Raw genomic sequence first — 144,179 nt, forward strand, 5'->3', positions numbered from 1 at the left:
GTTTTATTACATATTTTGGCAACTGTGTTATTTCAATGTAAAGTGTTTGATTCCGTGCATTTAAAAACATTATTCTGAGGAGTGATACCTCAGCTTCACCAGACTATCAAAGTGGTCCGTGACTCCCCAAAAAAGGTTAAGAATCCCTAGGTTAGGTAATTCTTTTCTACTCGAAATTTAGGACAGGAAAAAATCCAAGTGACTATGGGCTATGACCACTGAAATCACAACCTGCTGCAGCTTCCACAATAGAGATACTTGTCCAAGGCAGGATCATCCCTCTTCAGGAGATGCGTGGTTCTCTTCTTGAGACTATTTAGAAGGGGTAGAGGGGTATTTCTAAAACCTTACCCTACTTCCTCAACACCCCTTTTCCTCCCCAGAAGTGTAGTTTCCATTGAGAACACCAGAGGGTGCTGTCCACTCATTGATCAACCTGGTTCCAGCCTCCAAAAAGCCTCCTTGGGTCAATGCACAAGACTCTTACTGCAGATAAGGAAAGGGAGAGGATGATGAAGAGGATTCTCTCTGTCCATTTATGTGAAAAAGTCAGAGAGAGAGACACTGAAGAGGGAGGGAGTATTTCCCTCTCATTTAGTATGCTCATCTGTTTGCAAGCTGAGGCAATGACTGGATCATTTTTCATCCTAGACTATCTCTCACCTCCATTCCCTTTGTTCCCTTTGCTCCATTCTCATCCTAGTTCAGGACAATATCTCATCTCCCCCTGATTATTATTAACACCATCTTCCTGTTGCTAGTTGGTTAAAGAAGTTTCCTAGTGGCTCCCCATTGCCTACCACATAAATAGAAGCTCATGATCCTGGCATTCAAGGCTAAGATTTGGCTATATACCTTTTCAAGCTTTTTTTACACTGCTCCCTTTTCAATAGTTTGTCTTTCAATCCATTAATTTCAGGTCCCTGGTTCTTAGTGGAACTATTAAAGTAGCTTCAGGCTTCTTTTCCTGCATTCAGTCTCTCCCCACTTCAGTTTAAATCTTTATTCTGCTGCCAAAAATAATTTTCCCAAGGCCCATATCTGCCCATGTCAATACTCTTGCTTGTCAATACTACCTATTGCTTTTAAGGATGAAATACAAACTCCTTGGTCTGGGACTTAAGTTCCTCTGTGATTAGCTTCTAATCAATTCTGTTCTCTCCCCACCCCCACCAGTTTTCTGGTTTCATTTTATACATCATAAACTCCTTGAAAGACTATTTAATTTTTGTATCTCCAGTGTCTTGGGGAAAGAAAGGGGTCCCCCACTTATAGAGAACCTACTATGAGCCAGGCACTGTGCCAAGTGCTTTCTACAAATATCCCATTTAATCCTCACAACAATCCTGCAAGGCAGATGCTGTTATTATCTACATTTTACAGTTGGGAAAATGAGGCAGATAGAGACTAAATGACTTGCTCAGGATCCCACAATTAGTATCTGAGGCTGGATTTAAAGTCATTTGATCTTTTTGACTCCAGTTGCCTGGCTTTCTATCTACTGTGCCTCATATATAATCACTATTTCCATTCTGACACTTTGACTTCCTTGCACATGACCCTGCAGCATACATACAGGTCTGCCCCTCATAGTTAGAAAACAAATTAATCTTTGCCTCCTAGAATCTTCTGCATTCAGTTGAGGTGCTAGCTGATCCCCCCTATTCTCTTGTCCCTCACATTTTTTATCCAGAGTTTGGAGTCTCTCCTTGACCCTTGACTGACTATGACAAGTCCGGATATCTCCTACACATTACCTTTTCCATAACCCTAAAGAGATTGCTATATGTTGTAGTAAAATTGTTAGACTTGAAATTAGAAAAAACTTGGCATTAACTCTGCCTTTGACTAGTTGGAAACTGGGCAAGTCATTTTGCCAATTTTCCCAATAATGAAGATACTTAGGATGAGCTCTGACCTTGACCAGAAGAAACTGGATTAATCTGGTTTTCCCACCTTTCCTGAGTTATCAGTTGATGCTGGAATAGCTTTACATAGACTTCTTTGCTTTCTTTTGTTGCTTTTTAAAATTCTTTGACTTTAAAAAATGGACTTTACTGCAAAGAAACAAGCAAGAGTCATAGCTTTTAAAGAACATACTTTTATGGATGTTAGACATTTCGATGAATATAGATGTGGCAAAGGTTTGTTGTTGTTGTTTTTTTTTTTTTCCTATTGAAATTGTGAAGTTTTATTGCTAAAATTAACGATCCATCTAGGAAGATTTTACATTGGTAAATTTACAAAAAGGGCAAGAATAATAAGCTGCTAAATCTCTGATCTGGTCAAAGACATGCAGCAAAGGTCAACTGGGATTAACTAGTTGGAACAAAGTCAAGAGTTGCTTTTGGCAAGGCAATTGGGGTTAAATGACTTGCTCTATATCATACATCTAGGGAATGTTAAATGTCTGAGGTTGCATTTGAACTGAGGTCCTCCTGACTCTAGAGTCAGTGTTCTACCCACTGTGCCATCCAACTGCTGCAAAAGTCAAGAGTTTTAAAGATGACTGTTGTTGATTGGAACAACTGTGTCAAAATATAAAAGAAAATATGTTCTAAGAAAAACAAAACCAAATCAAACCAAACCCAAACCCATGCCCAAAAGTGACAAGCTATAGTGCTTCAAAGTAGTCCAAAGTAACCCTCAGGAAACAAGCACAGACCTTCAGAGGAATCTGGCAGCTGGTGGGGTTGTTATTGATTCCCCTGCCACTGCAACATAAGCTTAAATTGATGGAAAAGTGAGAAAACCCATTAAAAAAAACTAACCGATCAGGAAAACAATGCAAAGACTGGATTATTAAAGATTGGGAAAAGGTCAATTTTAACTTTTTTTTCCTCATTCAACACTATACCAAAACCACCAGAATTAATCCAGGGGCATCTAAGAATCAATAAGCATTTATTAAGTGCCTATAATGTGACAGGCACTGTGCTAAAGCACTAGGGATATAAAGGCAAAAACAGTCCCTGCCCTCAAGGAGTTCACAATCTAATTATGGGGAGACAACATGCAAAATATACAAATAAGATAAAAGTACAAATATATGTATATATAAACAACATATATACATACATATGTATCCAGAAAACTGAATTAGATGAGGATATCTTTTGCAAAAATAATCACATTTGAAAAGTATTCAGGAGTGCATGTTGAGGGGATGTATGCAGAATTATAGCTAAGGCTTTAAGGAAAGCCAGAGAAGTAAAACTGTAAAATATCTACTTTAAAAAAAAAAAAAAAAAAAAAAAAAAAAAAGAAAGCTGTGGGTTTTTTATTTGTTTTTTAAACCTCCAATAAGCCTAGACGTCTTATCTCCATTAAGGGAATAATAAAATCTAACAACTACTATACTGAGACATATAATTGTTCTGGAATTACAGAAATTCCCAAACAAAGATGTAATACTGCAACATGTTCTTGTACCATGCTACAAAGTCACCAAATATTAAGAAAAATTTCCAAAACATTGAGCTAAACATGCTTCAATGACTTGAAAACCCAACTGATTTAAATCCCATTAAAAACTTAAGGGCTATGATAAAAGCTAGATTTGGAAAAAAAAAAAATACTATTCAAAGATACATAATATCCAACATGGCAAATGTAGTTTCCTTATAAAAAAAACAAAGAATATGTATCAAAATCTTATGAACTCAATACCAAATAGTGTAAAACAAATGATTGGATCAAAAGGACATTGATATTACTTTTTTAAGATGTAAAATCTGCAAGATTTATTATAGATCATAAATTTAATGGTTTTACTTTGTCCTAATTCACACACCAGTGCAGGCCTTACCTCAGTGTATTGAGGCTTAAATGAGAGGATACATTTTGTAAAGCATTATACATACATTCATACATATCACTTCTCAGTTGTGCTCTTTAGGGACCGGGCTACCTTTTTCCATGAATACTTCTGTCTGGTTTAGCACTTAAATGTTTGTAAGGATTGAACTCCTGGCAAACAGTTCTACTTAGCTTAGCCATAGGTAGAATGGCCTCTTGCCACCTCCATCTGTAGAAATCCTTTCTTTCTTTCCTTCCTTCCTTCAATGCCCATTCACAAGAAATCTTTTCCAATCAATCGATAAACATTTATTAAGCACCTACTAAGTGCCAGGTGGAGTGCTAAGCACTAGGGATACAAAGAGGCAAAAAACAGTCCCTGTTCACAAGGAGCTCACAATCTAATGGGGAGAGACAAAATGCAAACAAATATATACAAACAAGTTATATACAGGATAAAAAGGAAATCATTAGCAAAGGGAAGGCACTAGAATTAAGAGGATGGGGAAAGGCTTCCTAGAAAAGATGAGATTTTATAGTTGGGACTTAAGGAAGCTAGAGAAGGCAGTAGGTGGATTTAAGGAGGGAGAACATTCCAGGCCTTGGAAAAGAGCTGGGGAAAATGCCTGGAGGTGAGAGGGGGGATGTCGTTTGTGGAACTGCCAGAAGGGGGTCCCTGGATCAGAGTATATGACCGGTAATAAAATGGTAAGAGGGCTTTGAATGCCAAGCACAATTTGTATTCCATCCTAGAGGAGTTTTAAATGGAAGTGGGGGTGATGACATGTTTGGACCAGAGTTCTAGGAAAGTTCACTTCCGTGGCTGAATGAAAGCTGGACTGGACTGGGGTGAGACTTGGGGCAGTCACCAAAGCCACACCAGCTTTAGCACTCATGCAGGTGTGAAGGGATGAGGAAGTGTATGCAAAGAATGAAGTCCGAGGCAACATCTTAGATATGGGGGGTGAGAAAGCGGGAGAAATCCAGGATGATTTCTGGGAAGATGGGGAATCTCAAGACATCCCCAATCACTCCCTCTTCTACAACAGAAGTGTCTTCATTATGGGTGCCTGGATCTTGGCAGTTATTTCCTTCCCTCAAAACAGTAGCTTGCAAGTTAGCCTTTGAGTTGCAACTATGTGAAAAGTACTCTGATAACCACTGGATCAATCAAGACTGAAATCCCTGCCCACAAAGAACTTACATCTCATTGGGGCAAAATAGTAAGTACACACAAAGGTATAAACAGAATATATACATGACACTTTTGGGTGGAAAGGCACTAAACTGGGGATAAGCTGTGAAGGATTCCTCTAGGTAACGGCATTTGAGCTGAACAGGGAAGGAGACTAGGAATTCACTCTGGGCATGGGGGGGAGGGGGAACGACGATGACCATGGTATACACATGATACACACCTGTGATTAGGCAAGGGTTGTATGGCAGCTTGTGAAGGACTTTGATATTAGTAATAGAAATCTCCAGAATCTGAGTAGGGCAGTGATATGATCAGACCAGCACTTCAGTCAATTGCAAATTCAGTGAGGGAAATCCTAGAGTCTACCCCAGCCCTGGAAGATAGGCATGGAACACACAATTCTTTGCCTTGCCTGAAGGGAGATGAAGTTCACCTGTTTCCCCAAGTATCCTCAGTCTGAGGTCAAAAGCACTTAGTGTTGGATTTGGCCCAGAACGACTGACCAGTTACAGGCAAGCTTGACCTCTGAGCAAATAAACACCTTAAAAGAGGACAGCATAAAGCAAAAGTACCAGATTATGTCAAGATTGAATGATCTTAGGCTGCCAGGGCCAGGTTTAGGTAAAGGAAGGAGAAGACCCTGAATTTCTTCAGCACCCCTCGCTCAGTTCCCATCCTCTCTAGATACTAATCAACCCTGGGCCTACCACAGCTCTCTCTCAATCAACACTTACCATTATTGTGCCTCAGACCTCCAGGGCCTTCCTTGCTAACAGGTAAGAATTGGATTGCGAGTCGGTCACAAAATTGATGGATGACTGTGCTTAATGCTACCCTTTGCAGAACTTCTCCACTTCAATCGGAAATACCTTAATTGATTTTGAAATTATGGAACTTGGGGAAGTCCAGTAGGGTGGCATTTCTGGCCTCAAAACATACTGGTTGCTCTAACTACAGGACTGAGTCAGAAGGTCCTCCTCTGCTCTAAGGCTCTCCCTCATTCGGCACTTTTTGAGAAGCAGCACTGTGCCTCCCGCCAGCTCACTGATGACCCAGTAGGGTAGGTGCACAATGGACCCGTTTTTAGAAGATAAGTCCAATACTCTTTCAACCACACTACAGAACTACATTTATATCCATCATACACAGGGAAGGCCAACTTGCCAATGGCAAAAATAACTACAGGAAGAGGGGTCCAAGGAAGACAATCAGGGCATGGGAGAATATCCCAAAACTGGATGGACATAAAGACAGGACAATGGAACCCGAAGTCACAGCCTGAATGCACAAGCATTGAGGTGAAAATGGTTCAATGACTCAAACAAGTAAAAGGGCAGAATATAGATTAGTTGTCATGAAGGCGAGATTGATGCTAATGGTAAAAGATTTTTTGAGCAGCATAGTAGTGACACAAAGAGAATTTCTAAGATTTTATTCGAGGCTGGTGGATAGTGGCATAGATTAATGGAGAGATGATTGGGCTGGAAATGAGAATTCTTCAAAGCAGGGAGAGGGCATTAGATGATCAAGGTAGGAGCTAAAATGGACAGATTTCTAATGTAAAGAAAAGATGCATATCTATAGATTCCAAAGTGAATTGTTAGTTGCATGATCAGAGGCAGGTAAAAATTACTAAGCCTCAGTTTTTATCTGCAAAATGACAAAAAATACCTCAGGATGCCTAAAAAGTGGTTGGGTTGTTGTTCATTTGTCTTTCTGTGATCCAATCTGAGGTTTTCTTGGCAGAAATATTAAAATGGTTTGTTATTTCCTTCTCCAGCTTGTTTTACAGATGAGGAAACTGAGATAAACAGCATTAAAGTGACTTGTTCAGGGTCACACAATACGTTGTCTGAAGTCAGGTTGGAACTCAAGAAGATGAGTTGGTCTGACTCCGGGCCTGGCACTTTACCCACTGTGCCACTTAGCTGCTCACAAGTGATTGGGGGAGGAAACATTTCATTAATTACTCAAATAGAGTAGTTAAAAGTTTATAAAACAGAGATCATAAACCCCCAAGAGAGGGAGCAACGATGAGGGAAATAATCAGCCAAGAAAATACTTTAGCAGAGGACAAAAATTTTAGTATCTAATTTACCAAGTTTGGTAATTAGGAGAGGTGCCTATCAAAGCTGCTTAAGAGTTGCTTCCATCAGATAATACTTAGAAACTGATTGTCTCTTGCCGAGTCTAGCTCAATCTTTTCTCTGTGCCCTTCTGATTTTTCAATTGCAAATAAAATCATTCTTGCTCTACATCACAGATAGCAAGGTACTTTCTATTGCAGTACAATAGAGATGAGTCCTGGGCACTACTCCTGTAATGGCAAGTTGTACCCTTAACTTCCTCCTTGGCAAACATGGTGATCTAAAGTACAGAAAAATTTCCCCTTTCTAAAGAGCGCATAAGAACAGTTAAATAAGCCCAGAGAAGACAAGTTTTCAGGAAAGAAAAAAAATATTCCCTATTAGAAATCTAGGCTACAATTATACAAGAGCACACTCCTTGTGGATTAGTTGGGGGGAGGGGGAGAAAGGGAGTTGGGAGAGCCAAATGAGTTGGGGGCAAGATATGAAAAGTAAGAGTTCTTAGTTCACCACAAGAAATACGTTTTTAAATAATCTGATTGGTCCAGCAGTGGCTGTCTTGAGTACCTATTTGCTGAAGTACTCAGGCTAAATAAAGCTAGTTGACCATTTAATGGATGCTGTAGAAGTTAAGAACTGATGCAATTTTTTTCTTCCATATTTTTTTGAGTTGAAGCAGTAGAAAAATGTGAAAACCTTTTTGCTAAAAATAAAGATGAATAAGTTTAATATATTTGTTAACAGAAGAACTTAAGAGAAAATAGCAAAGTTGGGATGGGGGAGATGAAAATTATCCATTATTTGTTAAATTATCCATTATTATTAAAAGTTACAAACAAGGTCAGAGTTCACTTGGCACTTACAACCTCTCGAAAAAAGGGATGATAAAGTGAGTTAGAAAAGCCATAATTTAATGATGGGGGCAGCTCAGTTTCACCTCCTGCCAAAACAGATATTGCTGGTGGCCCCAGTGAGGAAGAAAGGGTAGGACTGAAAGTTTTTGTGAATAAAGACCAGATACCAATCACCTCCTATACTACAGCCTCTAAACCAAGACCCTCCGCTCCCTCCCCCATCACTATCATTCCACCAGTATTGGAGCATTCATCATGGAAACACAGTTCAAGTGGATATGGGTGAGAGAGCTGAGAGTAACTCCAAGAGCTGGAACAGAATAAACTTCATGGCTGTAATGAAATACAGCGTCAGCTGAAGAAAGGAGAGAGACCACAGTAGACCAGGCTAGCGAGATAGAAGTGTTTTGATAGTTTGGGTTTTAGCTTTGGTCAAAGTGGGGATTTGACTGAGTCCAGTCTGTATAAATAAATAACATACCTAGTTATAAAACAAAGGTCAACCTTGTGAGTCACATAAAAAGAAACAGGTTGATTGTTACCCAGGAATAAGATCAAAAGTATTGTACAAACCACTGTCTTAAAATTTAATATGAAGCTGGTATAGCAGAAAGAATACTGGACCTGGAGTTAAGACCTAAATTCCAGGTCTAGTCTTTTCTGCCCTCCATTGATGGTGATCCTATTTAACTTGAGATTTATGCTACTTTTGCAAAATGGCTAAGGTGGGTCACCACCAGATTTAAGAATGAAGTATTAATGAAAATTCTCCCAGCTTTTCTAAGAACAGAAAATGGTTTCTATGGGACCTAGCCTAATATGACCAATAAAATAATCCAAATCAGAAAGAAATCATCTCAATAATGAAACTTGAAGGTAAACAAGTTTCATATTTAGGTGCTTTTGTGCTTAAACTGAAAGCCAAGTCACAAAAGCTTTTAAGGGGAAAGCACTAATATTGAGGGATAACAAATGACTTATGTGGAGTTAATCTTAACTTTCATGAAGAAAAAAAAAAAAAGAAAGAAAAGAAAGATACAAATAATTTATCACAATTCCCACAAAAGACAGTACAGAAAGGCTGATAAAGCATGAATGGGGCCAATCCCAGTAATGAGCAGAACCTCAAGTGGTGAAGTTTGGATGGTGAACAAGAGGATGAATCTGGACTGGAATCCTACCTGACAACTCCCAACACCCACTTCTTTGAGTCTGGATAGAGCTGTTTCTTCAAGTTAAGGCCTCTTGATCCTTATGTGATATGAAAACTATAGACAAAGGAGGAACATGGCTAAGCAATTCAGACAACGTGGCTCTCAATGAATCTTTGCAGCAAGGCCCACATTTAGAGACTGATGGATGATACAGAAAAGGATGCTGCGATCAAGATTATCAAGGAACTACAAGTTTGAAGCACAGGATTAAACTTCTAAAAATGACAAGTACATCCATGGAAAAATAAAAGAGACTCAGTGGGAGGAAGAAGTGATGTGAGCTTTGTAAAAGCAGAAACTGTCTTTCCCCACGTTCTGTACAGATCAGGGTACATTGTGGGCGCTTGGGAAATGTTAAACACCACACAATACAGAAAACACAACAGAGAGACAACGGGTGCCTGGAAGGGAACTGGAAGTGGTGCCCAAAGTCCTCAATTCCCTCCTCCTCAAATGCCTGATGGATTGAATACTAGACAGTTCTCCTATTAGAGTGTGCTCAGAGAAGACCCACCTTCAAGTTCATAGTACCTCACCAGGCAGATGACGAGGAGGAGTCAAAGAGAAATGCTTAACATGACACTACCTACAGCTAAGAGGAATGAAGATGTCCTCGAACTCTGGTCGGCAATGACTTTCAAGGATATCAAAGTTTGAAAAGCAGGTAAAAGGACCCTCCCTGTTGCATTAGATAGAAGTCCGATTCAGAAGAATGACAAAGGCAAAGACACTAACAGGTGGCTGCAGTTCTCAAGGGGAGATGACAAGACAGCAGAAGCAAAAACCTAATCCAGGGGCAGGACAGCTCCTCTCCTTGACAGGAGCGGCCGCTGAAATTGCCCCACAACAGACAGGCCCACGATGCCCGGCAGTACCTGTGGCTGCCTCTGCTTTCCTTAACTACATACAGGGCTCTTTCATGCCAGTTTTGTGACTCCCCTCAAAGAGGGGATGTTGGCAACAAAGAGAACAAGAACCGCGATGGCAATACTGACAGAAATGCTTCTCGGCGCTCAGCATTTCAGACCTGCAGACAATTCATGGGCACGAACACATTCTTCTCCCCGGCAAACTTCACAGGAATTCAGCAGGCAGCATGTCCCTCAAAATCCAAATTGTTTTGTGGGCTCTTTTCCATATGCCGGAGCAGGCCCTGACTTCCCAGGAACACGGCATGCCATCTGAGGGCAGAGAAGAAAACAAAAGCCTGGCAGCTTTGCCGGTGGCAGCTGGAGAACAGCTTGAAGTAAGTCTGGGAAGGACAAAAACCCTACCAAGCCAGGAACTGAGTTCTTACACAGCTCAAACGAAACTAGCTGTCTAGAGCACATGTTAATCCATTATTATTTATTAGCTGTACAGCAGTATAATTCACCTTCCCAGCTTTCAAACCCCCATTACATATTTTATTACAGTTCTCATGTTGGCCTTCTAAAATAATGAAAAATATCACACAGTACAGCGAAGTACAAAAATGCATCAACCTAGAGAGTCTGATAGCTATACTCATAGCTTTTCTTAAAAGCGATACATAGAAGAAAAATTTGTTTGAAATCAGCAAGACTCTATAAAAAGCTTACATTTTTAACATGACAGTCCATATACAAGCATCATTTTTTTTGAAAGTTGTGTTTGTTTCACATTATTGTTTCTTTTTAAGATCCAAAATTTAAATTACTGACCTAGCGAAATTTCCTGGCCCAGGTTTTCCAAGGGCTACCATGACCCATTTAAAACCGCTGTTTTTGCCTTAACAGAGGATTTGTAAAACACAAAAATACAGCTATAAAACGGAGCAAAGAAAATGTAGATGTGAAATCATAACAGAGTTAATTATACAAGGTTCAAATGCCAGTTCCATGTGCTCGGAATAAAAAACGTTCCACGTGGACTCCCATTATTCAGCAAGCAATAGTCTGGGTACCTTCTTCTACGTGATTGTGATCCATTAAATTTTTTTTTCCAACATTTACATACTATTGAGTCTGTTGTAACTTAATTTGTAAGTTAATTAAAATGCTGGGCTTCTTAAACTGCACTTCTTTCCAACCTCTTAATTAATGGAAAAGATTAAAATGTAAAAAAACAAAACAAAACAAAAACAAAACCAGGTATTTACAAGCTTGACCATAACAGATGCTTTGCTAAGAAAGCAGCAAAGAGTTCAGGACAGAAATCAATCATAGCATGCCATATTACTGGTGTGCAGCTAACTCCAAGCCATAGGGAGTCAGGGAAAAGCAAAAATAAAAATGGTTTAAAAGTCTAGGACCCTCCCAAGTCTGCATTTACAATTAAAAACTCTTCTAGGAAGGGGACGTAGAACTTTGGGAAACCTTGGTGGCAATTCCGGAGTGGTTTACCATAAGGGCTTCAGTGAAGGGCTTCAATGTTCTGTTTCCATCTATCAAAACTGGTTACATGTAAACATGGTCCTTGGACCATCAATGCAATGTTGATCTCAAATTTCATCGTCAACCCCCTCAAGGACTCAGTGTGTATTCTAACGTTCCATGATCTGCAATGCTAACATCAAACAGCAAGTTCTAGTTAAATCACATTTTCTACCATAATCTTTGAAGTTTAAGTTCCCAGTATGTTTGGTAAAATGGTCTAAAATGATGCATTTCCCAAAGCCAAGAAAACAAAAGAAAAAGAAAAAAATAAGATTGAGCCGTTTAAACACAGCCCAGGCCAGTTCAGTCGGCAGAGCCTTCCTCCATCACCGGTCCATCATGCTAAGAATCATCTCTGGAGTGAGATCTCCATTGGGAGCTTCCACCACAGCAGACGGAGGCTCTTCTTCTTCACCTTCTACTGTTTCTGCATCAGGCTCTTTTTTCACTTCCACTATAATGTTTTCAATTGCACCAGTATTCTGGTCTTCAACCTGAATGATAGCTGTAGCTAAATGGAAGAAACAAACAAAAATGTCAAAATCCCCTAAAAAAATTCCTTTCTTTTCTCTTGTTAAATATAATCACAGAATGTCAGAATTCAGAAGTCATCTCAACTGGCCTCTTCTTCAACCCAGTATCCCTGAAGAAACAACTCCAGTGAGTGGGCCCTTACTTCTCCAGGTCACAGCTCTTTATGCTTTATGCTCCTCCCCAATCCTCTTTTTTCCCAGCTAAATATCCCTAGTTCCTTCAACTCAAATAGATTCTCATGTGGTGGTGTTTCCAATACCGTTAGATCAAGGTCCCTGATTGGGATGCTGCATCAAGCCAGCCCGAGTCAAAAGTGGGAACTAAAGCGTAAGCTCCTGAGTCTGAGGCCAGCAGTCTATTTACCATGCCACAGCTGCCTTGACGGAAGAACAAACACAAAGAAATGCAAAATATTTAAATACAAGACTGTTTGGGAGAGAGGGCAGTAAGCATTGGGAGTGGGGAAAAGACCAGGGAAAGTAAAATATTGCTAATCACCCATTAACACTTTTCCTGGATATTAAATTCTCAGTTTGCTGTGGCATCAAAGACTGTTTCATAACTGGCAATGAAGTTGAAGTCATTTGAAAGAAAATTCTACCTACTAAATTGGAACTGAAAATCTGTTTTCTTGGCTGCTTAGATAGGCAACAAGACTCCCCTTAACTGGAAACATTTAAGTATATGCTATATAATCACAATGTAGAGTAGGTTTAAGATAACAGGTCCACATATGCCTTCAGGTGCTTTCCAATGCAGATTTGTGAATAGGGCTGCAGAGAAGAACATTTTTGTGTATGGAAAGTGAGGGTAAGGAGTGACCTAAGTATAAATTGTGTTATTTCCATGAAAATTGATCCTTGTGGCTTAAAAGAGATTTCTTGCTATCAAAAGGCAAGGAGTTGAGTGATGTATGCTTTAAGTCCTCTATAATTCTATCCACTGTATACTTTTATGCATGAAATAAAAGGCTGGGACTCTCACAAAAACCAAGATATTACCCCTGAAACCACTTGAGAACATACTTTTACATGGAAAAGTAGCTCCCCTTCAGAAGTATCAGAAGACAAAAAAAAAAAAAAAAAAAAGTTATTTATTCCTACCGCATCTTCAAATCAATGACTAACTTATCTGGCTAAGTGTTTCTTCAGGTCAATTTTGCATGGATCATTATTTCCATAGACTGTATGGATACACACAGACAGGAAAATAGTCACCTAAACAGCTGTAAGGACGGACTTAAGAACCTATACACCCTTGAAGCTTGAATCCTACATGTAAAGCCAAGACCATGCAGATGTCCTTTTGCCCAACTCTCATGATAAAGACCCTGTGCAGAGTTGCAACGTGATCTGACTTATCTCAACTTAATTCCCACTCTGTGTAACAGCACATGTTCTTCACAACAGCATGATGGGATTAAAAGCTGTCTAGAAGTGGGGGTGTTCCTTTTATGGTGAATGGTTTAAAAAGCAAAACAGGCCCCAGACACCTCCTGCTAGAGCAAGGTGGCTGCCAGTCTCTGTCCCTTCTGCCTGAATCAGATGCAATAACTCACGCTGGGTCTGCTTGGGCTGGCTGGCCTTGCCTGGTGGCCTCCCTCTTCGCTTTTTGGCTGGCGGTGGGGCTGGAGTCACAGGCTGAACTTCTGGTTCGGCTTCAATTTCAACGGCAGTTTCTTCCTCATCCTCATTGTCATCCAGGTCTGGTTCAGCATTTTCTTCTTGCAAAATTGTAGGGTGAAGCGGAAGAGGGGATTGGAAGAGTGAAAAAGTGGAAAAATATATGAATTATCTTTCCACTACTCGAAAAATCCTTTGGGGTATGTATGTATGTATGTATGTATGTATGTATGTATGTATGTATGTATGTGTGTGTGTGTGTGTGTGTGTGTGTGTGTGTGTATATATATATATATATATATATATAAAAAAATCCTCTGTTTATATATACTGGGCTTTGCCAATTTCAAGGCAGGCTCATTTGTACCAGAACACACAAATTCATCTTAATTCTATGTTGCTAAAGTTTTATAATAGCAGATGTGAGGGGGATATAAGGTCCAAACTCCAATTAAAGTACTATTGAGCTTTCAGACTTATGTGATCTCACAGAACTGGAGTGCTGAAAGGGATCTTAGAGCATCTAGTCCAACCCTTTCCTCATATGGAGAATGAAGAACAGTAAGCATTTATAGGAAGGGTACCAATAATAGGAGATAATAGTGGCCATATTCCTGGATTAAAGAGTCATACACACTCCCCACCCCACACACCCCTGAACTTCCCCAGAACTGATAATAGCAAGTACCAAGTTGTATTACATATTTACTGTGGTCAAGAGGTACCTGACTTATGTTAAGACAGGACAGGCAAAGCTCTTACCACTATCGGATGACTCCTCCTTTTTAGAGCGCATCTTCCTTTTCCTCCCTCGTTTGCCTTTCTTGCTTTCACCTCCATTTTCTCCATCTATACCATCTAGACCAGTACAATTGTCAGCATGCCTTGCCATTGTGTTCTAAGCAAAAGGAAGAAAAGCCAAGCATTTGACTAATGCACTAGGCTACAAAGATCTTTACACTATTTAAACAACACGCAAAGAGTCACCAAAATCTCTTTATTTTCATAAAAAAGGATACAACAACAGACATCCTAGGAGAAGCCCTAACACTCAGTTGCTATGTCTGACTGTGCGTAAATCTAATCTGTACGAAGATAACTCTAGGAGTGCTGACTACACAAGGTAATTTGATTAAAAATAAAGTTAGGTGTAAACCTTCAAGGGCTGTAGAAATTCTGGCTTGAATTATTTACAAAAAGAACTTTAGGAATTTTACATTAAGGATGAAAGTACATAAATCCTAAATAAATACAACTAATTTGAAAGTTAGGCCAATATGAAGTAAAGAAATTATTAGAAAAATGTGTTAGAAGAGGCAAATTTAGCACTCACCCGGCGTGTAAATGTTTTACCACACTTAGAACAGACAAAAGCAGCAGGGACAAAGTTAGGGTCATGATAGCGCTTGAAATGCATATCCAGAAGCTGTTTCTGGCGGAAGGTCTTGTCGCAGTGACTACAGGCATAGGGCTTCTCCCCAGTATGCGTTCGTTTGTGCATTATCATGTGCCGCTCCTGCGAATGTTAAGAAAAAGAACTCAGAAGCAATACTTGCTACAAAATTAAAGTATCTATCAGGTCGCTTCATTGGCTGTTAAGTCTCAACATCCACTGGGCATTCTTAGTTAAGATTTGTTGAGGAAATAAAGGAGATGTTTTCAGGTATATGCTTCAGTTTTCAAAACTGATTCGCTCAAAAGCTCCTGAGGAATACACTCACTCAAAGGTTCTTTACTACATTGACTGTCATCCAAATAATTCAAAATCCTGACATGACAAGTTTTCCTGTCCCATAACACACCAATTTTCCATTTCTCTCACCCCAAACTCCTATCCCTTTGACTTCTTTAACATCCCTTCCCACCCCACCACCCCTGGTCCTCTTTTGTATTTGTTTCCACGTAATTTGCATAAGCAGTCCTTTAAAGTGGTCAAAGACTGCATTTTGATTCACCTTACTTCCTCCTATATAATACAAATAGGGCCATTATGTACACAGGAGCAAGAAGAGGCACTAAGTGTTTTCTCACTCTTTTGGGAACCCCTCAGAGAGTACCTGTCTGCATGCATAGTCGCATTGGTCACACTTGAAACGCTTCTCATTTTTGTGGGATTTTTGATGCTGAATGAGGGCATACCGCTCATGAAACACAGCATCACAGTAACGGCATTTCTTGCCCTGTTCGATGTAGGAATGCTGTTTTCGCAAATGGACACCTGAAAGAATGCCAATATACGTGTTGATGCACAAAACAAAAAAGCAAATGAACACTATTTTAGTGAACACCTAATCCTCACCTTAAAGCCATTTCTTTAGCTAGCTTACTTTTAACTCCCATTTATAGGGCAACAGTCCATATTTGTTGTTGTGCTTTAAGATTCACAAAGTACTTTGCTCACAACAACCTTGTAAGTAAGCATTACCTTCCACTTATGGGGTGAGGGAACTAAGACTCAAACAGAAGAAGCCTCCAGTCTGACAATTCCTCCAAAAGAATTATCCTGTTTCCCCTCAAAACTCATTTAATACTTTTTTTTATCTTTCTAAGGCATCCGTCATAAAACTGTATATTCCAATTGTGTTTGTTACTCTCTACATAAATTATAAACTTGAGAGCACAGCTCTTACCTAAACGCTGCATCTCCCTAATACCTACTATAGTGCTCTGTAGAGAGTAGAGTTTGAGGTAATTCGACAAATTGTATTATTTGTTGATGGATTGTATTTAAGGACAAGACTTTTAGATGAAATGCTAGTCTCTAAGAGCTAAAATTTTAGCCTACCCTTTCCCTTTTCATCATACTGGCTCTTGTGTTTTGACTTAATGGGGGACTTTCTTTTTTGGGTCATAAACTTCAAGTTATTGTTACAGTATTAAGCAATTTGAGGGCAGGCATTTATCTTTTCTACACTGTCCAAACATGAGGCTTCATAAATTATCCAATATCTGTTCATTATGTTCTTAAAAAAAAAAAATAAAACAAACAAACAAAAAAAACCCCTAAAATGAACTAAAAAATGCCATTGAACTCTGAATCAGCTTTAGCTCCTGGGTTGAGAGACTTAGTCTGGAACAGTCTCAGGAGGTCTGTTTTTTAATCTGTAAATGGAGCTAAATAACATGTGTACTCTGTAATCTCAGAGGGTTGTGAGGATCAAGTGAATGCATATAAATGTTATTTCTAGCTTAGAAGTTCTAAATTATTATTATTAAAATTCCTTTCCAATATCATGATTCTAAGTATCACATTACAGCCTTTTTTTCAGCAGGCTATCAGTTTAGAATTAAACTTTAATTTTTCAGTCTTCATTAGCAAGGTCATTTATTTCATGAACAAAAAGAAAATCTACATTAGAAACATATCTAGAAAAGACAGGTTTATTCTTTACTTCAATTAAAGGACATGTGAAAATACTAAATTAGATGGCACCTAAAAATTTTGGATTAACTAAAAATATAATTATATGCATATATTTAGTTAACAAAAATTGTCTTATTTTATATAAGCTCCTATCTGAACAACATGCAGTAACAACAGAAACAGTTAACAAAGCAATTATTTCCAGTAAAATCCAGATATATGCACAAATGCTAGTTTGTAGTTTTGGTTCAGTTGGCTCATCTTGATTCTACAGTTAAATTCTAACACTCATGTTTTTTACATACTCTTCAAGGAGCAAACCACTTACCCAAATCACTTTTTCTGGCTATGACAGTGTCACAATGTGGACAATGAAATTTGGCCACATTCTCTGTGTGCTTCTGTAAGATGTGCATTTTCATCGTGCCACTCTGGGTAAACCGAGCATGACAAATATAACATTCATACGGCTTTTCACCTTAAAAGGAAAGAGAATTTAACAAATTTATTATATTACTTTGATTATAAATATCATAAAACACAAAACAATTAAGAGAATTCTATTTGGGAAAGCTACTGTCTAGATTTATTTACATCAATTTCCTAAGAATCTTTAGCTTTTATTAGAACTTTCAAAATCAATATTCTTTTATTTTTTTCTAGCAACTATTAGAGAAATTTTACATTTCTTGTTCTCTGACCTTAGAAATGTGTGATACTGGTACTCAACAGAGGGGAAAAGGAATATAGGAAGGATGACAGCCTAGAAGTTTTCCATAAGTCAGTAAATTAATTAAAAAACAAAAAAACAAAAAAACAAAAACAAACCCAACTAGAGATACACGGACTCATCTTTCAAACAAGAATTCCACTGGGTGAGTACAGCTATTCTCTATAAAGTCCTAGGATGATGACTCACTGAAGGATTATATAAGCAGAACAAAAGGTTTGTCAGATTTTTCCATACTGAAGATGTTTTGGATTCAACATCAGTGGAAGACTACTATCCAAGGACCAGATTCTTCTTCATCAGTAAGAAGGCCACTTGAAGATGAATCCTTTGCCCATGAGCACATAAATCAAAGAAAACACAAAACTGGTCTGAGTCCCAGATGGCCAATTTCGGCTTCTGCAGTGAAAGAGGTAGCAGAATGGCAGGGTGGCACCAGAATGTTAAGAATCAGATTTGGGCCATCTATAAACATTAGTCTGGCCTGCTGGTAAAGGATTCTTGTTCAATGACCAGAGCAAATACAGTATGGAAGAATGCGAGCACATCAATTTCAGCCTGGAGCTGCTGTTCAAAGAGAACAATAGCTTGAGCCTTCCTTGGAGAGTCAAATAAAGGAACTGCTCAAGGTTGGCTTTACCTTGAGCCCAAAAGGCAATAAGGAATATTTCATGGGATATTTAGTTATCTGCTGCTTCAGTATTCATGGTAGTTATTTGCAAAAAGATTATTAAATAAATGCAATCAGAAGCTAGCATCTGTCATAGAGGATAAAAAGGAAGAAAAAATATTAAGACTTGCTAAGATTTTCCAAATTAAAACATAGTTTATATTTAACGATGCTAGGGCAAAAGTGAACATAGGTGAGGCTGATGAAAATTATGTTGGAAAATCCATGTCCAGATTAAAGAATACAAGATATTATTGGCCACAGAGAAATCTCATAGCTATACAGCATAGTAAATACCATCTTCAAGAATTGGAAGGCAGCAGATATAGTTAGCACAGAAATTTTAAGAGAGTCACATTACTAATTGGGTCAGAATTCCCAAGCCAACAGTCTACAATCAAAAAGAGCCAGATAAATACAAAGCTAGAATAAAAATGGTAAGACAGTATGTAAAATACACAACCAACTAACTACAAGTTATTGAGATTACAGAATGGATATTAGAAGGATGTTGAACTCAATGATTTACTGAGGGATTGTTAAGCCAAAATCCTTTCAAATGGTGATGAATCTTATCTCGGAGTCGGTTCTGAGGCTGGGTGCAAGTAACACAATGTCCACAATATCATCTACAAAAAAAGAACATCTGGAAGAACTCATCCTCTATGAGGAATCCCTCTTTCAACTTGAATTCTCTACTGGCTATCTCCTCTATGACAGTGGCACACACTTCTGGGAGAACATGTTTCCTTATTTGATACTCTGCCTGATATTAGTGGCCAGAAGGTTATCAAGGCCTAATTTTTGAATTCTAATGTTTTAACAGTATTGCTGATTGGTTAAAAGTCATAGAACACCAGTCTCCAAAGAAGTAAAACAGACTGTCACTCAGAAGTATGGTGGATAAACGTAGATTTTTTTGTACTTAAACAACTAAAAGGGTTTCTGAAGTAAAATAAAAGAATATTTAAGAAAGGAATGAGTGAAAAAGATAATGAGCTGGAAGGATAACTGGTGGATAGCCCACCATGTGTCCACCAGAATTCTAGAAATATCAGGGAGAAACAAGATCATAAACACCCTGGGTAGATCTGCTGTGGCTAACTGGTGGGAAGGATCCGGAGCAGAATTATACAGGATGAGCAAGCAGGCATTCTGAACAGGATGTGAGCTGTCTTGCTGATGAATTTTCCCACATGATGAGATCATAGATAGATCTGAATTTTAAAAATACTGAAATCCAACATGGCACACGTAATCACCACATGCCATGCTATTTGTCCATTAAGCAACAAGTGGGTAAAGAATTCCCAGATGGATGATCAACTGAAACAAACCTAACACCGAATAAAAAAGCAGCTTATTAGTATAATTTTAAGAGTTTAGTGTACCGGAATGGGTTCTCATGTGTCTTTTCAGCTTGTATGTGTCCCTGCTGGCATAACTGCACAAGCTACACTGGAATGGACGCTCTCCAGTGTGAGAGCGAATGTGACGTTTCAACTTGCTGACCTGAAACAAAGAAGCATCAAATCATCAGCCTTCTTAGATACAGATGGCAACTTCAGCAATGCTTGAGCACAAAAGCGTGGTTTTAAGAACATTAAAGACCAGTAAACTCAAGTTTTAAATAATTGTTTTGCTTTCATGTCGCATCCTAATTTTTGTTGTCTTGTGCTTGTTGCATCATTTCACAGGCCAAAATTTCAGATTAGAGCTGGTGTCTTTTGAGCACAATCTACTGTTTCCTCATGTTCTAAGTATTCCTTGTTAAGGTGATTATGCCCAAAACTAGATAACAGGTATGCTTTTTTGTCCTCTCCACTTTCTTGACATTTATTTATCTTCATGGTTTCAATGACCACTTATCTTCAGCTAACTCTCCAAATTTCAGTGCCAACCCCTCCAATGCTTCTTGCTACCTAATCCACCAACATAGTCACTTTCAGATATTAATCTGATCATTGGATTTTCCCCACTGAGATATTCTGAGTTCATCTCTGGAGTACCCTGAGTATAATCTACACTAGCCAAGCAAACCCTAGCCCTGGCAGTATGCTTTCTCCTCATATGCTTCACCAGCTCACACTTGCAAAACTTTATTGACATTAGCCATTTTCTTGGCCAACTCACCCACTTCTCTGATGTCCTTTTTCAAACACTTTTTAAAATATGCCTAAGGAATCACCATCACAAAATTTCCCAACAAATTATATCTGGTTCCAAATGCTTAAGCAACCCCTTGGCATTCAGATATTTCAAAACGGTAATAATAAAGTTTATCTAGAATGTCAGAAAGTTTGCAAAGTGCTTTCCTTCTTTCAACTTTTTAGATAGATCACTTGGATGATTATGCCATTTTATAAATGAAGAAACAGAGGTTCAATGACTTCCTAAGCTCATACCAAGATACTCACAGAATTAGAATGAATGAATGAACAGAACAAACTGAATCTGAGGTCTTCTGCCCTGGGCTCCAGACCCAGTACATATCATACTAGCTCTCATGGATCTTAAGAAGAGAGTGTGTGTGTGCGCGCGCGCGCGCGCGTGTGTGTGTGTGTGTGTGTGTGTATTTGCTAAGGCAATTGGGATTAAGTGACTAGCCCAGTATCACACAGCCAGGAAGTGTTAAAGTGTGTGAGGTCAAATTTGAACTCAGGTCCTGCTGACTTCAAGGCTGGTGCTCTATCTACTGTACTACCCAGCTGCCCCAAAATTGTGTATATTTTTGCTCACATTACTATCTGATGAAGCTGATATTATGGAGGGTTTCCTCCTTTAATATCCCCAACTATATATATGATTTTATACACGAACATTTTAGTCAAGGAATTGTCACCCTGATTATAGCTAAGCTATACTATGTGATGGGAAAGATTCAGAATCCATTTTTTAGCCCTCTCCACTCCACCCTCATCAGATTTCAGTGATTGCTCTTGGTGTTTTACATATAATCAATAATTGATTATTAGCAAATTCTAAATTAAGTGTTCAACACAAGAAACTGTTCAATGGCAGCACTGAAGAGATCTGTTCTATGGAACGCCACTGGAAGATGTGACCTTTACCTCGACACTAGCATAATCACACATGGAACACTTGAAGGGTTTCTCATGGGTGTGTTTATAGCGTCGATGCCTCACTAATTCGCCACTGGTTACAAAGGCCATGTCGCAGTCTGGGCACTTATGAGGACGGGTACCTGAAAGGAAGAACACAAAACAAACCTCAGGACATTTGTAATCAAATCAACCCCGGTTTCCCAAGTACCAACATTTATTAGGAACCAACACTGTGCTAAGCTCTGGGGGAGATCTATTGTTTAGATAAGACATGTCCCCTGTCCTTGAGGAATTTTCAGTCTAGCAGCAGCATGGAGGGCTGTTAATATACACAACAAGATAAATATATCAAAAACATTACAAGGCAAGAGTAATATGATGGCTGAGGTTGGAGAAGCCTTTATGAAGGTGATATGAGCTGTGCTCTCTCAGGAGGTAACTAATCTCATACTCATACTCCTAATCTCGTACTTCTTTAATTTTGGAAGAAGCCTCAGAAGCTTTGAGTATGGCTCCCTCATTCTACAGAGGAAAAAGTGTGGTGCAGGGGGAGAAAGGATTTGTCCAAAATCATACAAGTCACAAGTGCATTTTGGGCCTATACAATATAATTCTACATTGGTAAAGCAGCACAGACTTACCATGGTCTAAAGAGATTGTGGGAAACTGCCAACAGGGAGAAGGTGGGAGCTATTACTTATTCTTGTCTAAGATCTACCTAGTCAACCGTTTCATGCCTTCCTGAAGTTCTGGATGATTCTGAAGACATTCTGCTACTCAAGCCTATTTCTTCCAAATTTAAGAGCACCAATTTTAATTCGTACACATTGTAGCCATTGGCAGCTAGGTGGCTCATTGGACAGAGAGCCAGCTAGGTCAAGAGACAGAATTTGTTTTCAGATAACTCCTAGCTGTGGGATCATGGGCATACCTGCCTCAACTTCATCTGTAACTATAATAACACCACCTCCTTTCCAGAGTTGCTAGAAATTAATCACTTTTAGCACAACAACCTGGCAAGTCTCCTCCTTGAGGTTTACTTTCCTACTCTGTAAAAGAAGAGAGGGTTGGACTAAACTAGTCTAGTGTTTCTTCCAGCTCTAAATCTTATATTCAAGGACAGAGGAGCATTACCTGGGCAATGATGTAACCCTTGGTGCCAGAAGGGATGGCATCAATGGGATGTCCTTTGATGGCCAGCTTAGCATACCACTTCACATTTTGTGGGAACAAAGCTCTAAATTTCGAAGTAACCTCAAGGCAGAGCCTATCTAGTCTAATCAGGGATGGCAGACGAATTGCCCATGGTCACACAAGTAGTGTACAAGATTTGCACATAAGCACTGAGAGATCAGTGTCAGTGCCTCTAATACACTGTTTTACTAACGTCTTTTAAGCTTTACAAGGTCTACAACAAGGAAATTCCATTTTATCCAACGTTTTGCTGGTTTATACAAGCATGATGGAGTTGAAATTCTAAGACTGCTGAGGGAAGATATGGTCAACATTAAATACAAGAATCCTAGAAGCAGAATACCAGCCTGCTTCTCTGCTGGTTCCAAGACCAGGATTTCTAACTTAGCCTTCCAGAAGGGAACCCAAAATAGTCATCCATAAGAAATTCATTCCTTCTGAACACTGGGAAGTGAATGTAAATTGTTAGCACTACTGTCTACCTACCCAGGTTACTTATACCTTCGGAATCGAATACTTAATGTGCAACAAGAAAATGGTATTTACACACATATATTGTATCTGGGTTATATTGTAACACATGTAAAATGTATGGGATTGCCTGTCATCGGGGGGAAGGTGTGAAGGGAGGGGGGGGGATAATTTGGAAAAATGAATATAAGGGATAATATTATAAAAAAAAATTACTCATGTATATATACTGTGGAAAAAAAAAATTCTAAAAGAAAGAAATTCAATCCTTCTAAAGCTTTACCTGTCTAACCAACACTCAACACTTTCTGTTCCTATAAGGAGAGCCCCTTGTTGTTTTCCCTCCTCCTCCTCCCTTTCCCCTAAAGTACCTGTGTGAGTATTTAGATGGTTCCTCAGCAAGGTGACTGTGCGGAAAGCTCTACCACAGAGATGGCACTTATGTGGTCTTTCATCAGTATGACTTTTCATGTGTCGATCCAAATTTGAACGCCGTGGACATGTATAACTGCAAAGCTCGCACTGGAATGTCTTTTTTACACCTATATACAAAGAAAGGATTTAAGCCAAAGTTTTGCTGCCCCTGGATCACCCCAGGGATTTCTAGATTAAATTTGCCTAGGGATTTCTAAATTTCATTGACCCTTATAAGTCAGTCTTACTTGAATTTCTACAATCATATTAAGCTTACTGCTGTTAAGAGTCACATATTTAAATCCAATGAAAAAAACAAACAAAAAAAACACCCTTGAACTTATTTTTAAACTGTTAATAAGAGTTCAACTCACAACAAATCATAAACTAGATTAACCTGTACACAATGTTGTTTATCCTCTAGATTCCACTTCAACCAAAAAGCTCTGAAGGACAACAATGGAAAGAACCCATACCTTTCTTTTTAATTTTTGTTGGCTTTGGAGGCTTCATGTTACCCACAACCTTCTCTGCATTGACTTCCGATAACAGGCCCTCTTGTTGCTCTTCTTCAAAGTCATACACAGAAACATCCACATCTTTGCCCTCCTCTGTATAACGAAGTTTGCTCTTTTTGGTTTTTTTTGTCTTTTTGGCAGGTGGCTGATAGTCTGGGTCTTTCTGCCAATTGGGATCTTCTTGGGGCTGCAGCTCCCCTTGCTCTAATGTCTCAACCTCACCATTGGCACCTACTTTTACCACCTGGAAACCTTCAGGCAAAGGTAATGTGTGACAAATCATGGGCTCGCCTTCTGGCAGGCCTTCTTTAGAGACCTCATTTTCATAAGCCCCGTGCAGTTCTTCTACAGAAGTGGTGGCCACAGGCACCGTTACTGGTACAGGTACCTGAACAAGCTGAAGTTCCCCAAGGTTTATAGGTTGTTCTTCCATATTAACAACTTGAAGTGTTATTATTTGTGTGTCATCCACAGTAGCATCAGCTTCCTGAGGTACTGTCCCCTCCATGACTTCAGTCTTCATCTGAAGTAGGGTAGGGTCCAGCTGCTCCATCATAACCATCTGGACGCTGCTGTTTACCTCCTGAACCACTTCACTCCCATCCGCCTGGGTCTGTGATATATGGCAAGCATCCTCATCCTGACCCCCTTCTCGGCGTCTTTGATATGTTTTTCTCTCTTTTCCTTTGATGAAGGTTTCAGACTCCTCCATGATTGCTTCAACTGCCTCACCTTCCATTTTCCTTCCCTTTATTAAAACAAAACAAATCATGATTTAAAAAAAAGAGCATTTTTCCATTTTCAATCAGCTCAAAGACAAATGAGAAATGTTGCACAAATGAAAAAACTGAAGCAATGAATTTTTGTTATCCCTAATAAAAAGCACGTATATAAACTTTATTAGTGGTTTGCAAAAAGAGTTTTCTGGTTTTCACATGTTGTTTACTTTTTAACTAACAATCATTTCTAAAAATTATCAGCCTCTCTACTCTGGGAAGTAAATAATTACCAGCAATATCAAAAACAGTTAAATCAAAAATCTCTATGATAATGTATATAACATTTTGTTCTAGTGGCAGGGGTGAGGGAAGGTAACCCCTCCCAAAATGTAAAGCACAGTTGTAGGAACACTATTTCAGGCCTTAAATTAATTTGTGGAACAAAAGGCATATTGGGTTAAATTGTCTATGAAGGATTTATAGAAGGGCAAGGACAAAAATATTGCATTGAATGAAGTGGTACGGATAGGTAACAATGAGAGTATATTTGGAATAATGTATCTACTTGTAAAGTCCGGGCTAGTCCCCTCTGAAGGGCTCAGAATCAGCAAGAGTCAGGATAAGCAAAAGTCCTTGCCCCACATTGGGCACCAAAATGCAATGTTCTGTTGTCTCTCAATTATAATCCTTCTCTGGGAGGAGGTTTCTTTTCTATGAATCCTTTTCTCTATGAGCAGGATTCTTGGGAGGCTTCTGGAGCCTCCAGCCAGAGCGAAGGTAGAATCTTGATCCCCTTATTCCTGAGTCCTGGCTCTGAATCTCCTCCAGCTTCCCTGAACTTCTTCTGGGAAGTCTTGTCCTTAACCCAATCCAGACTACTCTTTCCAGACTGCCTTCTCCTTTTATCCTCCCAGAGAATGGGCTTGTGGGAATGGAAACTACTTACAACCAATGAACTTGCTCTTTTTAAAGGTGTAAACCCTGAGCTAGAGAATTGCTAAGTACTGACTTAGCACCTAGTAAGAAACCTAACATTTACTGAAATGCATTTTAGCTCATTTATAATTTCTACTTATGCTTTTATTAAAATCTATAGAAGAATTTCTTTCATGTTACTATAATTGTCCTTTCTACGACATAATTTTTCTAAAGATATGTGATTATTTAAAACCTTTATATATGTATAGTAAACCAGAAAGGACTGGATATACCAGAAAGGACCTAGTCCACATTATGTAACGAGTAAGGAATTTTAAAGATTTTGTGATTTATGAATTTATCTGCTAAATAAAAGAGGCAATAATTCTCTATTTTTGATAAACAGGATAATAGATTGAGCTGGAAGGGACCTTAGAGGTTATATCAAGCCTAATTTTTTTGTTTTGTTTTACAAATGAGGAAACAGATCCAGAATAAGTTATGTCCTATAGACTCACAGCTAAAATATGGACTTCAGAACAAGGTCTTTTAAGTGTCTGTTTAGACTCTTCTCTCCTTATTCAAATAAACAGGCCATATCCCTTTCAACTAAGCTGGTGTTTTTAAGATCTTTAAAGGAAAAAAATGTTTCAGGTATAATTTCAGGTATAATTTCCAATTTCAATTTTATTTCTACAAACTTCATATGTAGATCAAAAGCACATTTACTTTAACAAGGACTGAGAAGCTGTGGGGTACACTGGATACACAGTGGGTCTCAGAACTGTGTTCAAACTCTGCTTCTGATACATGCTGGTTGTGTCCGAGGCAATTCTTCAGGACTGCAAGTTGGAGAGGAAGTACCAACCTGATCCTTAGCAGGAGCTACTGACACCCATAAATTAACACATAAGACTGGGTTTTAAAAAATATCAATTTTTAAAAAAATTATTGTAAATACCTAACTACAAAAAAGTCACAACTCCTCCCAACCTCCCCAATAAGTGGTTAGGTACACTTGCATAATGGTTTCATTTATGGATATAATAAGTTTTTATATAAAGCTGAATGGAATTTGTTAACAACCATTCTTTTCACTTGGAGATATCTAAAAATAGAGACAGTTCTACCACTAGTAGTTTCTATTTAAGTGAATAAAGAAGAATTTTTATTTTGTTTTAAAAAAAGTTTTTCCAACTATTCCAAAGTGAAAAATTTATGTTAGTTTCCAATCTCTTCTACTGAGGCTTCCTATTCTAATGTTCTATCCAATATTTCTCCAACCTTATTTTCTATTGCTTCCCAAATACCATGCTTCTAGTTCAGTCTATCTGGTTTTTCTCATTATACTCTGTATAAAGACCAGCCATATTTTATTGATAGTTTCTCCTCTTGCCCTGAAGTCTCTTGCTGGTTTAGGTCCTCTTGATCCTTCAACATCCAGCTCAAGCCCATTATCTTACAGGAAGCCCTTTTCATCCCTCTTTGATTTCTCTTCCTTTGTTAAACTCCAATTGCTTTTATCTTCTAAACCACTTGATTTAATACATAATTATCTTCTAAATGTTTCTCCTTATACTTTCAGCTAGATTGCAAGTTCCACAAAACTCTTGCTTCTTTTGTTTCCTCTATATTTTTGGTTGGGCTTATATATCATATACAGATTGATTATTTTTACATTGTCTTTTTTCTTTTCAAGAAACTCCTTTTTCTATTAGCACTACTGTCTATCTACCCAGGTTACTTATACCTTCGGAATCCAATACTTAACGTGCAACAAGAAAATTGGATTTACACACATATATTATACTAGGTTATACTGTAACACAGGTTAAAATGTATGAAATTGCCTGTCATCTAGGGGAGGGAATAGAGGGAGGGAGGGGAAAATCTGGAAAAATGAATACAAGGGATAATGTTATAAAAAAAATTACTCATGCATATATACTGTTTAAAAAAAATGTATAATTATAAAATTAAAAAAAAAAAAAAGAAACTCCTTTTTCCCCAGTTAAAAGAGAAAATGAAAACAAAAGACAGATTAAAATGAGAGTATGGTTACCAGATGTGTTGAATTTAAAGAAAAACTTATGAAGAATGGATCTCTGAAAAGAACACTAAAGCAATATTGCCACATAAGTCTACCAAAAAATATTGTGGTTTCTTCAAGCATGAACAGGTAAACTGATTTTCTGCTCACATTTGGCACCCTATTCTTACCCAATTCCTCAATTTGTCCTTCCTAATCTGGCATTCCTGGTACCCTCTCTCCCACCCCATCATTCCCTTTGGTCATTAGCCAATAGTGCCCAACACCACTGATTAAGTGACACCCCCCCCATCTTCCCCCAACTCCTGTTTTTTGCAGAAAATGAAAGACATCTAAAACTAACTCAGAACAATCAACCCCAATATTCTAAGACCTCAGGGAAAAGGGTTTTACAAACCTTCCTCAGAAACCCGTTCCAATATTTAATTCATTGTTAGGAAATTCTTCAAAAATACTCTGAGACTGCAATTTTACCCATTCCTTCTTATTCTGGCTTTATCGTAGATAGAGACAAAGCATATCTATCAAGAAAGACAGAAAAACAGCCAAAAGTGAAATTTTTGTATGGTGTTATTCTCAGACAAGTACACTTAAATATACACTCCATCAGAAAGAAGTTTAGTTTTAGTTGAAATACAGCAAACAAAGCTAACCTTAGCAAACAACTTAAGACAAAACACTGGAGAACATAAAAATATAAGTGAACAATATCTGGGTATTACAGACGTCATAAATGTAGAGTTGGAGGGGTCTCTGAAGTTACCAAATACAATTCCTTTAATTCCCAGGTGAGGAAATGGGAGGACAATGTGAAGTATCTTGCCCAAAGTGACACGGAAAAAGAACCAAAAGTGAATTTGAATCCAGATCCTGCAATTCAAGAAGCAGTGCACTCCCACTATATCATGTTTCTTTTCATCAAGAACAGACTATACAAGCACTCCCACAGGCAGGAATCCTTTCATCTATCAGAATTTCATAAGGTAAGCATTGGAATGAATAGTAGACTAGTTTGAATCCTATCTTAGGCACTTGTGTTTCTTCATCTGTAAAATGGGAATAGTACCTACTTCAATGGGTTGTTGTAATAATAAAATGGGATAACAACATGCAAACCAAGGTGATGCTGACTCTTCTATTACATATTAAATAATGCAAAAATACTTAAAGGGAAGTTAAATTAGTGAGAAGTGAGAGAGTCCCCCCAAACAAAACAAGTTCAGAAGAAGATAAAGATAATTTTGTTACCTTTTTAATTTAATATTTTTAAAAAACAAAATATATAACAAGTCAAGTTTCATAAACAAGTACCATTTTTGTTTTTTATACATTGGAATGTTGGATTTTTACATAATTATGAAGTTCATTAACTAACTAAATAAATAGATATAAAACTGGCTCAGGTAAAATTTCAAACTTATAGGAATCCCTGAGTCTTGGTTTCCCAATTTATAAAACTCCAAAACCACAGAATCAGAGCCAGAAAGCCCCTCAAATTAAAAACATCATTTCACAGTGAGGAAACTCAGAACTAGGGAGGTTAAATTCCTTGCTTAAGACTAACCAAACAGTAAAGATCTAAGGTAGAATTTTGAACCCAGGTTTTATACCCTAAGAGTTCATCTTCTTTCCAATGTGCTGCATTATAACTGAAAGCAAGAGCCTGAGGTAGAGTGTAAAGGGAAAATAGTTATAAAATCTAATACCTGCTCTTTACTACTCATGTGGACCAAGGCCCTTGGTCTTTCTGGAATTCAACTGCTTGTCTCTAAAAGATGAGGCTGAGCTCTCCTGCTGGCTCTACATCTCAGGTTCCTATGACTAGCTGTTCTCTATAGCGTTAACATTCTTTGACTCAAATTTCAAGCCACCAAGAAGGCACAGAAACTCCTTTGATAAAAGCAGCAACATTAACCTTCTGCCTGGAAACAATCACAGCCAGTGGATGGCACTGACACACAGATACAACTAATGGAGATGTTTCAAGGTTAGTTTGAGAACTCATTTAGTTGACCAACAGAACTAAATTCCTAAGGCACAATTCTCTAGAGAACTAAGAATATGCTGGCCCTCTCTGAAAGAACCTCTCACAGTCATGTGCCCTTCTAGAGAAGGGAAACCAAAAACATCCCTGGAAAATGAATGCCTTAATTCTGTATCATACAAAGTCCTTTTATATATTTTCATTCAATTACTAACTGAGCAACTGAGTAGCAATATCAGAGGATTGGTTCCCACTAAAATAATTTTTTTTTTCCTTTAGTACCTTAATCTCTTTATTGTCATCCTAAGATTATCCTAAGAATAAAGGAAAACACTTCATTCAATTCTTAAAACTGGTTCTATAGGATGATGATTTACATCTTCATATTAACAATTCAGTTAGAAAATAAGGTAGATATATTCTCTACCTCCCTGGAGAAAAGAGCAGGCATATTTTAGTGGTGAGGGGGAATTTAACATTCATTAAATGCTCATGTTCAAAAGGCTATATTAGGCATTAAGGAGAATAAAATATGGGAGCTGATTTCAAGGAGTTCTCTGACTACCTAAAACCAGACTCTGTTTTTTTGGCTGTAAATTCTAATCCTAATGCTCTTGCTAAATTTTCTACAGGATTCTTGGAGAACAAATATTCTTGACAGTAATGAACTGAACCAGCTAAACTCAGTGAAAGAACTTAGGGAAATGAGTGTGAATCACTATATAGAATTCCCAATCCCTCTATTTTTGTCTGCCTTCATTTTTGATTTCCTTCACAGGTAAATTGTACACTATTTCAAAGTCCAATTCTTTTTGTGCAGCAAAATAACTATATGGACATGTATACATATATTGTAATTAACGTATACTTTAACATATTTAACATGTATTGGTCTATCTGCCATCTGGGGGAGAAGGTGAGGGGAAGGAGGGGAAAAATTGAAAAGGTTTTTCAATTATCAATGCTGAAAAACTACCCATGCATATATTTTATAAATAAAAATCTATAATTAAAAAAGGGGGAATATAAGGGATATTTATAAATTATAATGAATTTGAAGTAGCAGAAAAAAGTTATGATTAAGGGGCATAAATGCAGGTTGTCTCATGTTGAGATCACATAGACTTTTGCAGAATAAAACACATTATCATCAAATTTAAAAAAAAAACGAAAAACAAATTACTGGAATAAAACCTCATAAACTTGCAAAATTTAGAAAACACAAAACATTGAAGAACATGTCAAAACATAGTACCCTCTCATTGTGGAAAAACAAAATAATAAAAAAGTCCCCAAAAAACAGCAGTCTACTTGCAAGTCAATTCTTTCCACAGAAATTCAGTAGATATGACCTGGGCCTAGTTAGTGGCTTTAAGCAGCAGTTTTAATTCTGTAATGAACGGGTAATGTAACACATGAAGACATTCACATGCCTTTTGTCCCTTTCTCAAGATATCTCTACTGAAGAGCCCAACTCCAATATTCCTTCTTTTCTAGTCCTTCACCTGATCTTTTCTTTGAAGAATATTTACCAAAACAGAAGCTAAGCCATGTTCTAAGAAGATCCAAGAAAAAATTCTACCAGCAGACCTGATCCTGAAGGTGGCAGAGGAAGTCACAGGATTTCAGCTTGAGTCTTAATGCAATGCAGATGTGATAGAAATGTTAAGCTGCAACAGATCTTAAAGATTTATTTGTCTACTTCTACCTTTTATAAATGAAGATATTGAGATACCAATAAATCATACAACTTGCCAAGATAAGGGCTGGAATACAAAATTAGGTCTTCTGATCCTCTAATGCAGTACTCTTTTCCACTGACTTCAAAAGGCAGCATAAAGTTGTTTCCCGACCAATTTAGGAAGGCTTTAAATCTTGAATACTTGGATGCCATTGTCTATTAATATGTCTCCCCCAAAATAAATAAAGGAAAAAAATCCCAAACCTCCACAGGTATAGCATGACCTTGATTTAAGTTTCAAACCACAACCAAAAGAATACAGAAATTAAAGATAGCTATTTTTCTCTACAAAACCATAGCAACCAGCTAATCATCTATATATATACTTGCTGTGAGGAAATGGCCTTCCATTCTGACCCTTCTACCTTTGGTAGCTCAGAGCACTTGCCTCAGCAGCATTTTGTTTGTCCTTGCTACTTGATTCCCTGGTCAGTAGCTGATATGATAGAAAAGTGAACAAAACTACTTCTTGCCTGTCTTTCTCTAAAACATTTGATACCCAAAGCTCTGAACCAAATTCTCAGAACTTCTATTTGGCTTTTTAAAAAAAGATCTTGGGAGCAGCTGGCTGATGCAGTGAGTAGAACACTAGCCCTGAAGTCAGGAGGACCCGAGTTCAAATCTGAACACAGATACTTAACACTTTCTAGCTATGTGACCCTGGCAAATCACTTAACCCCAATTGCCTCAGCAAAAACAAAACAAAACTTTAAATTTTTCTTTATGTCTCGTTCTGTCTTCCAGGAACTGTATGGCCTAGTGATACTATCCTTTTTGTTCTTTGGAACAAAAACAGTCCCATCTTCTGACTGCATTCTCACCAAGCTGTCTCTCCTCAGGTCTTAAATGTCCTCTTTCATCTCCACCTTTTGGCTTTACTCCTGGTTTTCTCCAAGTTTTAACTAAAATCTTACCTTGTGCAGCTCTAAAATTTTGACTGTTTTACTAGCCATGTAAAATTTCTTCCTAATAATAATGGCATTGCATTTAATGACCAGTAAACATGCAGTGTTAACCAAAATGGAAAGATATCATGTAATGTTCAGAAATATGTATATTCTTTAATATCTTCACAAGATATTCACAAATATCTGCCATAAGATATCATAAATATTTGAAAAGGTTTCCTATAATCTGTTTAGTTCTATATTTTCCTTTTACCTGGCAGATTTATCTGGCTCTGGGAAAAGAATATTAAAGTCTCCTACATTTATTGCTACCAAATCTTTTTGCAATTCAATCAGCTTTTCCTTCATATAAGTTTAATGATTTTATTTTATTGCCTTCTCCTTTTCATGGTGCATGTATGTATTTTTAAAGATGTTTTCTAGATGCAGCAAACTGTTGGATTTTGTTTTCTTATTCAATCTGCATTATTTCAATGGGTTGCTTAATCTAGTCATGCTAATGCTAAGTTTGCATTTTCCCCTATTTTTGTGGTACTGCCTTTTATTACCCTTTTCTAAGTTTGTACTTCAACTGTGGAATTAAAATGCTGTTTTGAAGTCCAGCAGTTAATCCAGTGCTAAATGATACCAACATTGGTCAGCACTGTTCCAGGGAGATCATACAAAAAAAAAAGGAAAAACAAGGAGCTGATGTTCTAAGAGAAAGGAACATTTAAATCAACAAATACAATATAATGAGGCAAGAGAGAGATCTAATAAAGTGAACATGTCTATCTCACATGCACTCATTTTCACTATGTATTGTTTTTTTATACCCTCAATACCCTAAGTGTCTGGTTAGTGAAAATCATCTTATTTCTACAAAACTGAGCACAAGCATAAAACAGCATAGAGGCAATTCTAATTGACTGGTTTAGCAGCTCAAGCCCATACTAGCTATGGTTCAGATATTACCCACACTGCAGACTTCTGAAGAATTTAGTACATAGAAAACAAGATTGAAATGAATAACTTTAATAACTTTTTGTCTTTTGAGAGTTTAATTATCTGATTCCACGAAATCAAAACATTTGTTGTAAAAGGTATAAAAATCTTGCCAAAATTTTAAGTCAGCTTTAAAAAATAAGAATTCATAAGGATGCTAAAAAGCATCAGAGACAAGCCTGATAGTTGTGCTAATTAAAAGCCTGCATTTTATTTTGACAGACAACTCTCAACAAACACTCCTGAAAAGTAACACCTTTCCCCACAATTGTTAATTTATTGATTTTTAAAAGAGGGATGTGTTACAACGGACGGTACATTTCTAACATTTAAGTTGTTTTTGATTAGTGTTTTATTCTCTTTTCATGGTTCATTTACATTGCTGCAGTTGCAATTTACATTGTTCCTTTAGCAGTACCTTCTTTACTTTATTTCATTAAGTCTTCTCAGGCTTCTCTGAATTGTATTCATTTCATATTTTTTAAGAGGATGGAATGGGAGAGGAGCCAAGTAAGGAAAGAGGAAAATAGACATGATGGAATAGCTCTACAAAAATTAATAAAATTTTATTAAGCAGAAAGCCCTAGTCCTTTTATTTAACACATGATTTGCACTTGTGAAGTCCAAATAACCTGCTAAAATTTCACAGCTTATTTTCTAAAGCTTATAAAAATACCACTTACTATAGAATTTCTCCACCCCCCCATTCCTTTCCAAAAGTTTGTAAGCCTCAGTTACTGTGGACACTTACAGAACAGAACCACTGAAGGAGTCTCATATGGGCCCCAAATGACCTCAAGCACATCAAATCAAGTGCCATCTTTTTGGCAGAGGAAGTGGAAGGAGTATCCATAATCCTAGGATCATAGGATTTAGTGTGGAAAAGATCTCAAGATAATTCTAACATCCTCATTTTAAAACTATGTTAGTGGGCCAAGGATATTTAACCTCACAACAAAGTGAGAACTATGTAGCAGGCATTTAAATGTGTACTGGCTCTATTTCCCATTATAGGAAAAAGCACAAGCCAAAAAGCATCTATTCACTCCCTAAGAACCAAAAGCCCTTACACTTCTAGGATATGGTACAACATTCTGAATATCAATGGAAGAATGATATGAGAATGGGAATGAGAAATTTTTGATGTTTTGGGAACAAAAGTTGAGCTAATTATGAGAAAATTATTTTCCTTGTATTTTAAAAGACAGACATTATTATCCTAAGAGAAAACATGAAGGCTATAGCACAATAGGCACCAGAGAAGAGCTGTATGGAGGAGAAAGTTCTTTTAAACTGGGGTGGGAAAATTATTAGTGACCGTGGTAATGGGATTCTCAGTAAGAGCTGACCAGAAAACATCTTTTCATAACCTCCTTTTCTCTCATTCTCCTTAAAAAAAAAAAGGGGAGGGAGGGAAGGGAACAATGGAGAAATCAAAGCATTTTCAGGACTAAAAATGACTTACAATAAAACATAGAAAACATTTTAATTGTATTTATATGTTCAGCCGGGTCTGATTCTACATGATCCCTTCTGGGTTTTTCTTGGCAAAGATACTGCAGTAGTTTGCCACTTCCTTCTCCAGGTCATTTTACAGATGAGGAAATTAAGATAAACAGAGGTAAGTGACTTGCCCAGGGTTCACAACTACTAAGTAAGGTTGGATTGAATTCAGGAAAGTGAGTCTTTATGATTTGGGGCCTGGTGCTCTTTATCTACTGCACCTCCTAATCTAACAATTAACAGGCATTAAACCAAGTGGTTAAGTAGTGAATGACAAACATGCTAGCTAGTTAAGTATGGAACCAAATGAGGGGTTAAGTGACTTGTCTAGGGTCATACAGCTAAGAAGTGTTAAGTGTCTGAGGCCAGATTTGAATTCAGGTGTCCTGACATAAGGGTCAGTGCTCTATTCACACTGTCCCTAATTTACCACCATCTACCATTATTTATTTATCTTATGATCGACATTACCCATCAAATTATTTGAATAATATATTATTTTTATTATATAATTATTACATTAAAATGCAACAATCAGATAATTTATTATTAAATAAATTAATTCAAATAAATTATTGGATTATTATTCATCATTATTAAGATTTGGATTCATAGATCTTGTCACAATCAACTCCTGAAAGTTAAAAGGAAATATCTACTTATCCAACAATTATTTATTGCACCCTTTATATGTTCAAGATATAAATTTATTTGGAAGGATACTAACAACTAAACTTCTGAATATTCTTAAGAGACTTCATTTGAATTTCATAATACAAATCTAAGGACAATCCTAGTTTTCAATTCTTCTGAGGAATTATATGAAGAGAATACTATTTCTTCCTTCCTTCTGGGTAGAAAGAATAGCGCTACTTCCAAATCACATATTCCTGGGATAGAGTGCTGTGACTAAAAACATTCAAATCTTGAAGAATCTAACATATAGCCAAGTTTTGCAAAATGAGGGCCATCATTTTAGAGTTCTATCACCTACTCATAAATATATCCTACTAGAGTTTAACTGATAAGTGTAAGAAGTTTTTAAGAGAAAAAGTAAAAATGTATGCATAAATATTTGGAAAATAATGTATTTTTTTTTTGGTTGTAGCCCACCTATCAAAAACTAATTAGTGTACATATAAATCTGAAGAATAAATTAAAAATCCCTCAGTCAAATTAGGCTCAAATTAAAATTAACATGACTCTTAGAACAATTATTTTTAAGGGACAAATACTCATGCTTTGTCTACCATTATACCAAAAAGCCCTAAAGTAGAAATAGCAATTTTTTTTTTTTTTTTTGGAAACACACCACCCAAACCATGCAAGGTCTGTGGGAGTCACTGGCAAGCTCCAGGCATAACCTGAGACAAGAAACAGTGGGGCACAGCATTATTGTGTAGCCAGGACTTGAGGTGACAGCCATGAGTGAATAGGCGGCTTGACATACCAGCTTGGTGATTGTGGGACTGTGGGGAAGGTCTTTTCTCATTTGTAAAATGGGGAAAAATACTTCTATCACAGTCTTCAGGCTTGAAGAAAGGGCTCTGAAGAGCTGGTAAATGTAAATTATCTTTATCATGAAAATCAAGAAAGAAATTCATATGGCAAAGTGACCCTAGAAACTGCCCAATTTTGACTTTGTTATTCAGATACTTTTATACAGTGTACAGGTGGTTTACCATATATATTTATAGGAGAAAGATTCAAGTCAGAGGATCTCTAAAGCTACTTAGTACACCTGTGTGATTTTGACTGAATCACATTACCTTCATTGGCCTTAAAGTTTTTATATCTGGATTAGCCAGGATGCTTCTGAGGGCCCTCCAAATGTGGGTCTTAAGTAGTAGGATCATTACTTTTAACCCATGGAAAGAATGAGAAATGTCTATGTATGTGTATATATAGAGATACCTATCTCTCTACTGTAATATTTGGTATCCAACAATACAAACCTGTCCTAAGTATCATTAAAACACTACCCCCCCTCACCCTGGGCAAAAAAAACCCTACCATAACAAACATGGTAGAAAAGCACAGCTGGAATTAATACATATATAAAAGTAAAGATAGGTACACACACCAAGGCAAATTTATCCTGACAATAGACAAAATGTGGACCAATCTCAAAAATGTATCATTACGGGGGCAGCTAGTGGCGCAGTGGATAGAGCACCAGCCTTGAATTCAGGAGGACCCGAGTTCGAATGTGATCTCAGACACTTAACACTTCCTGATGTGTGACCCTGGGCAAGTCACTTAACCCCAGCCTCCAAAAAAAAAAAAAAAAAAAAAAAAGTATCATTACAGGAAACAACTTTTTCCTTGGTTTTTCACTACCACCAATTTTGCTTTTATTTAATGCTCAAGAGGAGATAAATCTTACTATTTTTCAAGGTCTTTCTTACCTTATACCCCCTAAAAAAGGATAAAAGTTAGATTTGCTAGATTCCAAAGATGAAATATTCTAAGCCATGATCCTGTTTAAATGGGAAAATGCTGTCAATTCTAATGAAGATCATGGCCTTAAAGCCAATTAGGGTTATAACCATTTTTAACAAGGCAGCTATGTAAGAGACATGCAGTAAAGATAAATACAATACAATAATTAGCTAAAGGAGTTTGTCTAATAATCGCATTTAAAAAAAAAAACCAAAATTAAATATAACTTTGAAAGTTGCCTAGATTATTCCTAATCTACATTCAATCACATGTTGCATTTACTGGAAACATGCTAATTTTGTAGTCCAATAATGCCACTTTTTTTTTTTTTTTAACTGAATATAGGATCCAAGAACTCCATGTAATCTGAAAGTAGCAAATGAACCCCCCCCAAATATAGGTAGAAGAGGAAAAAATGTATTTCTTGTTCAAATTATCCATTCAACATACATTTCATTAAATTCTACTTCATTTCTAATTTTTTGTCTCTTCTTTTCTTTCTTTCTTTCTTTTTACTATTCTTTGTATTTGGATCTTTTCTCTTCCTAAAACAAGGATTTTTAAAGCACTGACTATACACCAATGCTGGATATAGATTAAAAAGGTAAACTGCCTCCCTAGGAAAGACGCAAGACAAAAATAATAAGAGAAAAGATCTTAAGATAAACATTATTATTTGGACTGGATCTAATGTCTTTCTCCTCCTCTCCCCATATTAGGATTTTAAAATGAAAACTGCTAAATATCTAATATATAAATAAGGAATTCCAAGAAACAAAAGAAGATTGATATGAACTGATGTAGAGGGAAATGAGCATACCTAGAATAAAATATAGATCTTTAAAAAACAGTGTAATCGAAAAGATAACTAAAAGGAAATCAAAACCAAAGGTTCCTGAGAAAAGATAATCAAATTGTTATTTCTGAAAATCTCTCTTCCTTTGGTAAAGATCATAGGGGGCTTTTGGCCATGAAAGCAGAAGACTGTATATATTGTCAGGTGTGGTCCCCAGTATGTTTTTATGAGAGAATTCAGTTTTTTGGGATCAGAGTGAGGTGATATTATATACATATACTGGAAATGCCATTTAGAAATGGCACAAAAAAAGAAATGAAGGATTCAAATTGGGCCATTTAGAGCCACATTTTCTAATCCAATTTATATTAAGAATGATTAAGCATCTTCTTTTTAGTCAAGTTTTATCATACAAATGTAAAGACAGAGTTCTAATTTTGGTGTGAAATACAAAATTTAAGAAACTCAATAGCACAGATCTATTTAACCACTAATATATGAATTACTGATTCAAAGGTCATTTCTCTGTCAAATTCAAGTAATCAAAACATGAGAAACAATGAGGTAAATTAAGCTCAAAGCAGCTAAATTATCAAGTCTACATAATGTTCATTGTCAAGCTGTTCAGATTTACTCATAAATCTGTGCTAAATTAAAAAAAAAAAATTCAATTTGTAGCAGATCTTGAACTCATATATAAAACTTAACACCCTTCTTCTTCCTCAGAGCATGTTCTTCCCTATTGATTTCTCTTTTCCTGTTAAATGGCATCAATCTTCTCACACTTACTCATGCACAAAACCCTGGCAGTCACTCTTTCGATCATACCCCCTCTATCTAGTTATTAAATCTAGCTGCTTCAACTTTTACTGTGGCAATATTCTTAATAACACTTCCTCTCTTATTCCTATCAACCTTCTAGTCCAGGACTTCATCCCCACCCGTACCCAATAATTTTTAACTTTCCAGTTTCCCCATACTATTCTTCCCAACATTTCATTCCAGCTAGTCAAGACTGATTCTATGCCCCAAACCATGTGTTTGCTCACGAAATTCTTTATATCTGGAATGCCCTACAATATGCATGCCTCAACCCCAACTTGTGCTGAAAGAAAACTCTTTTTCAAGATCCAATGCAAATGCTACATGAAGCCTTTCCCAGATACCCAAAGGACCGAATTATACTCTTTTTCGGTCATCAGTTCTTTTGATGTCTGTAATTTTGGCATTACAAGTATTATTTCCATTTTACAGGTGAAGTAGCAGAGGCTACAGGCTCCTCCCCTCTCAAGTGCCCCACTTAGTAAGAGAAGGCTAATACTTTGCATAGTTGGGTAGTTTTTCTCAATCACAGCAATTCTAACTCAGAAACAAGAATCAGTTAACAAACATTTATTAAGCACCCAATATATGCTAAAATGCTTGGGACAGAAAGGGAAAAACAGTTTTTGTTTTCAAGAAGTTCACATTCAGATGGGTGCTTCAGGAAAACTGTTCAAACGATATATACAGGATAAATTGGAGATAATCAACAGAAAAAAGGCTTCCTGTAGAATTTACCAAATATGAAAAAAAGGCAAGAAAGCGAGAGATGAAGAGAAAGAAAATTCTAGGAATGGGCAACAGCAAGTGAAAATACATAGAGGCAGGAGATGGAGTATGTTGTGTAAAGAATAGATCTTGGGCATAATCCCATATTCAAATAATTTCCTCCTTCTACCATTCCTAATTTTTTCTTTTATTAAATTCAACTTGTTCAAAGAAAGAGAACTTAAACAAATATAAATTTTGAGAGCTCATATACAAAATACTCAAGCAAACTTTCACAACTTTACAAATGGATGAAAGGTGAAAAAATGTCTCTTGCCCTGAGATGTTTATACTAGTTATTAATTCTGTTATAAAAGAAAGCAAGATCACAGATTCCTAAGTTTGACAGAACCGAGTTTGTTTCACAATGAGGAAACTTAAAGTTAAATGACTTCTTCAAAGTAACAATAGTTTAAAAAATAGTAATAGTTAAAACAACAACTGTTTTAATCCCTTTTAAATAGCACTTAAAGGTTTACAAGATCTTGAAGTATTATTATACTATGGATTAGAAGCGAAGGGCCTAGGAAGCTAAACAGCTTGTGCCGATTATAGGGCTGGTCTGAAAAAGTACTGAAGGCACTGTTATGGGGGTGGGGTGGGGGACAAGCCTTGGACCACCTCAGTTTTCTCATCTGTAAAATGAGAGGGATGACCTCTGAATAACTTTCAGCTCTAAACTTGTAATCCTATACCTGAAAATCCAGTAATTTAAATCAAAAACTACAAAACTATGCCACATGGCTTCTGGCAGAACTGCCATTAGCCTCTTCTACTACATGATTAATAGGGATGTACACTAGACCTATGATTTCCCCTGGAGGGAGTCAATTACTACCCTTACAGGTCTGCACTTTTCTTTTTTTTTTGCAGTTTGATCTCTCAGAGAATTGACTAGGGCTCAGGGTCACACGTCCTGCATGTACCAAAGGGGAGCCTCAAATCCAGTCTTCCTAGTCTATCTATGTCATGTTTGTTGTCTTCTCAGTGACTTGAATAATGGGTTCCTAAAGTTCAAGTCTTTGCTCATGAGGCTGGCTCATCTAGTGCTTTCTCTTAAATAAGCTTATTAACATGCATTTTCTAGCCACATTCCCAATAAAACCTTCAGGGCACAAGTTACAAATTATTTCTGGAGCTACCCAATTCTAATACAGAGAGTTTCTCCTCAAACCAATGTGGGAGCAAAATTTGAGTCTGGAAAACAAATAGTTGTAGAGAGAATATCAAAATTATACTTCTATTCTTCTTTCCCTCCCTCCCTTAATTAATACAACTCTAACTTTAAAAAGTAGCAAATCTATTAATATTTGTATATATCTTATTTGGGAATGGTCCACCTTAAACAAAATTTTTATCTGCCTCTCTAATAATTGCTACCATATAAATAACATTCTACCTAAGTTCTGTACTTTAGGTACATGGGACCAGGAATTTCTTAAAGGCTGTGCCAGAGAACCCCAAATCCTAGCAGGTTCTACCAAATAGGAAAGGACATGGTTGGAATGCTAGACTGTCATTCTAGGACAAATGGCACAATCAACTGTAACCCCTGATTCCTAAGTGTGTGACTATAGATTCATCTCTCTGCCTTTCACTTGGCTTAACAAAAAAAAGTTTAAACCTTTGATAAGCTTTTTGGTTACTTTAAGTCACTGAATTGCAGAAATGGAAGCCACCCAGTCCAAAAGAGAATGATTCTCCTAACAAACCAACAGACAGCTTTTGTCCAAAGATTTCCAGCAAAGAGGATTTATTTTTTCTTGGGGTAGCCTAACCCACATTAAGCCCAAATTTGTCTCTTTGTAACTTCCACCCATTACACTTGCCAAACAAAAAAGATTTTATACCTTTTTCATGACTGTGTTTAAGTTTAAAGACAACTCTATCTCCACTAACATGTAGTAAGACTGTATAACTGGGATGTTAGAAACAAGACCCAAATCCATGAATTCAGAGAACAAAGCAAATAATGAAGTAGAAAGTGGCATTAGTACTTCTTTCAATATTCCTAATGAAAAAAAGAACTCTGATGACTCTATGAAATAATTTCATAAATGGATAATCACCATGATTTCAAGAGTTAAAGTTACAATATATCAATATCTTGGAAAGGATAAAAAGGAAACAACCTGTATTACATCGGATCTCTGAGATCAAGAAATGAAAACATTTACCTTTCTGTGCCAGCAAAGTCAGCTTGTGAGAAGGGAAACAGTATCCAGGTTTTTGACTCCAAGTCCTCAATGATTGGTTCACTACAACATCTTGACCCTCTGCTGAAGATCAACATTCATTCTAAAAGAATAAAATACAAATTATTGTTCAACAGAAAAATGTACATCTATTACTAATGGTAATGTAGATTTTCATGGCTATTTGTTAAGAACATATTGATTCTATTCTCCAGGAAACCAAATAGCAAAAATGTTAACTGCGCTAATGATAGAGATATCTTCAGCAAAAAAATTTGTCATGAGCTGACCACTCCTGAGTTATACATTAATGCAATCAGGATAGTTTTAGCCAAAAGCTATATTTATTTCTGAATTTATATAAGAAAAAAGTACATAAAGAAGTTGTAATGTAAAACTACACATACTCCACAAATTACCAAAACCTCGAAAAACTAAGCTGATTAGTACTAATTAAGATAGAAAAGAAAAAATTCAAATGACAGTAGAATTAACAATATAGGTATTAAAAGGATAATTAGCCAGAATAAGGAGGATCATTTTCCAATTTCTTGATGTCTCCCTTCCCACCCCATTCATAGGTCCATGGATTCTTGCCCTGAATATTGAGCTCTGAGAGATGACTTTTCTATAATGCTCTGAATTTCTAGTTTCCTTTAATGTGCTGTCTTCCTCCATTAGAAGTTAAGCTTGAAGGCAGTGCACTCTCCCTTGATTTTTATTTGCATTTGCATACACTTGGCTCAGTGCCTGGCATATAACTATTTTGATAAATGCTTACTTAAAAAAACAAAACAAAACAATATATATATATATACATATATACATATATATATGTTTTTGATGAAAAGCATCAAGAACAAATTCTTACAAATTTTTGTAACTAAAACAAAAAAAACCTATCTTTGGGTTCTATAATGTGTATTCCACATGATATTCATTGAAATCATCAATTAGTTCCTAGAAAGACATCAAGCCAAGTTATGAAGAAGGCACTGCTATCAAGTAGTGGTTTTAAAAAATCAAATATAATATTTCATGGAGTTATTGTGATAAATATCAAGTGCTACAAAAAAGCATGACATATAAATTTGAAAATGTCACCATGGGAGGCAATATACTGATTCCAAGAAAACTGTCATCACTCAGAATTCTCTTTAAATCTTCCAAAGATCATGGAAGATTCTTTTGAATATTATCAACTGTCACAGAATGTTTTTCCTTTGAGGCCAAATTTACTTTTTTTAGAAACAACCAAAAAGGTCAAAGCCAAGCATGGAAAAGAATTCAGGTCATCCTTGGGTTTTGGTTGAAAACAAAGCAAAAAAATACCCAAAAAGATTTTATTAAAAAAAAAAAAAAAAAAAAAAACAAAAAACAAAAAAAAAAAAAAAAACAGCTTGTAAACAATTACAATGGCATTCCAAACATGTTTGGGGGCAACAATGACCTCATGGGAATACTGAATAAGCATTCAGTCTTTAATAGGTCAACATTTGTTTGGACAAGTAAGTTTGGTCTGTCATTGTTTTTTGACTTTCCATTTTCTTTACAGACCCAATTTCCTAAAATAAATAAATAAATAAATAAATAAAATAAAATAAAATTAAGATCACTAGCACTTTGCCTAGCATACTGAAGGCTCTTGGAGAGGAAGACAAGGATAATAGTCATAAGATAAGAGAATCAAAAAACAAGTGGTCTCAAGATTAGAACACTATACTAGAACAGTTCTTTTCCTGCCTTACTTATAAAATTCAACTTTATTCTTTTAAATTTCACTTTTTTTTTTTCCATTAACAAACATTAATTTTCTCTAACTCCCCCAATTAAAAAACTCTTTAAACAAGTATACTGTGTCAAACAAAACAAATTTTTGTACTACTCTTGTCCAAAAACTGTCTTATTCTGCATTTTGAGTCTATCACCACTGTCGGGAAATAGGAAGTATAGCTTACTTCATCAGTCCTCTGGAATTATTGTTGGTTTTATGGCTAGATCAGAATTATATCTTTCAAAGTTGTTTGCCTTAACAATATTATCATCATAAAATGTCTTCCTAAATCTTTTCACTTCACTCTGAATCCATGCAGAACAAAATTTCTCAGATTTCTCTAAAACTACATTTCATCACTCCTAGGGCACAACAGTATTTTTAATATAGTCATATACCATAATTCATTCTTCTATTTCCCAACTTCTGGCATTTCAAAAAGGGTTACTGTTAAGTATATGTATATAGGGAGTTTTACAGTTGTTTTTCTTTGTTTAATCTCTATGGAAATGTCAGTTGGCCTGGTAATGGTATGGGGGGGGGGGGGAGTGGCAAAGGGTTTATGTAACTTAGTAACTTTTAGGGCAAAACTACAAATTGCTTTCTAGAATAGAAAAACCAATTAATTCAAAGCCTTAGTCATTCAGTCAATAAATGTTTATTAAGCACCTACTGTGTTCCATGCACAGTGTTAAGCACTAGGGATCCCAAGAGTCAAAAAGACAGTTCCAGCCCAGAACGGGCACACAATCAAGGAGGGTAGACAAGCAAATTTGTATAGACAATGTATATATATATATATGAAAAATATGTATCCCCCTGGTTGATAAATGGTCAAAAATATGGATGAGTTTTCAGAGAAAGAAATCCAAGCTATAAAGCATATTTTAAAAATTCTGTAAATCAGCAATTAGAGAAGTACAAATTAATCAACACTAAGGTTCTGTTTCAAATAGAATAGGTTTGAGGCAAGGTATTAGAATTAAGAAGGGTTGGAAAAAAGATTCCAAAAAATGGCTTGAAAGGAAGCTAGGTCAGTCATTAGGTAGAGATGAGGAAGGTGAACATTCTCAGTAGAAGAGACAGCTAGAAAGCCAGCTTCACTGGATCAAGTAGTATCCGGGGGAGAATAAGGTCTAAGAAGACTGGGAAGATCTATGGGATAGAGTAAAAGTGGATTCTCTGGGCTATAAAGGGCTCTCTGAATGCCAAATAGTCGACTTTGTTTTTGATGAAATAATTGTAAAGTACTTATAGTGCCAACCACATAGTAAGTGCTTTATAAATGCCAGCTATTATTATTATTATTATTATTTTTATCCCAGAGGCAAAGAGCCATTAGAGCTTATTGAGTAGACAGGTAACTTGGTCAATTCCAGCACTTTAGGAAAATCACTTTGGAGACTGAATGGAGGATGGATTGGAGTGGGGAGACTTAAGGCAGGCAGACTCACTAGCAGACTGTTTCAATTATCCAAGTGTGAAATGACAAAGATCTGCGACAGGGTGAGGGCACCATAAGGGAGAAGGGGATGTACTAGAGATATATTGCAAAAAGTTGAAACTAATCTTAGGCAACAGCTTAGAGGAGATATGTGGGTGTTTGAGAAATAGTGAAGTCCGGGGTGTGAGGTTATGAACCAGAGGAAATGAGAAGATGGTACTTACTACCCTCAACAGTTTCAATGGCAATGGATTAATATGCTTTTTTTTCCCTCTTGCCACCTCTTTCAATATTTGTTATTTTTTGTAACTTTTGCCCAGTTGGATTTGGGACAGAACCTTAGTGTTGATTAATTTGTACTTCTCTACAGAATTTTAAAAATATGCTTTATAGCTTGGATTTTTTTCTCTGAAAACCATATTTTTGACCATTTATCCACTGGGGGACGGATGTTATAGGTTTGAAACAATTCCTTATGGATCATAGAATTGAGACCTTTATTGGAAAAAATTTTCCTGCCAATTTTCTTTTCAAATTTTAGCTGCACTGATAGTTTGTGCAAAAGTGGCTTTAAAAAAATTTTTTATGTAAGTTTCCATTTTCTCTTCTGACTCCCTCTATTCTTTGTCTAGTAGGCAAACTCTTCAGATCTGAAAGGAATTTCCTAGTTCCCATTCATATTTTCTTCCTTGTTTCTTTCATGGGTTTATTACCTTCTATATTTATCCATTGAGCTCATCTTAGTATATGACATTAGGTATTGGTCTACTCTTAATTTTATTCTTTAACCTATCTGTTAATGATACTTGCTGCCAAAAATATCCTTCAAAAGGAAAACTGGGGATAAAGAAAAATGTATATACCAGACTAAATCAGACCTCTGTATCTAAATCTATCAACATATAAGTCAAGAAGAGTTTGTTGCAAATATGAGTTCATGATCCTAATATGGTAGTAGAGAGAACTACAAGATTCAGTCCTCCTGCACCTGGACTGTTTTGGGCAGAGCATCAATCTTCATTAGATGGAGAACATATTTTTCCTTCTAAGGATGTCTCAAATTTCACCCTTCTTGCCCTCCCAGCATGTGACACACTGGTGATCATGTTCCTTCTGCATATTCTCTTCTCTTCGAAGTTTCTGTGATACTGCTCTTGCCTAGTCCTTCTGCTACCTGACTGCTCAATCTCCTTTGCTAATTCTTCATGTCTCACCCACTACTTATGGGTAGTCTCCCAAGGTTCTGTCCTGGGAATCTCTTTCTATGCTACTTCACTTGGATTCAATTATCAAAAGAGTATTATGTTAGAAATATACTAAGTTTAGATAAGGAATGTCATCTGTACCTTCTGAAAGTTTGTAATCTACTCAAGGGGTAAGAGGGTAAGACTGACCAAGAATACTAGATATTATAGTGAGATGCATTAGTTTAAAAGGTTCTGGGTGAATTAACTACCTCACAGGTATTTAAAAATTGTAAATTCAAAGCATTTATAGACTTGTTAATTGGTATTATTTTTTTAACATCTAACTCTAATCTGTTTGTCAACTCATTTCTATTTTCACACCTCAAAGGACCTTCCTTTGCACTCACTAGTTCAAGCCTTGTCACTAACTTGGACCTTTTGAAATAGTTTCTCAACTGGTATTTCTCCACTCTACATCATTCTCCATTCAGTAACCATGCCAATTTTTATAAAGTACTGGTCTGACCATGTCATGAGCACCAGCTCATCCCTCTTACTTCTGATATCAAATATAAAAACCCTGTTTAGCACTTAAAGCTCTTCAAAAACTCAACACTTCCCACTTTCCCAGTTTTCTTAGACCCAACTATGGTCCATTTGCACTTTCTCCTGACCAAATCAGTGTCTTTGGCCCCTAGTGGTTCCCAGAAGCATGGAATCCTTCCCTTGTGTCCCACTTTGGCCTCTTGGTTTCCCCATCTTCCTTCAAAATACAGCACCAAGTATCTCTGTCAGCAGGAAGCTCTTTGGTGCCTTCCTTACCTTCCTCTCTGCAGGTTTCAGATTGGGGGTGGGGGGTGGAAATCTACATAGCATCACCCAGTAACAAATACTTCTGGAGGGAAGGACCTGGTTTTTTGTTTTCCTTTGGACCTCTACAACTTAATACAGTACTTGGTATGTAGTAAATACTTAATAAATGCTTGCTGACTGACTAAACTAAGGCCCATTTTCTTCAAAAATTGTAATTTTTTTTTACTAATTAAAAACTGAATATATAATTTATGTTGCTAGGGAAATTCAAAAAAGACATCAAAAAGGAGAAAAACCTCCCAACAAACAACAAAAACTCAGGGTTTGAATGAGAGAACTCAGAGATAACATCCCTGCTTTAGCCACTGAGATAGTTCACAGTGCTGCTGGACCTGGAGTCAGAAGATGTGAATTCAAATCCAGTTTCAGAAACTACCTCCCTTTGGGCAAATCACATAACTGTTTACTACACACAATCAGAATAACAAGGTACCACATACATGGCAGGGCTGTTATGAGGTTCAAATGGCGTCAAATGGCACAATGCCTAGCACACAATGGGTACAATATAAATGCTTATTCTCTTCCACAGCCAGCACTGAAAAACTAAAATTAAATTTAAGGCCAGAGATTTATACCATGACAAAGAATTTCTTATCATACCCCTAAGCAAGAGCAGGTAATGCAAAGATAAAAGAAAAATGGGTCATATAGATGTTAAAAAAATAATACCAATTAACAAGTCTATAAATGCTTTGAATTTACAATTTTTAAATACCTGTGAGGTAGTTATTTACCCAGAACCTTTTTAACTAATGCATCTCACTATAATATCCAGTATTCTTGGTCAGTCTTACCCCTTGAGTAGATTACAAACTTTCAGAAGGTACAGATGACATTCCTTATCTAAACTTAGTATATTTCTAACATAATACTCTTTATATCCTAAATGTCTTTCACCTGGCATCAGAGCAAATATTAATTTCATTCTAATGATGGAGAGAAAGGTGAAGAGATTTGTTCAACATCAAAGGAGCTAGTAAACAGAAGCATGTGCAACACAGATTGAAGTATTTTAACTCTTGGTTGAGAATAATTTTTTTCCTGTTTGTTTTTGCATTGTTGACCTCATCTGGTCTTTAAATTAAGAACAGAGAATAGCAAACATCCTTTCATACTATGTCTAGTTAAAGGACAGGGTTGGGGTGGAGGGAGGGAGATGACAGAAGAGGAAGAGAGGGTAAACAAACAGTAATAGAAATAAAAATATTATACACATAGTAGGCAGAAGGATTGAGTGTATAAGTAGAGGGAAACTAGAGCTATCATTTCAGCAATGCCTCCAGAAATCTCATTTAATAGATGAAATGTGAACTAATTGCTCATTGTTCATTTAGAAATGTTGCACTGAAAGGTGCATAGTAATTTAAATGAGAAATTCTCAGGAAAAGTGACAACTGCCCTTTTCTTTGAAAACAAAAGCAATTCATTATCTTGAAGAATGAATAAAATGAAACTGAGAATAAAGTTAAGTAGATTCTTGCACTTCTGATGCAAAATATAAGAATGTTGGGGAAAAGGCCCAAGATGGAAATCCTCCACTTATACCACTTTATATTTCCCTTAAGTAGAATGCAAAGGGAGGATAAAAGAATCCTACATTGCTTTTGAGATAAATAGTAATTCTGAGAAACTCAGAATTAATCTAAATTCTTCCAAGTTAATTTAGAGATGAAACAGTAGTTAAAAAATCAAGGTGACAGTGTAGTGGAACACAGTAAATTATTATTTGCTACAAGATTGTGGTCAGTCACAATCAATTTGCAAAGTAAAAATATTCTATAAAATGTTTAAATATGGGAACAGAAAAATCATTGGAGATACAGTTCCCAGCCTCACTTTGACTGGGTAACCTAAAGGAAGCTGTTTAATCTGTATGAAGCTTAATTTCCAGATTATATATAAATACTACCAACCTTGTAAGAGAAAGACCATAAGCCTACACCCCCCATTTTAGTTACTTTACTTACTCCCTCTGCCCACAACCAACCTATCTGCCTGATTGTATGTTTACAAATTAAAAACACTCTTAAAAAAAAAAAATCCTTACAAATCTATTTTTGAAATCCGCTTTAAATATAAGGAATACGCATTTTTCTAATTAGTCATAATTAATCAAGTTATAGACACTTTATAAAACTAAGTTCTCTGAGCTAATAAAAACTGCCAAGACTTAAAAAAAAATTTTTTTTTAATGAATTAATTTTTTCGGAACCGATCTAGATTCCAAACATACATTGTTATCTACTGTTGTGCTGGGAAATGTTCTTCACTTCCTCTGAAATTGAAGAAAAATAAAAATGGAAAAAATGAAAATCTTTCTAAAGACAATGTTCCTCTCAGGTAATGAAAAAAGTGACAAGAAATAAGTTTATATGGAAAAGAAAAGTGAGCTGTGGTGGCAGGGGAGAATAGAGTGGAAAATTTTACCTGACATTTATTAGCTGTGTGATCTCTAAGAAATGAGAACTCAGAATTATGTGTACAATAGGGTTAATACTGGCATTACTTCAGAAAGCTGTCAGGAAAGCTCATTCTACCTGTTGAGTTATTATTACAAGAATGGTGCTTGTAATTGAGAACTGAGCGATTCCAATTTTAGTCATCAAGATCAAATATTTAAAAATTCACATAGGAACAAACATAAGAACAATCTAGAAATCTAAATGCCAAGGAAAGGGGGGCAGTTCAAATATCTTAGGCCCCTAAGTGCTCCCAATCATTTTTGCATGCTTAACGAGAACTCCAAATTCCGACCCCCCCCCCCCCCCAACCATGTGCGGATCGGAAGGGAAGGGCAGGCTTGCCAGATGACAAGAAGTTGTCAACAGCAAAAGCATGAAACAGGTTTTAGGGCAGGAATGGGAAGAAAAGGCCCCCACAAGCTCCGTCCACAAGATGCCCATTGGGCCACTTCCTGGAAATAAGTAACGAAGTTCAAGCAAAGTGAAACAGGCTAGGCGTGGGTCGGAGGTCTGGGGCTCCCGCAGCGCCCGGATCCAGGGCTCCAGCACTGGGCTCACCCCGAGGACGAGCACAGAAATAAAGAACTCTGGGGGGAGGGGGGAATTGTGGGGAGGTGCGCGGGGGAACGGACCGACGTGTCATTGGTGTAGGGCATTCCTCCGTCCGGCGGGGTCTGGGGGCCGGGACTCCGCGCAGTGACCCCGCTCCCCCGCCCCGCGGGGCCCCCCGCCCCCGGGCACGGCCGCGTGGGTGCGGGGCGCGTGAGTGGCAGCAGCGTGGGGAGTCTTGCTCAGCCAGAGTGCAGAGGGAGCTCTCTCCAGCTCGCGGGGTCCCTCTGCTCGCAGCAGCAGCTGCAGCGCCGCCTCTGCCACTCTGGACCACACAGAGACGACGGCGGGCGGCGAAGCGGCGGCGGCGGCGGCAGCGCGGGGACAAGGCCGCCCCAGGCCCCCGGGGGCTGGCCGCCGGCCGGACTCCGGCGCTCCGCGCAGCCCCAAGTGAGCGGCGAGCCGGCAGGCGGCCGTGGACCGGCGGCGCGGAGCCGACCGGGCTGTGGAGCGGGGCCGGCGCGGCGGCGGGGACGACGACGGCTGCGGCTGCTTGAGCACCAAGGAGGTTCCGGGGACACGGGGGCGGCGGGGCCAGCGTCGGGGCTGGGAAAAGGAGGGAGCGGGACGAAGCCCGGGGCTCGCGGGCGAGAAGAGCGGCCGGGCCGGCCCGGGGCCGCCGAGCGGGCCAAGACAAAGGAAGGAAAATGGAGTCGGGGCCTGGAGGGCTCGGCCCCGCCCGGCCCTGGCCCGGGGCCTTGGGCCCCGCCGCGGCGGCGATGGCGGCGGCGACGGCGATGGCGGCAGGGAAATGGCGGCGGTCGGCGCCGCAGCAGGGACGATAGAGGGAGACAAACACCCCCCGGCGGCGGCGGCTGGTGCCGGGGCTGCAGCCAGCGCCAACCGGAGCGGCCCCATCGTGACACCTAGAGGCGGCCCGCGAAACCTCCCTGCAAACCCCGCGTTTCCCCCCTTACCTCCGCGCCGCGCCGCGCCACACCCCCCCGCGGCGCCCGCTCCTTCGCCTGCCCGGCCCGCTCCGGCCGTCCCGGCCGCCGTCTGGCCCGCTCCGGCCTCCCAGCCACCAGTCGCCGCCGCCGCCGCTCGGAAACAGGCAGCTCCGCGCACGGTTTAATCGCTCCACAGCCTCGGACACAAAATGGCGGCGGCGCGGCGCAGTGCGCCTGCGTCGGGGCTGCCGGTATTGCTGGAGCTGATAAGGGAAGCAGGGAGGGGAGGGGGGGAAGAGAGGAGAGCAGGCCGGGCGGCGGAGGGAGAAGGAGGGAGGGTGACGGGCAGGGGAAGGGAGGAGGGGGGAGTAAAGGTGAGAAGAGGGAGGAGTGGCGCGGGGTATCATGGGAGGCGGCCTTAGGGCGCCAAGTTTCAAATGCAGGCGCGATGGCGTCATGGGGCACGCTGTGCGTCACGCGCCCGCGGGTTCTGGGCCTCAGACCCCGGCGTGATGCGCGGGTTTCCGCGAGCGTAGAGTCATCCGGGTCATCGCGTCCCGGCCCCCTATGGCTCTTTCCCCGCCCCACGATGGGGCGGGGCGGGGCCGGGCGGGAACGCAGGCTGGGGGCTTTAGACGTCGGCCCCTCCTCTCCCCCACCCCACCCCGCTCGGGAGGGCGCGATGCTTCTGACCCAGTGGTGGACCCGCGTTCCCTTTACCGGAGCCCCCCGGGCCCGAGCCTATTAAGAGAGGCGCCCTTCCCCTCATCTGGCAATCCCCAGGGCTATTCCAATGCCCCCTCCCCCACCTCGCTCTGCAGGTGAGTAACCGCACCCCCTGTCGAGTAAAATCCCTCCCCCGGGCCCAGGGGAAGCGCGGGCCCGGCTGCGTCCTCCACCCTCTGCCCTGTCAACTGCTAGAGCATCCCTCGCCCCTGGGGCCAGATGTCCGGTTGGGGCTCTGAAAGCCCTTACCTACATTTTTGGCGGTCCCAGGCTGACCTCCACCGGCTCGGTGACCCGGCAGCTCTGCCCTCGCGGCTCCTCCGGCTCCATGTCTTTGCCCCATCCGTACTCAGCGCCTAGAATGCTGCCCCAGCTCCCCGCACCGGCTCCTTCGGCCCCCAGCCCAACTAATGCTTCACCCCTCCAGATGACTTCGATTTTACGGGGTCGCTGGCTCTTAGCTGAGTCCTCTCGGCTCGTTTGTGAGCTCTATGGGGCAGGGTCTCTGCCCTTTGTACACAATGGGACCCTAGATGCTTGTTGGTACAAACGTGTGTTTGCCTTCTGTCTCCTGAATCTCAGGTGTGCCCTCACTGCTCTAATAACCGAAGGTAGAGCACCTGGGAGGGAAGAGAGTTTAGAGAGCCGGGGAATTGGCAGACAACTCGATGGGTCCCAAAGGACCTGTCACACTGTTCGACTTGGCAAGTTCCTTTGAAGGCTCAGAACAGATGTGTTAGGAGAGGTCCAAGGGGAAGGCTTCTTGGAGGATGTGAAGCCATCGCTCGTCTAGAGTAAACATTAATTGTCTTCTAGGCTCCATGCAGAGTGCTGGGGACACCACTCAGTCTTCAAGCTTACAATCTAAATAAGGAAGAGAGCAGACGAGGGGAGAAGACTGTCAGAGTGCAGACATGGGTTCATGGTGAACCCTCTAAGAAAAGTGTTCGGAGCTGGGCTCCCTCTTTATGGAGCTTTTGGAGTTCCAGGTTCTACCTAATCAGAGGGACAGAGTGATGATGACGGCAAGTCCCACTGCTGTTGGGATCTTGCAGAATGACGAGATTTTCCCCAATAATGCACTTCCCCATATCATGGGGCATAGTATGGAAGTCCCAGTTAGGTGAGAAATGACATTTGAATTAACCTTTAAAGGACTGTAGCTGTAGATAGTAATTCAGCTAGTGATTAGGGAGGGAAAATGGGCTAGGCTTGAGGAACAAGGTAAGCAAAAACCCGGTTGTCAGGAAAGCACAAAGCAGTTCAAGGAACAAGATTAGGGCTTCACTCCAATACATATACCTCAGCAAGTAATTACAAAGACTTTGTAAAAAGAATTTGCCTTTTACATAATTCCTCCTGAAATGATTACTTATCAACCTAAGATATCATTATTAGTGATGAGAGTTAGGTAAGGGGTACCTAAATGAAATTAGGGTTAATTGAGATCTAGTGGCAGGTTTGGGGCACAGGGAGTCAAATAGAGCTCCCTTACAACCCCTTTGGATTCAGTGCAAGGATACAGAGTTAAATGAGGTCTAGTAGTGGCGCAAGAGTCCCCTATAAAGGAATTTACAGACCTGAAAACCTAGATTAATAAAGAGGTTTATTGTGGGGTTTGGAAGTAAGGTTGCAAGGTAGAAGACACCAGGGCCAGAGATGTCACTGGTCGGGGAGGAACCCTTGACATAGCCAGCGTAAGGATCCCATGTTTGGGACTTCTGCAAAGAATGGACTCCAGTTTCCCTCTTTTATAATGGGGGACTTTTGGTAATCTTGATGGGGCTTGTGGGTGAAGTCCCAGGTTGGCTCCTGTCTGGTTTCAGCCAGGGTTAGAATTTGAATAGAATTCAATGGATTTTTTAGATAAGGAACTATTTGTGCTGGGGGTGGGGGTTGGGGAAATTTGAGCAGATCATTAGAATGGGGGCTGGGATAGCCCAAGTTAGCTCAGATCCCATGGGGGCTGGGAGAGCTTAGATATCTCCCATTGGGATTCATGGGGGCTGGGAATTAGAAAGGAATATTAACCCACATCATTAGTAGTCTATCTACCCTTATAGATTAAAGCTACTTTGCACACATCCCATCGTGTGTGATTTTGGTCAGGACTTCATGTACATTTTCTTTGAGAATATTTCTAACACATTAGAGGACTTTCTCTCTTCATATTTTGAAAGTATCTGGATGATAAATTTTTCTGTAGATGGAACATTGGTGCTGGAGTCAGGAGGACCTGAACTCAAATCCAGTCTTAAGATATTTAACACTTCCTAGCTGTGTGATCCTGGGCAAGTTCACTTAAACCCTATTACCTGCAAAAAGAAAGTAGCAGGTTAACATCTGGATCATGACTGCTACTCTGTCCTCTGCTCATCTTTTCTCCCTGATTGCCTTTCATGTAAGTCACAACTGGTATTGTCTCTCATAGCAGCATATTATATGTGCATTGTGTATTTTTGTGATTATTTCCTGTCTCTCCTTTAATTGGAACTTGAGTTCATTTAGGCCCCTTGGGCCTAGTAGGGCATGCACCTGCACAATGTGGGTTCCAAACAGACTGTATATAACAGCTGAGTTATAACTGACTAAAGTCACTCCATCTAGGAGATGCCACAATTAAGATCTAATTGGTTCCCTTTAGCAGTACAAAGATCAAGTTGTCCTCACCATTGTAAGCTGCTACCACTAGTTGGACTTAAAATACTTATTGAAGCTCATTCAGCTAAATTTAACAAGTATTTGTTTACTGGATGCAAGACAATACTTGTGCAAATTACTAGTTTTAAAAAGGCTAGGGCTAATGAGAGGAAACATTCCATATTTCCATTAATTCCCTTATAGATCCTAACCATAGTGATTAAAAATGTGCCAAGGACACTTTGAGCCTAAAGTTTTCAAAATATTCAGTACCTACTGTGTGGGTGTTAGAAATCTTTTTATTGTCTTGCATACAGTAAGCAAACAGATGGGGCAGACAAGGTCAGTGAAATGGAGGGACTTGGAAGTCATACAACTAGTAAGTTGCAGAACAGGATTCACACACAGGATCTCAAATCCAAATCTAGTATTCTTCCCAACTGAAGGACAAATTGCCAAGAAATAAGTTGACCCTGAGTCATTTGATATTTGTTTTTCTTTGACCTGATGAGCCAAACTACTTGTTCATTTCAGAAATTTCGAAATTGACTTCAACTCAAACCCAAATTAATTTTCAAAACTTCTTTTCCCCTCAAATGGCATTTTGTTTATTGAATTTCTCTTTTCAGGTAAACCACAGGAAAACTTTATAAAACATTTTGAGTGGGCAGAAAAATGACAAATGAGCAACTTTGTTTGTAATTGGGGGGAATGAAGTTCTGATCTTTGTCCAGAACTTAACCAAAAGCTCCTAGCATTTAGATCAAAATGTTGAACAGAGTACCGTAGGTGCCTGTGGAAAAAGGCAACTAAGACAAAATCTGAGAAGACAAACTAAAAAAAAAAAAAATTATAATACTTTGATTTGGAAAGAAGACTATTGAAAAGGAAAACTTACAAAAACTTGGTCATACTTAAGAGTTTTAGTGAGCAGTTCTATTCCCCCTATTTGTGTACTTAAGCACCCTGGAAGTATAGATTTTCTTTTTCTTTTACCATAATGGCTATCTTTTGCCTTATCTCTCTCCACCTAAAACAACCTTACAAATTGCTTTGAATTCACTTACTGTATAAATGGAGTAAGATTTTAAATTCTAGGATATTCTGAAAAACCATTGGGGATTCCCTGAAAACTTGAGGTAGTTAGGTGATCCTTATATAAAAGGAAACATTTTCACAGTAAGTTAACTAAATAGTAGTTACAAAATTCCTTATCTCTTATTGGTGATACAAGCTGCAATATATGCAGTTTTGGTCCTGTTTTGTGGTTGATCTACTACTTATTTGTAACTTAGAGATTGAGTAACCGGGGGCAATTGGAGGTCAGGTGATTTGTTCTAGTCCCTTTCAGAAGCTCAGCTTCTCATTCTAATGCTGGTCTGTCCCTTTGGCCTTATTGAGTGTGAGTTGAAAAGAATTAGATAAATTCATGAATAAGAACTGCCTAAGGGAAAGCTGAAACAAAGTCCATACATCTTTTAAGATAGACTGAATCCCCTCAGCCTCTACTTTCGGAAACTGTACTAGAGTCTGCAGGCACCATTTGTATTTTGTATCCTCTGATCCTAGCTAAATGTCTGGAGCTACTTTGTGTCTTTTGACAAACATGGGATAGAGAAGTTCATTTAGATCCTAGAGATGTTTCCTTTGTGATGAATAAAGAAAAATAATTTTATTGTATATTTCTTGTATCTTTGCTTTAATCTCTCTCTTCTTTTGAATATACGTCTCCAATTGATAAATGGTCAAAAGATATGAACAGACAATTTTCAGATGATGAAATTAAAACTATTTCCACTCATATGAAAGAGTGTTCCAAATCACTATTCATCAGAGAAATGTAAATTAAGACAACTCTGAGATATCATTACACACCTGTCAGATTGGCTAAAATGACAGGAACAAATAATGGTGAATGTTGGAGGGGCTGTGGGAAAACTGGGACACTGATGCATTGTTGGTGGAGTTGTGAAAGAATCCAGCCATTCTGGAGAGCAATTTGGAACTATGCCCAAAAACTTATCAAACTGTGCATACCCAGTGCTACTACTGGGCTTATATCCCAAGGAAATACTAAAGAAGGGAAAGGGACCTGTATGTGACAAAATGTTTGTGGCAGCCCTTTTTGTAGTGGCTAGAAACTGGAAAATGAATGGATGTCCATCAATTGGAGAATGGTTGGGTAAATTATGGTATATGAAGGTTATGGAATATTATTGCTCTGTAAGAAATGACCAGCAGGAGGAATACAGAAAGGCTTGGAGAGACTTACATGAACTAATGCTGAGTGAAATGAGCAGAACCAGGAGATCATTATACACTTCAACAACAATACTGTATGAGGATGTATTCTGACGGAAGTGGATATCTTCAACATAGGGAAGAGCTAATCCAATTCCAATTGATCAATGATGGACAGAATCAGCTATACCCAGAAAAGGAACACTGGGAAATGAGTGTGAACTGTGAGCATTTTTTTTTCTTCCCAGATTATTTTTACCTTCTGAATACAATTCTTCCTTTGCAACAACAACAATAACAAAATTCAGTTCTGCACATATATATTGTACCTAGGATATACTATAAGATATTTAATATGTATGGGAATGCCTGCCATCTAGGGGAGGGGGTGGAGGGAAGGAGGGGAAAAATTTGGAACAGAAGGGAGTAGAAGGGATAATGTTATTTTAAAAAAAAAAATTACCTATGCATATGTACTGTCAAAAAAATGTTATAATTATAAAATTAATTAAAAAGAAAAAAAAAAGATTAAACCTACGTGAGAAAGTGTGATAGAATAGACAGAAAAATGGACTTTGAGACAGTAAGACTTGGGTTCAAATCTTACCTTAGGTACTTAATAGCTGCGTGGCCTGTGGCAGGCACTTTAACCTTTTTTACCTTTATTTCCTCTTTTGCCAACCACTTGTCTCCACTGGACAGGCAAGCTGCCCAGCTAAAGCAGCAAGGCCTCCTGGGGAAAGACAGAAGGCTGGATGTTCTAGGTAAGTTAAATCACCACTGAATGACCATGATCTCTTTTCAGGCTGTGATGGAAACAACCCAGAACTCTGAATCCCAAAGCCTTGAGAATAGCCCAGTGCCCTCAGCCATCCTAGGAGGCCACTTCTGTGGAGAGGCTTTGCCTGGGGCTGCAGCTGTAACTCTTGAAGACTCCATAAAGAAGGTTCTTATAACCAAAGTTCTTGGCTCTGTCAAATCATTCAACATCACAGAAGAATGCCATTTTATCAATGGAGATGACATCAAAGAAGAGATATTAACATCCGCTTTGCTGCTGTGTCCTAAGAACCCTGGCACTCTGACTTAGACCTGAAACCTTTGTTGTAAGAGTAAAAATGATAGTGCCAACCCTGGAGTTAAAAAGCGAAAACAAAAAATAACACGAGTTCATATCCAGCCACAGAAACAGACTAGCTGTTGGGAGGTGCTACTGTTCTCTCCATTTTGCAATGGAGGAAATAGGCAAATAGATTGAGTTGTCAGAATTTTGTCTTGTCTCCAGGGCCTGCACTGTATCCACTCAGTTCTTCAGATCAAAGTTGCTCCCATTAGAATGTGAGCTCCCTGAGACCAGGGACTGTATCTCATCTCCCTCTCAATCTCCAAATTTCCTCGTAGTAAATGATTCATTGAGACATTCCTTTGTAAGGTTGAGGAAATAGGCCTGATGACCTCTAAGGACCCTACTTTAGGGTTAAGATTCTCTGCATTCAGTAAGTGATGTGCTTTGATATCACATTGAGGCATTAAGATGACCTTGGATTCTCAGAATGTTGATTGTAATCGCTGGCTTTGTTCTGTTTGGAAGAGCAATCTAGTTCAGTTGAGATAGGCTTATTATTGAATGAAGGTTGACCCCTAGATGATTACTCATTTTTAACCACAGCCTGGGATGACTGTCTACCAAAGTATTGTAGTGGTGTTAGAGGAGAAGGTAGGGTGTGTTCATCAATCAGTAAGCTTTCATTAAAGCTTTTCTATGTACCTAGTGCTATACTAAGTACTAAGGATACAGAGACAGATGAAATAGCTCCTGCAATTAAAAAGCTTTTATTCTATCCTAGGGGAGAGCTGCCTGTTGGAAGTATTGAGGTAATTAAGACCTGATCATATAGACCTGGTAAATCAATTAGAAAACTCCTAGCAACAGCTGCCAAATTCAGGCTTTTTTTTTTTTTTTTCTTTTTTTTTTTCCCAGAACATTTTGAAGGTCTTGTCAAGACCATCTCTAGTCATTTAACTCTTTCCTCTGCTCAGGCTAAAATAACTTTTCTCCCTTATTTCATTTGATCTTTATAACAACCCAGTAAGGTAGGCAGAACAGATTATTCTCATTTTACAAGGGAGTAAACTAAGGGTACTAGTCTTTAATAGTGACTGTTTAGATTTTATGATACGTGCAACAGGCATTTAATAAATGTTGAATGAAAGACCCAAGACCACACCTCTACTCAGACAAAGTCTAGCTTAGGACTGTAAGTACAGTGACTTTTAGGAGAGGCCTGAATTCACATGTTGTCATTGTTAATAATGGAATAAGCACAGACAAGTCATGTAATGCTCTGATTCTTCAGTTCCTCAAGTAAAAAATAAAAATGATACCCAAGGTACTTACCTCCGAAGGCTGTTGTGAGGCTCAAATGGCATATTCTTCATTTTCCATTACACAACCTTGGTGTTCTCTGACTTCATCATCCTGCAAGATCCTCCCAGCCTTTGGAGGGTGGAGGGTAACTGATCCATAAACCTCAGAACCTCCATTTAAGGAGGGAGCTCAGCTCAGAACTTCTATCTTAAAAGGCTAAACTATGATATGTCTCCATTTCTATGTTTCCTTACTCCCTTCTTTTTGGTTTCTTTTTGTTATCTTTCCCCATTAGATTGAAAGCTCCTTGAGATCAGGGGTTGTTTTCTTTTTTTGTAACCACAGCAGTTAGCATTGTGCCTGGCATAAGGTAGACACTTAATAAATGTTGATTGACTTGACAATGCCAGTCATGAGAGAATAAAGATGAAATGTTTCATATCAAGTAAGCAAGCATATTTGGCTACAGTGTTAAAGTACATGGGGAAGAGAAATATGTAATTAATCATCTAAGATATGCTGGAGCTTCATATAATAGGTTGTAAGTGCCAAACAGAAGTTTCTATTTTAATTTAGAAGCATTAAGATGCCATGGAAATTTCTTGAGCAGATAATGATGTGATATGATCTGAATAGCTGAATGCAAAGAAATCAGTTAAGAGTTTGGGTGAGGACCTGAACTAGAATGACTATGGTTTGTGTAGAGAAGAAGGGATGGATGTGGGGGATGTTTTAATCAACATCTAGCATGTACATCTTTCTATTCATACATCATTACCATTGTTACTACCACCACCATGATATAGACCCTCTCCTTCCCTTTCCTTTTTTCCTTTTTCCCCTCTGGCCATATCTGATTTACTGTATCAACGCTCCAAAAATATCTTGGGAGTTTATTGGCCAGATTTCTTTAGGGACCATGCCTTAAACCAAAACCACTCTTGACTGATTGACCAACAAGAAGTTCCACCCCAAATTCCAATCTTTAATTGTTTGGGTCCCAATTGGTTAAATATAAATAGTAATTTATTTCTGTTTTGGCCAGAAATCTGAAAGTCTTCCCAGACTTATTTATTTAGATTGGGTAATGATGATGGTAGTGGTTTTTGACTAGATGAAAGAGATTTTTTGCTTAAATTACTATCTAGCCTTAATCACTGAATGGGTGTGGCCTTAGTCAAATTGAGATCTGTTGAAGATCTTAGCTTAAAAAGGTCCAGATTCTCCCCTTGCATTCAGACCATCTCCAGTCATCCTGATCTATCTGTATCTGACCACTGGACTCAGATGACTGTAGGGGAAAGTGAGGCAGGTGACCTTGCACAGCCCTTCCTCACTGAAATCCAATTCACTTGCATATCATGGCATCACTTTCCTGACATCATGGTCCTTTTTAAAGGATAAAACAATAGATTCTCATCACTTTTTTGGATCTTTGCAAATCTGATAACTGGACCTCCAGTTCAATTCTTTCTACTCCAACCTATCCTTCATTCAAAGACAAATTGATTTTCTGAAAGTTCAGGTCTGATCATGTCATTTACTCCGTAAGTTCTAGTGACTTTCTGTTATATCTAGGACCAGATGTGAAATCTCTTGTATTTAAAACCCTTTACCACATTTCCAGTCTTTCTGTACTGATTTCCCTCTATGAATTCTATAATAACTATATTCTACTCTTTCCTTACATGTTACATGTCACCTTGGCTGTAATGCTTTCCTTTCTCACCACCAGTTTCTGACTTTTTTTGATTTCCTTCAAAACCTAGCTCAGATCTCATCTTCTGTACCTTTCCTGGTTTCCATTCCACCTTCTCTACAAGTATTACCTTCTATTTACACCATTTAGATCCTTTTATACATGTCTTGTCTCACAAGAGTGTGAGATCCTTGAGGACAGGAATATCATCCTAGAACTTAGCACAGTGCCTGGCACATAATAAATGCGTTAATACTGTGTTGCTGACCAGAAAGATGCATTTGACAAAATTTGGCAACTGATTCTACAGGGCAGGTGAAGGAAAGGGCAGAGTTGTGTATACCTCCCTTCTGAGTTGTGGACCTGTGTCAGAATTGTGGTATCCTTATTAGAAATTGAGAAGTTAGGGAAAGGGAAAAATAATAACTTCTATTTTGAACATGGTAATTTTGGTAAGCCTCTGGGGCATCCAGAAAAAAATAACACAAATCACTAGCATTTACTGAGAACCTACTATGTGCTAGGGCTCTGCCAGATGCTCTATAAATATCCCCTTTGATCTTCACAACAATCCAAGGAGGTGCTATTACTATCCTTATTTTCCAATTGAGTTTGATAGAATGATTTGCCCAGGGTTACATAACTAGTAAACATAAAGATTGGATTCAGGTTTTCTTGACTTCAGAAATGGAAATTTTCATTTCTGGGGAGAGGAAAGTTTGTATTTACCTAGAGACAAATGTTGAATTCATGGGAGTTAATGAGATAGAGACTGAAAAGTTCATAGTGGCAAAAAGAAATGTGAAGTAATGCCACAAAAACCCAAGGGAGAGTATTTTGAAGATGGTAATGGCTAACAGCATCAAGTGCCGCAGAGAGATTGAGAAAAATAAAGACTGAAAAAAGACCACTCAATTCATCAATTAAAAAAATCCTTGGTGATCTTGCAGAAAGTTGCCCTTGAGTGTTGGAAATAGAAGACATGTGGCAAAAGCTTTTGAAGAATGGTAGGTAAGAAAATGGAGACAGAAAAGTGTTAATTGACCAGATTAACATTATAAAATGAAATAACCCTGTATTAGATAAAAAATGGACTGAGGAGAGGAACAAATCCAACAACCCAGAATTCGTTGAACCTACTAGCAAATTCTACCAAATGTTTAAAGAGTAATTGTAGGGGCAGGTAAGTGGCATAGTGGATATAGCATTGGCCCTGAAGTCAAGAGGACTTGAGTTCAAATTTGGCCTGATACTTTTAATACTTCCTAGCTGTATGATCCTGGGCAAGAAACTTAACCCCAATTGCCTTAGCAAGGGGAAAAAAAAGTAATTCAACTAGTTAATTTACTCTTTGAACTGAAAAGAAAAAAGGGCCTGCCAAAATCCCTCCATGACAAAGATAATCTTGTCATTAAAATCAGGAAGATTCAAAACAATAAAAGTGACAGACCAATATTTCTAATGAATATTGATGCAAAAAATGTTTAAATATTATCAAAAAGACTCCAGCAATGTATCAATTATGTACTATGACCAGGCTGTATTTATATTAGAATGCAGACCTGATTTAATATTAACAAGACTATAAACATAATTGACTATATTAATAATCAAATTAGTCAATAGAGTAGAATAGTCAATCAATAGACGAAAAGTTGCCCACTTCTGTTAAAAGCAGTAAAGTATAGGAATAAACAACTTTCCTTAAAAAGATTTGTATTTAAAATTAAAAGCCAGCTTTATTGTAATAAGAATAAACTAGAGGTTTTAACAACAAAATCAGGGGTAAAGCAAGGCCATCCATTATCGGCATTACTAATATATTTCTAGAAATGCTAACTATCACAAGATTAAAGGAATTTGAAGGAATACTCTTAGGCAAAAGGGAAAAAAATCATTTTTTGCAGTTAATAGAATGGTTTACTTTGAAAAATTGGAACAACTTAAGTAAACTTGCAGGATATCAAATTAATCAGCATTTCTGACTATCATCAACAAAATCTAGGAAGAAAAAAGAAAACTTCCATTTAAGAGAACTACAAGAGTTCAGGAGTCTACGTGCCAAGATGCACTCAAGAACTATATGAACACAGTTATAAAACAATATTAATTGTAAGGGTTGGCTGAATCAATAAAAAAGACAATACTACATTAATATACTCATTGAGTGTAATACCAAACTACTAAAAGATTACAGAGCTAGGGGAAAAGTAGAATAAAAGATGGGAAATGTCAAAAGAGTTAAGTTTTTTTAAATGATAGCAAAGGGACTGAGTAGTACTAGATCTTTATACTATGAAAATTCGATACAGAGTAAGAAATAGAAATGCTGATTTTTGGAACAGATTAAGGGGACACTATATAGACACAAATAAGCATAGTACTGTGCTATTGGTCAAAGGTATGCATGATTTTAAAGCCTTTTGGGCATAGTTTCAGAGTAGTTAAGAGTTCAACTTCACTAAGTTAGTTCTACACATTGCACAACTGCATTCCCATATCCCTTCCAGCATTGATCGTTTTCCTTTTCTATCAGACTATCTGATAGCTATAACTTCAGGGCTATTTTAATTTGCATTTCTCTAGTAGTGATTTGAGCATTTTTCTTGTGTCACTATTGAGAACTTGGATTTCTTCTGAAAACTGCATATTGATATCATTGTGGTCTTTGGAGAATGGCTCTTATTTTTATACCTGGCTTTGTTTCTATATTGTTAAAAAATGAGGCTTTATCAGGAAATTTGCTGTTAAAGAACCTGCCTCTCCCTCCAGTTTCTTGCTTTCTAATTTTGTCTGCATTGGTTTTGTTTGTGCAGTAACTTTTTAATTTTTAAAAAATTTCATCTAATCAAAATTGTCCATTTTGCTTCCTGTAGTCTTCTCCATTTCATTTGGCCATAAACACTGTATCCATTGAAGAAATCCAAGCTTTCAATAGCTATATTGAAAAAAAAAGATTCTAAATCACTGATAATTAGAAAATTCTGAGGTACCACTTCACATCCATCAGATTGGTGAAGTTGACCCCAAAAATGCATATGATAGATGCTGATGAGACTGAGAAAACAGGCACATTGATGCCCTATTCGTGGAGCAGTGTACTAATTCATCTAGCCATTCTGAAACAACATTTGAAATTATGCCCCCAAAGCTATTGAACAGTGCATATCCTTTGATTTTGCAATACCACTACTAGGTCTCAAAGAAATCAAAGAAAAAAGTCAGATTTGAAATGAAATAATTGAATTTTTAAAAAAGCAGGGATAAAATTTACAAAAATATTGGTAGTACTTTTTTGTGATGGCAAAGAATTGGAAATTGAGGGGAATGCCCATCAATTGGGGAATGACTGAACATAGTACATAAATACCACCATGGAATAGTCTTGTGCTATAAGAAATGACAAATAGAATGGTTTTGAAAGAAAAACTTATATGAATTATGCAAAGTGAAGTGAACAAAGCCAGGAGAACATTGTACCCAATAACAGTATTATAAGGATGATTAACTCTGAAAAAGTTAGCCACCCTGATCAAGATGACTATCCAAGACAGTTACAGAGTATCCATCATGAAAAATGCTATCCACTTTCAGAGAAAGAACTGATGAAGTCTGAATGCAGATTGAACAACTTTTTTTCACTTTTCATCTCTCTTGTTTTGCAGCATAGTTGATAGGATGTTTTATATAGCTTCACATGTATAACATCAAATTGCTTACCATCTCAAGGAGAGAGAGGAAGGAAAGGGAAAAAATCCCTGTTTTAAAAAATGAATATTAAAAAATGTTACATGTAATTGGAAAATATTTGATGAAATTGAAATATACCGAAAAGATAATTCAGGGATAGTTTCAGAATGAGTCAAAATGAAGTGAGGAGGTTAGAACCAGGGCAATATATACATTAACATTAGAAAGATAAGCAACTTTAAAAAAACTTCAGGTGATTCAATCCTAAAGGACTCCCGGTGGAATAATATGCTATCTACTTCCAGATAGAGAAGTGATGGATTCAACAAAACTATGGCATTTTAAAAAAAAAAAAAAAGTTCAGGCATTTGTTTTGCTTGACTTTTCATGTGGATGTAGGTTTTCTTTCCTTTTTAGTAGGGGGAGGCAGAGAAATCAGATCTGAAAATAAAATATTGAATTAAAATATTTTTTTGAAATGGAGGCAAATGATGTAGGTAGTTCTAGTAGTTTGAGGAAAAGGAAAAGATAGAATGCTAACTTGTTAGCCTATTTGGGGAAAAAGATGGGAAAATTTGGAAAATTCGAAGGGGGCTGTTACCAGAATAGTTTTGAAAAGCAGAATGGGAGGGTTGGAAATACAGGCTTGTGAGGAATTGAAAAAATGGTAAAGGAAGCCATGAGAGTTGATGAAGTTCTTTGGGACTGAGTAGAGAGAACTATGGGCCAATAGTCATTTACTATTACTATCACTGAGTAAGAATTCCTAGTGAATAAGCTCAAAGATACAAAAGTAATTTACATAGAGCTATCAGGTTGACAAAGGTCTTCCAAACAATCTTTTGGGATTTTTAAATGTAATTGTCTTTATGGATGAAGAAAGGGAAGCCTAGGGAGATTAAAACAAGGGTCCAAGGTCACATAGCTAATAAGTGTCAGAGCTGGGACTTGAACTAGTCCTCTGGCTTAGATGGGATTCTCTTTTAGGCAGTTGGGAGGCAGGGAGGACTGGGATGATGCAGTGTCACAGAAACCAAGGGAAGATAGAGTTTCAAGAAGTAGGTCACCTCTAGGATGTTGCAAAAAGGATAAATAGGGCAAGGCCCAAAATAAAGCTATTGGATTTGCAGGATGAGGGAATTGGACTAGCCCTTCAAGGTCTCTTCTAGCTGTCAGTCCTCTGATCTGGCCAGGAAAGTAGTCATGGAAGTGGTCATGGTGATCTTATGACTGACACTGGCTGTTCCCTGGATTAATAACAAGTCATAATTTTTTAAGACTAAATAAAATATTGGAAATCATTTAGCCCTATGCCTTTGTTTTGCAGAAAAGGAAATTCTGAGGCCTTGATTTAGTGACTTGTCAGGGCACAGAGAGTGGCAGAGGTAGAAGCTGAATGCCAGACTCCAAATGTCCAGGCCCTCTTCTGCCTACTTACAGCTCCTCTCCTCTCCTGGTGCTGGCCCTTATACTTTCCCTTATACTGACTGACCCACTGAGGTTTCACTCATCCTCCTTTAGGCATTGCTACCACTTAGGCAGACGGTTCTCCTGAAATGACCACACTCTTCTCTGGAAATAGCCTTGTTTTCTTGAGAGGGCCCATGATCCTGAATAATAAGGCTCTTTCACCAGTGGCAAGCCTCAGTTCTTGCTTTACTCCTTTTTTTCTGTCAGATGATCCAAGTCACGAGATCTTAGAGGACCCAGACTTATTTCTGAGTTAATGTCTTAGATCATTTCTCTTTTTCGGCCATGGAGCTTGCAAAGTGCAACCTTCACTCCTAATGATAGATATTTCTGTAGCTGTACCTAAGTTCAGATACAGCCAAAGACACCATCTGACTGACCTTTCCCTCTGCTTCAGTTTCCTCATCTTTAGGATGAGGATAATATGGCAAAGCATGAAAAGAGCCCTTATTCATCCATCCTAGAATGCCTAGTATGGTGCTGTATACTAAGCATTAACATATTTGGTGATAGAAAAGGCAGATGATCTCCAGAAAAGGTGAGACTAAAGTCCATCTCCCAGCATTGTTATAAGGATCAAATGAATTGGTAATGGTAAAGAACTTAGCACAGTACCTGGCAAGTAGTTAAATGCTACATAAATGTTAGCTGCTCCTACCATTTTTTTTTTTTTTTTATTCCTAAAAGGAATATACATAGCTCTGATCCAGTTTGGATCCTGAGTTAACTTACCTAGCTCTTGATCCAACTGTCACAGATATGGATGGGTCTTCCTGATTCTGCCCTCTGCCCTTGGTGTGTAGACCACCTCCTTCCTGGGTTCTCTCCAAATTCTACTCAAAGCCTACTTTCTTCAGAAGGCCTTTTCGGTTCTCTCTATATATTCTGCCTATATCCTAAATGTACATGGATATTGTTGCTGTTAGACTGTGAGCTCTTTTTGAGGGCAGAGACTGCTTTTTTTTCCACTCTTTGAATCCTCAATGCATAGCACAGTGTACTTGGCACATAATGAGCACTTAATAAATGCCTGTTGATTGATTCATTGATTGATATAGTTGGGTATGGAAATGTCAGACTCTTTGGAGCAGGGGCCAAGACTTTAGTTACTCTGCACACATCAGGCAGCATTAGACTACCCCCAAGATTCCTCTTCATGAGTTTTGTTGGGAGAAAGGGAAGGGTATTCTGTGTCTTTTCTTTCTAGACATAAATTAGCTTTCCATGATTCTGGGTGGAATCAGAGGACTGTTCCTTGATTAGTCTGCTGTAGTGGAGGCACATTAAAACAGTGAGTCATATTTTTCATCCAGGTTCTTTTGGCTTAAATGTTACCAGTTTTGTGAGCTGGTGACTGGAACTTGATTTGATACCTGAGTTCAGGTGCCCTGGTGAAGGTGAGGATGGGAGAATGAGGAGGAATTGGGACCCCCACGAGGCAACACATGAAAGGTAGGTGGCAGGCTAGAGAGAACACTTCATTAGCCTTTGGAACTCTGGCCAGTGTCCAATTGTGACTTCAAGCACTGAGAGGGAATTGTGCTTGCTGCCTCAGTAAAAAGGTGATGGATGAATTGTAAGTGCAGAACAAGACTTAAGGTTTAGAGATGGGCAATGTGTTGACTTGTTTTGCTTAATTGTACTTATCTGTTACAAGGGAGGAATCGGTTCACCTCTTTGTTGTGGTAGTGTAAAAAACAAATACAGTAAAATTTTTCAAAAAGAAAAAAGTTAACAAAAATAGCCACCGATAACTTATATAGCATTTATGTGCCAGGCTTGTGCTATGCCCTTTACATTATCTAATTTGACCCTCACAATAATCTTATTGATAACAGAAACAGAACCTTATTAAACTACTGTTTTAAGGATATGGAATCTTATTTCTGCCCTTCAGGGTTTTCTGGGACTGCGGCAGAAAAAATTCCCATGAGACTCGGGGAGCAAGAATGTGGATGTGCTGTCCAGAGCTTTAAATGTCCATGTTTTCTTCCAGCTGTCTCTTATCCTAAAACCCACTTCTCTCAGAGCAATCCTGTCCCCTTCTTCATTGGGGGAGCTAGTCTTCTCAGTTGACAGTGAGGTATGAGGCATTGGAATTATCCTCTCTGTTCATGTTTTTTCACAAATTATTGAATTCGTTATACTCCTGAGTTTATTTTTCTCTCATGCCTCATTGCCAATACTCATTGACATGTATCCCTGCCGTGCTTCTTCCTCCTACATACAGATAAATAAAGCCAAACTTTTTCTTGTTCTCAACAACCCTTGCTCCTAACTGCTCAACCCTAATTTTTTTCTTTTTTTATTATTTTTTAAAATTATAGCTTTTTATATATAAAACATATTCATGAGTAATTTTTCAACATTGACCCTTGCAAAAAACTTCTGTTTCAACTTTTTCTCTCCTTCCCTCCATCCCCTCCCCTAGATGGCAGGTAGTCACATACATGTTAGGTATGTTAAAATATATGTTAAATACAATATATGTATTTAACATAATATTTATACAGTTATCTTGTACAACTCCACCAACAATGCATCAGTGTCATGATCAGATTAGGACCCAGATACAAAAAGGTACATTTGCTTGTTTTAAATTATTTTCAATTACATGTCATGATAATTTGTAGTATTCATTTTTATAAGATTTTGAGTTTTAAATTTTTTTCCATCTCCTCTCTTTTCTTCCTAAAATGGTAGGCAATTTGATATAGGTATATATGTGCTATAATGTAAAACCTATTTCCCTATTAATCATGATTGTAAAGAAAGTAACAGATCAAAAGAGGAGAAAAGATGTATGCTTCAGTCATTTTCAGAGTCCATCTTTCTGGGTAGCCTTTTCCTTCTTCAGTCTTTTGTAACTGCCATAGACCACTGTGCTCCTGAGAAGAGTTGCCATTCATACTTTTTGCTGATTCAGTACACAATCTTTTACTGGTTGTATTCATTTCACTTTGCATCAGTTTGATTTTTTACTGTTTTCTGAAAATTTTTTCTGTCTGTTCATCATTTCTTATTGTACAATATTATTTCCTATTTTCATATACCACAGCTTGTTCAGCCATTCCCCAGTTGATGGCAATTCCCTTGATTTCCACAATTTTGTTTCCAGGAAAAGGGCTGCTATAAATATTTTTGCACATGTAAGCCTTTTCCCTCTTTTTGTGATCTCTGGACTAATACAGGCCTAGTGGTGGTATATGCTAGCTGTAAAGATTTGCAGTTTAGTTGCCCTTTGTTCATAATTCCAAGTTCTCCAGAAAGCTTGGATCAGTTTACATTTCCTCATCACTACATTAGTATCCCAATTTCCCCACTTTTTTCAACCATATTTCTAACCTTCTTTACCCAAATTCCATTCTGGTTCTTCCCCAGCATTTAGGGGTAGCTGGAAGGTACCAGCAAGTAGGTAGGTAGGTGAACTTGGAATCAGGGAGAACAAGTTCAAATCCAGCCTCTGTCACTTTCTAGCCATGTGACCCCTGGAAAGTCACTTAATTTCTGCCTGTTTCATTTTCCTCAATCTATAATTAGCACTTCCCTCCCAGAGTTTTTGTGAGAATCTTGAAGCATTTTGCAAACCTTAAATCTGTGTAAATGCATGTTATTATTACTATAAATTTTGAACTGGAAGAGACCTTTGAAATAATTTGGCTCAACACCTACTTCACCACATTGGGTAAGTGACTTGCCCAGGGTCACAAGGGGGATTGTAGGGGCAAGATTTGGTCTTCTCTTTCCAACTTCAAATCGGATGCTCTTAACTTTGACCCTCTTCCCAATCCTCACTCCTTATGCCACTCCAGTGAATGCCTTTTCCACATTTCTAGTTCTTTGCCAAGGTCACCTGGTGAGATGGAGGGGAAGGATTGAATAGGATTCTACAAGAGGTCTTGCCCCTCCAGCTAATTCACTTTCGGAGGTATTGGGAGCTGGAATTCCCAGTCTTAATTCTCAGGGTTAATGACTTAAATTTAAGTTGGCTGCTAGAGTGATCAGAAAGGTCCCTTCTCCCTCTTGTTTCCTAGCACCTCCTCAGTGATGCTCACACCCCAAAATGGAAGATTTCGTTTTTTTTATTTCTGATATTTCTACTGATCCCAGACTCATTGGTTACCCTGCTCGGAGCTTCTGGATTGAGAGAGAACCCTCAAACCGGGGCCAGCAGATCCTGGTGGTCCCTCAATATTTGTCTCTATTTTGAGTTTTGGGAAGGTTTCACTTCATAGCGTTATGGTTTTAAATATTCATTATGCTTTTGAGGTACTTCTTGCCACTGCCCACATCCACTTCTCTACCCTCCCCACCCTTCTCCAATCAACCACCACTAGCCTGCTCAGTTATATACACTCATTCTTTCAGTGGTCACTGAGAATCTACTGAGAAGACTCCTCATGGGCATAAAAACCTGAATGTCCCTCCCACATAGACCTCATATTTGTCCTCCCTGTGCCCTCATTTCCCTACTTCTGCTTGACTTCGTTGAGCCTGGGGACCGCTCTTGCATCCTGACTACAGGTGTTTCCTGTAAAAGTTCCTGTTGCCTTATTACTCTATTCAACTTCCCCAGCAGGTGGTTAGGACCCAGCCAGCCAGCCTTCAAGCCCTCCAGCTTATCCACCACAGCTCTGTTGGGGGTGGGGAGGATCAGAATATAGTGGGAGGGTCCCCATGAGGGATATCACCACACAGAGAGGTCACCATGATTATGAGTCTGGATCAGAAGGGGTGTTAACTCTGGAAACAAGTGGTTTATAGTGTTTATACAGACCTAGATACTGACACTGTAAACTAATGTGTATTTGCTGTTAGTACATACAGATTTTTCAGACAAGTCTTTATCATAAAAGACCGGGGAGGGGAAGTCTTTTAATGATATGTAAATGAAGGAAGAATGAAACCTCCCCCACCCCCAATGTCTTCTTTCTACATTACAAAGAGGTCCACTTCAGACAAATACAGGAGTGAATAAAATGTGGAATGGTTTGGGAAGGGGTAATGGGGGAAGTGTGGTTTGAGGTCTGACTATTATTTTCCAGGCTCCCCCTAATTACTGTTGGATCTTTGATATGAACTAGCACACCCCCTTCCTCCCCTATTTCTATAGCCTCAGCTATATTCCTATTCAGCCTAACTTCTGTAACTGCAGGTCTCTATGGACTTCTCAGCCATCTTCTCTTCTAACCTTAGTAGCCCTTTCAGGGCCTCCACCAGACCTGAAGTTGGCAGCTCTGGGTAAGTGAATGCCTGGAGCATCACTTCACTGAGTACTCAGGGTGGAATTAACCTATGTAAAAAGGGTTAATTGCAGACACCATAGTTGAAGGTTGGTTTATCCTAGGAGCTGAAAGAGGTAACAATCCTAACTTAAAGCTCTTTTTAAAAAATTTCTTGATTCAAAAAGTTTTGAAGTTCCTATCTTGCTTCAGCTGGGAGTGCTGCAATGCAGTGCTGATTGGTATAGAAGAACAACCTGGGTCAGTGTGCTGCTCCCCAGCAGCCCTGTGGCCTTCTGCTCTGGGGGGAGCGGGCTCATGTCTGTGGGCCGCCATCCCTGGCCTTTAGGCTCTTTCCCTCAGTCCCTGACATTCTCAGTCCTTTGGCTTCCTCGGTGTGACGGTATTCACTGACACACAGAACCTGGAGCCCAACAGACATCAGCTGGTCCAGCCTCACCATTTTACAGCAGAAACTAAGTCCCAGGGGAGGCCTTCGATCCCCGGCCCTACGACCTGGAGTGTGTTTGCCTCCTCTCCTCTCAGCATTAGTCCAACAGGGTCCTCCTGTTAGTGAGACTAGTGAGACGGGCTTCGGGCCCTTGGGCCTTGATCCTCCTGTCCTGACAGCCTCTCATCTCTGCCTGGCTCAGCCACAGACTTTGGCGCCCCCTGGAGGAGAGAAGTCCCATGTCCAGCAGTCCTCACTGGCTTCAGTACCCAGACCTGCTTCAGCTTTTTTATTGTTCTTTTCCTTCTCAAGACTGGCTTCTTGGGGTTCTCCTCGATCCTTTAGTTTGCCTGTATCTGCCTTGGCTAGACCTTCCCACTTCGCCCCCACCACTTCAATATTTTCTCCATCCTCTAGAGTTCTCCAGCCTTGTCCAGGGTCCTGAGCTCCTAATACTGGGTACGGAAAGAGCCCCCAGGTCCCATCTCCAAGCAAATTCAAAGAAATTCAAAACAAAACTAAAGATCTATAGTCAGTGACCACCACCCTTCCCACTAGCTAGCTGGTCTGTAATCGTGTTCCAGCTACTTGCACCGAGATTGGGCAGCGAAGGAAGGAGGAGAGCCCAGATCTGCCTGCCCGTTTATCCAATTATGCTGGTTGGCGCATTATACTTCAGGAGACAGCCAGGATGTCAGATACAGGTTGGATAAGGTGAATCTGGCTTATGTGATCCGGGTTCAGGTTGCTACTCTGGCAATGACTAGCCATGTGATCCTCTCTGAGCCTCAGTTTTCCTACTTGAAACTGTGAATACAATGCCTATCTCAAAGACAGAAATGTTACTGTGAGCTTTTAATGGGAATCTACCCTTACGCCTATAATACACTTTGGTACATGGGCAGAAACGCATGCCAGGATCCCCAGTGAAATAGTGACAAGAGAACAGTTGAAGTAAGATTCTCCAAGGCTTTCCTCCCCCTTGATCAATTTAGAACTGGAGAACTGGTAAGCTGGAATGCTCTAGAATAATGGTGACAAGGCCACACAGCATAGGAAAGAGATTTTGCCTTTTATTTTCTGCAAAACTCTGTAAATAAAATACAAAATCAGACATGATGGGGAGAGGCAGAGTGACCAGGGATCAGAAGGGGATCCCAGACATCAGCTCAGTGAGGAATGCCTGATAGAGGTTGGGGAGGCACTTGACTGCAGGTGGCAATCTGCTGGGGGTAGCAGAAGAATATATTAAAGAGATTTATATTTATAGGAATCTGTAGGATGGGAAGAAACCCTGGAACCTGGTCCTGACCCCCAGCCTACCCCTGCCAATGTCAGTTGGGCCCATCAGGTGGGGGCTCCCAGAGAAGGGCCAGCCCTGAAAGGTGGTTGTAGGGGAGAGGCTTGAGGGAATAGACAGCGACTCCCAAGTTCCCTGTGTTCCTGGGACAGAGAGCAGACAGGGAGCTCAGAAGGCAGTGCTGGCCATGCTTCCTGGCCCGAAGATACGAGGCAGAGCTTCCAGAGATTCTTCTAGCCGTCGGTGAGCTGATTGCCCATCCTCCCCTAGAATGGGGTACAGTGGTCAGGGTCAAGCAATGTCTTTTTATCCTGCAGCCCTTCTAGGTTTACCTTATGCGACCACCACCTTCCCTCATGCCTGCCTCCTGAACTTGATCAGGAACAGCAGGTCAGAACCATAATCCACTCACCACACTGAAGGAGGCTCTGGCGGGCAGCTTCCCTCACAGCCTCCTTGTCTGTTTGGCACAGATACACCAGTGGTTCAATGCCCTCTGAAGCCTGGTTGAGAAAGGGCAAAGCATGAAAAGTGAGAAGAGGTGAAACAGTGGGAGCCAGGTAGGTAGAGCAGTGAGGAAACTGTGTCAGGGAGAGGAAGCAATTCCTAAATAGATTAGATTGAAGTGATGGCAAAAGACAAGGGCTGGGGGACTGGATACCCAGAAAGGAGGCAATGGAATGGTCACAGAGGAGTGGGGTGGCCAATACAGGGTGGGCAACTCAGGAGAGGCAATTTAGGAAGTTTGTCCAGACATTACCTTGAGACAGCCCAGAGCCACACACCCAGCTACCCGGGTCTGTATGTCCTCGTCTTCTAGTTGTTCCAAAAAACAAAGCAGGGCCTGGGGACACAAAGGACTGGATGAGCCTCGGTGTTAAATCTGAGCACTTTGTACCCTTTATCCAGGCCCTTTGGTCTTCCCCTGACCTTCTTCCGGAAGTCGGAGCCCAGGGCTAAACTTCGAAGCTGGGTAGTGACAGCAGCCATCACCTTACTGTTGCCATGGATGAGAAGGGAGCTAAGTGCCCGGAGTCCATCCCGGTGAAGCCGTCCCTCAGGGGCCAGTCTCAATGCCCGGAGTACCACGGCCTGGTCATCTGAATTCAAATTCTTCACGAGTAAAACTGAAAGAAGGATGGAAAGGATGGGGAGGGAAGAAGAGATAAGGCTGCTGTCCCCAAAAGGAGATTGGAATAGGGTTCCAGAAGCTCTTATACTACTAACAAAAGGGAGTCTGCTCCTTGTCCCAAACCCATCACATATGTGAAGAGAGACGGGAACATATCAGAATGGGTACAGCCACCAATCCTTCCAGTGAAACAACTGGGACACGGTGTGGGAGAGTGTGAGTGTCCTCTCTTAAACATCTGTGCATTTTAAGAACTACCACTCACCCTCTTCAGCCATCTCTGTGACATAAGCTTCCATGGAGGGACTATTCAAGGCCTCAATGTGGCTCCAGAACTGGAAGATTGTGAGCTGTTCCCCAGGTCCTGGTCGAGGCCTCCTGGGTAGCTTCTGTCCCATGGCATCCTCCAGGAACTTAACACACACTGGGGAGAGATTTGATGGGTACTCTTGAGGCATGTCATGGATGTGATTCTTTAGTCCCCATAACCCAGGTGAAGGTGTGCTTCATCTGCCTGCTTTCCATTCTGGGGATCCATATCCTCCAAGAAATCTTTCCTTCCTAGACCTATCCTGCAGTGTCTGATACTTTCTCTGAATTCCGTGAGCATTTATGGGTCTCTGCTGCTTGTACTTTTGTAAAAGTTGACACTAGAGTAAGAACACTAAGATTTATGGGCAGGGGACTTGGGTCTGAATCCCAATCTGGTTACCACATGGGTGAACTTGGCAAGTCATGACGCCTCTCGAGGGCTGAATTTTATGCTCTAATAAAATGGGGAAGCTGAAGATTTTCCTTCCAGCTCTTAATCTTTTGATCTCCCCTGTGAGATTGGCTGTTCACCTGGCATACTATGACATCTCCATCTATACTTGTTGAGGTCAGGAGTATGCCATACATTCTTTTGTGTCTCGGTTTATTTTTCACCTTGAACACAGTATGCACTAAATAAATATTTATGAATCGGTTGTGAGAGGGCTTGGAGGAGTACTTGGGGGAGATAGGGACACTCACTCACCAGCCTCAGCCAGGCCTGGCTGGCGCAGCGAGAGACGGGCTCCATACTGGCTGCAGAAGGTGAAAAGGATACGCTCCACCGGACAGACCAGGAGATTGCCTCCCTCGGTGCACAGGTCCCAGAAAGGCAGGAAACCCGGCCGGGGAACAGAAAACTGCAACACTGGGTTGGGGGTAAGCAGTCAGTGGGATGAGGTTGGTCGGTGAGGGCCAACAGTCAGTGGGATGAGGGGTCAGTGAGTCAGTGGAAGGCTTGTTGGACTGGGTGGTTAATAACGCATGGAGAATGGGGGCAGGTCTCTATGGGGAGGGGAGGGACGAGAGGTAGAATTCTGGAGAAAGAGGACAGAGATGAGTCCCTTGTGTTGCTCTAGGGTAGAAGGGAGTGGGTGCCTTTACCTTCCTGAGCAGAGGTGGCCTTGCCCACTTGCCCCCCACAAAGTTGGCACACCATCTCCAGCACCAGGGCCTCCCGAAGCAGCCGTTCCAATGCTGATGCTTCCTGACATCGTAGGGGCCCAAAGGTGCCTAGTTTCTGAAGAGCAGAGACCAGCCAGGGCCACCTCAGACATAGGGAGTAGGAGGGGTTCTACTCAGCCCCTGTTCAAGGTTGGGGATGCTGAATAACACAGGGGGCCCAGAAATATGGCGTTGTGCCCAAGGACTGCAACTCCCAGCATGCAAAGGGCAGGTGTTTCATGGGGGGAGGGGTAAAAAAATTGGCAGTGGAGATAATACAGTGGGGCAACGAAAACTGAAGTCCTAGCATGCTAGACCTTGGGGTCAGTAATGGGTTAATGTGTTGGGGAGAGGGCCGCCGGCCTCACCAGCAAGAGGTGGCCACAGTGCTGTAGGTGCAAGACCAGAGCCGTGTCCAGGGCAGGGCAGCCAGTGCTGAGGGGGCCGGGCGTCGAGGAGTCCAGGGCATCCTCAGACACACCACTGACCCCAGCCTCAGACCCAGGCCCTGGGCTGCTCAGTGTCCTGCAGAAGAGACCTGAGTAGTAAGCATCTAGCGTTCAGACTGCCAGAAGCAGAATATCACCATCATGTGCCCAGTGTACGTTTATTGAGATGCATACCCCTCCTTAGCCCCTCTCTCCCACCCCTAGATACAAATAGGATGGACGGCCAGATGGAGGATGACTTCACACACACACACACACACACACACACACACACACACACACACACACACACACACACACACACACACACACACGGCTCGGCTCTGACTGCTGGACTCTGTGGATGCGAGGGCCTTTAAGCAAGGACCAGTGTGGGTCATAGTGATGAGAGGGTATTTGAGCAGGGCCAGGCGGGTCTCAGGGAGGGCTGAGGGCAAATGTGGTTAGAAGTCCCGGACACTGGTGCTGGCATTTTGAATATTGGGAAGAGAGGTCACCAGGTTGGAGATGGGAAGGCCATCGCTGAAGTGACCGCAGGGAGTGCCCCAGGAAGGCATGGGGGCTCTGGCGGGAGGGCAGAAGGGCCGAGGCCTTGGGCCAGAGCAGCGGCGAGGGGAGGAGGGGCAAGGTGGGGTCAGTGAGGCGGGGAGCACGGAAGCTGCTCCGAGGGAGCTCTTCAAGGGACCAAAGTCTCCGCCTAGGGGGTGCTGAAAGGGACAGCTGGAGATGATGGGGCCGGCTCCCAGCCACCAGGGAGTGCGGAGGAAGTGGGGGAGCGTGTCCAGAGAGCAGGTCCAAAATGAGACTGAGGGAGAGAGGCAGAGCTAGAGATGGGCAGAATGGGGCACTGGAAGGCTGGGGGGATGACACACCAAGAGCCCAGGGCGGATGGAGATGTAGAGATCAAGGGCAGACCGGGGCCCACTTCCCAGTGAATCCTAACTGTCCTCCCCTCTTCTCCTCCTCTACTTCCAGTCTTCTGTTTCCGCTTAATGGCCCCTCCCTCACCTGTACCCCAGCCCCTTCTTCACCTGTCCTCAGGCCCGTCATCCTCATCTTCATCATCATTAAGGAAGCTAAAACTCTCTAGCGCGTGCTCCACAGTGAGGCTGAGGCTGGACGCCCGGCTGCGGGACATGCCCTGTCTCTGCTGCAGACATGGAGAAAGGGGTGATGGATCATCCCCCTTCCCTCCTCCTTGCCCCTCCCCTGTCTCTCCTCCCTCCCCCCCCACGTCCCTTCTCCCTCACCATAAGTAGGCTCTCAAGCCGAGTCACCTCCTGCTCCAGTCCTTGCAGCTCTGGAAACTGGCCCCGATAGTCATCCAGGGCAGAGCTCAAGGCCCCCAGGGCCTCTTCCAGCCCCGTGTTCCTCAGCCCTGCGCCCTGCTCCAGCAGCCCCTTCTGGGGAGGAGCTTTGGCTTCTGTTAGGGGAATACCGGCTGCCTCCTGGACTGGAACCTGGGCCACCACAGCAGGACTGGGGGCACGATCTGGGAGGGGTGACTGAATGGGTAGGGGATCTGTGTGTGGTGAGGCAGGGTACGCAGGGGGACAGGAGGAATCTGAGGGTGGGGACACAGGGTCTGAGTGCAACAGTGTTGAGGCTGGGGAAAGAGACACATGGTTTGTAGGGGCGGGGCTGGGGACTGGGTCTGAAGGGGAGGGGACCAAGTCTGGGTGGACAGAAGTGGGGTCAGACTCTGGATGGGAGAGGATGGGGTCTGGGTGGGGAAAGTCAGACTCGACTGGTCTTAAATGGTGGGGAGAGGAGGTCAGGCGGTCAGTGACTGGTCCTGCAGGTGAGGGGATAAGGCTTTCATGCAGAGTGGTCAGATCCAAACAAGGGAGGGGAGGGCTTGGGCTTAAGGAGTCTGGGTGAGCACCGGGGTCAGGGAGGGGGATAATGTCAGAGTCTGAGGCCACAGGGGGCAGGAGGACCGCAGAGTCGTTGCCGGCCTCGGCCAGTGCGGCATCCACACTGGCCTCGCTGATATGGCTCAGAGTTCGGCTGTAGGGGATGTGCCCGTTGGCCAAGACTGGGCCTTTGGGTCCCTCCTCCTCTGGGACCTCCCCTGGGAGCTGGGGGGTCTCAGGCCGAGAGAAGGCGATGTGGATCGGGGGGGCCTCCGGCTGCTGCACAAGGGGACGAGAGGGCGGGGTGAGGCGGGCGGCCCCGGACAGCTGGGGGCTGGAGGAGTCGTCTGAGGATTCGGAGGACAGGGACCACGCCGTTCCATTCTCTAGCTCCTCCTGGCGACGGAGCATGTTCTGGGGGGAGAAGCAGGGGAAGGGGTGAGTCTTAGGGGGCCTCCCCAACTCCTCCGGGTAGCTTCACACAGGCTCAGGTGCCTGGGCTTGAGTCAGAGGAGAAAAGAGGGCAAGACCCTCGGGCTTTGGGGGCAGCACCCGCCCCCCAAGTCAGGTAGGTAGACAGCATGGTCTGGCACATGGGCCACGCCCTGGGAGGGAAATAGTGGGGAGATTAAGGGTCACTCACATAGAAAGCCTGTTCCCGCAGGGAAGGGGTGTCTGGAGGGCTCTGGCTGTAGGTGGAAAAGCGCTTGCTGACGGTGGAGGCCTTGGTGACTGTGGAAGCCGCAGAAGGTTGGTCATCCTTGTCAAAGGGGCTGAAGGGAAAGTTGGGGTGTTGCTAGAGACAGGAGCAAGGACCCTCTCCCCATCCGGCAGGGGCTCTGTGCTGCTGCCCCCTCCCAAACACTAACCTCCATGTGACCTCGAGGCTGAGCTTGATGGTGCCCAGGTCATTGATATCCACGGCCACGACCTGAGGCAGCGCAGCAAACAGGTCCTTGGTCTCGCAGGAGACACTTCCCACCACCACGTGGTTCGCCAGGCTCTTCAGTTCTGTGACCTGTGGAGCGGGCCGGGGCAGTCAGTCGGGCCAGGCCCAGAAGGACGGGGGAGGGGGAGGGGACTGTAGGCACCTTAATGGAGAGGAACTCGGTGAGTAGCGGCAGGAAGACCATGTCCTCACTGTCCCACACTTGCTTCCCGCTGCTTTCGATGCGTCCACGAAGCTTCCAGCGCTGACGCCCGTATTTCATGTAGATCTGGGGGGGGGGGGGGAGGCAATGAGAAAGCCCATCGTCCGCCCATCCTCTGACAGAAAAGTAACAAACTTCTGGAGACGAGGAGGGGACTGCTAAGCCGCTCCCCCAGAGACAGAGAGAAGCCCCTGGAATTAACTACTCCCAATCTCTTTCTTCCCCATTCACGATTTGCACGTACCTCATATTGATCCCCAACACACAGCCGGGCAAAACCAGCCAGCCCTGGAAGGAGAACAAGAGAGTCTGAGCGCCTCCAAGCTTCTTTTGGGCTCCCTCTGCCCCCTTGGATCTTCTCCCCAAGCTCGGCTGTCACCTTCCCCACCATTTACACAGACCTTTCATTTTGAGGTGAAATTCACCCAACTGCCCTTCGAGTTCACTTTCCAGCAAACACATGCTCTGGGGACAGGAAAGGAGAGAGGATCAGCAGCTCGCCCTCCCAGGCCACCCCACAAAGGAGCCCCCTCCTCTGTTCTCGAGATGCCAGTGAAGCTCCTCACCTCAGTGTATTCTCGGTGCCCGCGAGTAGCTTCAGCCAGGCTGTCCCTGGCCTCCCGACTCCCAGGAGTCCCTGAAGTATAAGCCCGAACCATGTTGTACGCTCCATCCCGTAACCGCCGCTGGATGCAATATCCGTCATACAGCTCGTCAATCTGGAGGAGAGGACCTTGAAGGAATCAGAGGGGGCGGAGACAGGCAGCCCCTGGGAGCGAGCTCCTGAAGCCCTTCTGAGGGCTTCCAAGAATGAATGAGCAGTCCCACCCCAAGGAGAGAAGCAGCAGCCTCGACATCTTAACTCGATATCTCCCCTTCCCTTCTCTACCAATCCCCATCATCCATTAGCTCCGTATCATCCCTCTATCCACATGTTTACCTTACTGACGTGGAATTCCAGGCGCCGGAGAAAACGCTCAATAGATTTCACTTGCTGAGGAAATAGAAGTTTTGATAAGAAAAGTACTTGTTGGGGTGATGGGGAGGAGAGGAAGGGGCTGTTGGGGCTGCTTCCTCCTGTTCCCTCTCCCCAACTTTTTGCCTCCTCACACCCTGTCTCTGTCAGCCCCCAGCTTCTGTTTCAGATCCACTTACCTTGTCCAACTCATAGAGAAAGCCCTGTATGGGGAAAAAAAAATTAAGATAAGATGAGGAGCATAAGAGATCCAGGTTCTGGATAGTAGGGACGTGTAACACTGAAAATGAAAGATGTGGGACCTTTGTCCTATTATCGGGGTCACCTTGTGCATGGATAAGGTAAGGATGAAATGATGAAACGGAGTGGAGGAGGGGGATAAAAGACTTGTCAGTTCATGGCTGTGAAAAGAGGAAGGGGAAGGGATGTGATGAGCTAGCTCCAAACCAATAGCTAGAACCTGGTAAGTGTTCTGTGTGAGCATTTACTCCTCAAAATGAGTATGCTACAAAGAAGTTTGGAATGCTTTGTTATTTTGTGGACTGTCTAGTCTTGAAGTGGTGGAGAAAATCTTAATAATGCAGATTAAATTTAAAAGTGTTTGCTTATATTCCCACTCCCTCTTGGAATGCCCTCAGCCAGGTGCTAAACATTTACCCACACCTTGCTGGCTTAGCTCCTTATCTTGGCATTCTTTATTCTTTAACCCATATTCAAGATTGAGAAGGTCTCTGAGGATTGGGGAATATTGTGAAATGGTTTGTTTTGTATTTAAATTAGTATCCTGCTCTGTATCACTAACACCAGTGAGGAGTCTCTTACCTCCCTGAAAGAGATGTGATCACTGGGCATGGAGAGGGGACAGGAAGACAGGGAATGGCATACCTTAGGAATATCTGGCTACTTCCTGAATCAAGAAGTGCTGGAGGAAGGGAGGGACTGAGGCAGGGATGAGGAGAGAGCCAGGGATAGGCCAGAATTGGGAGGGGTGGAGGTTGAAAGGGGGGGGGCCTCGAAGGCAATGAAATGGAAGAGGTACTGAAAGGTGGAACTTCATTAAGAGCACAGGTTGGATCTGGTCTGTGGGACAATAACAAAATTGGCTGCTTGGGATTGGCTGGCAAAGCCAGTCCTTGGATTCCAACTACATCATAAGTACAGGGGACCTTAGAGTATATTAATCCCAGTCCCTCATCCTAGAGAGAAGCAAATAGGAGCAGAAAGAAGCATCTTCCAAGAATTTCCACACAGACAGTGGCAAAGCGAAGACCAGAATCCAGGTTTCTTGATTCTTAGTCCAAGACCATTTGGTCTTGATGGTCAAAACTAAGACCACTATTCCAAACTCTCTCTCTGACAACTTATTAAATCCTTTCCTATAATATATAGCAATAACTGGAGAACTCCTGGGTACCTCAGTGGAGAAGCAGGGGGAAAAAACAGATTTATCTAGATAAGGGAGTAAGTCTTGGCGGAATTAAATTAAATTTCATCAACATTGATTAAGCAATGGATAGAGCTCTAGGCCTAGAATCAGGAAGATATCTACCTGAGCTCAAATCTAGCCTCAGATACTTACTAGCTATGTGACCCTGAGCAAGTCATTTAACCCTGTTTGCCTTAGCTTCCTTATCTGTAAAATGATCTGGAGGACATGGCAAGACACTTCATTATCCCTGCCAAGAATACTCAAATGGGATTATGATGAGTTGGTTATGGCTGAATGATGATGCTCAGGACATAGGATGTTGAGGATCCAAAACCAAAAATTAAAAAGCTCTCAAAGAACATACACTAAATTAGGGGAATATATAAAGACAAACGAGAGAAATATGAATAACTGGGGAAGAAGGGCTGTTTCAAAGAAAAGCTAAGTAAGGCTCTGAAGGAATAGAAAGGTTATGACAAGTGATGAGAAGGGGGAGGCTGTGCCTTCCAGGCATGAGGGAAGGCCTGTATGTATGAATGCATGGACATGGAATGCTGAATTGGGGGGAGAGCTAGTAGTTCCACTTGGCCGGGATGAAGAGGGTGTGAACTGGAGTAATGTGAAATAAAATCTGGTTGGAACCAGATTGGGGAGGGCCCTGGAGCTAGATTGAGATTTCTGTATTTTAGCGTATTGGCCTGGGAAGAACTGGTGAGATTCCCATTCTAAACATTTTCATATCCCTCCTAATTGACAGTAACCAGAAATCTACCCCCTCCCATTCCAATACAAGGCTTATTCTCTCCCACCTCTTCCTGAAGGCTTAAGACTCTTCCTCACTCATGCCTGTGGTGTAAAGGGAAGGAAGGGTCCCAAATCACTCACCAGTCTAGAATTTCTCTTGGATTCTCTGATTTGGACTTGGAGTTTCTCCTGTTCTAACTGATGCACCTCCAGATAGGCCCTGGGGAGGAATATGAAAATGTTTAGAATAGGAATCCCACCAGCTCTTCCCAGTCCCATTCACACATAACCCTAAAGGAGGAAACCAAGACACAGCTTGATCTGTCTGTATTTGATTTTCAGTTTTGGGGGACGGGGGTGGCCATGGAGTATGTGGTATAAGTAGGGTCAGCACTTCAAATCACGGCTGGCAGAGAGAGAGAGGATAGTATTCTTGGAATGAGAGTATATATGTGGTATAACCTAAATCAAATTATTTGTCATCTTGGGGGGAAGGGGGAGTGGATAGGGAGAAAGGAAGGAGAAAAATTTGGAACTCAAAATCTTATAAAAAATGAATATTAAAAATATATGTAATTGGGAAAAAATAAAATACTGGAACATATATTGGATTTAACATATACTTGAACATATTTAACATGTTTTGGACTATCTGCCATCTAGGGGGAGGAAGGGAAAGTTGGAACAGAAGGTTTTGCAAGGGTCAGTGTTGAAAAATTGCCCCTACATAGGTTTTGTCAATAAAAAGCTATAATTAAAAAAATAATAATAAATAAATACTGGGAAAAGGGGATAAAAAAAGTGTATGTGTAGGAAAGGGGGTTTGGGGACTAGTAGGGGATTAGACTTAAAATGTCTGTGGATGAAGGAATTCCTATGAGGATGTCACCCCCCCCCAAATTATGATGTAAGAGAATCCCATAGGTCATTTTTGGGGACTGGCCTAGGAAGGAAGGATATGCATTCTTACGTTAGCCCCCTCTTCAGGGCTTCATACACCTGGTCCAGCCGCTCTGGCTGAGGCACCTTTGGAGGTGGGTGTGCCATGGAGAACATCCTGGAGACTCGGACAATGGCAGGTGTTTTTCGGGGGACCACAGGGGGGCTGAAGGCTGCTAGGCTCCTGGAGAGAGGAGGCAACAGTTCAGAATGAATCCAGAACTCACAGATTCAAAGGGATGACATGTCTTCCACATATCCCATCCCTACCAGCTGCTCATTCTGGAACTTCCCCACCTGAGTTTTCCCCTCAGTACCTGCCCCCCCGGTCCTGGACACTGAGGACACCTGCGAAGGACTGGCTCCTATTGATCTTGGCACTGAGAATTCGACGTTGGGGCCGAACAGACAGCGACATCATCGAATGAGTCCGAGAGGGGCTCCCTGATGAGAAAAGGAAGGAAGGAAGGGGAGGAGTAAGATGGACGAATCCCCCAACACTTAGGGAGCAAAGGGCCAAGCTTGGAGTTCCGCAAGACAATCTCCTAGAAGTGGGAATCCCAGAGTTTCCTCCAGTTCTTCCCTGAAGCTGAGATCAGGCAGATAACATGACGGACATGGAACAGAGGGGTGTAGAACTGAACCCAGAGGTTCAGACTCCCAACCCCTGACTGTCACAACTAGTTCCAGTTGGCTGAGCTTTAAAGGATAGAGTGAGAAGAGGATCCTGCCCCCTCTCCTATCTCTGTGACAACAGCTTTCCACTCCCTCCCTCTTCACCGGAGGATTACAGATGTAATCCGATCAGGGAAGATGAAGAGAGGGCCTCAGCTGGACCCCTAAATCCAAATCCTAGGGTGCCTTTCTTGCTCCCTGCCCCAGGGCTAACTTCCAAACAGGCAGTTCCTGGGATAGGAAAGAGGAGAGAAAATAGCCTCACTGAGACGCCAAGTCCCAGCAGGGATGTTCCCAGTCAAAACATGAGATAATGAGAGGAGTTTAGGACAGAGGTAATCACAGGGCCTGCAAGGCAGGTGGAGTGGGGACTCTGCTTGGCAGCTCCTGGGCTCCACTTCCCAAATAACAATCCCAGCCCCTCAGAGCTTCCACCTTCCACCTCTGAAGCCTGCTCTTGGCAGCCCCCACGATGCCCTGGCCCAGCTCCAGGGAAACCCAGGAGGAGTTAGGAAGGATGGATGATAGGGATAGGTGAAGACTCCGGGCTGGGAAGGTATGGAGAAAACCCTAGGCACAAAATGCATGGCAGAATCACCCCTGGCAGACCTGGGACTGACTCAGCCCCCAAGCTGGCCATTTTCTCTTATCTCTGGGATATTCTCTCCCTAAACTACCTCCCCCCAACACACACACATATACACACACACACACACACACACACACACACACACACACACACACACACACACACACACACGCCTGGTCCTGGGAGGGAGCAGGAAAGGGAAGGAACAGATTCTGAAGAATGGAAGGAAGCGCATGTTTACCCCAGAGACACTCGTGGGCGGGGCTGTCCCTTCTGGTCTCCTCAGCCCCCCTTGCATTTCCAGCCCCCCTCCTCTCACTTCAACTATTTCCCCTTCCTTAGGATCCCATGGCTTGAAAGGGGAGGGGAAAGTGAAGGGTCTCAGAACGTGGGTGCAGGATCCCGGAGGATTACTCTGCACTAAAGGCCCCTGGGGGCTGGGCCGTGCTGGGGGAGGTGGCAGACAGGCGGAGCTTCTCGGGTCCTCCCCAGGAGAGGTGGGGGAAGGGAGGAGAGTGAGGATCACAGTCCCTCAAACTTTAAGGGCAAAAGAAATGTAAACTATTCATTATTAGCAGTGCTAACGATGATGATGATGATGATGACAGCCTCGAGTCCGGACCGGGATGGCACAGGACAGGGCACCAGGGCAGGGCGGGGGGTAGGAGATAGCCAGCCCCGAGAGGCGCTGAACCTGCTTCCCCGAAACCAGCCTGACCTCTCCCTGATCCCGGGCCACGGGATCCGCACCTACACAACCTTGTCATTCTGCGCCTGCCGCCAAACGAACCTCCTCCCGACCCCAAAGCGGAGCCCCAGGCTTGAGTTCTGGGGAGATTCTGGAGGGATCGGGGAGCTGTGGCAACGTCGATCAATAAAGGTGGCCACCCGAGAGGGCAAGGACTCTCCTTGGCTCCACTGTCCCCCTCCCTCCACGCCCCATCCCCCCGGTCAATCCTGGGAGTCCTGGGTTTTAAAGCCAGAGCACAGCAGGGGATTCCCGGATCGTGGGGGGAGCAGGAGGGGGAGCATTGGAAGGAGGGTCTTGTTGGGCTCTAGGGGTTATGACGGGAAAAACCCCGCCTCTGCCGGTCTTCCTGAGTTTCAGGAAGGGAAACCGAGTCACGGCTAGACTCTCGCCCTCTCCATAGCCCCATTCTGCCCTCTCAAGTCCTCTAGCCCTAGGATCCCAGAGCTGGCCACCCCACCTCCCTGCCGGTCCTCCCTACGGGGCGAGAGTGGGGGAGGGGGCGGTTACCTCTCTTTCTCGAGTTCATGGTGGTGGGGGGTGGCTCTGATACCCCACTCCTCGGCGCGGCCCGGTGGAGCGGACCTGCTCGGGCCTAATCAGCCCCCGGTGCCTGGTCCCGCCGGGCTGGGCTCTGCTCCGGCTCCGGCAGCAGCTGGGGCTCAGGCTCTGGCTCCGGCTCCTCCCCTCAGCCCTGGCCCGGTCCCCCCGCCCAGTTCCTGCTGTTTAGCTCCTGACTCAGAGCTGCCGGAGGGCAGGCGGAGGGGGATTGGGCGGGACTGGGTGGGCTGCGAAGACCCCAGTGCTCCTTTAATAGTGGCCTGCGGGGAGGGCGGACCCTCCCCTCAGGTGGTCCTTAGGCTGGGTGAGCCGGCTAATATGAGAAAAGGAAGAGGCTCCAACACATCCCTCCCGCCAAGCTCTTTCTTCCCCAGGGCTCCAGGGCCCAGATCAGGGGTGGGCAGCATTGGCCGCCACCTTCTAAGCAACAAACCGAGGGCTATACGAGGAATATAGGTGACTTTGCCTTTCTATGCTATACCCGGCGGCAGCCTGCCATAGCGGTTAGCCATCTGGCCAGGGACGCAGGAAAGCTTGGGTTCCAGGCCCACCTCCGACCAGGCTGGGTGACCTCAGGTGAACCTCTCCGGCTCCACGCAATTTTCTTAAGATCAGCTTGCTGAAGGCTGAATGATTTGACAGGTGGAAGGAGTTTTCTCACCGGGGAGTCCTTACACCAGTGAATTTACAAGTTCAGGGGGAAAAAATGCAAATAGATTTAATAGTAGAAAATTGTTCCTAAACTTTGTTAACTTCACTGAACCTGTTTCCTCATCTGCAAATTGAAGGCATTGGGCCGTCTCTATTTCCTTCTTTATTTGTGTTAAGTTGTTACCCTAGTCCAGGTGGACAGTCACACCTTTCCCAGACTGAAGATGCCTTGTTCAGGTCTGGTCGGGAATCCCTGATTCTCAAACCTGGTTTGGACCCCTCAGACTGGTTCCAAATAGATAAGGAAATAGAGGTCAAGGGAGATTAAATGAACTGGCCAAACTTACACAGGTAGTATTCAGACCCTTCAGAGGATGGGGTGTGAACCCAAGTCTTTTTGGTGAGGTTTGAACCTTCCCCAGCCTGTTTCTTTGGGGGAGTGAGGCTGGAAGGACCTTTGAGTCAAAGACCTTTTTCTGTCTGCTTCCCTCTCACCAGGGATATCTCCAGTGGGGGCTCACACCCTGCCTCTTCCCCTTCCCTCTTTGTTATCCAAGGGAAATCAGGTTAAAATGAACTGCCAAAGCAGTTAGGAAAGAACACTGCACAGGAAGTCAGGATTCCTGAATTCTGTTCTCTGTCCAGACGCTAATCAGCTGGAAGACTCTGAGCTGGTCACTTCCCTTCCCTTGCTAGGCCTCTGTCTTTTTTTATCTGTAAAATGAGAGGGTTGGAGAAGATGATCTCTAAGGTTCCTTTCAGCCCTAGCTTTCTATGATAAAGAGAAGTCTTGGGTGGGGAAGGGACCTTGACCTGGTGATTATGGAGTTTAGGGCTTCAATCATCAGTTGATAATTGAATACTTTGGGACTTTAATATTACTGATACATTTTTGGAGCCCTTCCCTCAGCTTCCTCATAGTCTTGGGAGGAGATACTTTCTGAAGTAATCTAAAGGATTTCCTAAAGGATATACATACCCTCTACACAGAACAAACTAAGTCACTGGGGACTGAAACCCAAGGCCAGACCCTCAAAAAAAGATGGGGAAGAGTGATGTGATTGGGGTGAGAGTACATAGAAAAACCCGGGCTATTTGCTCAAGTAAAAACCCTAAACTTGGGAAGGGGCTTCAAAAAGCACTATTACATAACCTCTTGGGCTGGGTTGGGCTGGGCTGCTGGGACTATGGGAGTGGGGGGTGGGGTGCGGAAGATCAAGGGAGTTATCAGCAGCTTGTGAATTTGGAACATTATTCAATTTACAGAGTTCTTTCCTCAGAACACTGGAAGCAGATTAAATGATTAGTATTGGTATTACTCTCTGCCATAGTCTGACCCAGTCTCCTCCAGCAGTCTGCCAATCTCAACCAGTCTCAATCTGAGTCTGACTTTGTCCCCAGTTCTCTCAGTCCTTAAGTACCCTATTATAATTACATCATTACAGTATATTGAGTATAAGCCAAGCTAGAGTGATTATATCATTATATCAAACTAAAGCGATTATATCATTATATGATACTAGATATATGTGAATGAAGAGTCATTATCTCATCAATTCCACTGAATTAACACCTTGCTTTAAGTATACTTCTCCAGAATTCTGGCCCTCTACAACTTCCCTCAATAAAGAGGAAGTACCTAACACCCAGAAGAGCCAGCTGATTGAGAAGGCTGACAGGGGACATCCTATGATGCTTTCTTCATCTCTTATTGCTAAAACAAACATTTCTTTTTTTTTCTTTTTTTCTTTTTTTTTTTTCCTGAGGCTGGGGCTAAGTGACTTGCCCAGGGTCACACAGCTAGGAAGTGTTAAGTGTCTGAGACCAGATTTGAGCTCAGGTCCTCCTGAATTCAAGGCTAGTGCTCTATGCACTGAACCACTTAGCTGCCCCTAAAACCAACATTTCTAACATAATATTGAATAATAATGGCGATCGTGGGCAACTTTGTTTCACCCCTGATCTTACTGGGAATACTTCTAGTTTATCCCCATCACACATGATACTTTGTCTTCATATACTTCAAGATCAATCCAATAGAAATAGGAATTAGGTCTGGGCTGCTTGGTCCCACAGTGAGTTAAAGTTGGAATGGTAAAGAAAACTATGAAATAATTAAACTGTGGGATAAACTGCCTCTGGAGAGAGTGGGTGCCTTCTCACTGAAGAGCTACAATTTGGATGGTCATGTGTGGCAGAGATATTCTTACTTAGGGAGAGGAGGTAGACTATTGGTTAGTCGGGGCTTAGCACAGTACCTGGCAGCACAAAATATGTCCTTGATAAATGTTTGTTGATATACTGAAGGGCCTATATTGCCAGGTACTGAGCTAAGCAGTAAGGAAGAGATGTAAAGGAAAGCAAAAGGCAGTCTCTGATCTCAAGGAGCTCACAAGGTTCCTTCCAATTCTGGCAAAATTCTTTGCCCTTGACTATGCTCACAAAGCTGGTAAGCCTGGGAACTGGGGTATGATCTCTAGTCTCATAGAAAAAGGGAAGGAAATAAGCAATTATATAGTCTACTATCTGCCAGCCTCATAATATCTCTTTGAGATAGGTACTATTATCCCCATTTTACAGTTGAGGAAACTGAGGAAGTTTGAGGTTTGGTGACTAGTCTACACAGTTAGGAAATGCTTGAGGTCAGATTTGAACTCACTTCATCCTAATTCTATGAACTATCCATTGTGCCAAAGTTTAGCCACTACAGTCTGTTACATTTGGTAGTGACTTTAGAGAGAGTCTGGGTGAGTGGAAGGAATCTTCTGTTACTTATTATCTGTGTAAAACAGATTAACAACAAAAATCTTAGCCTCTCTGGACCTCAGGTTACCCATCTATAAAATGGGGGGGGGGAATTGGACTAAGTGACTTTTCATGTACTGCTCTAATTTTAAAACCCTAGTTCATATTTACAGAGACCCAAGATAGGAAGTGATTTGTCCTAAGTAGTTGTAGTAAAAATTAGGGCTAGAATCCAGACCTCTCATTGCCATTAACTGACTCCCAAGTCCCGTTTGATGATCAGATCTTCAGACTATTTCCATCCAAGCTGTCATTTAGATCCAAAGCCAAGGTAAGTGCCCGAGTCTGAGGTTGGATGGGAGTGGTGAAGAGCCAAGCTGGAGAATTGGAGACTGAGTTAAAGTGAGGCAGGTTAGGGATAAGGACTAGACCTGGGATTTCATGGGTATTGGACATTCCCAGATGAGAAAATAGATAAAATGTTGTTCCTAAACCAGGAAGACCTGAGTTCAATTGTGGCCTCAGATACTTCCTACAAGTCTTATTTTCAAATTGTCTCAAATTTCAGTATGCTTAACTGTAAAATGGGGCTAATACTAGCACCTATCTTCCAGGATTCATTGTGAGGATCAAAGATATTAATTGTAAAACATTTAGCATAGTGCCTGGCTCATAGTATATTAATACATACTGGTTCCCTTCCCTTCCACCAATCTGGATTAGATTTTTGCAGCCTACTGAATCTGCAACCTGAGTCACAGAAAGTAGCCTGGGGGCAAAGAAAATTATTTACTTTGAGTCACCCAGTCATTATGTATGTGTCAGAGACTGGATTTGAATTCAGCACAAGCTGGTTCAGAGACAGGCTCCCCTATGTACTAGTACTTCCCAATGTCACAGGAAACCATATTAAAATATAATTGGGAGATACGTAACAAAATCACTAAAAATACAATAAATCATAGATAATATTACATTTAAAACTAAGCCAATGTGGGGTTGCAGGGATTCTCATGTATAGAACAGCAAACTGGTTCTTTTTGACATTATTGCCCTACACCATTCTACCTCTCAGAGAAAAAGTAATCATAGTAAAATTATAGGGATAGCTCATATTTATAAGGTACTGAAAATGGTTCCTGTCTAATATTTCTTTTGATCTTCAGGACAATCCCTTCTTTGGGATGGCCATTTAAGGCAGTATTGGACCCAATTAAAGAGGAGAAAACCGAGATCCAGAGAATAACAACATAGGGGAAGGTGCTAGATTTCTTATCTGGATTTCCTGACTCCCAAGGCCATCATTCTTCCCTTTGCTCTTTCTACATATCAACTGTAAGGAGAGCTGGGCTGAAAAGCAAAAGAATGAATGGATGAACCCCAAGTGTGTAGGAAGCCCTGAAGCCCATAAGTTGAAAAGCTGCCAGGCTCTGCCTTTAAGTCCCAACTAAAATTCCATCTTGTACAGGAAGCCATTTCCAATCCCTCTTAATTCTAGCACCTTCCCTCAGTTAATTATTTCCTATTTAACCTGTATATAACTTGCTTTGAATAAATTATTTACTATTTAACTTGTATGTAGCTTGCTTTGAATAAATTATTTACTATTTGACCTGTATGTAGCTTGCTTTGAATTATTTCCTAATCAACCTGTATGTAGGTTGTTTTGAATACAAGTGTTTACATATAGTCTCCCCCATTAGACTGTAAACTCTCTGAAAGCAGGTTAGCAAATTTTGTTATGGTTCAGTTCTTTCAGTTGTTTCCTAGTCCCACCCCATTTGGAGTTTTCTTGGCAAAGATACTGGAATGGTTTGCGAATTCCTTTTTCAGCTTGTTTTTACAGATGCAGAAACTGAGACAAACATGGTTAAGTGACTTTCCCAAGGTCACACAGTGTCTGAGGCCAGATTTGAGCTCAGGAAGATGAGTCGTCTTGAATTCAGGCCTGATTATACATACACTTCGATATCTAGCTGTCCTCAGCACATAATAAGTACTTGATAAATGTATATTGACTGACTCTAAATCATATTCCAGGCAAAACAGTGGCCTGTTCCACCTTCTAATCCCATCATATTCTTTTTCTTTAAAAAAATTTTACTCTTGGTCCCCCAAAAAGGAGAATCATGTGTGTCTCTCTCAAAGAGAGAATGACAAATATCTCCTCTGCAAAGCCCTTGTGCTGACTCTGCCTTTCAAACAGTCTGGCACCACACACACACATCTACATAACTATCCATATCTATGTAACTAAAGCAATTATTAATATATAATATTATCACTAAACATATATGTATACACAAATATACATACATATATATATATACATATATATATATACATACATACACACACAAAAATATATTTTGTTTCTTTTTCTCCAATTTTATCTGGGGGCTGACCGTGTTATTCCACTTCTGACAAACTCCAATTATGTGACTGTTGGCAAACTCTGTCTCAGTTTCCTAATCTGTAAAGAGTTGATACCAATATTCCCTACCTGAATCTTGTAATGGCCTCTTAGTTGGTCTCCCTGCTGTTAATCTTTTCCCCTTCCAACCCACACAGCTGTCAGTGGTATTCTTAAAGCACAGGTCTGATCACATCATGTCAGTGATGTCTCCTACTAAATACAACAGGGACTCCTGATATCACCTAGGACAAAATCCACACTAACCCTCTTCACAATTTGGCTCCAGCCTCCTTTTCCAGGCTTCCATGACTCCCCTTCACAGGTCCAGCCAGACCAATTTTCTTCCTGTTCCTCACATGAGATTTTCCATCCCCTATCTGCTTTTGCCCAGGAGGTTTCTCCCATGTCTGGCACCCACTCTGCATCTTAGATCTCCTTCTGCATCTAGTCTCCTTTAAAGGTCAGCTGCTGATTTCCCCAGCTGCAAATGCCTTCATCCAAATAATTGCCATGTATTTATTTTGTATTCATTAAACTTCATTTTGTATATCTTCCATATACTTAAATGCAAACATCAGTCAGTAGATCAAGAAGCATTTAATTAAGTCATTACTGTATGCCAGATACCAAGCTAAGTACTAGAGATATTAAAAAAAAAAAAAAAAAAGAAAAAGGCAAAAGCAAATGTGACAGCACTATGTCTGGCACATCAGATCAATTAACATTTCAGATCAATTAACAAATGTTGATTGATGGAATTTGAGCTCCTTCGAGGAAGGAACCAATTCATTTTTGTCTTTCCATCCTCAGTACCTAAGACAGTGCCTTGTTCATATTAAGCTCTTAATATGTATTAGTTGATTCCATCAAAGGACTTTTATAAGAAAAGTATTTTGCAAACCTGTAGATGGCTAGGTAGTTCAGTGGATATAGCACTAGACTTGGAACTAGAAAGAACTGAGTTTATATCCAGCTTTAAATACTAGTTGTGTGACTAGGCAAGTCACTTAATCTCTACCTGGCTCAGAAGTTTTCTCATCTGTACAATGGAGATAATAAAATTACTTCACAGGATTAATGTGAGGATTTGACTATCCATACCCATATATACATACACATATACATGTAAAGTTCTTTGATACCTCACAAACATCTTAAGTTCCAAATATTAAGAACTGAATTTATTATCTCCCCCTCCAAATGTTTCCCTTTTCCTTAACTTCCCTTTGAGGACATCAAGCACTCACAAGCCTGCATCATCCTCATCCCTTCCTGCTCACCCCTACCCAATATCCAATAGGTCGTAAGTCCTGTGGTTTCTACTTTCATAATAGTTCTCATATTCATCCCCTTCATTCTCACTCTGCCACCTTTCTACTTTTCCTAATACTCCTTGAGCCAGTGCATTTCACACTTGATACTCCATATTCTCCCATGGGCATTTTCATCCAAGCTTAGAGCACACTCTCTTGGGGCAGCTAGGTGGCGCAGTGGATAGAGCCCCAGCCTTGAATTCAGGAGGACCCGAGTTCAAGTCTGGTCTCAGACACTTAACACTTCCTAGCTGTGTGACCCTGGGCAAGCCACTTAACCCCAGCCTCCCCCCCCCCAAAAAAAAAAATCTCAGAAGAGCACACTCTCCTTCCTCATTTCAACCTACTGGCTTCTTTCAATCCCAACTAAAATTCTTCTTTAAGAAATTTTTGTCCATCTTCCCTTTAAAACCATCCTGTAAAAAGTTTTATCCCGTGTAAAACTTGTTTGAAAAAAAAAAGGGGGGGTTGCATTATAATGTGAGTTCCTTGAGAGCAGAAGCTCCCCGAGTCTTTGAATTTCCAGCATTTAGCACAGTGCTTGGCTCAAGCTTGCAGATATGACCTTAATGTGCTATATAATAGCTAGCTGTTATTATTATGCTGGTTGTTATTGTTGTTCTTACAAAGCCCATATTTTTACATCTGTCAGAGGGGGCAAGAGTCAAGAGATAGCTGCCAATTGGCATATTAAAAAGTGCACTAATCTTTTATCTAGACCACCTGGATTCCAGCCTCAGCCCTTTACCGCTGACCTCTCAGCCTTTCTCAGAGTGAGGCTTTTGTCAGTTTTTCTGATTTATAAATTTCAATTGATGTAACCTACCTATAAGGGTAGCCACAACATAACTTACAAGATACCGGTATGATTTTTTTTTTAATCTGAATGGTGATGTCATTGGTTTAGTAGGAAAGCTCCCAGTGGGGAAATTCCCGGTTCTAAAGTAGATCCGCAGGCAATTACTAAGCAACCTAAATTTTATAGAAGTGCCTGGGGGTTCTAAGCAAGGAAATGATTGGCCCAGGATCACTCAGGCTGCGAGAATCAAAGACAGACCTCGAACCCCGACGTTCCACAACGAGACCAGAGCTTCATCCCACTGCCTTCCCTTCTCAGGAAACCTTAACGTGATTTTAAAATAAATACATTAAAAAACAAAAAGTTTGCTCTTCTTGTTAATAGTAGTCGGGGCAAGAATCCCTCGCCGTGGGCGCAAGCAGGAAGTAAGAGCCTAAACTCCTGGGTCCTGTTCAAAGCTCATCCCCAGGCTCCTGAGAAGGAGCCTTTTGGGTCGCCCCCGGCCCCACTTTTTTGCCTCAGTCTTGGGGAAGTGACAATGTCAGGAGCCCAAGCCTGAGGGCCTTCCTCCCTCGGCTTCCCATGCTGGCAAGGGGCCCAGGTTGCGGCCACCGCACGCGCTGAGCCAGAAGCCCTGCCACCTGCCGTCCGTCCCCTGCGCTGGGACCAGCAGCCAGCTGGCACGGCCGCCCGTCCACTCCCGCAAGCCCGACGATCCCTCTCCAGAGAGCCCCCAGCCTCAGGGCGGGCCTGAAGTGGGCCCCTCCCTGGGAGGGGCGGGGGACAGGATGTCAACAGTGGCCCGGGTGGAGACAGGGGATGCCAGACGGCGCAGCATACCCAGCTCTGGGGAGTCTGGGCGGCTCCTAGACCAGGTCGGCCAACCCCCAGGGTGGGGCCCCCCGGGATCCTCCCCCCTCTCCAGGGCCTCGCCAACCCCTTTGTCCCGAAGCCCCGCCCTCTTCGCCCCTCCCCCCTCATTCCCCTTGACGACCGTCCCAAACCCTTCAGCTGACGCACAGCTCGAGTTGGCGCCTCCGGCTCCTCCCCAGCCCCCCCCCCCCCCTTCAAGAAGGGCGCTGGGCTGAGGGTCTGCCAGGTTCGGGGTGGAGAGCTTCCTCACTTCCTTCTCCTCCCTGTCCAAGTTGGTGCCGTCCCCCTAGGTGGTCAGTGATGACTCAGGAGAGGCCTGAGGTCCGGAATAGGGACGGCCTCAAGAGCTAATTTCCCACCAGACCAGCAGCATCCTTAACCTCAACAAACGGACCCAGAGTCGTCTTAAATGGCTTTGGTGCTTGGGCCTGGGCGGGGTGGGGTACAGGGAGTGGAGGCAGGGTGAGGAGGCTCTGCTCTCACCATATAGACCTACGTTTGGATTTTTTTTTTAACCTGCCACCCTCTCCAGCCATCACTGCACGCACCCGGTCAGTGGCACATCCCGGTCAAGCCCCGCCCTCCCAAAGGTCAGCTGGTCACATTCCCAAGGCTGTGGGCTCACAGAGTACTTGGGGGCGGAGGCGGAGGGACCCTGTGGCTCACCCCATTAGGGGGCAGGAAGGGCATGTGGGAGGGATCTTGTCTCCCCTCCTTAAGGGCCGGGCTTGAGGGACTATATAAGCCCCCCCCCCAGCCAGTTAGGAGGGGTGCCTGCAAAGAAGTGACTCAGCCTGAGACCCCTCCTGTCTTCCGTCAGCTTTTCCATACGGTCAGAGAGAGCCACCTCTCCTAGGGCTGGGTTTGGGTGCTGGAGCCTGGGGATTAGGCGCAAACACCAAGTGTAATGACCTCACTGAGCCCAAAGAGTTTTGTAGGCTGCTTTCCTCCTCAGCAGCAGCTTTAGTCCCTTTAAGTCTTCTAGCCCAGACCTCTTAACCTGAGGTATAGCCCAGTTCCCTATTCCCCTCTACTAGAAACAGAGATACTGAACAGATGGATAGACTCCCATAGGAGCGGTGTGGGGGCTGGGGCAAAGAAAATAGAAGGGGAATGTTTCCTAAATGTAATCTCCAACTCTGGCTCCTATCTGATCTTGCAGAGAGGATTATACTAACAGTACTGGCCCTTCCTCCATCCCCAAAGTTCAAGGGAAGGAGCTCTGCTACTTTCTGAAGTTAAAAACAATAAAACAAACAAGCAACAAAAAACTACGGGACTCAGTGGGAGCTACTCTCTCAAGAAGTGAGACTGCAATAGAGCTCTGACTGGTCATCTTCCAAGTTAAGGTTGTCCTTGATCAGCCCCCCCTCTCCATAAACTTAAACCACATCTGTTTTGTTCTCAGTACAGACCGAAGTAACTACATAGACACAAATAAATGAAGCCACTGGGTCCCGATGAATGACACAATCACCAAAATATAAATCCACACAGACACATGAGGAGAAAGGAGTAAGGGAGTCTTTTCCTACAGCTATCAAAGCAACCCCATGAAATCCTCCGGCTAATGCAGACGATTGCCGGAGGGTCAGGACAGGGAGCAAAAACAGGATGGAGGATTCTAGAGGAATGTCTCTAACTCTTCCCCAAAGTCTTAGCCCCTGCCAAGGACCTCCAGCTTGGATTACTGGTTCTACTTGGACCTCCTAGACTAGGCTCCCTCAATTTGTTTAAAACTTGAGTGGGAAATGATGTCACAAGTAATCAGGAAGAGTCCTGAAGACCCCAAACTCTCTACTCTCATTCCAACTGTCCTTCCCCAAAGAACACTAACTCCATACAGTAGGGAGATATAAAAGTGGGTGCCTTCCTCAGTTGCCCCATCATTGCCTTCCCTAGTCTCCCCATCTTGCTTCTAACAGAATTGACCTATCTCCCCCGCCAAATCAATAATCTCTGCTCCCCTATATCTTTCTCCATCAAGCCCCTTTCTGGTGTCTTCTTTCTTTAGTTCCTTCTGCCTCTTCCCTTCCCAAATCGCTTCCTGTGGCTCAGCCTTCCCAGCCCCCTGTCTTTGCTTCCCCCGTTCCTTTCTATCTCCCTCCCTCCCCCCAGTCTCCAGGTCTCTGCCTCCCACACGCCTAGAAGCAGCTGCTTCGACAAGCGGCAGCGGGTGGGGGCGGCTGCGGAGTCAGAGTGGGGGCTACCAGCCCTAGAAGCCACTTACTAAGGCAGAGCCTTTATAGGGCTCAGGTTCGCCCTCACCCTAGGACAGGGTGGAAAGGCCGAGCCTAACGAACCACCGGCTGACCTGAGATCTGGGGCACTTGAAAATGGTCCTCCACCTCCATTCCGGCTGCGCAGCCGGCCTGGCTGAGCCGGGGAGTTGTGCTTAAGATTGAGGTTGGGGAGAAGGATCGGGCCCTAAGGCTCTGGGTTCCGCGGGGAGCCAGGGAAGTCCCGTTAGTCGCTTCGCCCGGGTGCCCATAAGCGCCCAGGGGAAGAATTCCGGGGTGCCCGAGGCCCAGGCAGCCGGCGCAGGGTGGGGTGGGGAAGGCCAGGATCAGGCTGCCGAGGTCCCAGGCTCGCTCGCACAGATTTCTCTGGCACCGGGACTGAAGGCTGCTGACGGCGGGGATCGCAGGCCCTGGCGCTGGAGACCCCAGTGGCAGGGCCCGAGTTGGACAGGAGAACGAGCGGAGAAGGATGGACAGACAGGCGGGTTTGGGGGACAGATAACACGGCCTGGACCCACGTTAACTCCTGCGGCGCTAGGGGAGGAGGCGGAGGCGGGACCTGCTGGACCTGCCGGACCCGAGCCCCCTCCCTTTACCTCCCCTCCCCCTCCTCAGGCCCGGTTAGTAACCCTGCACACCGCCCCGCAACCCTCCACTTAGACCGCTCCCGGTAGGGCCGGAGGCGTCTCCACTCACATGGCTCCGCCGCTCTGGGCTGCGCTGGGCCCGGCCGGCCCCGCAGCTCCGATCTGCCCGCCTGGCCCGGGCCTCCTTCTCTGCCGCCGTCGCTGCAGCTGAAGCCGGCGCCGGCCCCTCCCTCTTCCCCCTTCAACCTCCCCCTCCCCGGTTCCCCCTCCCTCTATTCCCCGCTCCTCCCCCGCTCCTTCCCGGCCCGGCCCCGCGCTGCGGCGCCGCCCCCCAATCCCGTTCTTCTGCTCATACTGCCCCCCCCACGCCAATCCTGGGTAATTGGAGGAGCGGACCCCCAACCCCACCTCCCCCTCTCACTCTCCCAATCCTGAGTAACAGGAGGAGCGGAAGCCCTCGGACTCCCCCTCCCCCCTCAATCCACCCATTCCCGGGTCAGGGACAGAGGCCTAATCCTCACTCGGGGTCTGGCGGGTCTGAACCCCAGATTAGTGGAAACAGCCCCCTCCTATACTCTGAAATCTGGGAAAGGAAGAGAAGCAGACCTTGGAATGAGGAGAGAACCAGTCCCTACCCCAAAGCACTGATATTTATGGGAGACCTCCCAATGGGGGTGGTGTTTGCAAGAACCGCCAGCTGTGTACCCGAAACATCCCGGTGCCCCAAGGTTTATCCAAACAGCCAATTCCTCGGGGGTCTTCTAGGGCAGCGTGCTTTTATTTTTTTTATTTCACTTATTTTTCCCTAAGCTGATCCCAGCTGGCTTTGCAGACTTGGATTCTCAGGAATGAGGGAACAGAGAGGCTTCTCCTGAGGACTCAGCCTGACGGGGGCGGGGGGGGGGGGGGCTGACACACGACTCAAAGATCTAGCCACTTCTTGGGGAGACACTGGATAGTGAAGAGAGCTGGACTCTGCCACTTACTTTCTGGGGAACCTTGAACAAATAATTTCACCTCCCTGGGCCTCAGTTGCCTCACCTGTAAAATGAAAGCTTTGGAGTGACTCATGAAGTCCTTTCAAATTCGAAATGTGCCCAGAATTCTGCCACACATACTTGGGGGCAGGGAAGGGGGATAGGGAGGTGATTTGCTCCCATTCCTTGACTCTGTTATCTTAAGATTGTTCTTTTCTCCATTTCGGTCCCACGTAGTCTGGAACTTTTAAAGCTTCCTTCCTCCCTCCGTCCCTTTTTCTTCCTTCCTTCCTCCCTCCCTCACTTCCTCTCTGCCTTTCTCTTTTTTCCTCTCTCCTCTTCTCCCTCCCTCTCCCTCTTTTCTTTCCCTCCCTTCCTCCCTTTCTCTCTCTGTCTCTCCCTCCTCCCTTTCTGGTTTGCCTCCTTCCTCTGCCCTCCACTGTCTCCTCATTTCAGGCCTGAGCTCAGAGCTTTGGCTGATCCTGGGGTCTAGGATGGGGTCGGGTAGGAATTCTGGAATGGGATGAGCTTCCTTCCTGGCCCCCAGGGCATTTCTGCTCTGGACGCAGCTAGGGGCCCAGATGGCTGAACTCCTTCCAGATCCAGATTGCCATGACCTCCAGGATGTCCTTTGCCCAACCTCAGTTTCCTAATCTGTAGAAATGGAGAACTAGAAGGCAGAAACAGATTGGGTTGTACAAGCAGATTCCTGCCTGGGGGTGAAGGTGGTGGACCTAAATCACTAACGTGTAGCTGTAACCCCCCCATCCCCTCAGTGGCCGCAAGCCAAACTTAACTCGTGAAGCCTGGAAGAGGATGGGGGCACGTGAGTTATAAAGATATCCCTCCCTCCAGTCCTATTTATAGAGAGCTTTCCCCCAGAGAGCCTTAGCGGAGCCTGCTCTCTCACTCCCGCCCCCACCCCTGCTCTGCGCAAGCGCACAGCAGATAGTCAGTTCTTAAACTGAGCCTATCAAAACACTCAGTGTTTTGTACTGTCATGGAATTAGCGATCTTTGGGGCTGGAAGATTCTAACTTTCACTTAGTCCAACCCCTTCATTTTAGAGCCAGAGAAACTAAGTCCCATTCAAGTTGTCATTTGCCCATGGGAGTGTGTGATTCTGGGATATGAATACAGGGTCTCCTGACAGCTTGGGCTCCGGATATGTTGTCCTTGCCACTGAACCTCAAAAATAATTTAATCCAGAAATTCTTAATTTAGGGTTAATGCATCTTTATTTCAATATAATTGGTTCTTTGTAATCCTATGTATTTTGTGTTAGAATTTTAAAACGCTACTCTGAGAAGGGATCCAGTCAGTCAAAAAGCATTTGCTAATTGCCCACTATGTCCCAGGCACTTTGCTAAGCACCTCTCCACCCTGAATGTATGGATTAATATTTATTACGCACTTACTATATGCCGGACACCGGATTAAGCCTTGGGGATACAAATGGAAGAGTAAGTCAGTACCTGCTCTCCAGAACTCACGTTCTAAAGAGGGAGACAAGAGAGCTGGAAGGTTTCAGCTGGAAGGCAGATGGAAAAGTGTCCTTTGGGTACTCAGGCAAAGCAGATGTTAATGACTCTTCTGTAATGTCCTTTCCACTCATAAAAAGATAACAGTTCTTGCTGAGTGAAGTGAGCAGAATCAACATTGTACACAGTAACAATAAGATTATGTGATTTACTGGGATGGACTTAGCTCTTCTCAATAATGCAGGGATTCAGAGCAATTCCAATAGACTTGGGAGGCAAAATGCCAGTCACAACCAGAGATGTGATTGTTCTATGGAGAATGAATGTGGATAGACACATAGTATTTTCACCTATTGGTTTCCCCCCCTCCCTTTAGGTCTGATTTTTCTTGTACAACATGATGAATATGGAAACATGTTTAAAAGAATAGCACATATTTAACCTATGTCAGATTGTCTTGGGGAGGGGAAGGAAGGGAGGGAAGGAGAAACATTTGTAACACAGCGTTTTACAAAAATGAATGTTAAAAACTATTCTTACATGTATTTGGAAAAATAAAACACTATAAAGAAAAAAAAAATCAGTTCTGATGTTGAAAGGTTTGACAGAGCCAAGGACTTTGGTGGCAAGAACCCTTTCTTGTTCTCTAGGAGTGGGGACTCCAATCCCTGCAGAAGCAGCTGCCAGTCTGCAACTCCAAAGATTTGTTTCCCAGGATTATGGTCGTGGCCATGGGACTAAGGCACACTGCTATTCTAAAGGCTCTTGAGTCCAGGCTCCTGAGCGGTCTCCATCAGGATCTGAGGGAAGATGATGAGAGTGCTTTGATTTGCTTGGCACATGCTTCCTCCTGTTTCTCCCTCTGGTGCTTTGTTGCTTCAGCTCTGTTAGCTTGTCTGCTGAAGGAGTGGGGAGTTGGCTGGCATTTGGTGGGAATGGCAGGCCTCTTCTCTGGAGGAATTACTTCCCTGGATGATATCTGTGAGGGCTGGTTTGGGCTGGAAAAGCCAAAAGGAGCCACCACACAAAGGCCTTTAAGAACATCTAATTTGATCCAACCCTTTAATGATTTTAATTTTTTAAAATTTTAACTTAAACATTTGTAAGATAAAGAAAGTAGATTTGATGACGTCTGAGGATCTCTCAAGCTCTGAGTGTTTAACCTATCACCAAATAAAATTAGGACAATCTCCATTAGAACAAAATCAAATGAAATTTTAAGAAATTGAGGGCATGAATCATGCCATGATAACCTGATACATAGCTTGCTTTTTCAAATATATAACAAATTCTAAATGTAACTTTCAAAACTATACTGCTTGTAAGTGATTCTTGTTTTTTTTGGGGGGAGATTAGAAAAGAATTATATCTCTTGGTGCAATCATAGTAAAGCAGAGAAAGAATTACTATCAAAGCTCTTTATCAGCTTTTTCCCTGATGCAATCCTGACTCCATCTTTCCCAATCAAAGGAATTACATTATGTGTGACTCTTTCTGGCTTTCCTTCTTCTCTCTTAGGCATACAACTCCATTTCCCCAGGAAGGAGAAGGGATTTGCTTAAAGACTAGCCTACTTATTATCAGACCCAGAACTAGAATTGTCAATAAGCATTTATCAAGGCCTTACACTGTGCCAGGTACCAAACTAAGGACTATAGATACAAAGAGAGGTGAAATAGACTGTTCTTACAGTAGTCCCAATCTAATGGAGAGATCAACATACCATTGATAATGTGCAAACAAGATAAAGACATGCTAAATTGGAGATAACTAAGGGGGGAAGGTACTGCAATTAAGGTGGACTGAGAAAGCTTATTTGAAGGAGGAGGGATTTTAGCTGGGTCTAACGGAAGCCAGGAAAGTTTCAGGAAGCTGAGATGATCATTTAAAGAATTCCAGGGATGGGGAACAGCTGGTGAAACAGAGTTGAGATTTGGAGTCTTGGGTGAGAAGAAGCCAGTGGCTTTGGATCACACAGTAGTTGAAAGGAATAAGGTGTAAGAAAGCTGAAAAGGTACAAATGATGCAGGTTATGAGGGATTTTGAAAGACAAAAGATTTTATATTTGATCTTGGAGGTGATAGGGAATTATTGATGAGGAGAAAGGTGTGTACTATATGATCCAATTAAACCTGTACTTTTAAGAAGACATTTGACAGCTGAGAGAAGGATGGATTGAAGTGGGGAGAGACTTGAGGCAGCAGCCCCACCACCAGGCTAATGCAATAATCAAGGAGGGAGGTAATGACAGCCTGACTGGGAGTGGTGGCAGTGTCAAAGGGAAGATGTGGGCAGAGGAGATGTTATGAATGTAGGAAAACAGGACTTAGCAACTGATAGGGAGGGGGTCAGTGAGGAGTTAAGGATGTGAAACTGGTTGATTGGGAGAATCCAGCTTGTTTGACTTCCAAATGCTCATCTTCATAGGTCCAAACAGTGGGAACATCCAAATAGGCCCTGAAGTGCAGTAGAACTTCAGAAATAGGTGTACCTGCCCACCCAGTGTGAACTGAGGGCTCAGGAGAAGGAAGAGTCTGGATGGGAAATGGAGAGGCTGGCCAATTTACTATTCTTTTCTCCATATTATGTACTCCCTTCTCATTTCTACTTCTTAAAAGCCATAGTTTCCTTTAAATTCAGCTCAAACACCATTTCCCACCTATGGCCTTACTTGATCTCCCTGGGTCTGTGCCTTTCTCCTGGCTGGAATTACTTCAGTAAATGTAACGTTTGTAATATTATGTTTTACTTATAGGACTATATGTTGTTTCCCCCGATAGAATGGAAGCTCCTTAAGAGTAGGGATTATTGATTTTTGTCTTTGTGTCTTCAGTGCTGTAGTGGATAGAGACTCATCCTTGAAGCCAGGAAGTTGTTTCTTGTGGTCCAGTAGTGTCCTTCTCTTTGTGACCCCATGGACCATAGAACATTAGGACCTTCTATTGTGCACTATTTTCTAAAGTCTGATCAAGCTCAAGTTTGTGTTTCCATGACACTATCTATTTACTTTATCCTCTGCTTTCCCCTTCTCCTTTAGTCTAAAATCTTTCTTAACATCAATTGTCTTTTCCATTGAGTCCTTTCTTCTCAATATGTGGCCAAAGTATTTAAGCTTCTGCTTCAGTAGTTACCCTCCCAATAAATAGTTTGATATTAATTTCTTTTTTCTTCCCCTTATGTATTTTTATTTTTTTAAATTTTAATAGTATTTTATTTTTCAAAATACATGCAAAGATAGTTTTCAACATTTATTTCTGCAAAACCTTTTCTTCCAACTTTGTTACCTTCTCTCCCCAAGATAGCAAGCAATTCCAATATATAATTATATATATATATATATACATGCATATATATATAATATTTATACGTGTATATATGATTGTAAAATTGATTTCTTTAAGTATTAACTGATTAGATATCCTTGCTGTCCAAGAGACTCTCAAAAATCTTTTCTAGCACCACAAATGAAAAGTGCTGATTCAACAGTGCTCTGCTTTCCTTATAATCTAGCTTTCCTAACTATACAAAATTACTGGAAAAAATCATAGCTTTAACTATGTGGACCTTTGTGAGCAACATGATGTCTCTGTTTTTTAGGATGCTATTCAGATTTGCCAAAGCTCCAAGGAGCAAGCATTTAAAAAAAAAATTCATGGCTATAGACATCTTCAGTGAGCTTTGAACCCAATGATATAAAATCTGACATTGACTTGGGTTTAAATCCTGATCCTGACATATATTGGCTGTAAGACTCTTAACTTCTTAGTGCTCTAGGTAACTTTGTAAGACTAAGTCTCAAAGAAGGTACAGACCACAGGCTTAGATTCCCATGGCCATTAACACCACTAGTCCCTATCCCCTATTCCTATTCCTAATAACTAATACAATAAATACATGTTGGAATAATGGGAGGCCATCATTTCCTGTCACCCAGAGACTGTTGGCATCTATTACCAAACTTTCTTAATGATGCTCTGCCCTTTATCCTATTGGGGACAGAGAGACTTGGTACCCCCTGATCTTACCACTATACTAAGCTAAGGAGCCCCACCCACTGTACAGAATGTAGCGAAAATCTGCTAGGGCAGGAAGTCAGAAAATCTATATTCTGGACCAGGTCTATTAAGGACTTTGGGGGCATTTCTTTTCCCTTTTCCAACACCAGTTTCTTCCTCTGTAAAGGGTGCATTAAAAAATCCAAAGTTCTTTCCTGTTCTAATATTCTGTCTACTATGAAAGCCAGGAATGAGCTGGTCGGGCCGCTTCCCCATTGTCAGCCTAGATCTCATAGATTGAAAGTTGGAAGAGATCTTATAGATCATCTTGTCCAATCTCTTCATTAAAGAGGTGAGAAAAAAAACTTCAGAGAGGTTAAATTAATTGCCCAGATGCATGTAGCTCAGAAGCAGCAAACCTAAGATTTGAAACTAGGTCCCCTGACTCTAAAAATGCTTTCTTTAGAACTTTCTGTTGAGGGTCTTAGTTTCTTCCAATCACTTGCATATAGAAAGAACAAATCAGTTGTTTGAGTCCAGGAGAATTTTTCTCCTGCTCCAACTCCTCCCTTCCTTCTAGAATCACTGGTGTTATTACCCACTGTCTTCTTGAATATTTAATCCAGAAATCCTACTCCCCACCCAGAATCTTCAGCAACCATCTCTCAGATTCCTGTCTTCTCTTCAGATGGAACTTCCTTCTCTGGTTACTAAGGCTGCTAGGGGTTAAGGTTGGCCCTCCAAGTGAATTAGTCAGATGGCCCAGGTGTGATTTACCTCCACAGGGTCCATAAAGCATGTGCCTCCCAAAACAGTGCATGAAATGTACAGCATTTCCATTATGTACCAGTATATGCTAGGTAGTGAGGCCCATAAATCCTGAGCTTAGAGGATGAGACACACAGGAAGTATGAATAAGGAGCTCAAAGTGTGGGGGTGTCAGTGTGAAAGTAATTGAGCCATTGGAGAAGGAACATATGATAAGATAACCAAAGATGGGGGATTCAGTAGCATCAATTAAGTCTGACTCACTCTGTGTGTAAATCAATTGGATATAAGAATAGGGGGTATGGTTTGCTCTAGAACAATTTGCTAATTGTGTGACCTTGAGCAAGTTATTTGTACTTTTCAGGACTTAATTTTCCCCATCTCTAAAATACTTGATACTTGAATTAAGGTCCCTTCCAGTTCCAAATGTTATAATCCTATGTGAATCCTCATATTTCTATACCTTTATATTTATACATGTACATTTGTGTTCCATGCAGTGTTTCTTTTTATTATATTTTATTTGTTTTTTTTTTCTGGTTATAAATGTACATTCATTTTTTAAAAACATATTTCCTTATGAATCTTGTTGGAAGAGAAAAAAAATTAAAAAAAAAAAAGGGAAAACCACAAGAGGGAAAAAAGCAGAAGAAAAAACAAAACAAAACAAGTGAAGTAGCATTTGTTAATTTACATTCAGTCTCCATAGTTCTTTCTCTGGATGCAGATGGTGCTTTCCATCCAAATTTTGTTGGGATTGCCTTAGAACCACTGAGAAAAACTAAGTCTTTTATGGTTGATCTTCGTACAATCTTGCTGTTACTGTGTACCATGTATTACTGATTCTGCTTATTTCACTCAGCAATGCTTTTTGTAAATCTTGCCAGGCCTTTCTAAAGCTTGTTCATCATTTTTATAGAACAATAATATTCCATTGTTCTTCATATACCATAACTTATATAGCCATTCTCCAATTGATGGATATCTACTCATTTTCCAATTCTTTGCCACCACTAGTTTGCTGCTACAAACATTTTTGCACATGTGGCTTCTTTTCCCTTTTTTATTATTTCCTTGGGATATAGACCTAGTAATGGCACCCATGCAGTATTTCTATATATTATTTCTATATATCATATTTAGCCATTAAGAGATGGATGGTACTTTTGAAGAATGCAGGTTTTTTTTAATACAAGTATGTTTCCATATGTATATCAATGTGTGTGATGTAGCACAGCCCCCAGAGAAAAATCACTGATGGGCGCTCAGTGAAATTTTTCGCAGAGGAGGATAAGGCTTCTTACTCTCTCCAGAACCTCAATGAAAGAGAGTGAAGTGTGGGGTGTGTTAGAGATGAAGAGGGTATCTCCCTATCCTAAGTTGGGAGGTAGGAGAAAACATTATCCTGGGTACACATTAGGTCTCTACCTCTCTATCCTATGACCTCCTAGAGAGTGAATGAAGAATGTGGTTCTGAATAGAAGTTTGGATTGGGAGTCAATAAAAACTGCATGTTAATCATGTTTCGGAAATTAGCTGTAATTTGGGCAAATCACTTCAACTTTTGTGCCAATGAACACAGGTAGAGGAAATGTCACAATTTTGTGATTAGGTAGATTATAAATTCATCTCATCCAACCTCAGTTGGGTCTTTACTGCAGCAAGGCAGTCCTTTTATTCTTCCTTAATTGATCTCCACCTCACTTCCTACACTCGTGATTCCAAATCTTCTCTTTCTCCCTTTTCACTTCCTACCTTTCTCTCATCTGAGGTCTTACCTTTTACTCTACAGGGAAAAAAATTAGACCATTCAATGTGAGCTTCAATTTCTCCCATTCTCATCTAAAACCCCTTCACTTTCTCTCCCATTCTTTCCTCTTACATTTCTTGAGGATAAACCCTTGGCCCTCCTCTTCCCCTAATTCCTCTACATGTTTACTTGACCCCATCTCTCCCACTTTCTCCATCAGATTTCATCTCTAATAGTTACCCTTTCTTTCTTCAACCTCTCTCCACTAACTGGATCTTCCTTTTTGCTTTTAGTCATGCTCAAATCTCCCCAAACCTCAAAAAACAAACAAAAAAATCTCTCATTAGATCCTACCATTTCCTTAAGTTATTATCACATCTCCTTTTCTCAGCCAAACTCTTTAAAAAATTGTCTCTATTTTCTCTCTTCTTTCACTCCTAACCACTTATAATCTGCTTTCTTATCTCATGGCTCAACTGAGAATGATTCCTTCAAAGGCACCAAAGATATGTTAATGTCTATACCTGATGTTTTTGTTTTTGTTTTTGTTTTTTTTTGGCCTCAATTCTAATCCTTTTCAATCTATCTCCTGTGTATTTCATACCATGATCACTCTCTGAGATTTTTTGAAACCCTCTCACCTATCATTCTGAAAGTTTCTTCTTTTTTTGGACTCATCATTTGCACCCCACTCACCCCTAATTATGGGTGATTGAAGAGGTTCTGTTCTTGACTTACTTATCGATCTTTTCTAAAATCTCTCCCTTGGTAGTCACCTCAGCAGATCCCATGAGTTTTACCATTATCTTTATTCAAATAATTTCTAGATTTATATACAACCAAGGATGTGCTGAAGCCAGTCCATACTAGTTTTTGAAAATCATATGTAAAATTTTCTTATTTTAATTAAAGCTTTTTCTTTTCTTTTTTTTCTTTTCCTTTTTTTTCCCCCTGAGACTGGGGTTAAATGACTTGCCCAGGGTCACACAGCTAGAAAGTGTTAAGTGTCTGAGTCCAGATTTAAACTCAGGTTCTCCTGTGTTCTCCAGGCTTCTCTGAAATCATCCTGCTGATTGTTTCTTATAGGACAATAATATTCCATAATATTTATGTACCATAATTTATTCAACCATTTTCCAACTGATGGGCATCCACTCAGTTTCCAATTTCTTGCTACTACAAAAAAGACTGCCACAAGCCAAATGTTATATTTTCAGTGTGAGCATTTACACCTTAGAAATTGGCAAATGCTACACATTAGAGCTTGATTTATTATTTTAATTGTCTAGACTTAAGAAAGTGATACAGAAAGTGTTAATAATGTAGCTAAATTTAAAAGATCTCATGTATATATATTTTTTTCCACCAGAGAGCAGCTTATTAAACATTTCCCAACATACTGCTGTATTTACTACTTCAAGTCTCTCTTCTGATCTTCAGTCCCTATCACCAATTGCCAATTGGATGCTGCAAACTGAATGTCCTGAAGACACCTTCAATTCAACTTGATGAAAACTGAATTAATTTTCTTTCTCCCTAAACTAGATTGGGGGGTGGGACTTTTTCTGCCAAGGGCAATTTAGATATTTATAACATCATTCAAAGGCCATACAAAATTATCAACTTATAGAATTCAAACAGGAGATTATTGTACCTAGCTTTCAGCTCATCACTGCCTATGATCGCCTTAGCAAATGATTGGTGCCAAAAGGCACCATCCTTTAGTGTTGACATTGATCTGTATTCCATCTTCTCTCTCAGCCCATATATTCAATCAGTTGACTAAGTTTCTGTTTCTATGTTCTCAATATCTTGAATGCACTTGTCTACTTACAATACAACTATCACCATTGTTTAGGCTTTTGTCTCAATAAGGGCCTCCTCCTTGATCTCTTCTACCTCAAATGTCTCCTCACTGCTGCATGCTATATTCTGCTCCCAAAATAATTTTCCTTAAATACAAATCTGACCATGTGACTATGATACTCAACCAATTCCAGTGGCTTTCTATAGAACCTGAGATAAAAATATAAGCTCTGCTAAGCTTTTTTTCCCAATATATTTCATTTTCCCAAATACATGCAAAGATAGTGTTCAACATTCACCTTTGCAAAATCAAATTCTTCTCCCTGTGTCACCCCCTTCCCCAAGACAGCAGCAAATAATCCCATATAGCTTAAATATGTGCAATTCTTCTAAATATCTGCTTAACTTTAAAAGCCCTTTTCCACCTAGCCCCAACCCTTCTTTCTTATATCATTGGATATTAACTCTCCCTTCCATATTTTTTTCTGGATAAAGCAAATCAGTTTTCTCTCTGTTTTTCACACACAATATTCCACCATCAATCTTCAAATCTTTTCTTGGGTTGTCCAGGCCTGGAAAATAGGGCCTCCTTATCTCAGTGCCCCTGTCCTCTTTTAAATGAAGTAAAAACATTATATTTTGAAGGAATCTTTTCCTGAGCCTTCCAACAGCTAGTGTTTTCCCTCCCAAACGATGTTATATTTAACTATAATACTCTGCATATGTTTGTGTTTTTTAACTTTTTATTTAAGCTATCTACATTTTTTATGTAATTATGGTCTGTCATTATTGGAACATCGGCTCATTGCAGGTGGGAACTGTCATTCTTTACATTAGTAAACTACCATATTGCCAGGCACATTATAATAGGCCCTTAAAGAATACTTGTTCAATATATTTTTACCATGTTTCACATATATTGGATTATATGCCATTTAGGGGAGAGGGAAGGGAGGAAGGGAAAAACTGGAATGCAAGATTTTTAAAGCTCAATATTAAAAAAAATTATCCTTGTACATGTTTTAAAAATAAAAAAACCAATAAAAAAGAATACTTATTCATTGTTTGATTTCTTGACTCTCAATTTTTTCATCAGCGATGAACAAATACTTATTAAATATCTTCTATGTTCTAGGTGCTGTGATTAGCTCTGGAAATATAAAGAAAAAGCCCAGAGTCGTTGTCCTTATGGTATTGAGGAAAATAACAAGGACACACATAAGTAGGGTGCATTTATATTGTGCCTATGACAAGCCAGGCACTGTGCTAAGTACTTTACAGATACATACAAAATAAATGTAAGTAATTTTGGAGGAAGTCAAGAGCAACCAGGGCTGGGGGTGGGGGGGTGGGGGAGTGGGGGTGGGTGATCAAAAGAAGCTCCTGTAGGAAATGAGTATCTAGGGCTATTAAAGTGGAGATGAGGAGAAAGAACATTCCAGGCAGGGGGAAGAGGTGGGGTGGAAAGCCCGAGCAAGGAGACACAGATGCAAGATGGAATGTTTTATGGGAAGGGCAGAAGGGCCCTTCATGGGAAGGCAAGTTTGACTGGATCATAGAGTGCTTAAAGAAAAGTATCAGCCTGGAAAGGTGGGTTGGAGCCCAACTGTGAATTTATAAAGTAAATGAATAATAATCCTTGTTCCTCCTACAGAAAAGTCCCAGAAAAGGGTTTGTAAACTTTAGATTGTTCTTAAAATGTGAGTGACTATTAGGGAATTCTTGGGTTCTTCCTATTCCTTGCTGTTAAAACTCCATCTTTCCTTCCCTCTCTCACCAGTATTCTTCCCTCTGGCTCCCCAGAACAGATCCAGACTTTCCATTCCCCAGGAGTCTAAGGCTAGGGCTGATCAGCTTCCTCATCACAAAATCAGGAATAGAGTGAGTTCAAATCTGGCTCCAGATACTTACTAGCTGTGTGACCGTGGAAAAGTCACTTCACTCTGCCTCAGTTTCCTCATCTGTAAAATGAACTGGACAAACCAACTCCAATACATTGCCGAGAGTCTGCCAGGATCGAAACAACGGAATAATAAAAACCAGGTTAAATGACATCTTTGGTCAGCTCTAACTCTATGCACTTCTGATCCTGTAATACCCTAGGATCCCCTCTCATCTCACCAGTTGATGGTGTCAAAAGCTCTCTACTCCCCTGGAAATTTGGGGATCTGGAGTTTGGTGGAGAAGTGGAAGAAGGATACTCCTTAGGGTGGGGGGGTCAGTTTGGGGATCAGGACCTGCCTATATTGCCATCCTCTTTGAAGGGAGGCCGGATTGGGGGGGGGGGCAAAGTTATGCTCCAAGATTTAGCTTGGAAAAGCAGAGTCCTGAATCTGGTGTCAGGTGTGTTATTTGGACTTTAATTTCCTCATCTGAAAAATAAAAGGGTCAGGTTAGATAATCTCTCCAGTCACTTCTTGCTCTAAATCTTATGACCACTAGCTTTGGTCAGGAATGGAGGGAGGGCAGGTTCCCAGTCATCCCTGGAATGTGCATTTCTGGGCCTTTGAGCTCAGTGGTGTTTACCCAGGGCCTTAGGTCTTGGCACTTTGCCTACCCCTCTTCACAACCTTCCTCTCCCCAGGATCTGCTCACTGGGGCAGGGACAGGACTCCTGAAGGCTCTCTTCTTTCTGACCTATTATTTTCCAGTTTTCTCAGCAATTTTTTTATGAAATAGTGAGTTCTTCCCAGAAGCTGGAGTTTGGGGATTTATCAAAAATTAGATTATTATAATCATTGATTATTGTGTCACGTCTATCTGACCTATTCCACTGATGTACCACTCTATTTCTTAGCCAATACCAAATGATTTTGATGACTGCTGCTTTATAATATAATTTTAGGTCTAGTACTGCTAGGCTACCATCTTTGTATTATTATTATTTTTCATCAATTCCCTTGATATTCTTGCCCTTTTGTTCTTTCAGATGAATAATTTTATTATTTCTTTTCTAGCTCTATAAAATATTTTTTTGACAGTTTGATTGATGTGACGCTGAACAAGTAGATCAATTTAGGTTGAATTGTCATTTTTGTTTTAGCTGGGTCTACCCATGAGAGAAAGCTCTCATCTAATCTTATTTCCTGCTCTGTTGGAAGAGAGATCCTCACAATTTGTGGTCCCACTGGTTCTGATACCTAAATTTAACGAAGGTGGCACTTGGGGAACTGGTGGGAGGTGGGGCTGGGGATCAGGAGCTGGAGTTGGCCTGGGCCAAGAGTAGGGGTGGAGCTGCCTTGGAGTCATCAGTCATTGCTGCTTGGGTGTGGTGAACCCGTTGTCCAGTCTGTCCTTCCTTCCTGGACCCCTCCACCCCTACAATGTGAAAAGGGTGGAGGCATATGGGGGCTGTGATCCTGAGAAGAGATGGACTTCTATTCTTGGATCCCAAGCCAATTATTGTACTATGTAGTCCCAGTCCAGCCATTCTTGACCAGAGTGAATTGTTGGAGTTTTTTAAACCCATGGGAGTTATCTAAAGACTCCTTCACTAAAGAAGTTATTGGTGTTGTGTAGACCCACCCCCTTTCTTCTGAAGATGAATTATTGGTACTTTGTAGAGGTAGTTCTTTCTCTTGCTCCTAAAACAAAATTTTGGTATTGTGCAGACCTAGACTTTCCCTCTCTAGCAAAATATCTATTGGTTCTTTTCCTCCAAAAGTAAGTTACTGGTAACCTGTAGCTCTAGCCCTTTCCCAAAGCAAAGGTAATTACTATAATTACCAGAACTGGGCCCAGGGCTAGGGTACTTTGTCCATTCTTTTAACAATGAAAGGCCCCTGTATTTGGGGCCTTCCACATCAGTTAGTTCTAGGAGAATCTGGCCTCTGACGGAAGGCTGATTTTTCTCATACTCTTTAGCTCATTAAACTTTCACCCCTGAGCTCTGGGGACACATTATTTAATATTAGGGATTGACTCACATTTACTCCCAAAAATAGGAGTAAAAAATATATTTTTTTTAATAATGTAAATCAGGTATGGGACAGGAATTTATTTCCTACACACAAAAGAAACCTTAACAGACATAAAATCTCATAGAGGACATTGACAAAGTAAAGAGAATTCAGTAGCTTACCGTGTAACTACTCTTAGGTTTCCTCAGGAGGCTAATATTTAAACCCTTTCAGTACATAAAGAGGTTCACAAGACTTCTGATTAGAGAATTTGCATTTCACTTTGACTGTATTATCCATATAAATTCCTACATGTATATTCTCCTAAAGTGGGCCAGGTTTGGACTAATCTCTCATAGTGGTCATCATTTCTAAGAGTGCTAGTATAATCCTTTGGGATTCCTTCCCCTATCCAACATTCAGTTCTGACTAAAAAGAGCTGGAACTTGAACTCACAAGATCAACTTAAAGTCTGGACACCTTCATCTCAGGTTAGATACACATTCATCTGAGATCAGGAACCCCCCCCCCCAACACAAAATCCAAAATGACAACTAGGACCTCAGTTCTGTACTAACTGCTACATGAATAAGCCATGGTGTTGAAGATGAAGAAGGGTCAGCTTACTGAAAGATTTGGAATGATAAAATCTCACTTGGCAAATTAAAGAAAAAAAATTGAGCTAGATGCATTCTCTGTTTTTAATTGACTTAGAGGTATCCACCTAAACTTTCTCCTTCCTCTACAATATACCGCTCTTGATCTGCCCACCAATTGTATCTTGTCTTCTGGAACGCTCACTTCATAATTTAACAAGCTTCCTTTCAACTTAAACCTCTTTCTTTCTCATTCCTTTTGTCTTCTAGTTCTCAATGCGACATAGCTCCCTCCTGAGTACATTTTTTCCTTTCATACTATTTCTAGTGTTAGTTATTCTTTCTCTTGAATCCCCTGACTCACTGAGCCTGGTAGAGAAGTCTGAATACTCCTCGTTCCCCATTGCCATTTCTAGACCCTTTCTCTACCATCTTCATTAAAGAACCTCTCTTTCTTTGAGATGCACGCTATCCAAATTTGTCATCCAGTCCAAAGCTAGTTGATATCTAGTGATTCCAATCTAGTCATCTAGTGATTTTTCTTCCTTCCTCAATGGATTCAGTTTATGTAACCAACTTTTTCTTCTGCCCAAGTTCTGCCCTTAAAAATAGTAGGAGACGGGGCAGTTAGGTGGCGCAGTGGATAGAGCACCAGCCTTGAATTCAGGAGGACCCGAGTTCAAATCTGGTCTCAGACACTTAACACTTCCTAGCTGTATGACCCTGGGCAAGTCACTTAACCCCAGCCTCAGGGGGAAAAAAATTACTAGGAGACTCAACTGTGTATAGTGGTACTCCTTCAATTACCCATATCTCCAAGATCCTCAATAAATTCATTTTTCATGGCTTATTCCTCCACTTTACTTCAGTCTCACAGAAATGGTCACGCCTTTGATTTGGCTATCACCCACAAGTGTTCCAAGGAAAAACTCCTTAGCTCATGCCTTTGATCCTATTCCCTCCAGGATTTTCAGCAAATTACCTCTACTAACACACTTAACATTTTTTTCTTTTCAATCTTTCCTATTACTAGCTCTTTTCCTGTTGTTTGCAAACATATTCAAGTTTTCCTCCAGCTTAAAAATATTTATACTAGATCCTATCATCTTTGATACCTAATATTTTATATCTCTCCTACTTTATAGGCAAACTCCTTGAGAAAGCTTAGTGTCTCCTTTTCCCTTCCTCTCATTCTCTTCTAGAATCTCTAAAGTCTGGCTTCTGATCTCATTGTTTAATTAAAATTGTCTTCTCTAAAGTTATCAGTAATCTCTTAATTGCCAAATCTAGTGAATTTTTTCAATTATGACCTTTGAACTGCATGCAATAGTCAACACTTGATTCTCTTCTGTCTACTCTCATCTCTAGATTTTTGTGACACTTTTCTCTCCTATTCTCTTCCAATTTTTGTGAAAAGAAATGGTTTTTCTCAGTACACTTTGGTGACTCCACATCAATGTCCTGCTTCTTAATCATAGATTCCCTCCTGGGTCCACTTCTCTTTTTTATTCTCTACTAATTATCTCACTTCATGATTTCCTCAGCTCCCAGATTCAAGTATCATCTCTATACACGTGATTCTCAGAACTAATCTATCTCCTTAGTCATGCATCTCCAGCTGCCTCTAGGACATTTCAAACTGGAGGTCCCATAGATATTTACAACTCAGTATGTCCGAAACTGAACTCGTTATCTTACTTCTCAAATCTTTGCTTTTCTGAATTTCCCATCACTGCTGAAAGCCTTCTATTACAATCATAGTGTCACCCTCAACTCTTCACTCTCACTCATCCCACATATGCAATTCTGGCTGGCTCAAGATGTCTGATCTTGATCAGATGAAGCTGGATTGAAATGGTTTTCCTCTCTTTAGTTACTTCTCTGTGCTGGACATGTGTTTCATTGCTTTATTTTGTTGTGTTTTTACTTCTTTGGTCTTAGAGAATGGATGTTGCAAAAGGAGAATTTGAAGACTTTTTAATAAAGTCTTCAAGAACATACTTTAGCCACTGACAGAGGTATTGCAGCTGCTTTTGGTGTTGGGAAGTTAAAAGTTTCAAGGATCATTCAGGTCCACAATGAATAAATCAAAGCACAAAGGAAAGTATGATTAAAAATGAAGATGAAAAACAAAGTCAAAAATTGACAGATTTTTCCTTGGTAGTGATTCTAATTAACAATCAGAAAATAAACAAAGATCTTCAAAGGGAACTGACCCCTGGAGAGGTAGTTACTGATTCCTTTGTAATGGAGCACAAGTTTCTTGAAGTTGGAAGTATACTGAGAAGACCAGATTGTTTTTTTTTCTTTATGTCTCCAGAGACTGAATGACTGACTGGCAAAAACCAGATACTAATCATTTCTTGGAAGAAAAAAACTAAATAGTTTTCATGGGTAAGACAATACGAAGATTGGAAAAAGGTAATTTTTGTTGAAAGTTTTTGTCTCTCAAGGATAGGGTTAAAACTGTTGTCAGAAGAAATTCAGGTAAACCTGTAAGTTCTGGGTCTCTTCATCAGATTGTAAAACATCTACCCTAAAACAAATTTGGAGGATTTTTTTTTAAACTTCTAGTGCACCTCAAAGTCCTATCTCTATTGAGGTAGTGATGCATTCTTTAAAAAATACATATATTTCTGGAATTATAGACATTCCCAAGTGGAGACAGGATGCAACATGACTTTTCATCATCTTATAGTTCACAGAGATTAAAAATATCTAAGAGATGAAGAAAAATGTGCTTCATTATCTGTGATTATTTGCCTGATTTAAACATCATTGAAAATCAGTGGGATAGACATAGGAATCAAGATAGCAGTGGTAGAAAGTGAGCTCTTCCACTCTATAGACTTCTAACAGACTTAGAAAATGAACCAGTCTGAATTCTGATAAGGAAATTCAGAAAAAGTCACAATGAGAGCTTTGTCTAGTCTGTCTTGTAAGGATTGACTGAGAGCTCTGAAGATATTAGGAATGGCTATAGCTAGGAACACTCACCATGTGGAGCCCTTCATCCCCCAGGAAAAGACTAGGCTGTGCACCAGGGAAGGAAGATGTCTCAGATCCTGGTGGGGTACCACTATACCCCACCAGGACCAACTGGCATTTTTGTTGTCCACTAGATTCTGGAGTGAGTAGGGCAGTGATATTCCTTAGCAGAGAGGCTCTGGGCAAAGTATGGAGAAGGGAAGAATTTTTAAAAATTATCATTGATTCATTTCCAATATATAGCCCAGCCTTCAGAGAAATAATTAGGGTAGAAATACCAGATCATGGGGGAGTTTCCAATTCCGATGCTCTGAGCCAACAGAATTCTCCTGCTGGAAGGAACACTGGGAAATGAGTGTAAACTGTTTGCATTTTTGTTTTTTTCCCCCGGGTTATTTTTGCCTTCTGAATTCAATTCTTCCTATGCAACAAGATAATTGTTTGGTTCTGCACACATATGTTGTATCTAGGATATACTATAACATATTTAACATGTATAAGACTGCCTTCCATCTAGGGGAAGAGGTGGAGGGACGGAAGGGAAAAATCAGAACAGAAGTGAGTGCAAGGGATAATGTTGTAAAAAATTATCCATGCATATGTACTGTCAATAAAAAGTTATAATAATAAAAAAATTTAAAAAAAAGAGTTTTCCTGTTGACTGATAGGAGTAGAGACCAGAACTAGTCAGTTCTTGCTCATACTCAAACCCAGGTCAGGAACTTGCAGGAAGAAGACTAGAGGGACAGCAATTATATTTGTCTTGGATTACACTGGTTTAGAAGCAATGAAAGCTTGTAGGTACCCAACCCATCCCTAAAATCCTGGAATAACAAACACAATGGCTCATTACCCCCAGAAATCTGCCCAAAGTTTCCCTCCAGAAGTGCCACAGAGTTCAGCCCTAACATCAAGTCTGAAGTTTGCAAATAGGCTAGAAAAAAATGGGTAAAAAAAAAAGGAGCCCCAACATAATAAGTTATTGATTATGGTAGCAGGGACACTTGGAACACAAATTAAGGAGAAGACAACTCAAAAACATTTACAAACTTTGCCCCCAGAGAAAACACAACTTGAACACAAATTCAACTGTAATTCCTAGAACAGATGAAGGAAGAGTTGAAAAAAAGTTTTTAAATAAATGAAAGAAGAGCATGTAAAGAAGAAATTATAAGAGAAATGAAAGCTGTAGAAGAAAGAATGACAAAGAGTATATATAGCTTGTCATGAGAGATATAATCCTTGCCAAAGCAACAAATTCCCCAAAAATTTGAGTGGACCAAATAAAAGCCTACCATCTCTTGTGTGCTAGTGCACCTCCTCATCTTGGAGCTGTCACCCAGAACTGCAACCTGGGTCACAGTGTGGGCAATGCAATAAAGTTCTCCATGTAGTTTATCAGCATAGGGACCCCTGTGATCTTCTGACCAGCTATCTGACCTGCTTACTGTCTGTGGGCTGAGAGCTCTGGAAGCTGCTGCTGATTTACTTACCCCCAAGTCCTGTTGCTGGTTTGCTAGGACCTGGCCTTTGCTGGAACAGTTTGAGTTGAACTACACTCACTCTCACCCAGTGAGACAAACCTTTTCTGCTGATTTTCTAAGTTGCCTTGGGTTGCAAAATTGTTTCATCCCATCCTTTTGTGGGCTTCGTCACTTCAGAATTTATTTTGAGGTATTATTCAAAGTTATTTGGAGGGAAATCTTGGATAGCTCAGGTGAATCCCAGATTTTTCTCCACCATCTTGGACCTGCCCCACAAGACTGAAGAGACTCTATCTTGAAGAAGACTGAAGAGCTCACCTTTTTTTTTTTTTTTTTTCCTTAGAAAAGAACATTTTTTATTTATTTTTATTTATTTAATTTTAATTTTATTTTATAATTATAACTTTTTTTTGACAGTACATATGCATAGGTAATTTTTTACAACATTATCCCTTGCACTTACTTCTGTTTAGATTTTTTTCCCTTCTTCCCCCAACCCCCTCCCCCAGATGGCAGGCAGTCTTATACATGTTAAATATATTACAATATATTCTAGATACAATATATGTGTGTAGAACCAAATTTCTTGTTGCACAGGAAGAATTGGATTCAGAAGGTAAAAAGAACAGTTTACACTCATTTCCCAGTGTTCCTTTTCTGGATGTAGCTGATTCTGTCCATCATTGATCAATTGGAATTGGATTAGCTCTTCCCTATGTTGAAGATATCCACTTCCATCAGAATACATCCTCATACAGCATCATTGTTGAAGTGTATAATGATCTTCTGGTTCTGCTCGTTTCACTCAGCATCAGTTGATTTAAGTCTCTCCAAGCCTCTCAGTATTCCTCCTGCTGGTCATTTCTTACAGAACAATAATATTCCATAACATTCATATACCATAATTTACCCAACCATTCTCCAATTGATGGACATCCATTCATCTTCCAGTTTCTAGCCTCTATGAAAAGGGCTGCCACAAACATTTTGGCACATACAGGTCCCTTTCCCTTCTTTAGTATTTCCTTAGGATATAAGCCCAGTAGTAGTATGGCTGGGTCAAAGGGTATGCACATTTTGATAACTTTTTGGGTATAATTCCAGATTGCTCTCCAGAATGGTTGGATTCTTTCACAACTCCACCAACAATGCATCAGTGTCCGAGTTTTCCCACAGCCCCTCCAACATTCACCATTATTTGTTCCTGTCATCTTAGCCAATCTGACAGGTGTGTAATGATATCTCAGAGTTGTCTTAATTTGCATTTCTCTGATCAATAGTGATTTGGAACACTCTTTCATATGAGTGGAAATAGTTTTAATTTCATCATCTGAAAATTATCTGTTCATATCCTTTGACCATTTATCAATTGGAGAATGGCTTGATTTCTTATAAATTAAAGTCAATTCTCTGTATATTTTGGAGATGAGGCCTTTATCAGAACCTTTAACTGTAAAAATGTTTTCCCAATTTGTTACTTCCCTTCTAATCTTGTTTGCATTAGTTTTGTTTGTGCAGAAACTTTTTAATTTGGTGTAGTCAAAATTTTCTATTTTGTGATCAATAATGGTCTCTAGTTCTCCCTTGGACACAAACTCCTTCCTCCTCCACAAGTCCTAGAGGTAAACCATCCCCTGTTCTTCCAATTTATTTATGATTTCGTTCTTTATGCCTAAATCTTGGACCCATTTTGATCTAATCTTAGTATGTGGTGTTAAATGTGGGTCCATGCCTAGTTTCTGGCATACTAATTTCCATTTTCCCAGCAGTTTTTGTCAAATAATGAATTCTTATCCCAAAATTTGGGATCTTTGGGTTTGTCAAACACTAGATTGCTATTTTTATTCACTATCTTGCCCTGTGAACCTAACCTATGCCACTGATCAACTAGTCTATTTCTTAGCCAATACCAAATGGTTTTGGTGACTGTTGCTTTATAATACAGTTCTAGATCAGGTATAGCTAGACCACCTTCACTTAATTTTTTTTTTCATTACTTCCCTTGAAATTCTCGACCTTTTGTTGTTCCATATGAATTCTGTTGTTATTTTTTCTAGGTTATTAAAATAGTTTCTTGGGAGTCTGATTGGTATAGCACTAAATAAATAGATTAGTTTAGGGAGTATTGTCATCTTTATTATATTCGCTCGGCCTATCCAAGAACACTGAATGTCTTTCCAATTATTTAAATCTGACTTTATTTTTGTGGCAAGTATTTTGTAATTTTGCTCATATAATTCCTGACTCTCTTTTGGTAGATATATTCCCAAATATTTTATACTATTGACCGTTATTTTGAATGGAATTTCTCTTTGTATCTCTTGCTGTTGGATTGTGTTGGAGAGCTCACCTTTCTCTTGCTCTCATGGACTCTGCTTGGTCCCTCATGTGGGATCCAATTATTGATCTCTACCTATGAGGAAAATGTGCCTTAGCAATAGACTTTGGGACTTGGGTCATATTCAACTACATGTGTTTGTAACAGAGCTTTTGTTTTCTTGAGGGAAGAGGAAGGGAAATAGGGAGAAAAGAAGGCTGATCTTTGAAAATAAAATAAAAATTAACTAAAAAACCAAAAACAAAATGTGTATAGTGTAATCAAGGCTAGACTTGGAAAAATGGATTGTTAAATATGATTAATATGGAAATATGTTTTATATGACTATACATGTATAACCTACATATGTATATGTATATGTATATGTATATATATATATATATATGTAATTTGATGATTACTTGCTTTCTCAATGAGGAAAATGGAGAGAGAATTTGGAATTCCAAATTTTATAAATAAATGTTAAAAATTGTATTTGGGGAAAAACAAAATACTAAATAATTTTAAAAAATGATTTGTTAAAGGTATGCTTAATATCTATTGTGGTATGATTTTGTGATAAAAAATTAAAGACTACGTATCAAAATCTAATAAGTTCAATGTCAAATAATGTAAAACAACTGATTGCAGCAAAAGGAGGACTCATTATGTTTTTTTTTTTTTCCCCCTGAGGTTGGGGTTAAGTGACTTGCCCAGGGTCACACAGCTAGGAAGTGTTAAGTGTCTGAGACCAGATTTTGAACTCGGGTCCTCCTGAATTCAGGGCTGGTGCTCTATCCACTGCACCACCTAGCTGCCCTGACTCATTATGTATTAAAAGTTTTTTTTTTTAAATATGCAAAACATTGAAAGTGTCAATGTGGAAATCAATACATTTGCTTTTCTTCCTTCAGATCAGTTAATTTGTATTCTGCTGTAGGATCCTAAGTAGAGCTAGAAGGGAATTCATCTAATCCATCTTCCCATAGATGGGATTATAGATGAGAAAATTGAGGTCTAGAGAAGTCAGCAAGAATTAAATGAATATTTACTAGAGCCAGGCACATGCTAGAGAAGGTAAGAGATTTGTTGCCTGCATCCATACGTACTGTGTCACAGTAGGATTTGAACTCAGGTCTTAATGACAATCTTATCAGAGACAGACTCTGCTCTTCTCCTCATTGCCAAAACTCAGAGCTTCTGCCTCCTAACTTCCTCACCCCCCAATTAATTCTATTGGGGCTGTTTCCCCATTGTGAAGATAGTTCCCTTCCTCCCTCACCACTGAAGGCCATGTGACAACTCTTTTGTGACCAGTTAGTGGGGACACTCATGATGCTGATGTGGTCAGTGATCCTGAATCCTAGATGTAGAGATGAAAAAGGAGCCAGGGGTCAGTTTAATTTAGTTCAATTCAATAGCATTTACTGAGCCCTTAGGTGCTAGATTAGGTTACTTTAGTCAGTCCTGAGGCATAATACTTCCAGTTCCTCCCTTCATCCCCATTTTACAGGTAAGAAAACAGAGACCTAGAGAGGATAAATGACTTGTCCTACGTGATTGGGATGGTAGGTAAACAACAGAACAAGATTCAATGTCAGATGCTCTGACTCCAAATCCAATATTTTCGCCACTGTACTACATAGCTTTGTGATAGGTGCTTATTAGTGAGTTTGTGAGTGTCCCTATACCTGTTCAGGGGTAGCAGAAGGACAATACTTGTATTTATAGACATGTACAAGTTTTGAGAACAATACCTCCATGAGATAAATTGCAAATGGATGCTTTACAAATATTTAATATTTATTTTATTAGTATATAACATAAATAATATATAAATATTATGTAAAATGCTTTATAAATATTATCTTGTTTTATCCTTACAATAATCCTGGAAAGTAAGTGCTATTTCTTCCTACTTTACAATTGAGATCACCGAGGCAGAGATTAAATTTAGGGCTTCTTGACTCCCATTTAGGACCTTATCTACTACACCATTTAGTTGCTTCTATAATCCTGACAGGTAGAAGAATTTTTCTAGTTCTCAAGTCATTTGCATTATTCATAGGACAAAAGTCCTTTCTTCTCTCCCTCTACATGGTGTGACATTGAAGTCTACCTTCTCTAGCTCCTCCTGGAAGGAGGCATCTTATCTCTGAGGATGTCAGTGTGTACACGGGTATTTCAGTGTACACATGTGTGGGTATATGTTGATATGTAAAGAGTTTATTTCCCCATACATCTGTGTCAGGGCTGTGTGGAAAGATCTCCCTTCAGAGGGGCTAGGAAAGGGGAACTCTTCATTCTATGACTGGCCTTTTATGTCTTTACCTTTCCAGATCTACCTCTTTCCAGTTCTCTGGAGGAATACAGGGGACCTTGGACCTAGAAGCCTGTCCCATTTTGGGTAATAGAGACTTGAGGTCATGAAACAGAGAAGGGGAAAAGCTCTTCATCAGGTCATAGAATTTGAGTTTAAAAGGACTTAGCAGATATATCAATTAGGAAGCATTTATTGAGAATGAATAAGGTAATTTAAGGGCTCTTCCAATTCTCACATTCTGTATTCTCAAGGTTTCTTCCATCCAGAGATCAGCCAGGGTTCTCAGTGGAAAATGCTGGGACTGGAGTCAAGTAAGTTCAGACACTTAATAGCTCTGCATTCTACCAGAGTTGGGGTGAGAATAAAATGAGATCATCTTTGTGGAGTACTTTGCACATTTTAAAGTGTTATATAAATGCTTGCAATTATCATTATAAATGTGACACTAATATCAGATGAAAGGCACTTGCTGGTTGGGGGAAGGAAGGAGGATAGATGGATTTGGAGAAAAGATAATGAGTTCCACTTTGTACTTGTTGAGTTTGAGATGTCTATGTGACATCCTGTTCAAGATGTTCAAGAGACAGGTGACAATATAGACAGAAAAAGTCTGATTTCTAGACCTGGGAGTCATGTGCATATGTTGATAATTAAATCAATGGGAGCTGATGAGGTTTCCAAGAGAGGTTATCCCTAAAATGAAGTCATTTAATCCAACAGCTTCATTTTACAAAGGAGGAAACTGAGAGGGAAGGGACAGGAAGGGATCTGCCCAAATCAGGCCACCAGGAAGTGAACAAATGGCATTCCAAACAGTCAATTCAATAGCAACTGTCTACAAATCCAATGCCCTCAGGATGGTGTTTCTCCCTGATTGGGCCTTGTAGAGATGAGCCCTTCCTGTGAAAAGGACGGAAGCTTGGGTGGAGTGGGGAAAGTAGCAAAAAACATCACCCCAATTGACTCCCAAGTCACTATAACTTTTCCCAACAAAACATTAGATTTCATGTTGGCCTTTGGTGTCACCATGTGGTAAATATGGGGTATGACACCTGTTAGGTTAAAAAGAGAATTTTGGTGAGAAGGGAAGGTTTAAAGAGGAAGTACCATAAACTGCTGTGAAAGCACTCCACAAGTACTATCTACTACGACCCTCTGAGACGTAGGTGCTATTATTATTTCTATCTTTCAGGTGAGAAAGATGAGGGAAACAGTAATTAAATGACATGCCCATGTGCCTTAATATACAGATATTAAGTGTCTGAACTTAGGTTTTCCAGAATCCAGACCCAGCATTTTCCACGGAGTCCCCTGGCTGATCTCTGGGTGGAGGAAACCTTGAGAATATAGAATGTGAAAGTCAGAGAGGACTTTACAAGTCAGGATGTGAGAGCCAGAGGGAGTTTAGAACACAGAATGTGAGAACTGGTGGCAACTTTAGAACACAAAATGATAGAATATTCAATAGAAGGGGATCTTAGAACACAGAATATGAGCTGGAGGGGCAGACCTTAGAAGTCAGGATGTGAGAGCTGGAGGGAACCTTAGAACATAGAATGTGAGAGCAGGAGGGAACCTTAGAAGTCGGGATGTGGGAGCTGGAGGGAACCTTAGAACATAGAATGTGAGAGCTGGAGGGAACCTTAGAACATAGAATGTGAGAGCAGGAGGGGACCTTAGAACATAGAATGTGAGAGCTGGAGGGAACCTTAGAACATAGAATGTGAGAGCTGGAGGGAACCTTAGAACATAGAACATAAAATGTCAGAGCGATTCCCTACCTTAGAGGTTCTCTAGCCCTTATTTTATAGATGAGCAAACTTATAGGGTAAATTATTTGTTCAAGATTATAACAGCGGTAACTAGCAGAGTGAGGATTTAAATCTGATTTCTCTGAATCTGAATCTAGTGATATCCCTATTATGGCAAGCTCACTTTGTGCTGACCTGTGAATACTGACTAAATGTTACCAGTTGCTGAAGCCAGCCATTTTTCTGGTATGGGGAAAATGTTTTCTTTCTCTCTTTTAATTAAAATTTTCTTTAAAAAATTAACAAGTATCTATCCCTTCTCCCTCACATCTCCACCTCCCCACTAGGAAAGGAAAAACAAAAACAAAACCTTTGCAACAAATATGCCTAGACAAGCAGAACAAAATTAGTCATGTCCAAATTTGTACATCTCACTCTGCAAACTTATTCTCTCATCCCTATAGGAAAGTGGGAAGAATTCTAAATCATCAGTTTTCTGGAATCATAGTTTATTATTGCATTGATCAGAATTCTTAAATTCGAAATAGTTTGTCTTCACAAAATTTTTGTAATTGTGCAAATAATTCAAGGGCAATTAGGTGGTGCAGTGGATAAAAGTCAGGAACACCTGGATTCAAATTTAGCCTGAGACATTAGCTGCATGATCCTGGACAAGCCACTTAATTCCACTTCTTTCAGCTAGAGCTGAAAATGAGAAGATGGTAAACCACGTCAGTATCTTGATCAAAAAAACTCCAAATGGAATCACAAAGAACCTAACACACCTGAGCAAATGGTTCTCTTTGTTCTGCTATTTTCATTCTGTATCAGTTCAAAGTGAGGTTCATTTATATGGACTTGTGTTTGCATTCTTCCCCACTCCCCATCATGTGAGAAAATAAGTTTCCTCTCTCAGTACATCTTTGCTCATTTGCATCCCTTACTTTCCTTTTTTTCCTTTTAAAATCATTAAAATAGGACAAAAATCATTCCCAGACTCTCCATATTATTTGACCCCCTCTATGAATCCTGCTGACAATTTTGATGGGGGTTGAGGTCCCTTTAAGATTCCTCTCTGACTTGGCTGACCTTGATTCACAAATCCTGGTCAAAAGCACCCTTTTGAATATCCGGGCCCAGCCCCCACTATCAGCTCAGCTTCCCCAGCCCTCACCTGATCTGAGCTAACTGAAAAGCCCGACAAGAACTTAGGGGTACCGCCCATCTCCTCTTAGGTATAAAAAGGGCTACACCGGAGCCCCCTCTTTGCAGGCGCACTCCCACCAACACATGGTATCCTTCCAGCCATGTAGGGGTTCCTGCCCACCCAGCGGCCACTTCTGGCCCTGGCGTCTTTCTAACTGAGCCTTACTTCCAAATTTCTACAATAAAACTTTTATTTATCAATCTAGGTTTTCAGGTCTGTAAATTCATATACAGGGGTCACTGTGCCTCATGGGATCTTTGTGCTGACAAATGGGGTTCCCCCTTTCCTTTCCCTCATTAGTTGGCCCTCACAGGGACCCTGAAAATTGTTACCCCGAAAACTAACCTTAACCTTTTCAGGTCTCTCAGAACCAACCTTCGTCCTCAGTAGTTCAAGCAGCTTCCAGGAAGAATATCTGTGTTCCTACCCTTGTCTCACTCTATCTCTAAAACATAGGGCACCCAGACCAGGTTTGGGCTTCAAGCAAAAGTCTCCCATGGAGACTACTTGCATTTCAGGAAAAAAGCCTTCCTTTTGTCTAACTCTGTCTCTAGAGACAAAAGACCTTCTTTTCCAAGGCATTTCTAATCCCTTTATCTCGCCAGAAAAACCTGCCTTCAGGCAGCAACTCCAGACGCACGGGGAGAGTGTTTCTTCATCCCTCCCCCCACCACGTGGCCATCCCTCTCGTGTCCTAGGCCAGCAGTCTCCTTGATCTCTTCTGGGGGATATATCTGTGTTTGATCCCTCACGAACTCCACCAGAGTGGTCAGGCTGTAGCCATGAGGAGACAGTCAATGGATCGGGCGATCTTGGAGATGTGTCTCTACCCAACTGTGTGAGCCTTCACCTTCACCACCAGAGAAGCACTGGATAAGATAACATCTCTCCCTTCCCCCATCCTCTCTTTTCCAACCTCTCCCAGGTGGCTTGGCAACCCACATTTAAATGCTCCCATCCTGTCCCCTTCTTGGGGTATAATGGGAAGATTTGGGGACTCTTTTCAAGATCTCTAGAAACTCCCTCCCATAGCTTTTATCTGGCTCTTAAAGGAGCCAAAGCTTCCAGTCCTCTCAGAGAACTAGCTTGTCCCATACATTTTAAAAATGGGATTCGGTTTCCTGATTTAGTCATCCTGCATTAGAACATGCTCTCTAGGCTGGATATAGGATTTTCTAAGCCTCAGGGCATACTTACCTGCTCTCTAAAGCCTAGACAGAGAATTTAAACTGCTCAAGCTTTTTCTCTGTCTCAGTAGCTTCTCTTGATTGGCATTCCATGCCCCATATGCCAACAATTAAAAGATGCCCTTTCTAAGTTCTAAGTCCTGGCCAGCCTAGAGCTTCAGAAAGGAGATCTTTGTAATTTTGGCTGGGGAACAAAATTCCGAATCCAGGCAAATTAATTGTTAAGAGAGTGAGAATAGTTTCTTTTAATTTCTCTCTTTTTTTTTTTTTTTTTTTTTTTTTTTTTCACCCCATCCTGACTGCAGGCTGGTAGGGGTGAATTAAAGAGATTGAAACTATTTAAACACTCAACTACTTTTAATTTGGCGCCTCTCTAGAATCTTTTTCTGTTCTGACAATTCTGTTTTATTTGCCTCAGTTTCCTTAAGCTGATCTCTTTCTTCTGGCTTCAGTCCAAGAAGCCAGGGATATAGAATAAGAATAGATTCTCCCTCAAGCTGACTTTTAGAGAATGGCTAAATTAACACCTGAATTCTATGCAGAGTTCCAATCTCTCTTTACTCAACCAACCCCCAACTTTCTTTTCAGGAGTCACTTATCTCCAATTAGGGTCTTTTGTCTTTGACTCAACCACTATTCTCAGCATTAAGTACCTTGTAGCCTGAGGTAAATGCTAGCTGCCTTCCCCTCCCCCTGCCTCTTCTAACAGAGTAGGGAGGGGCTATGAAGGATTTCTCCACACCCACCTTCTGAAGAGAAGGTTCTGAGTGAGATAAGCCAGCTTCCAAATTAATCGATCTATTTTTTTTAAAACTCGTTAAAACTGGGGGACTTGCTAAAACTGTTTGACTATTGTTCTGTTTGAGAAAAACTTTTAATTATTGCTATATAAACCTGTTTAACTATTGCTGCATAAAACTTTGATTGTTGCTGTTTCAGGAAATTTACTAGTTCTGTTATGTATAATCTGATAATTTCTGGTAAACAGGGGAGGAAGGGAAACTGAGATTTCAGCTGGTCAGGATATTGGGAAAAACTGACGTCTTAAGTTCAGGCTGAATTGGAAACTACTTAAAATTTACTAGACTATGATTTGCTGAATTATGTTTTAACTTTGAAATCCCTTATTCAGTCTTTGGGATTATTCTTTAGAAACAACCAAAAATCAGACACCTGTCCAAGGACTGGCAGCCTCTCTGATCTGTTTCTCCACCCCTGTTACCCCAGTTCCTTAATTATTATTTCAGCATTTCAACATCAGGACTCTAATGGTTTGGGGTGACCTGTCTTGTCTAATTGCATAATTTACTCAGAAAATCTGTCAGAGAGAGAGAGAGAGAGAGAGAGAGAGAGAGAGAGAGAGAGAGAGAGAGAGAAGAGAGAGAGAGAGAGAGAGAAGCCCTCAACTTCATTTTTTTTGTCTCTGAGTCCCTGACTTGGGGTGCCCTCTCAGGGCAGCCGGACTACCTTGAGCACTGCTACACAGCAGACGCTGAGTTAAATGCACAAATGACCACAGACCTAAAGACTGTCCATCTCTGGCTGAGATGCCCCCCAACTGCAAAGATTCAAACAGGGAGGCATGTGTCTCTCTGAATAAGGAGTGCTGTTCTATGCTAATAATTTTGGGGTTATTGGGAAGAAACTGGTCCTTGCCACAAGTCCTTGCATTTTCTAGTTTTAGTCTGGTTTATTTGTTTTATTGTCCTGACTCAGTTTCCCTAATTATCCTGACTCAGTCCTGCCTCAGTTTCCCTGCCTCTTCTGCAAAACCTCCCCCTGCCTCTTTATCAGAATACTTGATAAGATCTTATGTTTCAGAATAGCAGAATGTCTCTCCCATCCTAAGCTATCGAAATCTCTTATCAAGATGCTGTCTCCACTGACTATGTCATCTCTCTAGAGACCTACTCCAATATTGCTCTTGCCTCTATTTTAGTCTTCCTGATTTGCTGTTCATGAGATAACACAAACCCCCACACTCTATCAGCCAGGTGGGACAGCTCAATTTCCTGGGACTTGATTGACGCTGTCTGGAGCTCTACACTGGAGCCAAGCATTGCTCATTAAGACGTCATGGCACAATACCCTTTGACCCAGCCATACTACTGGGCTTATACCCCAAGGAACTACTAAAGAAGGGAAAGGGACCTGTATGTGCCAAAATGTTTGTGGCAGCCCTTTTCATAGAGGCTAGAAGCTGGAAGATGAATGGATGTCCATCAATTGGAGAATGGTTGGGTAAACTATGGTATATGAATGTTATGGAATATTATTGTTCTATAAGAAATGACCAACAGGAGAAATACAGAGAGGCTTGGAGAGACTTACATCAACTGATCCTGAGTGAAACGAGCAGAACCAGAAGATCATTATACACTTCAACAATGATACTGTACGAGGATGTATGCTGATGGAAGTGGATTTCTTCAACATAGAGAAGAGCTAATCCAATTCCAATTGATTAATGATGGACAGAACCAGCTACATCCAGAAAAGGATCACTGGGAAATGAATGTAAACTGTTATTTTTACCTTCTGAATCCAATTCTTCCTGTGCAACAAAAAATTCGGTTCTACACACATATATTGTATCTAGAATATACTGTAATATATTTAACATATATAAGACTGCTTGCCATCTGGGGGAGGGGGTTGGGGGAGGAAGGGAAAAAATCTGAATAGAAGTAAGTGCAAGGGATAATGTTGTAAAAAATTACCCATGCATATGTACTGTCAAAAAAATGTTATAATTATAAAATAAAATAAAAATTAAAAAAAAAAATCAAAACACACACACACACACACACACACACACACAAAAAAAAAAAAAAGACGTCTTGGCACAGCTCTGGTGAAATAAAAGTTTTTGTCGTATTTCTCTCTCTCTTAGGGACGCCTAAAGGGAATGAAGGCTATAGAGTTGGGGTCTGGCTACTGCCTCTCAATAAACTCCACTGAACAGATTATCTAACCTTATCTCCACCCACCTTGACAGGGCTTCTACACCCAGTAAAGCTAACTCCTTTGAAGCCAAAAGGTTGGGAAAGAGCAATATTCAAACTTAGCCTGAGTTTCTGTGAATGTCATCCATACTTTGGTAGGATTTATTTCTAAAAGTTCAACTGCTAATTTCTTGAATTCTCTTATGTGGAATTAGACATTCTGTATATGATTGTATTTGCATTGGGTATTTTAAAAGCAAACTGATTTGTATGAATAATGTTCACTTATGAAACATCTACTTGTATATAAACCTATGGGGACAAATTCCTTACTGTTATCAATATAAGGTTATGATAAATATTTGTTAGAATTTATGTTCTTGCATTTTTTTCCTTATGTAACTGGTTTTAAGATCAGAGCAATAGTCAATAGAAATTGTTAATGTAATTCAATTATGTCATACCTTGCTGTTTCTAGCCTGATTATATGTAATCATTGTATCCTAAATGCTTGGCCAAATAAATATTTAGCCTTGTCATCTGTCTGCTACTGGACAACGGATAACTAATAGAGATCTGTAAGACCAAAACTGATTTCTAACACCTGTTGGTTTCCCTTTATCTGGTTAACCTGAGACTTCAGTTCTCTTCTCAGGGCAACTCCTCCTGCCTCCAGACACTCAGAAAGAAGCAGAGATGCCCTTTTAATGCAAATCTTGTCTAGACTTAAGCCTTAGAAGACCCTAGTCTCTGCCCTGAATTTGAGCAAGAGGAACTGCCTTCTCACCACTACAGAACACCATAAGGGTTGACCTGGCCCCCAGCATCCTGCTCCCTGGTAGGAATTTGAGGTCTGGCCCTGTTTCCCTTTTATCTCAGGACAGCCCGAACACCTCAGGGGCCGGTAAACTGGGTAGGCTATGCTGATACTTTTCACCCCTCCCCCATGAAGGGTGGGGAAACTAGGAAGGAAAAGATTCAGGATTTTTGCTTATTGAATAACCAACTCTCTTCAAAAACAGCGCAGTTTTTCCAAAACTGCATTCTTACAATTGGGGATATATCCATCCCTAGATCCTGATTACTAAAGAGCAGTGGTTCATTAAATCTACTAGATATCAAGGCCTCTTGCCTCCCCTGACTTCTGAGTCCACACCCTTTAATCCCAATCCCAGGAGAAATTAGCTTTCCTGGAAATTAAGGGTGAAAGAGCTAGGCTACAAATAATTTTTTCTCAGTATTTTCTCCTATTTCTCTTTGATAATTAGACGGGCCATCAGACAAGCAGCCACAGAAGGGACCTGATGCATTTCTTGCTAAAGGCCGCATTCTCCTGAATGTCACCATCTCCACCCTGGATGACACCCCACTTTTAATCTGTTCCTGAGATCTGTTTTTTCTAGGCTTCATACTTTGGATTCTCAGCTGGACTTTCAGCCTGGAGAACATTGACTGGGGACAAATGACCGGGGACAACTGATCGGGACAGCCCCTAGATGCCCTGCTGTCATCCCCCACACCTCACGCCTCACCTCCTGGCATGAAACCCCAAATTTCTACGACCCTTGTCAGCTCAAAGCAGTTAAGAGGAGATCGACGCCCCTTTTCCCACATGCATCTGGAGGTGATGGTTTGGGGGGGAACAAGACAAGAGGACTGCGCTACTCTGAAGATCTTTGGAGAAAATCTTCAACCTTGCCTTAAATGAAGGACACTGCCCCAAATTTTCTTTTTTTCTTAAATGAATTTAAGTCTCAACTGTTTAAGGGGGGAAATGATGGGGATTGAGGTCCCTTTAAGATTCCTCTCTGACTTGGCTGACCTTGATTCACAAATCCTGGTCAAAAGCACCCTTTTGAATATCCGGGCCCAGCTACCACTATCAGCTCAGCTTCCCCCAGCCCTCACCTGATCTGAGCTAATTGAAAAGCCCGACAAGAACTTAGGGGTACCACCCATCTCCTCTTAAGTATAAAAAGGGCTACACCAGAGCCCCCTCTTTGCAGGAGCACTCCCACCAACACATGGTATCCTTCCAGCCATGTAGGGGTTCCTGCCCACCCAGCAGCCACCTCTGGCCCTGGCGTCTTTCCAACTGAACTTTACTTCCAAATTTCTACAATAAACCTTTTATTTATCAATCTAGGTTTTCGGGTCTGTAAATTCATATACAGGGGTCACTGCACCTCATGGGATCTTTGCGCCAAGAAATGGGGTTTCTTACTATCTATGCACCGACAAATGGGGTTCCCCCTTTCCTTTCCCTACTTAGTTTGATTTTCAGGGGATACTTGTATCTGTCCCTTCTCTCTTCCCCTACAATGGGGAATGCAAACATTTCATTCTTAGGAAGTTTTTTCTGATTGCTTATGCTTATATGACCAAAGAAGAACTAGAGATCATTATTGATCACAAAATAGAACATTTTGATTATATCAAATTGAAAAGTTGTAGCATGCCCTCCTGGCAGTTACAATTACTAGTCTGCCCTAGGCCCAACAGAGTACCTTTGACCACTGACCTTTGCAGTGTCAACTCTACCCAGCTCGCCTCCTCTGAGGCCTTCAAAGGTCTCTGGCCATGATCTCTTGAATCTATAGTTTAATAACTGGTAGCACGCTCAAGAACAGCCACATGTAATCTTAAAATCCTTTATTATACCTACTCACATAATTCCCTGACTTATTGGTTCCTGAGTGAACACCTGGTCAGAAGACCCACGTGTTCACTACCAAAATCCTTACCTCTTTTGGCTACCCATCTCGGCTTGGCCACCCAGGCTAGGGAGCCAGGGTAAAGAGAGCCAGGTTAAAGAGAGCGACTGCTGCCTGCAGTGGGCTTATAATGGGCCTGTGAGGTCACACACACAGCCAATCAGTGAGAGAGTCACCCATTACAAAGCTATCTCAATGTGGCCAAGATCCCACCTACAAGGCAGAGATTTCTTCCTGGGGGACTCAAATCTCCCGATGCGCTGTGGCGCCGCCCATTTAAAGGGCTCTTACAAAAAGTTTTTTTTACAAACAAAACTAATGCAGGCAAGATTAGAAGTAAACATTTTTACAGTCAAAGGTTCTGATAAAGGCCTCACTTCCAAAATATATAAAGAATTGACTCTAATTTATAAGAAATCAAGCCATTCTCCAATTGATAAATGGTCAAAGGATATGAACAGACAATTCTCAGATGAAGAAATTGAAACTATTTCTAGTCATATGAAAAGATGCTCTAAGTCATTATTAATCAAAGAAATGCAAATTAAGACAATTCTGAGATACTACTACATACCTGTCAGATTGGCTAGAATGACAGTGAAAGATAATGATGAATGTTGAAGGGGATGTGGGAAAACTGGGACACTGATACATTGTTGGTGGAATTGTGAATACATCCAGCCATTCTGGAGCAATTTGGAACTATGCTCAAAAAGTTATCAAACTGTGCATACCCTTTGATCCAGCAGTGCTACTACTGGGCTTATATCCCAAAGAGATCTTAAAGAAGGGAAAGGGATAGGCATCTAGTTTATGACCAGTGTCATAAAGGAATTCCCACCGTAACATTCCTAACTAGCAGTCACAAGAACTCTTCTTGAAGAGCTAAAAGGAAGAGGAAAAGAGTACTTCTCAGGCCAGACTATTTCAATTTTGTATAGCTCCAATTTTTAAGAAGTTTTTCCTGATTTCTAATCAAGAACCATCTTCACTTGTGAAATGCTGTTTGACTCCCACACTTCAAGTGTGCTTGGTCCTCCTTAAACTAGCTTGTATTTATTTGGTTGTTTATTTGTTCTATTGCTCAGAAGCATGTAAGTTCCTTATGGGAATTATTTTTAAACTTTATCTCTGCATTTCTATCACCTAAGATATTCCTTTGCATATCTACTTTAAAAAATGTTTGTTGAATTGAATTATTTTTATGGAGAGAGTGAAAATGTTAATTTGAGGAAAAAGAGGGATAGAAGGACAAACCACCATCTTAGTGGCATGGAAAAAGCGTTAGATTTGGAGGAAAGGGACTTGGATTTGAATCTGGGTTCTATTAAAAACTAGAGTTTCCTTATCTATAAAATAGGGGTAATAATAGCATCTATCTCTCAAGATTGTAAGGTCAATTGAAATAATTGTAAAGCATTTAATACAGTAACTGGTATATAGTAAGTACCATGTAAATGTTAGCTATCTATCTAGCTTAGTAGGTATGTGACTTTTATTTTATTTTTGAAATTTTCTTTTTTTTTTCCTTTTTGAAAAAATCTGTAATAATAAAGTCTGATTCCCTTCCCCCTCCAAAAAACCATTTAGTATCTTTCAGACATCTGGAGAATAAATCCTTGAAAACTCTCAAAATTGCCATCTACATCACAGATCTCTTTGTTTAATTAGCCTAATATGACTATTTTATTTTATTTAAAAAAAAAATTTCAAAACATATGAATGGATTTTTCAACATTGACCCTTCCAAATTTTCCCCTCCTTCCCCCCAGCACCTCCCCCAGATGACAAGTAATCCAATATATGCTATACATGTTAAATTATAAGTTAAATCCAACATAATATAACTATTCTAACAATTTATTGCTTATAACTACATTACTAGTGATATTTCTATTTCCTTCATAAAGCATATCAGGAACTGAGACAAACTGGTTAAGTGACTTGTTCAGTCACAGATCTGTACCACCTATCTCCCCTAAGTGTCCAAAGCAGGATTGGACCCCATCTTCTCAGCACACAGCGCTAGTTTTTAGTAGAACCAGGATTCAAACACAAGTCCCTTTCCTCCAAATCCAGTGCTTTTTTCTATGTCACTAAGATGGTTACTTAATCCCTCCTTTTCCCCATAGAAATTTTTGTCAATCATTTCAATTTTTATCTTCCTTATTACCCTCCCTCTATTTTTATCCATAAATATTCCAGGGTTAATTTTTGCTTAATTATGTCTCATACCAAGCTTTTTTCAAATTTATTTTTCCTTTCATTGCTTCTAATTATTTTATGAGGCAACATTACTCAGACTTCTCCATTCTCCTCTAAGATTTTACAAGCAAGTTTATATTCTAGATTGATATTTCTCTTGGCTTCTATCTCTCTTTGCTTGGCAAAAATATCATGAATTTGCTGACTTCGTGTTTTCTAGGCTTTTTGGTTCACCTTATTGATTTAAATTGGTTAACTAGTCTTCTTTAGCAAATGACCCTAAGTCAGTGTTTTACTTTTTTATCTATTTCCCATTAGTCAGTCTCAGCTCATTTAAATAGGGAATGTTGGAATTGCCTCATTTGCTTACCATATTTTCTTGTTACTTCTAATCTAACTTGGAATCATTTTTGATCTTTGTTTTCTACTGGTGTTCCAGCTGCATGTGGACAGTTGATTTAGAAATGACTGCTCTATTGGTAACCAGTGTTTGCTCTCTGTTAAAATGTAATCAGTTTCATCTTGGTGATGTTATTTGTATTCAGGAGAAACTGGTGGAGTTGGTTTTATCTTGAATTCAAAGACAATAAGAATAGTCATACCATGGAATTCTTGGTCATGTCTTATTGCAGTGTTGATCTGCAAAGAGACTACCATGAAAATAATTCTAGCTTATGTGCTATTAGCTGTTACAGAGGATATGAGGAAGAAAAGAAATGTGATAAACTTGATAAGATCCTCTAAGTTAAATAAACCTATACTTTAATACTATGTGAATTTGGTACAAAATAGGCACATGGACTACAATGAAAAATGATGGAAAATTTAGTTCAATAGTAAAAGACCAAAAGAAGCCATAGGCTTAGACCACATATAAGGAAATAACTTATTCACTGTGAAATATAATAGGACTTTAATTTTTAATTTTCCTATAGGTAATTATATTTTAAGCAGGCTTTAAGCCGAGTGAAGAAATGATGGAATTAACATCTTTTTTCAAAATAGAATTCAATGAATATTTATTTAGTATCTATTATTTGTAAGGCATTGGTAGACTCTAAGGATACAAAAACACACATTGTTCCTACCCTTAGAAAGAACTGACCTTCTCTTAAGTGGCTATTAATGACATAGATAAGTAAAAGATAAATTGTGGAGGGAGAAATTGGTTACATCTGGAAAAGTGGTATCTGAACTGAGCTTTGAAAGATGAGGATTCTAAGAGGGTTCGTGGGAATGATGGAAGCCAAACTTGAATCTCAAGTGTAGGACTGTTTCATTTTTCAATTATATTTGACTCTCTGTGATCCCATTTGGCATTTCTTAGCAAAGATACTGGAGAGGTTTGCCATTTCCTTCTCAGTTCATTTTACAGATGAGGAAACTGAGGGAGACAGGATTAAGTAGCTTGGTCTGGGTCACATAGCTAGTAGGTATCTGAGGCCAATTTGAATTTATGAAGATGAGTCTCCCTGATTCCAGGTCCCACTCCTGTGCCACCTAGCTGCCCTCAGGTTGGGATTACATTGAGAGAGTGATTTGACCAAAATCATTAAGTTTGCTTTTTTCACTTTCTTTTGCTGGCCATATGAGCATCCCACAGGGCTATCCTGGGTCCTGTTCTCTTATTTTATTTGGAAATGTCTGCTCCAAAGTATTCAATTATTATCTTTGCCAAAATGATACTCAAAATCTAATCCTATTGCCTCCAGTCTCATCTCTCCAAAGGCCTATTAGACATTTCATTAAAATGTCCAGTAAGATGTCCAAAACTGAACTCATCCTCTTACCCCCCAAATTCTCCCTCCCTCCAAATTTCCCTGTTACTGTCAAGGGTACCAACATTCTCTCTCAGTCATTCGGGTTAGAAATTCAAATATTATCTCAACTTCTCTTACATACATAGATCATCTCTTTATTACATATCCAGGCTGCTGCCAAGACCTGTTAATTTTTTTCCCCTGAGGCAATTGGGGTTAATTAAGTGACTTGCCCAGGGTCACACAGCCAGGAAGTATTAAGTATCTGAGACCAGATTTGAACTCAGGTTCTCCTGACTTTAGGGTTGGTGTTCTACCCACTGCACCAACTAGCTGCCCCAAGACCTGTTAATTTTATTTTTTTAACGTCTAACATCTTTTCCATACCCATCCTTCTTTTCTCTGATATTACCAATGTTGTCATACAAGTCTTCAACTCCTTACTCCTGTACTATTGCCATTGCTTCTGGCTATTTTGCTTACTCCAAGTCTCTCCACACCTCAGTCTGTTTATCTGTTCTACTGAGTGGAGAGTTAGCTTCAAAGTGATTTTCTTAAAACAGAGGTACTATGGTCCCTGATCACTCCACAATCCACATTTTTTTTTTTTTTAGATTTTAGATTACAAAGGAAGGACACGGGTCTTGGAGCAGATGTTGTGCTTCAGGTCAGAACAAACTAAAAATTCTAATGACTGAAGTGCAGTGAAGCAGTCCTGCTGCTTTAAAACAGGGGCTATACATGAATTTAAAAAACAAACCACATCAAACTATTAGTACTGTAGTTTGTAGCATGCCCTTTACTTTTCATAAAATGCTTGACCATAGGAGATTTTAGGAAGAGATTTTTTCAGAATTCATTTCTTTTAAAAAAACTACAAAACTTTTATATGTAGAAGGAATGATGAAACAAACATAAAGCTTTTTATATTTATTTATTTTATTATATATTATATACATAATACATAATATGTTTTATATTATGCTATATACAATATACTTTATATTATATATATTTACATATTATATTAGAAAGCTAGGATTGAGGCAAACTTAATGAAGTAATAATTACCTGAGCTTGAAAGAAAGGAAGGATTCCAAGCAAGTGAATGGAAGAATCTTGTGAGGATTGTTAGCAGAGATATGGGAAAGGATAGGATTCCACCTGGGAACAGTAAACAGTTTTTCAAACTTTTAAGTGGCATATGTGTGTCAGTTATTACTATTATTCAATGAACAAATAATTATCATGCTCTTCCCAAAGAGAGAAGGAGTTATTCGTCTCAATGTTGGGGGTCTTACATCAATTTTGTCTGTATATTTTGGTTAGAATTCAGTGAAATTATTATACACAATTAGTTCACAAGTGACTGAGTATCGACTGGTTTTTGTAATATTTCCAGCACTGAGTATAAATGCTTAGTGAAATGCTTGTTAACTGACTGGCATTTTTGTGCCCTGTTGTCCATTTTATGTCATGGAATCTACTTCCTATAGTGTTTCCTTTTTTTCTTTTTCTTTTCTTTTCTTTTTTTTTTCTCAATAGCATTTTATTTTTCCAAATACATGTCAAGATCTTTCATTTTTATACTTTCATTTTTATACGATTTTGTGTTGTAAATTTTTCTCTCCTCCTTCCCTTCCCTCCCTTCAAGACAGCAAGCAATCTGATATACATTAAATACATACAATCCTTTTTTTAAAAAAAAAAACATTTTCACATTTGTCATATTGTATGAGAAAAATCAGATCAAAAGAAAAAAAAATGAGAAAGAGAAAAAACCTCCAAGAGGTTTGTGATTAGATTTCAGGGGTCATAAACTTCTATTAGGAAAAACCATTTGAATTCCTTTGTGATGCTATGTGTATTATTTTATGCGAAAGGCACTCTACTGAGTTTTGAATCACATTCAGTCTCCACAGTTCCTTCCATGGATGCAGATGGCACTTTCCTCACAAATTCCTTGGAATTTTCTTGAATCACATCATTATTGAAAAGAGCCAAATTCCTCGCAGAATCTTGTTACTGTGTACAGTGCTCCTTTGGTTCTGCTTTCTTCACTTCTTAGTTCATGTAAGTCTTTCCAAGTTTTTCTGAAATCAGTCTGCTCATCATTTCTTATACAATAATAATATTCTAAAACATTTATATGTCTTATTCAGCCATTTCCCAACTGATGGGCATCTGCTCAATTTCTAGTTTCCTATGTTGTTTCAACAATATTCCTGCTTAAAGAAGGGACTCTGAAACTCTGAAATCTTGAAGGAGAAAATCTCCTTCAACTCTGCCTCAATAAGAGACCCTGCCCCAAGTTCTTTTTTTCTCTTAAATTAATTTAAGTTTTAACTGCTTGAGGGGGGAATGAAGCAGGTCGTGGTCCCTTTAAGAAACTACATTTATGATTCCTTTTAGATTGATTTATTCCTTTCTGATTCCCAGCCCCTCCTGGCTGATGCATTATCAGTTCAGGAAGCCTGCACCTTTGATTCACAAAGGTCATCCTGGTCAAAAGCATCCCTTTGAATTCCAATAGGAGATCCGGGCTTGTCCTAGCCCCCATCCGGTCTGAGCTAACTTGGGCCATCCAAACCCCCACCAAGACAAGCAATATAATGAGCTTCCATCAACTAAGGTCTTTGCAGATGGACTTTGGCAGTGCCCTTTACAGTCAGGATCTTTCTGCCCACTGGAATACTCTTTTCCAGTGCCATCTTCTCTTTACCTTCACCTATTTTCTTAACTAGACTTTAAACTTACTTCCAATCCCCATAATAAACCTCTTATCAATGTAGGTTTTGGGTCTGTAAATTCCTTTATAGAAGACTCTGCGCCGCCAGAAGGGAGTCGCCAGAAGGTCTAGTGCTGCCACTAGACCTCATTTAACTCCTTGACCACCAGAAACCCTAATTTCATTTGAGTATCCCAAATCTAAACCTCATCATGCTCACAAGCTTTTTGTTTTTTGTTTGTGTTTTTTTAAAACAAGGTGTATATTCACATGTATTCTCATGATTATCAAGAGTATATAAATGGAAAAAGGACAGAATTCTATCTAGAAAGACTTTCCAGTCTTATCCTCATTCTAGTGAGACTTACTGTTTCTGGACAGTAAGAATCATTTCCATAACTTCTTATTACCAACATGATTTTTGTTGAATGTTATAATCATCCTTATTGTAATATCTTAAATATTTCATAAATATCTGTTGAATTAGTGACAACAGTTACTAGCTCTATTATTCTGGTTGTCATTTCCTTCTTTGGGGGAGGGGGGCTCTCATTTACCTTGATTGTCAAGTGAAAAGTATTAAACTAGACCAGGAGCTCTCAACCTTATAGATCCTTGTAAGGATTCGGTTCTCGCAAAACAAGAGAAGGGAATTGTAAGGGCCCTTTAAATGGGCGGCCACAGCGCAATAGGAGATTGAGTGGTCTGGAAATATTCTCTGTGGATATAGGACTTCCCTGTGGGTGGGATCCTGTCCATATTGAGATATATTTGTAATGGGTGACAGCTCTCTTGCTGGTTGGCTGTGTGTGTGACCTCACAGGCCCTTTATAGGCCCACTGCAGACAGCAGTTGCTCTCTTTAACCTGGCTCCCTAACCTGGGGGTAGCCACACCAAGCTGATGGATAGCCGAGAGAGGTAAGGAGTTTGGTAGAGAACACGGGGTTCTTCAGACCAGGTGTTCACTAGGGAACCAACAAGTCAGGGCATCAAGTCAGGGCATTATGTGAGTAGGTATAATAAAGGCTTTTAAGATTACATGCGGCTGTTCTTGAGTGCGCTACCGGTTATTAAACTACTATTCAAGAGATCATGGCCAGAGAATTTTAAAGGCCTCAGAGGAGGCAAGCCGGTTAGAGTTGACACTGCAAAGGTCAATGGTCAAAGGTACTCTGTTTGCGGGAACCACACATCTCATCAAGCTCAACTTTTAGCACCAGCTGTAGTTCACTTGATCCATGAGATGACAGAGTGTTATGCCCAAGAGGTACAAAGCAGCAGATCAGTAAACAGAAATACGACAATGAGAACTAGGCTCAACAGTGGCCCAAGTGTTCAACCCATTCATTAAAGTCATACTCAAGGAGATAATAAGCCAAAGAGATTGGATGCCAATGAGGTAGGATGTCAACACTGAGGTGGGAAATCAACAAGGTTGATCATCACAATTCTAGTTAACAATTAAATATCAGTGAGGTAGGTTGTCACAATTCTAGTTACATTTATCACAATTCTAGACCAATTCTAGTTTCTTACAATTCTCTATTGCACTTTTCACAATTCTAGAGCAATTCTAGCTTATCACAATTCTCTATTGCACTTTTCACGATTCTAGAGCAATTCTAATTTCACAGGTGCACATAAGCAAAGTCATGTCCAGGAACATTGTCTCAATAACAATGGCAGGTGGGTGTGTTGGTTTTTCACCCACTAATTTAAAAGCATGGTCCTTCAATAGAAAGCATAGGGCAAAGCCTCTCCCCAGGCCACCATATGGCAAGTAGCCACGGGAGGAGCAAGCAGGCCCATTGTCCATTTATAGTCTTTATATTGAATATCATCCAAAACAGTCTATTTCAGCTGCAACACTGGAACTGTGTCTGCTGTCTCTGGTGTCACCGTCAGGAGGGACATTGCTGCCATCAGCATCTGGAGGGCTGCGGACATCTGGCTGGTCCCTCTGGACTGTTGTCTGGTCCTTCTCTTGGATCCCCAGTTCACAAATGTCTCTGGTGGGGATCAACTCTGCTGCTGGATCTGCACCTAGGAAGGAATGTACCCAGGGCCCAACTTGGGCCTTTCCAAATGTCATCCAGGCCTTTCCACATCACAGTGGAAACAAAGTTGTTGTCAAAAAGATGAACAAAAGTCAGACAAAAGTCAGTCTGTCACTTAGTTGTACTTTCTGTGTATGCCTGAAGCGCATTGCTAAGGTAAAATGCAAAGAATTTAAAAATGTAAAACCAAAATAATTTAAAAGTGTAAAACTGAAATAGATTAAAAATGTAAAACCAAAATACTTTAAAAATGTAAAATCAAAATAACTTAGTAATGTAAAATCAAAATACTTTAAAGATGTAAAATTAAAAGTATTAAAAAATGTAAAATCAAAATTTAAAAGTTGCAAGCAATCACATATATATATATATATATATATTGTCACATCTTGTGCATTTCCCAAAATTTCCTTCTCTTGTTTAGAAGGAAAAGAGAAGATCTTGGGGATACAGTCTGTGCAGTAATGACTTTACTAGTAGGATTATAAGAAATGCCAATGGAATGGGCAAAGTCAAATTCAATGCAAAAACACCTAAAGGCAAAATATTTGTAAGCTAATCCATAAACTGTCTTAAATGCATGTGAAATTTCTACAATGGAAAAATGGTTGATCACATGTCTAGCTGCTTCTCCAGATTGGAATGAAGGCATAATGTCCATTGGTCTTAAAACATTAAATTTCAAACCATAAGGGTTTTGTCCTATACGGAGTATAGGAGAGTGAAAAATAGATAAGCTGTGTAGCCTTCTTCCATGCTCTTAGCTTCCTCTTTAGTTATCACAATTTGCAAATATAAGACTCTAACAGTCTGATTGTAAATGATTTGAAGGTCCACTCTGAAAATGGACATATAGGGTATATTTATCTGAGTGCTTTCTCATTCGCTCTCGAAGTTCTTAAAAAAGCTGATAGCTTTTCAGTGGCCTTAACTCATACAGTTAATGAAAAAAAGAACACTTGGCTATATCCCTGAATTCTTTTGCCTAAAAATCAAAGTTTGAGTTTCTGATACCGAATTGTACTTCAGGAGTGTGAATCAATACATCTGATATTACTTTTCCTCCTGGGTCAAAGATCACACACTGTCTATTTATTCTAGTGATTAAAACAGCAATTTTCCAAACCATTCTAAACATAAACACTGTTTTATAAGTACTCGTAGGGGGTTGGGAAATCAAGCCCATCTGTGGAAGTGGAAAATCCACAAGGTAAGAAAAGAGGAGTTCCAACTCTCCAAAGACTATCCTAGCAGTTTTACAAGTATAAAACTCCACTCTCTTTAACTGCAAGGTCTTATCCCTGTAAGATTTCTTAGAAATTAACTGAACTGTATTTTTAAATTTTTTCTGAATATTATAGTCAATATCCTGTCTTTTGAAATGAAGACACAGGAGTTTTGAATGGATTAATGGGCATTGCTGATGATATTATTGCCCTTCCTTTTCCTTCTTCTCCTTCTCCCTTGGCCCACGAAGGTGGGGCTGAGGGAAGAGGAACTGGAATATTCCCCAAAGGGTGATTTAGAATCCAACCTAAGCTTTGCACATAGGAACTAAACTTCTTCTCAATGGAAGAGTAATCAATAAATTCCTTAAAACAATAATGCACAAGGTAAACCAACAAAACGCTAAGAAGAATTTCCCCAACTGAAGTCCATGTATGGTTCGTTTATTTCCCTCCTTAGCTTCAGCCACTGGTTTGTGTAGTAACCTAGCTTTTCTTCTTTCTCTATCTCAACCTGTAGTTTAACCTGCAATTCCAGCAACTCTTTTTTAATTGTTTGTCATTCTATTTTCAACTCAACTTCTAGTTGTCGCATTTTATACTCCATACTGTCATACAAACACATTAACTCTAGGTTGCTCCCTATCCAAGCTATATTTAATGGGTGTGGGGATAGCCTTCTCGGAGCTTGATTACAAGCTTTTTGCTGTTCTTCAGTGGTGATCTTTGTTAAAAGATCTTCCATCTGGCTCTTTAACCTCTTTATATAAGCATTATGTTCAGCTGTATCCTTGAGCCTGATCCCGGGGTTACCTGGATCCATATTGCCTGCCTTCCCTCCTAAGTGGCGTTTCTACCGGATCTTTCAGAATCTTAATTCTGAATATTAAATATTTTCAAAACCTGATAATTCCTGATGCCCCACATTCAGGCGCCATTTGTAACATGCCCTCCTGGCAGTTACAATTACTAGTCTGTCCTAGACCCAACAGAGTACCTTTGACCTTTGCAGTGTCAACTCTACCCGGCTTGCCTCCTCTGAGGCCTTCTAAGGTCTCTGGCTACGATTTCTTGAATCTATAGTTTAATAACCGGTAGCGCACTCAAGGACAGCCACATGTAATCTTAAAAGCCTTTATTATACCTACTCACATAATGCCCTGACTTGATGCCCTGACTTGTTGGTTCCCTAATGAACACCTGGTCTGAAGACCCACGTGTTCACTACCAAACTCTTTACCTCTCGGCTATCCATCAGCTTGGCTTGGCTACCCCAGATTAGGGAGCCAGGTTAAAGAGTGCCAGGTTAAAGAGAGTGACTGCTGTCTGCAGTGGGCTTATAAAGGGCCTGTGAGGTCACACAGAGAGCTGTCACCCATTACAAAGCTATCTCAGTATGGCCAAGATCCCACCCACAGGGCAGTCCTATATCCACAGAAATTACTTCTGGGCCACTCAATCTCCTGTTGCACTGTGGTGCTGCCCATTTAAAGGGCCCTTACAATTCCCTTCTCTTGTTTTGCGGGAACCGCACATCTCATCAAGCTAAACTTTTAGCTCCAGCTATAGTTCACTTGATCCATGAGATGACAGAGTGTTATGTCCAAGGACGTACAGAGCAGCAGATCAGTAAACAGAAGTATGACAATGAAAACTAGGCTCAACAGTGGCCCAAGTGTTCAACCCATTCATTAAAGCTGTATGTGCAAGAATGTTTGTGGCAGCTCTCTTTGTAGTGGCCAGAAACTGGAAATTGCCCATCAATTGGAGAATGGCTGAGTAAATTGTGGTATATAAATATTATGGAATATTATTGTTCTGTAAGAAATGACCAACAGAATGATTTCAGAAAGGCCTGGAGAGACCTACATGAACTGATGCTGAGTGAAATGAGCAGGACCAGGAGATCATTGTATACTTCAACAATACTATATGATGATCAATTCTGATGAACATGGCCATCATCAACAATGAGATGAACCAAATAATTTCCAACAGAGCAGTAATGAATTGAACCAGCTATACACAGCGAAAGAACTCTGGGAGAAGACTATGAACCACTACATAGAATTCCCAATCCCTCTATTTTTGTCTGCCTGCATTTTTGATTTCCTTCACAGGAAGGAATTGTACACTGTTTCAAAGTCTGATTCTTCTTGTACAGCAAAATAACTGTATGGACATGTATACATATATTGTGTTTAACATATACTTTAACATATTTAACATGTATTGGTCTACCTGCCATTTGAGGGAGGAGGGTAGAGGGAAGGAGGGGAAAAATTGGAACAAAAGGTTTTGCAACTATGAATACTGAAAAAATTACCCATGCATGTATCTTGAAAATTAAAAGCAAAAAAAATTAATAAGAGAAATGTACATCAAAACAACCCTGAGCTTTTACCTCACACATCCAAAAAATATTAAAATATATCAATATTGAAAGGACTGTGGAATGATAAATACATATATATTGTTTATAAAGCTATGAAATGGTATCAAACATTATTTTTTACTATTTTTTTATTAAAGCTTTTTACTTTTCAAAACATATGCATGGATAATTTTTCATTAATATTAACCCTTGCAAAACCTTGTATTCCAATTTTCCCCTTCCCTCCCCCACTCCCTTCCCTAGATGGCAAGTAGTCTAATATA

General features: G+C 40.7%; 2 protein-coding genes and 1 long non-coding RNA gene across 9 annotated transcripts; 1 reads left to right on the forward strand and 2 right to left on the reverse strand.

Annotated features, from left to right (window-relative positions):
• Positions 1-10,486: 10,486 nt before the first annotated feature.
• On the reverse strand, positions 10,487-51,502 carry CTCF (CCCTC-binding factor). Of its 5 annotated transcripts, none has more exons than XM_074286453.1 (13): positions 51,229-51,502; positions 41,942-42,062; positions 28,214-28,337; positions 24,088-24,877; positions 23,569-23,739; positions 21,539-21,672; positions 19,859-19,979; positions 17,396-17,545; positions 15,761-15,921; positions 15,037-15,219; positions 14,466-14,601; positions 13,640-13,801; positions 10,487-12,058 (listed from the first exon to the last, which is right to left on the reverse strand). In XM_074286453.1, exons 4-13 carry the CDS (start codon positions 24,866-24,868, stop codon positions 11,874-11,876), a joined length of 2,184 nt encoding a protein of 727 aa, XP_074142554.1. In that variant the 5' UTR covers positions 24,869-24,877; positions 28,214-28,337; positions 41,942-42,062; positions 51,229-51,502; the 3' UTR covers positions 10,487-11,873. The 5 variants fall into 5 exon arrangements, with proteins under 5 accessions (XP_074142554.1, XP_074142550.1, XP_074142551.1 ...); XM_074286449.1 differs by having other exon boundaries at positions 13,640-13,804; positions 51,229-51,501; XM_074286450.1 differs by lacking the exon at positions 51,229-51,502 and adding an exon at positions 50,335-50,603 and having other exon boundaries at positions 13,640-13,804.
• Positions 51,503-51,579: 77 nt separating this feature from the next.
• On the forward strand, positions 51,580-74,928 carry LOC141554497 (uncharacterized). The gene is made up of 3 exons (XR_012485881.1): positions 51,580-54,328; positions 57,614-73,568; positions 73,918-74,928. It is a non-coding gene; the product is annotated as an uncharacterized LOC141554497 (long non-coding RNA).
• On the reverse strand, positions 72,762-97,609 carry RIPOR1 (RHO family interacting cell polarization regulator 1). Of its 3 annotated transcripts, none has more exons than XM_074286447.1 (22): positions 97,467-97,609; positions 83,478-83,604; positions 83,192-83,344; positions 82,363-82,441; positions 80,228-80,251; positions 80,013-80,066; positions 79,639-79,791; positions 79,474-79,537; positions 79,317-79,360; positions 79,013-79,138; positions 78,791-78,939; positions 78,565-78,694; positions 77,316-78,335; positions 77,097-77,215; positions 75,985-76,141; positions 75,557-75,692; positions 75,159-75,320; positions 74,406-74,564; positions 73,939-74,135; positions 73,769-73,852; positions 73,421-73,511; positions 72,762-73,274 (listed from the first exon to the last, which is right to left on the reverse strand). In XM_074286447.1, exons 2-22 carry the CDS (start codon positions 83,579-83,581, stop codon positions 73,177-73,179), a joined length of 3,303 nt encoding a protein of 1,100 aa, XP_074142548.1. In that variant the 5' UTR covers positions 83,582-83,604; positions 97,467-97,609; the 3' UTR covers positions 72,762-73,176. The 3 variants fall into 3 exon arrangements, with proteins under 3 accessions (XP_074142548.1, XP_074142549.1, XP_074142547.1); XM_074286448.1 differs by lacking the exon at positions 97,467-97,609 and adding an exon at positions 85,683-86,317 and having other exon boundaries at positions 74,002-74,135; XM_074286446.1 differs by lacking the exon at positions 97,467-97,609 and adding an exon at positions 85,683-86,313.
• Positions 97,610-144,179: the final 46,570 nt, after the last annotated feature.

This window comes from Sminthopsis crassicaudata, chromosome 2 (assembly GCF_048593235.1).
Source record: "Sminthopsis crassicaudata isolate SCR6 chromosome 2, ASM4859323v1, whole genome shotgun sequence".
NCBI classification, from domain to species: domain Eukaryota; kingdom Metazoa; phylum Chordata; class Mammalia; order Dasyuromorphia; family Dasyuridae; genus Sminthopsis; species Sminthopsis crassicaudata.

Coding starts and splice junctions, on each gene's coding strand:
- CTCF (XM_074286449.1), bottom strand. CDS start 24,868: ATGGAAGGTGAGGCAGTTGAAGCAATCATGGAGGAGTCTGAAACCTTC. Junction 19,980..21,538: donor GTGATTATGCTAGTGTCGAG/GTAAAGGTCACA, acceptor TCTTTGTTTCAG/GTCAGCAAGTTGAAACGTCA. Junction 17,546..19,858: donor ACACATGAGAACCCATTCCG/GTACACTAAACT, acceptor TTTCCTTTTAAG/GTGAAAAGCCGTATGAATGT.
- RIPOR1 (XM_074286446.1), bottom strand. Junction 79,361..79,473: donor ATTTCACCTCAAAATGAAAG/GTCTGTGTAAAT, acceptor TTCTCCTTCCAG/GGCTGGCTGGTTTTGCCCGG. Junction 78,336..78,564: donor TGCGGGAACAGGCTTTCTAT/GTGAGTGACCCT, acceptor TTCTCCCCCCAG/AACATGCTCCGTCGCCAGGA.